Source organism: Oncorhynchus clarkii, chromosome 6, assembly GCF_045791955.1.
Source record: "Oncorhynchus clarkii lewisi isolate Uvic-CL-2024 chromosome 6, UVic_Ocla_1.0, whole genome shotgun sequence".
Taxonomy (NCBI): Eukaryota; Metazoa; Chordata; class Actinopteri; order Salmoniformes; family Salmonidae; genus Oncorhynchus; species Oncorhynchus clarkii.
Genome location: NC_092152.1, coordinates 85451776 through 85584275, shown reverse-complemented (window position 1 = coordinate 85584275; position 132500 = coordinate 85451776). Strand labels below are relative to the sequence as shown.

The window sequence follows — 132500 nt, the reverse complement described above, 5'->3', positions numbered from 1 at the left end:
ACCTGTTGCCACGAGAAAAGGGCAACCAGTGAAGAACACACACCATTGTAAATACAACCCATATTTATGTTTATTTATTTTCCCTTTTGTCCTTTAACCATTTATACATCGTTACAACACTGTATATATATATATATAATATGACATTCGTAATGTCTTTATTGTTTTGGAACTTTTGTATATTATCTACTTCACTTGCTTTGGCAATGTTAACACGTGTTTCCCATGACAATAAAGCCCCTTGAATTGAATTGAGACAGAGAGAGAGAGAGAGAGAGAGAGAATGGGAGTGAAGGATGGAGAGAGAGAGAGAGAAAGAGACAGAGAGAGAGAGAGAGAGAGAGAGAGAGATATAGAGAGAGAGACAGAGAGAGAGAGAGATAGAGAGAGAGGAGAGAGACATAGAGATAGAGATAGAGAGAGAGAGAGAGAGAGACATAGATAGAGAGAGAGACAGAGAGATAGAGAGAGAGAGAGAGAGACAGAGAGAGAGAGAGAGGATGTTTTGTGGTTCTGTAATGATTTCCTATAACTGTGTTTTCCCGGGTTCAGTCCCTCAGAGGTTACAGTTGTAGTATGTGTCCCAAATGACAACCTATTCACTCTTTAGTGCACTACTTTTGACCAGGGCCCATAGGCACTATTTAGGGAATAGGGTGCCATTTGGGATGCTGACATATGAAGGTCAGAGGTCAAAAGGCTGTGCACCCGTTAACTTCCCTGGGGTTTATTACTAATCTGTTGACAGAGAGGGAAGAGGAAGCGAGACATCCCACTCGCTATATTCTTCTGGCTCATATACAGTCAGTGAACTAAGCAGACCAGACCCCAGCTGCTAATTCATTGGTTTCTATGGGAGAGCCCCTTAAGCAGACCAGACCCCAGCTGCTAATTCATTGGTTTCTATGGGAGAGCCCCTTAAGCAGACTAGACCCAGCTGCTAATTCATTGGTGTCTATGGGAGAGTCCCTTAAGCAGACTAGACCCAGCTGCTAATTCATTGGTGTCTATGGGAGAGTCCCTTAAGCAGACCAGACCCAGCTGCTAATTCATTGGTTTCTATGGGAGAGCCCCTTAAGCAGACCAGACCCCAGCTGCTAATTCATTGGTTTCTCTGGGAGAGCCCCTTAAGCAGACCAGACCCAGCTGCTAATTCATTGGTTTCTATGGGAGAGCCCCTTAAGCAGACCAGACCCAGCTGCTAATTCATTGGTTTCTATGGGAGAGCCCCTTAAGCAGACCAGACCCAGCTGCTAATTCATTGGTGTCTATGGGAGAGCCTCTTAAGCAGACCAGACCCAGCTGCTAATTCATTGGTTTCTATGGGAGAGCCCCTTAAGCAGACCAGACCCCAGCTGCTAATTCATTGGTTTCTATGGGAGAGCCCCTTAAGTAGACCAGACCCAGCTGCTAATTCATTGGTTTCTATGGGAGAGCCCCTTAAGCAGACCAGACCCCAGCTGCTAATTCATTGGTTTCTATGGGAGAGTCCCTTAAGCAGACCAGACCCCAGCTGCTAATTCATTGGTTTCTATGGGAGAGCCCCTTAAGCAGACCAGACCCCAGCTGCTAATTCATTGGTTTCTATGGGAGAGTCCCTTAAGCAGACCAGACCCCAGCTGCTAATTCATTGGTTTCTATGGGAGAGCCCCTAAAGCAGACCAGACCCCAGCTGCTAATTCATTGGTTTCTATGGGAGAGCCCCTTAAGCAGACCAGACCCAGCTGCTAATTAATTGGTGTCTATGGGAGAGCCCCTAAAGCAGACCAGACCCCAGCTGCTAATTCATTGGTTTCTATGGGAGAGTCCCTTAAGCAGACCAGACCCCAGCTGCTAATTCATTGGTTTCTATGGGAGAGCCCCTAAAGCAGACCAGACCCCAGCTGCTAATTCATTGGTTTCTATGGGAGAGCCCCTTAAGCAGACCAGACCCAGCTGCTAATTAATTGGTGTCTATGGGAGAGCCCCTTAAGCAGACCAGAACAGATCTTTTTTTATTCATTTTTTAAACAGCCTGAGTGGGACATCTTCATTCATCCACCATCTTTGATATTGATTGACTGTCACCCTTTTAGTGAAGGATGTGAAAGATGCTATGATAGATACAATCAATGAATTCTCCCACTGTACTGTAAACCAAATCAAATTTATTTATATAGCCCTTCGTACATCAGCTGATATCTCAAAGTGCAATACAGAAACCCAGCCTAAAACCCCAAACAGCAAGCAATGCAGGTGTAGAGGCACGGTGGCTAGGAAAAACTCCCTAGAAAGGCCAAAACCTAGGAAGAAACCTAGAGAGGAACCAGGCTATGTGGGGTGGCCAGTCCTCTTCTGGCTGTGCCGGGTGGAGATTATAACAGAACATGGCCAAGATGTTCAAATGTTCATAAATGACCAGCATGGTTGAATAATAATAAGGCAGAACAGTTGAAACTGGAGCAGCAGCACGGCCAGGTGGACTGGGGACAGCAAGGAGTCATCATGTCAGGTAGTCCTGGGGCATGGTCCTAGGGCTCAGGTCCTCCGAGAGAGAGAAAGAAAGAGAGAAGGAGAGAATTAGAGAACGCACACTTAGATTCACACAGGACACCGAATAGGACAGGAGAAGTACTCCAGATATAACAAACTGACCCTAGCCCCCCGACACATAAACTACTGCAGCATAAATACTTGAGGCTGAGACAGGAGGGGTCAGGAGACACTCATATCTCTCTCTCTCTCTCTCCCTCCCTCTCTCTCTCTCTCTCTGTCTCTCTCTCTGTCTCTCTCTCTGTCTCTCTCTCTGTCTCTCTCTCTGTGTCTCTCTCTGTGTCTCTCTCCCTCTCCCTCTCTCTCTCTCTCTCTCTCCGTCTCTCTCTCTCTCTCTCTAGAGCATTTGAGACCCAGATGACCCGTCTGGAGGCAGAGTTTGTTCAGAGAGAGGCTCCGCCCTCCTATGGTCAGCTGATCGCCCAGGGCCTCATCCCTCCGGTGGAGGACTTCCCTGTGTACAACCCCACTCAGGTAACGTCTGGTTTCACTGCTACAGTCTCCGTAGTATAGATACATTATCATTACAACCCCACTCAGGTAACGTCTGGTTTCACTGCTACAGTCTCCGTAGTATAGATACATTATCATTACAACCCCACTCAGGTAACGTCTGGTTCCACTGCTACAGTCTCTGTAGTATAGATACATTATCATTACAACCCCACTCAGGTAACGTCTGGTTCCACTGCTACAGTCTCCGTAGTATAGATACATTATCATTACAACCCCACTCAGGTAACGTCTGGTTTCCCTGCTACAGTCTCCGTATTATAGATACATTATCATTACAACCCCACTCAGGTAATGTCTGGTTTCATTTGTACACTCCCTCCCTCCCTCCCTCCCTCCTCTCCCTCCCTCCTCTCCCTTTACCTCCTCTCCCTCCCTCCTCTCCCTCCTCTCCCTCCCTCCTCTCCCTCCCTCCTTTCCCTCCTCTCCCTCTCCCTCTCTCTCTCCCTCCTCTCCCTCTCTCCTCTCCCTTCCTCCCTCCTCTCCCTCTACCTCCCCTCCCTCCCTCCCTCCCTCCCTCCCTCCCTCCCTCTACCTCCCTCCCCTACCTCCTCTCCCTCCCCTACCTCCTCTCCCTCCCCTCATCCAGGCCTCCATGCTCCAGAACATCCGTACAGCGATGCGGAGGCAGATCAGAAGACACTCCTCCCGCCGGGCCACGTCACACCGCCGCCTGGGGCGCCTCTGGAACCGTCTGTTCCACCGAGGGACCCGTCTCCGCGGCCAGATCCCACTCCTCACACCCCCCGGGTCTCAGGTGGCTCTGGGCCTGCACTCCTACCACACCTCGGAGGGACCTGGAGCCAGGGCTGGGGATGGAGGTGGCGGGGCGGGCATGGTGGGAGGCATGGCGGGCATGGGACCAGCAAGGACCCCCTCCCGCTGCTCTACAGCAGTAGGCTTCGCCCTGCATGCCCACACCCAGGCCCTGTCACAGCCCCAGTCCCCCCACCCCTCCTTGGAGTCTCCCCACTCCCCACCCTCCCCCTCTGACAGTGAACCATCCGAGGGATCTCCTTGTTCCCCAGAGAGCCCTGGTAGCAGGGTTAGGTTGCCCCTCAGCGAGCTCTCCACCCCTGGGCAGCAGAGTGACTCATTAACGTCTGCCCCCAGCATACTGAGCCAGCAGTGCCCCCTAGAGGGCAGCACAGGTCATTACACTCGCCGGGCCTCCAGGAAGCTGGTCTTGGGGCTGGCTGCCAACCTGAGAGGGGTGGCTCTACGACACTACTCCCCCATGGGGCTCACCTCCCCCGTTACCCCCCCTGTCCTTCCCCCTCCAGACTCCCAGCCGCCCTGCCACCACCCCCTGACCTCCCCCCAGACGTCATCCCCCTCGGGGTCTTCAGACGACAGTCAGAGGTTCCATGCCCTGGAAGTGCCAACCCGGGAGAGGAGGAGGAGGAGGAGGGGTATAGGGGTGCCTAGTGGACTGAACACCAGCAGCAGTGAGGAAGAGGAGGAGGAGGAGGAGGATGGAGATGAGACTCTACTGATCTGCTAGTATGAAGGAGCTGCCTTGACCATGTGGCAACAGACAGACAGACAGACAGACAGACAGACAGACATACAGACAGACAGACGGTCTCTCTGGCTGAAACGCAGAGAGCTGTAGACTCTGTCTCTCTGGCTGAAACACAGAGAGCTGTAGACTCTGTCTCTCTGGCTGAAACACAGAGAGCTGCAGACTCTGTCTCTCTGGCTGAAACACAGAGAGCTGCAGACTCTGTCTCTCTGGCTGAAACACAGAGAGCTGCAGACTCTGTCTCTCTGGCTGAAACACAGAGAGCTGCCAACTCTCTCTCTGGCTGAAACACAGAGAGCTGCAGACTCTGTCTCTCTGGCTGAAACACAGAGAGCTGCAGACTCTGTCTCTCTGGCTGAAACACAGAGAGCTGCAGACTCTGTCTCTCTGGCTGAAACACAGAGAGCTGCAGACTCGGTCTCTCTGGCTGAAACACAGAGAGCTGCAGACTCTGTCTCTCTGGCTGAAACACAGAGAGCTGTAGACTCTGTCTCTCTGGCTGAAACACAGAGAGCTGTAGACTGTCTCTATGGCTGAAACACAGAGAGCTGTAGAATAACTGAATCATGGGACAGTGGATGATCTCAGAGCAGCACAATGATTTCAGTCCTCCCTCCACCCCCTCTATCTGCTCATCCCTCCACCCCCTCTATCTGCTCATCCCTCCACCCCCTCTATCTGCTCATCCCTCCACCCCCTCTATCTGCTCATCCCTCCATCCCTGCCTTACCAGAGATCTACAGCTGAGGGCTGTACATCAGCCTGTCTATTGACTCTGACTCAGTCACAGAGACTCAGTCACAGAGACTCAGTCACACAGACTCAATCACACTGACTCAGTCACACTAACTCAGTCACACTGACTCAGTCACACTAACTCAGTCACACTTACTCAGTCACACTAACTCAGTCACTCTGACTCAGTCACACTAACTCAGTCACTCTGGCTCAGTCACTCTGACTCAGTCACTCTGACTCATATCACCATCGTCTGTTTTTGTAAACGTTGTCAGTGAGGTAAAAAACCAAACAGAGAATGACATCACCAGCTGGATCACTTGAAGTGATGAACAAGATGTAACACAAGAAGAAAATGTTTTGAGGAAGTTGTGAAATGGAATGTTATTATGAATGTGATGTCTGACTGTTATCATAGATGTTTAAGCAGTGGCCTATCTTGGTACCCTCTCTAGACGATGGTTGGACCACAGGCAGTGGAAGGGGTGTCTACTAGGTCACAGTGGCCTATCTTGGTACCCTCTCTAGACGATGGTTGGACCACAGGCAGTGGAAGGGGTGTCTACTAGGTCACAGTGGCCTATCTTGGTACCCTCTCTAGACGATGGTTGGACCACAGGCAGTGGAAGGGGTGTCTACTAGGTCACTGTGGCCTGTCTTGGTACCCTCTCTAGACGATGGTTGGACCACAGGCAGTGGAAGGGGTGTCTACTAGGTCACAGTGGCCTATCTTGGTACCCTCTCTAGACGATGGTTGGACCACAGGCAGTGGAAGGGGTGTCTACTAGGTCACAGTGGCCTGTCTTGGTACCCTCTCTAGACGATGGTTGGACCACAGGCAGTGGAAGGGGTGTCTACTAGGTCACAGTGGCCTATCTTGGTGCCCTCTCTAGACGATGGTTGGACCACAGGCAGTGGAAGGGGTGTCTACTAGGTCACAGTGGCCTGTCTTGGTACCCTCTCTAGACGATGGTTGGACCACAGGCAGTGGAAGGGGTGTCTACTAGGTCACAGTGGCCTATCTTGGTACCCTCTCTAGACGATGGTTGGACCACAGGCAGTGGAAGGGGTGTCTACTAGGTCACAGTGGCCTGTCTTGGTACCCTCTCTAGACGATGGTTGGACCACAGGCAGTGGAAGGGGTGTCTACTAGGTCACAGTGGCCTATCTTGGTACCCTCTCTAGACGATGGTTGGACCACAGGCAGTGGAAGGGGTGTCTACTAGGTCACAGTGGCCTATCTTGGTACCCTCTCTAGACGATGGTTGGACCACAGGCAGTGGAAGGGGTGTCTACTAGGTCACAGTGGCCGGGTCACAAATGGTAACCTATTCCCTATATAGTGCACTACTTCTGGCCAGAGATCTATGGGGTAGGCTATAGGGCATGGTTAGAGAACAGAGATCTATGGGGTAGGTTATAGGGCATGGTTAGAGAACAGAGCTCTATGGGGTAGGCTATAGGGCATGGTTAGAGAACAGAGCTCTATGGGGTAGGCTATAGGGCATGGTTAGAGAACAGAGCTCTATGGGGTAGGCTATAGGGCATGGTTAGAGAACAGAGCTCTATGGGGTAGGCTATAGGGCATGGTTAGAGAACAGAGCTCTATGGGGTAGGCTATAGGGCATGGTTAGAGAACAGAGATATATGGGGTAGTCTATAGGATATGGTTAGAGAACAGAGCTCTATGGGGTAGGCTATAGGGCGTGGTTAGAGAACAGAGCTCTATGGGGTAGGCTATAGGGCATGGTTAGAGAACAGAGCTCTATGAGGTAGTCTATAGGGCATGGTTAGAGAACAGAGCTCTATGGGGTAGGCTATAGGGCATGGTTAGAGAACAGAGCTCTATGGGGTAGGCTATAGGGCATGGTTAGAGAACAGAGCTCTATGGGGTAGGCTATAGGGCATGGTTAGAGAACAGAGCTATATGGGGTAGGCTATAGGGCATGGTTAGAGAACAGAGCTCTATGGGGTAGGCTATAGGGCATGGTTAGAGAACAGAGCTCTATGGGGTAGGCTATAGGGCATGGTTAGAGAACAGAGCTCTATGGGGTAGGCTATAGGGCATGGTTAGAGAACAGAGCTCTATGGGGTAGGCTATGCTGTGCCGTGGAGACCGCTCAGGGATGGTACAGAAATCACACATATCTTTCCTATCGGTTGTTACTGAAAGGCCTTCTGGGATGCGTCTGAAATGGCAGTCCCTTTACAGCGTAATACTTCTGAACGGAGCCTCACTAACCTTGGTCTAAGACTTACCCCATATGGCTCCGGGCAACATGAGGGCACTACATAGACAACACAGGGGCCATTCGGGACACATTCTGAACGGAGCCTCACTAACCTTGGTCTAAGACTTACCCCATATGGCTCTGGGCAACATGAGGGCACTACATAGACAACACAGGGGCCATTCGGGACACATTCCAGGACAACAGTTGGTAATGATGGAGAGACAGACGGCAGGAAGTCCTCTGGTGTTTAATTAAGGTCATGTTGGTACAGCAGGAAGTCCTCTGGTGTTTAATTAAGGTCATGTTGGTACAGCAGGAAGTCCTCTGGTGTTTAATTAAGGTCATGTTGGTACAGCAGGAAGTCCTCTGGTGTTTAATTAAGGTCATGTTGGTACAGCAGATAAACAGCTAATGCTAGCCAGATCAATAACTAATGCTAGCCAGATCAACAACTAATGCTAGCCAGATCAATAACTAATGCTAGCCAGATCAATAACTAATGCTAGCCAGATCAACAGCTAATGCTAGCCAGATCAACAACTAATGCTAGCCAGATCAACAGCTAATGCTAGCCAGATCAACAGCTAATGCTAGCCAGATCAATAACTAATGCTAGCCAGATCAACAACTAATGCTAGCCAGATCAATAACTAATGCTAGCCAGATCAACAGCTAATGCTAGCCAGATCAACAACTAATGCTAGCCAGATCAATAACTAATGCTAGCCAGATCAATAACTAATGCTAGCCAGAGCAAGATGAGCTAAAATCTAACAAAGGAACATTAGATAAAACCCTCTCAAACTTTTTCATCGAGATGGCCGTCAAAATTGCACTGATAAACGATGGGGAAATAGTAAGTAGACTGCTTGTCCTTCTGCAGCTTGCCTGCCAATGCATGCTTGTCCCAACCAAGCAACCCCAGCTAACTGGCTAAAGTGGGCTAGCTTGCTAGCTAGCTATCTATTTTCCGGAGAACAAATGAGAGAACACCTCACTCTGACCATTTTACTCACCGTAGCAGAGCTGGTTAGGCTGTTTTCTAGAACGTTCTGGACTAATTATTACTTTTTTGTTTGCCTACGTTTACCGAACCCCGGTCATAGTCAGTGGGTTTTGGGCGTTCGTAAATGTATTTTCGTAAATTCGTCAGTTATTCTTCGCTCTGGCGTACTCAGAGACGAGAGACGCTCTGAAATCAGAGCAGATAGCCAGAGTGAATTTGCGGACGCAAGAGATATGCTAACTGGATAAGCAGTCGTTCAACTTCCAACATAGCTAGCTAGCAAAGCGATTTCACATTTCTTGCTCGCTAACCGAAATGACACTTGCATCTCTAGCTGTGTATAGCCACCGAAAACCGACATGAGGAGGAAAAAGTCAGTCACTCACCCTCATCCTTCCAATGACATGTCATCCTCCTAAACAGCTAGCTAGCTAACGTTAGACTCTGTGCTTTTAGCTTGCTTCATAAATAGATACGCTAGGCTACTAGCCACGTTAACACTGACTTGTGATCATTGACTTTGCTAGTTTGATTGTAGTGACACTCCCAGCCTTTGTAACATAAGTATGTTTTTGTCCAGAAAATTGAGTCGTTGAAACTGAAACAGTGGATCCCGAATGGGAGGCAGTAAACAACGTACCAGGCCAGCTGCGATTTACAACCCGATAGCAATATGCTTTTTTGGGACTACTAAGAAATGTATTGGTGAATTCTATTAATCATGCATTGAACTGCATCCATCTGTTCTGCCAAAAATGCCTTACTCTACGTCATGGAATGTTACCAAGTTGGTTTTATAGCATAAACTGGGAATTTGACAGATATTATGATTGTCTATTTCTTTCATATCTACGAAGTAGTTAAAACACTGTCAGTTCCACTTTAACGAGTACTATTACAGACTTAGTGATGTTCCATTAGAGAAGCATCTCCCCTTCCAACCCCCTGTCTGTCTCTCTGTCTGTCTGTCTGTCTGTCTGCCTGTCTGTCTGTCTGCCTGTCTGTCTGTCTGTCTGTCTGTCTGATGTACTGTCTGTCTGTCTGTCTGTCTGTCTGTCTGTCTGTCTGCCTGTCTGCCTGTCTGTCTGTCTGTCTGTCTGTCTGATGTACTGTCTGTCTGTCTGATGTACTGTCTGTCTGATGTACTGTCTGTCTGTCTGTCTGTCTGTCTGTCTGATGTACTGTCTGTCTGATGTACTGTCTGTCTGTCTGTCTGTCTCTCTGTCTCTCTGTCTGTCTGTCTGTCTGTCTGTCTGATGTACTGTCTGTCTGTCTGATGTACTGTCTGTCTCTCTGTTTGTCTGTCCGTGCTAGCAGTCACACCAGGCTAACGGTTACATCCAGTCCTATTATAACCAACAGGGGAAATAACTATCAGACTGGCATTGTATCAGACTCTTCCCTGGCTGGATGGTCTGTGTCCGTTGAGGTGTTTTAATACCTCGTTAACCCTTATGGACAATATCACCCGTGGAGAATATCACCCGTGGAGAATATCACCTGTGGAGAATATCACCCGTGGAGAATATCACCCGTGGAGAATATCACCCGTGGAGAATATCACCCGTGGAGAATATCACCTGTGGAGAATATCACCCGTGGAGAATATCACCCGTGGAGAATATCACCCGTGGAGAATATCACCCGTGGACAATATCACCCATGGAGAATATCACCCGTGGAGAATATCACCAGTGGAGAATATCACCCGTGGAGAATATCACCCGTGGAGAATATCACCCGTGGAGAATATCACCCGTGGACAATATCACCCGTGGAGAATATCACCCGTGGAGAATATCACCAGTGGAGAATATCACCCGTGGAGAATATCACCAGTGGAGAATATCACCCGTGGGATGTTTTCACTTTGTCATTATGGGTTATTGTTTGTAGATGGGTGAGATTCTTGTCATCCATTTTGAATTCAGGTTGTAACATAATAAAATGTGAATATGTCGAGGGGTGTGAATACTTTCTGAAGGAACGATATAGATTAGGGCTGTCGTCAAACGATTTAAATAATGAATCGAGTTAATAGCATTCGTTAGTACATTTTTTAACATTTGCTCAAATTTGGCCCCAAAGAAAGCTTTTTCATATTTTTTAGAGATAACACTGATGATAGTAGAGGTACCACTGATGATAGTAGAGATAACACTGATGATAGTAGAGATACCACTGATGATAGTAGAGATACCACTGATGATAGTAGAGATAACACTGATGATAGTAGAGGTACCACTGATGATAGTAGAGATACCACTGATGATATTAGAGTTACCACTGATGATAGTAGAGATACCTACCACTGATGATAGTAGAGATACCACTGATGATAGTAGAGGTACCACTGATGATAGTAGAGATACCACTGATGATATTAGAGTTACCACTGATGATAGTAGAGATACCTACCACTGATGATAGTAGAGATACCACTGATGATAGTAGAGATACCACTGATGATAGTAGAGATACCTACCACTGATGATAGTAGAGATACCACTGATGATAGTAGAGATAACACTGATGATAGTAGAGATACCACTGATGATAGTAGAGATACCTACCACTGATGATAGTAGAGATACCACTGATGATAGTAGAGATACCACTGATGATAGTAGAGGTACCACTGATGATAGTAGAGATACCTACCACTGATGATAGTAGCGGTACCACTGATGATAGTAGAGATACCTACCACTGATGATAGTAGAGGTACCACTGATGATAGTAGAGGTACCACTGATGATAGTAGAGATACCACTGATGATAGTAGAGATACCACTGATGATAGTAGAGATACCACTGATGATAGTAGAGATACCTACCACTGATGATAGTAGAGGTACCACTGATGATAGTAGAGGTACGTACCACTGATGATAGTAGAGATACCACTGATGATAGTAGAGATACCTACCACTGATGATAGTAGAGGTACCACTGATGATAGTAGAGATACCACTGATGATAGTAGAGATACCACTGATGATAGTAGAGGTACGTACCACTGATGATATTAGAGATACCACTGATGATAGTAGAGATACCACTGATGATAGTAGAGATACAACTGATGATAGTAGAGGTACGTACCACTGATGATAGTAGAGGTACCACTGATGATAGTAGAAGTACCACTGATGATAGTAGAGGTACCACTGATGATAGTAGAGGTACCACTGATGATAGTAGAGATACCACTGATGATAGTAGAGGTACCACTGATGATAGTAGAGGTACCACTGATGATAGTAGAGATACCACTGATGATAGTAGAGATACCACTGATGATAGTAGAGATACCTACCACTGATGATAGTAGAGATACCACTGATGATAGTAGAGGTACCACTGATGATAGTAGAGATAACACTGATGATAGTAGAGATACCACTGATGATAGTAGAGATACCACTGATGATAGTAGAGATACCACTGATGATAGTAGAGATAACACTGATGATAGTAGAGGTACCACTGATGATAGTAGAGATACCACTGATGATATTAGAGTTACCACTGATGATAGTAGAGATACCTACCACTGATGATAGTAGAGATACCACTGATGATAGTAGAGGTACCACTGATGATAGTAGAGATACCACTGATGATATTAGAGTTACCACTGATGATAGTAGAGATACCTACCACTGATGATGGTAGAGATACCACTGATGATAGTAGAGATACCACTGATGATAGTAGAGATACCTACCACTGATGATAGTAGAGATACCACTGATGATAGTAGAGATAACACTGATGATAGTAGAGATACCACTGATGATAGTAGAGATACCTACCACTGGTGATAGTAGAGATACCACTGATGATAGTAGAGATACCACTGATGATAGTAGAGGTACCACTGATGATAGTAGAGATACCTACCACTGATGATAGTAGCGGTACCACTGATGATAGTAGAGATACCTACCACTGATGATAGTAGAGGTACCACTGATGATAGTAGAGGTACCACTGATGATAGTAGAGATACCACTGATGATAGTAGAGATACCACTGATGATAGTAGAGATACCACTGATGATAGTAGAGATACCACTGATGATAGTAGAGATACCTACCACTGATGATAGTAGAGGTACCACTGATGATAGTAGAGGTACGTACCACTGATGATAGTAGAGATACCACTGATGATAGTAGAGATACCTACCACTGATGATAGTAGAGATACCACTGATGATAGTAGAGATACCACTGATGATAGTAGAGGTACGTACCACTGATGATAGTAGAGATACCACTGATGATAGTAGAGATACCACTGATGATAGTAGAGATACAACTGATGATAGTAGAGGTACGTACCACTGATGATAGTAGAGGTACCACTGATGATAGTAGAAGTACCACTGATGATAGTAGAGGTACCACTGATGATAGTAGAGGTACCACTGATGATAGTAGAGATACCACTGATGATAGTAGAGGTACCACTGATGATAGTAGAGGTACCACTGATGATAGTAGAGATACCACTGATGATAGTAGAGATACCACTGATGATAGTAGAGATACCTACCACTGATGATAGTAGAGATACCACTGATGATAGTAGAGATACCACTGATGATAGTAGAGATACCACTGATGATAGTAGAGATACGTACCACTGATGATAGTAGCGGTACCACTGATGATAGTAGAGATACCACTGATGATAGTAGAGGTACCACTGATGATAGTAGAGATACCACTGATGATAGTAGAGGTACCACTGATGATAGTAGAGGTACCACTGATGATAGTAGAGATACCACTGATGATAGTAGAGATACCACTGATGATAGTAGAGATACCTACCACTGATGATAGTAGAGGTACCACTGATGATAGTAGAGATACCACTGATGATAGTAGAGATACGTACCACTGATGATAGTAGCGGTACCACTGATGATAGTAGAGATACCACTGATGATATTAGAGGTACCACTGATGATAGTAGAGGTACCACTGATGATAGTAGAGATACCACTGATGATAGTAGAGGTACCACTGATGATAGTAGAGATACCACTGATGATAGTAGAGATACCACTGATGATAGTAGAGATACCTACCACTGATGATAGTAGAGGTACCACTGATGATAGTAGAGGTACGTACCACTGATGATAGTAGAGATACCACTGATGATAGTAGAGATACCTACCACTGATGATAGTAGAGGTACCACTGATGATAGTAGAGATACCACTGATGATAGTAGAGATACCACTGATGATAGTAGAGGTACGTACCACTGATGATAGTAGAGATACCACTGATGATAGTAGAGATACCACTGATGATAGTAGAGATACCACTGATGATAGTAGAGGTACGTACCACTGATGATAGTAGAGGTACCACTGATGATAGTAGAAGTACCACTGATGATAGTAGAGGTACCACTGATGATAGTAGAGGTACCACTGATGATAGTAGAGATACCTACCACTGATGATAGTAGAGGTACCACTGATGATAGTAGAGATACCACTGATGATAGTAGAGATACCACTGATGATAGTAGAGGTACGTACCACTGATGATAGTAGAGATACCACTGATGATAGTAGAGATACCACTGATGATAGTAGAGATACCACTGATGATAGTAGAGGTACGTACCACTGATGATAGTAGAGGTACCACTGATGATAGTAGAAGTACCACTGATGATAGTAGAGGTACCACTGATGATAGTAGAGGTACCACTGATGATAGTAGAGATACCACTGATGATAGTAGAGATACCACTGATGATAGTAGAGGTACCACTGATGATAGTAGAAGTACAACTGATGATAGTAGAGATACCACTGATGATAGTAGAGATACCACTGATGATAGTAGAGATACCACTGATGATAGTAGAGATACCACTGATGATAGTAGAGGTACCACTGATGATAGTAGAGGTACCACTGATGATAGTAGAGGTACCACTGATGATAGTAGAGGTACATACCACTGATGATAGTAAAGATACCACTGATGATAGTAGAGATACCACTGATGATAGTAGAGATACCACTGATGATAGTAGAGATACCACTGATGATAGTAGAGATACCACTGATAATAGAGGTACCACTGATGATAGTAGAGGTACCACTGATGATAGTAGAGATACCACTGATGATAGTAGAGGTACCACTGATGATAGTAGAGGTACCACTGATGATAGTAGAGATACCACTGATGATAGTAGAAGTACCACTGATGATAGTAGAGATACCACTGATGATAGTAGAGGTACCACTGATGATAGTTGAGATACCACTGATGATAGTAGAGATACCACTGATGATAGTAGAGATACCACTGATGATAGTAGAGATACCACTGATGATAGTAGAGATACCACTGATGATAGTAGAGATACCACTGATGATAGTAGAGATACCACTGATGATAGTAGAGGTACCACTGATGATAGTAGAGGTACCACTGATGATAGTAGAGATACCACTGATGATAGTAGAGATACCACTGATGATAGTAGAGATACCACTGATGATAGTAGAGATACCACTGATGATAGTAGAGGTACGTACCACTGATGATAGTAGAGATACCACTGATGATAGTAGAGATACCACTGATGATAGTAGAGATACCACTGATGATAGTAGAGATACCACTGATAATAGTAGAGATACCACTGATGATAGTAGAGATACCACTGATGATAGTAGAGGTACGTACCACTGATGATAGTAGAGGTACCACTGATAATAGAGGTACCACTGATGATAGTAGAGGTACCACTGATGATAGTAGAGGTACCACTGATGATAGTAGAGGTGACACTGATGATAGTAGAGATACCACTGATGATTGTAGAGATACCACTGATGATAGTAGAGATACCACTGATGATAGTAGAGATACCACTGATGATAGTAGAGGTACCACTGATGTTAGTAGAGATACCACTGATGATAGTAGAGGTACCACTGATGATAGTAGAGGTACCACTGATGATAGTAGAGATACCAATGATGATAGTAGAGATACCACTGATGATAGTAGAGATACCACTGATGATAGTAGAGATACCTACCACTGATGATAGTAGAGGTACCACTGATGATAGTAGAGATACCTACCACTGATGATAGTAGAGGTACCACTGATGATAGTAGAGGTACCACTGATGATAGTAGAGATACCTACCACTGATGATAGTAGAGGTACCACTGATGATAGTAGAGATACTTACCACTGATGATAGTAGAGGTACCACTGATGATAGTAGAGGTACCACTGATGATAGTAGAGATACCACTGATGATAGTAGAGATACCACTGATGATAGTAGAGATACCACTGATGATAGTAGAGATACCACTGATGATAGTAGAGATACCTACCACTGATGATAGTAGAGATAACACTGATGATAGTAGAGATACCACTGATGATAGTAGAGATACCTACCACTGATGATAGTAGAGGTACCACTGATGATAGTAGAGATACCTACCACTGATGATAGTAGAGGTACCACTGATGATAGTAGAGGTACCACTGATGATAGTAGAGGTACCACTGATGATAGTAGAGATAACACTGATGATAGTAGAGATACCACTGATGATAGTAGAGATAACACTGATGATAGTAGAGGTACCACTGATGATAGTAGAGATAACACTGATGATAGTAGAGGTACCACTGATGATAGTAGAGATAACACTGATGATAGTAGAGATACCACTGATGATAGTAGAGGTACCACTGATGATAGTAGAGATAACACGGATGATAGTAGAGGTACCACTGATGATAGTAGAGATACCACTGATGATAGTAGAGATACCACTGATGATAGTAGAGATACCACTGATGATAGTAGAGATACCACTGATGATAGTAGAGATACCTACCACTGATGATAGTAGAGGTACCACTGATGATAGTAGAGATACCACTGATGATAGTAGAGATACCTACCACTGATGATAGTAGAGGTACCTCTATGCACACATAAACAAACACAAAACATGTAGAAAATATAAATTGTCACTTTTGTTCCTCAGAATTATATTTAATAAGCTATTATTGTTATCATCATACATTTCATATTATTTTACAAAACAGAAAAGTACACCAACAATACACCCTAGTTACAGTACGTATGTATAGCATCACAATACGTCGGAGGAATGCGATGTTTACCGTGAACCCCTGACACTTTTACGTTACACAATATTTACATTGTTGTGTTGAGCTAACAACGTGCCTCACTGTGGTAGGGCTGGAAGGAAACTGTAGAAAACAGACAGACATGTTTACAGTATTAGGAAGGAAACTGTAGAAAACACACAGACATGTTTACAGTATTAGCATTGAGGAAGGAAACTGTAGAAAACACACAGACATGTTTACAGTATTAGGAAGGAATCTGCAGAAAACACACAGACATGTTTACTGTGTTAGCATTGAGGAAGGAAACTGTAGAAAACACACAGACATGTTTACAGTATTAGCATTGAGGAAGGAAACTGTAGAAAACACACAGACATCTTTACAGTATTAGCATTGAGGAAGGAAACTGTAGAAAACACACAGACATCTTTACAGTATTAGCATTGAGTGTGTGGGTGCGTTCCTGGAGGGAGGTTTTTTAACATCTCAGGCAGCTCATAAATATGACATATTGAAATCTTCTGAGATGTGCAGCATGACTGCAAAACAGACCACCTGGAACACACCCAGTGTGTGTGAAGCAGCAGACCCATACCTTTCAGGAGAAGTCCTGGTGAACTACACAGTATGCAGAGGAAAGCAGAGGAACGAGGGACTAGGGATACACAGTGTCTGTAGAGGAGGAGGGACTAGGGATACACAGTGACTGTAGAGGAGGAGGGACTAGGGATACACAGTGACTGTAGAGGAGGAGGGACTAGGGATACACAGTGACTGTCTGTAGAGGAGGAGGGACTAGGGATACACAGTGTCTGTAGAGGAGGAGGGACTAGGGATACACAGTGACTGTAGAGGAGGAAGGACTAGGAATATACAGTGACTGTAGAGGAGGAGGGACTAGGGATACACACTGTCTGTAAAGGAGGAGGGACTAGGGATACACAGTGACTGTCTGTAGAGGAGGAGGGACTAGGGATACACAGTGACTGTAGAGGAGGAGGGACTAGGGATACACAGTGACTGTAGAGGAGGAGGGACTAGGGATACACAGTGACTGTAGAGGAGGAGGGACTAGGGATACACAGTGACTGTAGAGGAGGAGGGACTAGGGATACACAGTGACTGTCTGTAGAGGAGGAGGGACTAGGGACACACAGTGACTGTCTGTAGAGGAGGAGGGACTAGGGATACACAGTAACTGTCTGTATTGAAGGAGGGACTAGGGACACACAGTGACTGTCTGTATTGAAGGAGGGACTAGGGACACACTGACTGTCTGTAGAGGAGGAGGGACTAGGGACACACAGTGACTGTCTGTAGAGGAGGAGGGACTAGGGACACACAGTGACTGTCTGTAGAGGAGGAGGGACTAGGGATACACAGTGACTGTCTGTAGAGGAGGAGGGACTAGGGATACACAGTGACTGTCTGTAGAGGAGGAGGGACTAGGGATACACAGTGACTGTCTGTAGAGGAGGAGGGACTAGGGACACACAGTGACTGTCTGTAGAGGAGGAGGGACTAGGGACACACAGTGACTGTCTGTAGAGGAGGAGGGACTAGGGATACACAGTGACTGTCTGTAGAGGAGGAGGGACTAAGGATACACAGTGACTGTCTGTAGAGGAGGAGGGACTAGGGATACACAGTGACTGTCTGTAGAGGAGGAGGGACTAGGGATACACAGTGACTGTCTGTAGAGGAGGAGGGACTAGGGACACACAGTGACTGTCTGTAGAGGAGGAGGGACTAGGGACACACAGTGACTGTCTGTAGAGGAGGAGGGACTAGGGACACACAGTGACTGTCTGTAGAGGAGGCGGGGACTAGGGACACACAGTGACTGTCTGTATTGAAGGAGGGACTAGGGACACACAGTGACTGTCTGTATTGAAGGAGAGACTAGGGACACACAGTGACTCTCTGTAGAGGAGGAGGGACTAGGGATACACAGTGACTGTCTGTAGAGGAGGAGGGACTAGGGACACACAGTGACTGTATGTAGAGGAGGAGGGACTAGGGATACACAGTGACTGTCTGTAGAGGAGGAGGGACTAGGGATACACAGTGACTGTCTGTAGAGGAGGAGGGACTAGGGATACACAGTGACTGTCTATAGAGGAGGAGGGACTAGGGATACACAGTGACTGTCTGTAGAGGAGGAGGGACTAGGGACACACAGTGACTGTCTGTAGAGGAGGAGGGACTAGGGACACACAGTGACTGTCTGTAGAGGAGGAGGGACTAGGGACACACAGTGACTGTCTGTAGAGGAGGCGGGGACTAGGGACTGTCTGTATTGAAGGAGGGACTAAGGACACACAGTGACTGTCTGTATTGAAGGAGGGACTAGGGACACACAGTGACTGTCTGTATTGAAGGAGGGACTAGGGACACACTGACTGTCTGTAGAGGAGGAGGGACTAGGGACACACAGTGACTGTCTGTAGAGGAGGAGGGACCAGGGACCCACAGTGACTGTCTGTGAGACCAGAAATAGACAGCATTTGTAGAACCAGAGACCATATATTTAGCCTGGGTCTAAGTATGGCTCTGTGTCAGACCTTTAAAACACATGCATGGCCTGTCACATCTGTAACAGTATAGCTAGTTATTCCCACAGATGAGAAGTGGATCCCATTCTGAAAGTACTGTCTGGGACACAGTGAATTAGGTGAGGAAGTGGATCCCATTCTGAAAGTACTGTCTGGGACACAATGAATTAGATGAGAAGTGGATCCCATTCTGAAAGTACTGTCTGGGACACAGTGAATTAGATGAGAAGTGGATCCCATTCTGAAAGTACTGTCTGGGACACAGTGAATTAGATGAGGAAGTGGATCCCCCATTCTGAAAGTACTGTCTGGGACACAGTGAATTAGATGGGGAAGTGGATCCCATTCTGATAGTACTGTCTGGGACACAGTGAATTAGATGAGGAAGTGGACCCCCCATTCTGAAAGTACTGTCTGGAACACAGTGAATTAGATGAGGAAGTGGACCCCCCATTCTGAAAGTACTGTCTGGGACACAGTGAATTAACTCTGTGGACTCATCATTTCATAATGATTGGCAGTGCTGTTTATAGGCAGATGGGCAGGAAGCATCCGTTGATATTAGTGGCATGGTTACTTACCCCTCTGCATTAAAAACCCTGCAGAGAGATTCTAGTGCAAAACCTCAGTCCTTACTATCTAGGCTATAAAAAGGCAATAAACAACATGAGCATTCCTAGGCTTCGTTCCTAAGGGTACCCTATTCCCTATGTAGTGCACTGCTTTTGAGCTGAGCTGTATGTGCACTACTACCCTATAGACCCTGGTCTAAAGTAGTGCCCTACTACCCTATAGACCCTATGTCTAAAGTAGTGCACTACTACCCTATAGACCCTGGTCTATAGTAGTGCACTACTACCCTATAGACCCTGGTCCAAAGTAGTGCACTACTACCCTATAGACCCTGGTCTAAAGTAGTGCACTACGTAGGGAATATGATGCCATTTGAGGGGCTCCTCATAGACTAAAATTAGTTAGAGAGTTTTCAATAGTTTTCAATCTCCTCTCTCTTTTCAGGAGATTCAATAGTTTTCAATCTCCTCTCTCTTTTCAGGAGATTCAATAGTTTTCAATCTCCTCTCTCTTTTCAGGAGATTCAATAGTTTTCAATCTCCTCTCTCTTTTCAGGAGATTCAATAGTTTTCAATCTCCTCTCTCTTTTCAGGAGATTCAATAGTTTTCAATCTCCTCTCTCTTTTCAATAGTTTTCAATCTCCTCTCTCTTTTCAGGAGAATCAATAGTTTTCAATCTCCTCAATAGTTTTCAATCTCCTCTCTGTGTTTTCAGGAGTTTCACTAGTTGTGGACTTTGAACTTGTGCGTCAATGTCAAAGTACGTTTGACTCTGTGTACTTGGCGTCTGGTATTTAAAAAAGGCAGTTAACTTAACACCTTAAATTGCCTCATTGAAGCAAGTCGATTGAAGCAAGTCGATTGAAGCAAGTCGATTGAAGCAAGTTGAGTAAGTGCTGCTGGGTTTAGTTTGGAACCTTTCACCTGCTGAATGCCTTAGGGCTTAACTGAAGCATCCGTCTTCTAGGAAGAGATAGAGAGAGACCATGGTGGTGTCAACGATGGCACCCTATTCCCTACGTAGTGCACACAAGTAGTGCACCATCAAGGGAATAGGGTGCCATTTGGGATGCAGGGGGGTAACCGTTAACACCAAACTCTAGAGGTTACTACAGGTCAGACCGTATCTCATCACCACCAAACTCTAGAGGTTACTACAGGTCAGACCGTATCTCATCACCAGCAAACTCTAGAGGTTACTACAGGTCAGACCGTATCTCATTAACACCAAACTCTAGAGGTTACTACAGGTCAGACCGTATCTCATCACCACCAAACTCTAGAGGTTACTACAGGTCAGACCGTATCTCATTAACACCAAACTCTAGAAGTTACTACAGGTCAGACCGTATCTCAGGTCAGACCGTATCTCATCACCACCAAACTCTAGAGGTTACTACAGGTCAGACCGTACCCCATTAACACCAAACTCTAGAAGTTACTACAGGTCAGACCGTATCTCAGGTCAGACCGTACCCCATCACCACCAAACTCTAGAAGTTACTACAGGTCAGACCGTATCTCAGGTCAGACCGTATCTCAGGTCAGACCGTATCTCAGGTCAGACCGTATCTCATCACCACCAAACTCTAGAGGTTACTACAGGTCAGACCGTATCTCATCACCACCAAACTCTAGAAGTCACTACAGGGAAAACAGGAAGTCACAGGAAGTAGTGGGAAGTGCAGCCAAAGGAAAACCGCTGCAAATACTACTGTACCTCAGGGAGTAGTACACAGTTTAAACTTAATATCACCACAAAACCAATAGGCCGCATCAAAGAAACAAAACATTAAAAACATTACAATTCATCCCACTTGTAAGGCACAATAAAATGGACAAAGTTTAGACTCATTTCAAAAACAAATAATACTACTAAAAAAAAATAAAAGAAATATCTCAGAAAACAAAAGTTCCTTGAGTACGGTGTCTTGGCATTGGTTGTCTAGTGAAGAGAAGGGGAGGGGTATCCACCAATACAACCTTTACTGATCCTGATGCCCCTCCCACTAAACACAGCCTGAGGCAGCCTCTCAGAAGTACCCGGATGGAAGAGCCTGAGGCAGCCTCTCAGAAGTCCCAGGATGGAAGAGCCTGAGGCAGCTTCTCAGAAGTACCAGGATGGAAGAGCCTGAGACAGCCTCTCAGAAGTACCAGGATGGAAGAGCCTGAGGCAGCTTCTCCGAAGTACCAGGATGGAAGAGCCTGAGGCAACCTCTCAGAAGTACCAGGATGGAAGAGCCTGAGGCAGCCTCTCAGAAGTACCAGGATGGAAGAGCCTGAGGCAGCCTCTCAGAAGTACCAGGATGGAAGAGCCTGAGACAGCCTCTCAGAAGTACCAGGATGGAAGAGCCTGAGGCAGCCTCTCAGAAGTACCAGGATGGAAGAGCCTGAGGCAGCCTCTCAGAAGTACCCGGATGGAAACTCTCTCTTTGCTGTTAAGGAGAGAGCCTTGTGTGGCCCAAATAGTACTCCTTATGTATTTCCTTATGTAGTGCACTACTTTACACCCGGGCCCATGGTGCTTTGGTCAAAAGTAGTGCACTAAAAAGGGAATAGGGTGCCATTTGGGATGCATTCAGGGAGGAGAAGGCAACGGACAGAAAGAGGTTTAACAAGTCCCTGGTAGGCGGGCGGATCAGGGCGTTCTGGCAGCTCAGCCCCTGTTAGATGGACAGAGGGAGAGAGGTGTTCAGTCGTTGTGTTTATCCGAGGCTGTGAGGGGGGGGCTCGTTCAGTCATTGTGTTTATCCGAGGCTGTGGGGGGGGGGGGGGGGGTCCTTCAGTTGTTGTGTTTATCCGAGGCTGTGAGGAGGGGGGGCTCGTTCAGTCGATGTGTTTATCCGAGGCTGTGAGGGGGGGGCTCGTTCGCTCGTTGTGTTTATCCGAGGCTGTGAGGGGGGGCTCATTCAATCGTTGTGTTTATCCGAGGCTGTGAGGGGGGGGCTCGTTCAATCGTTGTGTTTATCCGAGGCTGTGAGGGGGGGCTCATTCAGTTGTTGTGTTTATCGAGGCTGTGAGGGGGGGGCTCATTCAGTCGATGTGTTTATCCGAGGCTGTGAGGGGGGGCTCGTTCAGTCATTATGTTTATCCGAGGCTGTGAGGAGGAGCTCGTTCAGTCTATGTGTTTATCCGAGGCTGTGAGGGGGGGGGCTCGTTCGCTCATTCAGTCATTGTGTTTATTCGAGGCTGTGAGGGGGGGGCTCGTTCGCTCGTTCAGTCATTGTGTTTATCCGAGGCTGTGAGGGGGGGGCTCGTTCAGTCATTGTGTTTATCCGAGGCTGTGAGGGGGGGCTCATTCAATCGTTGTGTTTATCCGAGGCTGTGAGGGGGGGGCTCGTTCAGTCATTGTGTTTATCCGAGGCTCTGAGGGGGGGGCTCGTTCAGTCGATGTGTTTATCCGAGGCTGTGAGGGGGGGCTCGTTCAGTCATTGTGTTTATCCGAGGCTGTGAGGGGGGGGCTCGTTCAGTCGATGTGTTTATCCGAGGCTGTGAGGAGGAGCTCGTTCAGTCATTGTGTTTATCCGAGGCTGTGAGGGGGGGGGGGGGGGCTCGTTCAGTCATTGTGTTTATCCGAGGCTGTGAGGGGGGGGGGGGCTCGTTCGCTCGTTCAGTCATTGTGTTTATCCGAGGCTGTGAGGGGGGGGGCTCGTTCGCTCGTTCAGTCATTGTGTTTATCCGAGGCTGTGAGGGGGAAGCTCGTTCAGTCATTGTGTTTATCCGAGGCTGTGAGGGGGGGGGGGGCTCGTTCAGTTGTTGTGTTTATCCGAGGCTGTGAGGAGGAGCTCGTTCAGTCGATGTGTTTATCTGAGGCTGTGAGGGGGGTGATCTCTGACAGGTCTTCTTGGGGGAACACCACGAAACACAGCTTCTGACCCACGTAGGTCACACATTCTGGAACAGACAGGCAGGGGGTCAGAGACATATACAGTAAATAAAGTTTATACAGTAAACACTTGACTCAACATGAGAGTGTTTGGGTGACTCTGGAAAAGCAGGTGTGTACTGCCCTCTAGTGGTAGATGACAACTGCATGACAAAAATGTAATTCTGTTGTAAGACACATAGCCTGCAGACGGCAGCATGTCATTCTGCCTTATCAGTGTCGATATGGAAACGGCAGCATGTCAATCTGCCTTATCAGTGTCGATATGGAAACGGCAGCATGTCATTCTGCCTTATCAGTGTCGATGCAGAAACGGCAGCATGTCATTCTGCCTTATCAGTGTCGATATGGAAACGGCAGCATGTCATTCTGCCTTATCAGTGTCGATGCAGAAACGGCAGCATGTCATTCTGCCTTATCAGTGTCGATATGGAAACGGCAGCATGTCATTCTGCCTTATCAGTGTCGATACGGAGACGGCAGCATGTCATTCTGCCTTATCAGTGTCGATGCAGAAACGGCAGCATGTCATTCTGCCTTATCAGTGTCGATATGGAAACGGCAGCATGTCAATCTGCCTTATCAGTGTCGATATGGAAACGGCAGCATGTCATTCTGCCTTATCAGTGTCGATATGGAAACGGCAGCATGTCATTCTGCCTTATCAGTGTCGATATGGAAACGGCAGCATGTCATTCTGCCTTATCAGTGTCGATGCAGAAACGGCAGCATGTCATTCTGCCTTATCAGTGTCGATATGGAAACGGCAGCATGTCATTCTGCCTTATCAGTGTCGATGCAGAAACGGCAGCATGTCATTCTGCCTTATCAGTGTCGATATGGAAACGGCAGCATGTCATTCTGCCTTATCAGTGTCGATGCAGAAACGGCAGCATGTCATTCTGCCTTATCAGTGTCGATGCAGAGACGGCAGCATGTCATTCTGCCTTATCAGTGTCGATGCAGAGACGACAGCATGTCATTCTGCCTTATCAGTGTCGATTCAGAGACGGCAGCATGTCATTCTGCCTTATCAGTGTCGATGCGGAGACTGCAGCATACCTAACTTAGTTGACTGTAAGTTGCTCTGACTAAGAGCGTCTGGTGAATGACCTACATGGACTTGCAATACAAGGAGTGTAGGAGTCACTCACCCACGACCCTGTAGACACATCTGGGCTTGTTCTTCCAGTGGACTCCGACGAAGTAGACGGGTACCCCGGTGAGCATGATGACGATCCCCATGCCACACACCACGGGCTCCGAGTACAGGCTGAACCCCAGCAGCACCGCCCAGAACACCAGGTAACTGATAGGGACCAACACACTCACCTGAAGGGAGAGGGGGAGGAGGGAGAGTAGAGAAGGGGAATGAGTAGAGGATAGAGGGAGGCGGGAGAGAAGAGGGAGGATGGGAAGGATGGGGGAGGGGGAGGAGGGAGAGGAAGGAAGGAAGTAATAGACTGACAGTTAATTTCCTGGTTTCCCATCAGTAATAGAATGACAGTTCATTTCCTGGTTTCCCATCAGTAATAGACTGACAGTTAATTTCCTGGTTTCCCATCAGTAATAGACTGACAGTTCATTTCCTGGTTAAGGTGTGCACTAGTAAATATATATAGATATAGTAGCACCAGATATAGTAGCACCAGATATAGTAGCATCAGATATAGTAGCACCAGATATAGTAGCACCAGATATAGTAGCATCAGATATAGTAGCACCAGATATAGTAGCACCAGATATAGTAGCATCAGATATAGTAGCAGCAGATATAGTAGCATCAGATATAGTAGCAGATATAGTAGCACCAGATATAGTAGCACCAGATATAGTAGCACCAGATATAGTAGCACCAGATATAGTAGCACCAGATATAGTAGCACCAGATATAGTAGCATCAGATATAGTATCATCAGATATAGTAGCATCAGATATAGTAGCATCAGATATAGTAGCACCAGATATAGTAGCACCAGATATAGTAGCACCATATATAGTAGCACCATATATAGTAGCACCAGATATAGTAGCAGATATAGTAGCATCAGATATAGTAGCATCAGATATAGTAGCACCAGATATAGTAGCACCAGATATAGTAGCACCAGATATAGTAGCACCAGATATAGTAGCACCAGATATAGTAGCACCAGATATAGTAGCATCAGATATAGTAGCAGCAGATATAGTAGCAGTAGATATAGTAGCACCAGATATAGTAGCATCAGATATAGTAGCACCAGATATAGTAGCAGATATAGTAGCACCAGATATAGTAGCAGATATAGTAGCACCAGATATAGTAGCAGCAGATATAGTAGCACCAGATATAGTAGCACCAGATATAGTACCAGCAGATATAGTAGCAGCAGATATAGTAGCACCAGATATAGTAGCACCAGATATAGTATCAGTAGATATAGTAGCAGATATAGTAGCACCAGATATAGTAGCAGCAGATATAGTAGCACCAGATATAGTAGCACCAGATATAGTATCAGTAGATATAGTAGCAGATATAGTAGCACCAGATATAGTAGCAGCAGATATAGTAGCACCAGATATAGTAGCACCAGATATAGTAGCACCAGATATAGTAGCAGCAGATATAGTAGCACCAGATATAGTAGCACCAGATATAGTGCATCAGATATAGTAGCATCAGATATAGTATCAGTAGATATAGCAGCAGATATAGTAGCATCAGATATAGTATCATCAGATATAGTAGCAGCAGATATAGTAGCAGCAGATATGATATCATCAGATATAGTAGCACCAGATATAGTAGTAGCAGATATAGTAGCAGCAGATAGTAGCACTAGATATAGTAGCACCAGATATAGTAGCACCAGATATAGTAGCAGCAGATATAGTAGCACCAGATATAGTAGCACCAGATATAGTAGCACCAGATATAGTAGCACCAGATATAGTAGCACCAGATATAGTAGCACCAGATATAGTACCATCAGATATAGTAGCATCAGATATAGTAGCACCAGATATAGTAGCAGATATAGTAGCACCAGATATAGTAGCAGATATAGTGTCAGCAGATATAGTAGCACCAGATATAGTAGCACAAGATATAGTAGCACCAGATATAGTAGCACCATATATAGTAGCACCAGATATAGTAGCACCAGATATAGTAACATCAGATATAGTAGCAGCAGATATAGTAGCACCAGATATAGTAGCACCAGATATAGTAGCACCAGATATAGTAGCACCAGATATAGTAGCATCAGATATAGTAGCACCAGATACAGTAGCACCAGATATAGTAGCACCAGATATAGTAGCACCAGCTATAGTAGCATCAGATATAGTAGCACCAGATAGAGTAGCAGCAGATATAGTAGCAGATATGGTGTCAGCAGATATAGTAGCAGATATAGTAGCAGATATAGTAGCAGATATAGTAACAGATATAGTAGCAGATATAGTAGCAGATATAGTAGCAGATATAGTAGCAGTAGATATAGTAGCAGCAGATATAGTAGCAGATATAGTAGCAGATGTAGTAACAGATATAGTAGCAGATAGAGTAGCAGCAGATATAGTAGCAGATATAGTAGCAGATATAGTAGCAGATATAGTAACAGATATAGTAGCAGATATAGTAGCAGATATAGTAGCAGTAGATATAGTAGCAGCATATATAGTAGCAGATATAGTAACAGATATAGTAGCAGCAGATATAGTAGCATCAGATATAGTAGCAGTAGATATAGTAGCAGATATAGCAGCAGATATAGTAGCAGATATAGTAGTAGCAGATATAGTAGCACCAGATATAGTAGCAGATATAGTAGCAGCAGATATCGTAGCAGATATAGTAGCAGATATAGTAGCAGATATAGTAACAGATATAGTAGCAGATATAGTAGCAGATATAGTAGCAGATATAGTAGCAGTAGATATAGTAGCAGATATAGCAGCAGATATAGTAGCAGATATAGTAGCACCAGATATAGTAGCAGATATAGTAGCAGATATAGTAACAGATATAGTAGCAGATATAGTAGCAGATATAGTAGCACCAGATATAGTAGCAGATATAGTAGCAGATAGAGTAGCAGCAGATATAGTAGCAGTAGATATAGTAGCAGATATAGCAGCAGATATAGTAGCAGATATAGTAGCAGATATAGTAGCAGATATAGTAGCACCAGATATAGTAGCAGATATAGTAGCAGATAGAGTAGCAGCAGATATAGTAGCAGTAGATATAGTAGCAGATATAGCAGCAGATATAGTAGCAGATAGAGTATCAGCAGATATAGTAGCAGTAGATATAGTAGCAGATATAGCAGCAGATATAGTAGCAGATATAGTAGCACCAGATATAGTAGCAGATAGAGTAGCAGCAGATATAGTAGCAGATATAGTAGCAGATATAGTAACAGATATAGTAGCAGATATAGTAGCAGATATAGTAGCAGATATAGTAGCACCAGATATAGTAGCAGATATAGTAGCAGATAGAGTAGCAGCAGATATAGTAGCATTAGATATAGTAGCAGATATAGCAGCAGATATAGTAGCAGATATAGTAGCAGATATAGTAACAGATATAGTAGCAGATATAGTAGCAGATATAGTAGCAGATATAGTAGCACCAGATATAGTAGCAGATATAGTAGCAGATAGAGTAGCAGCAGATATAGTAGCAGTAGATATAGTAGCAGATATAGCAGCAGATATAGTAGCAGATATAGTAGCACCAGATATAGTAGCAGATATAGTAGCAGATAGAGTAGCAGCAGATATAGTAGCAGATATAGTAGCAGATATAGTAGCAGATATAGTAACAGATATAGTAGCAGATATAGTAGCAGATATAGTAACAGATATAGTAGCAGATATAGTAACAGACATAGTAGCAGATATAGTAGCAGATATAGTAGCAGTAGATATAGTAGCAGCAGATATAGTAGCAGCAGATATAATAGCAGATATAGTAGCAGATATAGTAGCAGATATAGTAACAGATATAGTAGCAGATATAGTAGCAGATATAGTAACAGATATAGTAGCAGATATAGTAACAGATATAGTAGCAGATATAGTAGCAGATATAGTAGCAGTAGATATAATAGCAGCAGATATAGTAGCAGCAGATATAGTAGCAGCAGATATAGTAGCAGATATAGTAGCAGATATAGTAACAGATATAGTAGCAGCAGATATAGTAGCAGATATAGTAGCAGTAGATATAGTAGCAGATATAGTACCACCAGATATAGTAGCAGATATAGTAGCAGTAGATATAGTAGCAGCAGATATAGTAGCAGCAGATATAGTAGATATAGTAGCAGTAGATATAGTAGCATCAGATATAGTAGCAGCAGATATAGTAGCAGATATAGTAGCACCAGATATAGTAGCAGATATAGCAGCAGATATAGTAGCAGCAGATATAGTAGATATAGTAGCAGTAGATATAGTAGCATCAGATACAGTAGCAGTAGATATAGCACCAGATATAGTAGCAGCAGATATAGTAGCAGTAGATATAGTACCAGCAGATATAGTAGCAGCAGATATAGTAGCAGTAGATATAATAGCAGATATAGTAGCATCAGATATAGTACCAGCAGATATAGTAGCAGCAGATATAGTACCAGCAGATATAGTAGCAGCAGATATAGTAGCATCAGATATAGTAGCAGCAGATATAGTAGCACCAGATATAGTAGCAGCAGATATAGTAGATATAGTAGCAGCAGATATAGTAGCAGATATAGTAGCAGCAGATATAGTAGATATAGTAGCAGCAGATATAGTAGCAGATATAGTAGCAGCAGATATAGTAGCAGCAGATATAGTAGATATAGTAGCAGCAGATATAGTAGCAGATATAGTAGCAGCAGATATAGCAGATATAGTAGCAGCAGATATAGTAGATATAGTAGCAGCAGATATAGTAGCAGCAGATATAGTAGCAGCAGATATAGTAGATATAGTAGCAGCAGATATAGTAGATATAGTACCAGCAGATATAGTAGCAGCAGATATAGTAGCAGCAGATATAGTAGATATAGTAGCAGCAGATATAGTAGCAGATATAGTAGCAGCAGATATAGTAGATATAGTAGCAGCAGATATAGTAGCAGATATAGTAGCAGCAGATATAGTAGATATAGTAGCAGCAGATATAGTAGCAGATATAGTAGCAGCAGATATAGTACCAGCAGATATAGTAGCAGCAGATATAGTAGCATCAGATATAGTAGCAGCAGATATAGTAGCAGTAGATATAGTAGCAGCAGATATAGTACCACCAGATATAGTAGCAGCAGATATAGTATTAGCAGATATAGTAGCAGCAGATATAGTAGCAGATATAGTAGCAGCAGATATAGTACCAGCAGATATAGTAGCAGCAGATATAGTAGCATCAGATATAGTAGCAGCAGATATAGTAGCAGTAGATATAGTAGCAGCAGATATAGTACCACCAGATATAGTAGCAGCAGATATAGTATTAGCAGATATAGTAGCACCAGATATAGTAGCAGATATAGTAGCACCAGATATAGTAGCATCAGATATAGGCCTGCTGTACCTTGATGGGTCGTAGCAGGTTGGGTCTCTTCCAGCGATAGTACAGCAGGCCAGCGATGGTCACTCCATAGGACAGGAAGTTAATAAACGACACATAGTTGATCAGGTTGTGAGTCTCTCCGATACACAGGATCACAATGGTGGCTCCGCACTGTGGAGGAGGAGGAGGGAAGCAGAGGTCAATGAACATAGACATTATACACAAAGATATATAACACAGCCCTGGGGTTTGGGGCTATAGGAACTAGTACAGCCCTGGGGTTTGGGGCTATAGGAACTAGTACAGCCCTGGGGTTTGGGGCTATAGGAACTAGCACAGCCCTGGGGTTTGGGGCTATAGGAACTAGAACAGCCCTGGGGTTTGGAGCTATAGGAACTAACACAGCCCTGGGGTTTGGGGCTATAGGAACTAACACAGCCCTGGGGTTTGGGGCTATAGGAACTAGTACAGCCCTGGGGTTTGGGGCTATAGGAACTAACACAGCCCTGGGGGTTTGGGGCTATAGGAACTAACACAGCCCTGGGGTTTGGGGCTATAGGAACTAACACAGCCCTGGGGTTTGGGGCTATAGGAACTAACACAGCCCTGGGGGTTGGGGCTATAGGAACTAGCACAGCCCTGGGGTTTGGGGCTATAGGAACTAGTACAGCCCTGGGGTTTGGGGCTATAGGAACTAGAACAGCCCTGGGGTTTGGGGCTATATGAACTAGCACAGCCCTGGGGTTTGGGGCTATAGGAACTAACACAGCCCTGGGGTTTGGGGCTATAGGAACTAGAACAGCCCTGGGGGTTTGGGGCTATAGGAACTAACACAGCCCTGGGGGTTGGGGCTATAGGAACTGTGGGCAAATGCACGCAAGAATGGGGCTAATATACACAGACTAGCAGAGCGGGAATAGGAGCACAATAACTTACATAGACTAGCAGAGTGGGAATAGGAGCACAATAACTTACACAGACTAGCAGAGTGGGAATAGGAGCACAATAACTTACACAGACTAGCAGAGTGGGAATAGGGGCACAATAACTTACACAGACTAGCAGAGTGGGAATAGGAGCACAATAACTTACACAGACTAGCAGAGTGGGAATAGGAGCACAATAACTTACACAGACTAGCAGAGCGGGAATAGGGTCACAATAATTTACATAGACTAGCAGAGTGGGAATAGGGGCACAATAACTTACACAGACTAGCAGAGTGGGAATAGGAGCACAATAACTTACACAGACTAGCAGAGTGGGAATAGGGGCACAATAACTTACACAGACTAGCAGAGTGGGAATAGGAGCACAATAACTTACACAGACTAGCAGAGTGGGAATAGGGGCACAATAATTTACACAGACTAGCAGAGTGGGAATAGGAGCACAATAACTTACACAGACTAGCAGAGTGGGAATAGGGGCACAATAATTTACACAGACTAGCAGAGTGGGAATAGGGGCACAGTAACTTACACAGACTAGCAGAGTGGGAATAGGGGCACAGTAACTTACACAGACTAGCAGAGTGGGAATAGGGGCACAGTAACTTACACAGACTAGCAGAGTGGGAATAGGAGCACAATAACTTACACAGACTAGCAGAGTGGGAATAGGGGCACAGTAACTTACACAGACTAGCAGAGTGGGAATAGGGGCACAGTAACTTACACAGACTAGCAGAGTGGGAATAGGGGCACAATAATTTACACAGACTAGCAGAGTGGGAATAGGGGCACAGTAACTTACACAGACTAGCAGAGTGGGAATAGGGGCACAGTAACTTACACAGACTAGCAGAGTGGGAATAGGAGCACAATAACTTACACAGACTAGCAGAGTGGGAATAGGGGAACAGTAATTTACACAGACTAGCAGAGTGGGAATAGGGGCACAGTAACTTACACAGACTAGCAGAGTGGGAATAGGGGCACAGTAACTTACACAGACTAGCAGAGTGGGAATAGGGGCACAATAACTTCCACAGACTAGCAGAGTGGGAATAGGGGCACAGTAACTTACACAGACTAGCAGAGTGGGAATAGGAGCACAATAACTTACACAGACTAGCAGAGTGGGAATAGGGGCACAGTAACTTACACAGACTAGCAGAGTGGGAATAGGGGCACAGTAACTTACACAGACTAGCAGAGCGGGAATAGGGGTGCAGTTTTTCAGGTGGATCATGGCCAACAGGTAAGGCAGGTGACCCTCTCTGGCTCCAGAGAAACACAACCTGGGGAGAAAAAGGACCACAGCGTTTGGTGTCTATGGAGTTGGAGAGTGATGCCAGCAACACCAGGGTTATGGGTTGGAGAGTGATGCCAGCAACACCAGGGTTATGGGTTGGAGAGTGATGCCAGGAACAACAGAGTTGGAGAGTGATGCCAGCAACAACAGAGTTGGAGAGTGATGCCAGCAACACCAGGGTTGGAGAGTGATGCCAGCAACAACAGGGTTGGAGTGTGATGCCAGCAACAACAGGGTTGGAGAGTGATGCCAGCAACAACAGGGTTGGAGAGTGATGCCAGCAACAACAGAGTTGGAGAGTGATGCCAGCAACAACAGAGTTGGAGAGTGATGCCAGCAACACCAGGGTTGGAGAGTGATGCCAGCAACAACAGGGTTGGAGTGTGATGCCAGCAACAACAGGGTTGGAGAGTGATGCCAGCAACACCAGGGTTGGAGAGTGATGCCAGCAACAACAGGGTTGGAGAGTGATGCCAGCAACACCAGGGTTGGAGAGTGATGCCAGCAACACCAGGGTTGGAGAGTGATGCCAGCAACACCAGGGTTGGAGAGTGATGCCAGCAACACCAGGGTTGGAGAGTGATGCCAGCAACAACAGGGTTGGAGAGTGATGCCAGCAACAACAGGGTTGGAGAGTGATGCCAGCAACACCAGGGTTGGAGAGTGATGCCAGCAACACCAGGGTTGGAGAGTGATGCCAGCAACACCAGGGTTGGAGAGTGATGCCAGCAACACCAGGGTTGGAGAGTGATGCCAGCAACACCAGGGTTGGAGAGTGATGCCAGCAACAACAGGGTTGGAGAGTGATGCCAGCAACAACAGGGTTGGAGAGTGATGCCAGCAACACCAGGGTTGGAGAGTGATGCCAGCAACAACAGGGTTGGAGAGTGATGCCAGCAACACCAGGGTTGGAGAGTGATGCCAGCAACACCAGGGTTGGAGAGTGATGCCAGCAACACCAGGGTTGGAGAGTGATGCCAGCAACACCAGGGTTGGAGAGTGATGCCAGCAACAACAGGGTTGGAGAGTGATGCCAGCAACACCAGGGTTGGAGAGTGATGCCAGCAACAACAGGGTTGGAGAGTGATGCCAGCAACACCAGGGTTGTGGGTTGGAGAGTGATGCCAGCAACACCAGGGTTGGAGAGTGATGCCAGCAACACCAGGGTTGGAGAGTGATGCCAGCAACAACAGGGTTGGAGAGTGATGCCAGCAACAACAGGGTTGGAGAGTGATGCCAGCAACACCAGGGTTGGAGAGTGATGCCAGCAACAACAGGGTTGGAGAGTGATGCCAGCAACACCAGGGTTGGAGAGTGATGCCAGCAACACCAGGGTTGGAGAGTGATGCCAGCAACACCAGGGTTGGAGAGTGATGCCAGCAACACCAGGGTTGGAGAGTGATGCCAGCAACAACAGGGTTGGAGAGTGATGCCAGCAACACCAGGGTTGTGGGTTGGAGAGTGATGCCAGCAACAACAGGGTTGGAGAGTGATGCCAGCAACAACAGGGTTGGAGAGTGATGCCAGCAACACCAGGGTTGTGGGTTGGAGAGTGATGCCAGCAACAACAGGGTTGTGGGTTGGAGAGTGATGCCAGCAACAACACTGGGGTTGTGGGTTGGAGAGTGATGCCAGCAACAACAGGGTTGTGGGTTGGAGAGTGATGCCAGCAACAACAGGGTTGTGGGTTGGAGAGTGATGCCAGCAACAACAGGGTTGTGGGTTGGAGAGTGATGCCAGCAACAACAGGGTTGTGGGTTGGAGAGTGATGCCAGCAACAACACTGGGGTTGTGGGTTGGAGAGTGATGCCAGCAACAACAGGGTTGGAGAGTGATGCCAGCAACAACAGGGTTGGAGAGTGATGCCAGCAACACCAGGGTTGTGGGTTGGAGAGTGATGCCAGCAACAACAGGGTTGGAGAGTGATGCCAGCAACACCGGGGTTGTGGGTTGGAGAGTGATGCCAGCAACAACAGGGTTGGAGAGTGATGCCAGCAACAACAGGGTTGGAAAGTGATGCCAGCAACACCGGGGTTGTGGGTTGGAGAGTGATGCCAGCAACAACAGGGTTGGAGAGTGATGCCAGCAACAACAGGGTTGGAGAGTGATGCCAGCAAAACCAGGGTTGTGGGTTGGAGAGTGATGCCAGCTACACCAGGGTTGTGGGTTGGCGAGTGATGCCAGCGACACCAGGGCTGTGGGTTGGAGAGTGATGCTAGGAACACCAGGGTTGTGGGTTGGAGAGTGATGCCATCAACACCAGGGTTGTGGGTTGGAGAGTGATGCCATCAACACCAGGGTTGTGGGTTGGAGAGTGATGCCAGCAACAACACCAGGGTTGTGGATTGGAGAGTGATGCCAACAACAACACCGGGGTTGTAGATGGACTGGATATTGTTTTGGGTTATAAATGAAGTGGACTGGATATTGCATTGGGTTACAGTGTCTGCGTTGTTCCATGTGTTTTAATCTATTCCAGAACTAGAGCATCAGCAAGTCCTTGATAAATTGAATCAGCTCTATTGGTTACAGGACAATAACAACCTCTCCTGGGGCGGTCCCCCGAGGAGATGTTGAGAACCACTGACTATACTGGGGCGGTACCCCGAGGAGAGGTTGAGAACCACTGACTATATTGAGGTGGTCCCCTGAGGAGAGGTTGAGAACCACTGACTATATTGGGGCGAGGAGAGGGTTGAGAACCGCTGACTATACTGGGGTGGTCCCCCGAGGAGAGGTTGAGAACCGCTGACTATATTGGGGCGGTACCCCGAGGAGAGGTTGAGAACCACTGACTATATTGAGGTGGTCCCCTGAGGAGAGGTTGAGAACCACTGACTATATTGGGGCGAGGAGAGGGTTGAGAACCGCTGACTATACTGGGGTGGTCCCCCGAGGAGAGGTTGAGAACCGCTGACTATATTGGGGCGGTACCCCGAGGAGAGGTTGAGAACCACTGACTATATTGAGGTGGTCCCCTGAGGAGAGGTTGAGAACCACTGACTATATTGGGGTGGTCCCTCGAGGAGAGGTTTAGAACCGCTGACTATATTGGGGCGAGGAGAGGTTGAGAACCACTGACTATATTGGGGCGGTCCCCCGAGGAGAGGTTGAAAACCTCTGACTATATTGAGGTGGTCCCCCGAGGAGAGGTTGAGAACCACTGACTATATTGAGGTGGTCCCCTGAGGAGAGGGTTGAGAACCGCTGACTATATTGGGGCGGTCCCCCGAGGAGAGGTTGAGAACCACTGACTATATTGGGGCGGTCCCCTGAGGAGAGGTTTAGAACCGCTGACTATATTGGGGCGGTCCCCTGAGGAGAGGTTTAGAACCGCTGACTATATTGGGGCGAGGAGAGGTTGAGAACCACTGACTATATTGGGGTGGTCCCCCGAGGAGAGGTTGAGAACCACTGACTATATTGGGGTGGTCCCCCGAGAAGAGGTTGAGAACCGCTGACTATATTGGGGTGGTCCCCCGAGGAAGAGGTTGAGAACCACTGACTATATTGGGGCGAGGAGAGGTTGAGAACCGCTGACTATATTGGGGCGAGGAGAGGTTGAGAACCACTGACTATATTGAGGTGGTCCCCTGAGGAGAGGTTGAGAACCGCTGACTATATTGGGGTGGTCCCCCGAGGAGAGGTTGAGAACCACTGACTATATTGGGGCGAGGAGAGGTTGAGAACCGCTGACTATATTGAGGTGGTCCCCTGAGGAGAGGTTGAGAACCACTGACAATATTGGGGTGGTCCCCTGAGGAGAGGTTGAGAACCGCTGACTATATTGGGGCGGTCCCCTGAGGAGAGGTTGAGAACCGCTGACTATATTGGGGCGGTCCCCTGAGGAGAGGTTTAGAACCGCTGACTATATTGGGGCGGTCCCCTGAGGAGAGGTTTAGAACCGCTGACTATATTGGGGCGAGGAGAGGTTGAGAACCACTTACTATATTGGGGCGGTCCCCCGAGGAGAGGTTGAAAACCTCTGACTATATTGGGGTGGTCCCCCGAGGAGAGGTTGAGAACAACTGACTATATTGGGGTGGTCCCCCGAGAAGAGGTTGAGAACCGCTGACTATATTGGGGTGGTCCCCCGAGGAAGAGGTTGAGAACCACTGACTATATTGGGGCGAGGAGAGGTTGAGAACCACTGACTATATTGGGGCGGTCCCCCGAGGAGAGGTTGAGAACCGCTGACTATATTGGGGTGGTCCCCTGAGGAGAGGTTGAGAACCACTGACTATATTGAGGTGGTCCCCCGAGGAGAGGTTGAGAACCGCTGACTATATTGGGGCGGTCCCCCGAGGAGAGGGTTGAGAACCACTGACTATATTGAGGTGGTCCCCCGAGGAAGAGGTTGAGAACCACTGACTATATTGGGGCGAGGAGAGGGTTGAGAACCGCTGACTATACTGGGGTGGTCCCCCGAGGAGAGGTTGAGAACCGCTGACTATATTGGGGCGGTACCCCGAGGAGAGGTTGAGAACCACTGACTATATTGAGGTGGTCCCCTGAGGAGAGGTTGAGAACCACTGACTATATTGGGGCGAGGAGAGGTTGAGAACCACTGACTATATTGGGGTGGTCCCCCGAGGAGAGGTTGAGAACCACTGACTATATTGGGGTGGTCCCCCGAGAAGAGGTTGAGAACCGCTGACTATATTGGGGTGGTCCCCCGAGGAAGAGGTTGAGAACCACTGACTATATTGGGGCGAGGAGAGGTTGAGAACCGCTGACTATATTGGGGCGAGGAGAGGTTGAGAACCACTGACTATATTGAGGTGGTCCCCTGAGGAGAGGTTGAGAACCGCTGACTATATTGGGGTGGTCCCCCGAGGAGAGGTTGAGAACCACTGACTATATTGGGGCGAGGAGAGGTTGAGAACCGCTGACTATATTGAGGTGGTCCCCTGAGGAGAGGTTGAGAACCACTGACAATATTGGGGTGGTCCCCTGAGGAGAGGTTGAGAACCGCTGACTATATTGGGGCGGTCCCCTGAGGAGAGGTTGAGAACCGCTGACTATATTGGGGCGGTCCCCTGAGGAGAGGTTTAGAACCGCTGACTATATTGGGGCGGTCCCCTGAGGAGAGGTTTAGAACCGCTGACTATATTGGGGCGAGGAGAGGTTGAGAACCACTTGCTATATTGGGGCGGTCCCCCGAGGAGAGGTTGAAAACCTCTGACTATATTGGGGTGGTCCCCCGAGGAGAGGTTGAGAACAACTGACTATATTGGGGTGGTCCCCCGAGAAGAGGTTGAGAACCGCTGACTATATTGGGGTGGTCCCCCGAGGAAGAGGTTGAGAACCACTGACTATATTGGGGCGAGGAGAGGTTGAGAACCACTGACTATATTGGGGCGGTCCCCCGAGGAGAGGTTGAGAACCGCTGACTATATTGGGGCGGTCCCCCGAGGAGAGGTTGAGAACCGCTGACTATATTGGGGCGGTCCCCTGAGGAGAGGTTGAGAACCGCTGACTATATTGAGGTGGTCCCCTGAGGAGAGGGTTGAGAACCGCTGACTATATTGGGGTGGTCCCCTGAGGAGAGGTTGAGAACCACTGACTATATTGAGGTGGTCCCCCGAGGAGAGGTTGAGAACCGCTGACTATATTGGGGCGGTCCCCCGAGGAGAGGGTTGAGAACCACTGACTATATTGAGGTGGTCCCCCGAGGAAGAGGTTGAGAACCACTGACTATATTGGGGCGAGGAGAGGGTTGAGAACCGCTGACTATACTGGGGTGGTCCCCCGAGGAGAGGTTGAGAACCGCTGACTATATTGGGGCGGTACCCCGAGGAGAGGTTGAGAACCACTGACTATATTGAGGTGGTCCCCTGAGGAGAGGTTGAGAACCACTGACTATATTGGGGTGGTCCCCCGAGGAGAGGTTGAGAACCACTGACTATATTGGGGTGGTCCCTCGAGGAGAGGTTTAGAACCGCTGACTATATTGGGGCGAGGAGAGGTTGAGAACCACTGACTATATTGGGGCGGTCCCCTGAGGAGAGGTTGAAAACCTCTGACTATATTGAGGTGGTCCCCCGAGGAGAGGTTGAGAACCACTGACTATATTGAGGTGGTCCCCTGAGGAGAGGGTTGAGAACCGCTGACTATATTGGGGCGGTCCCCCGAGGAGAGGTTGAGAACCACTGACTATATTGGGTCGGTCCCCTGAGGAGAGGTTTAGAACCGCTGACTATATTGGGGCGGTCCCCTGAGGAGAGGTTTAGAACCGCTGACTATATTGGGGCGAGGAGAGGTTGAGAACCACTGACTATATTGGGGCGGTCACCCGAGGAGAGGTTGAAAACCTCTGACTATATTGGGGTGGTCCCCCGAGGAGAGGTTGAGAACCACTGACTATATTGGGGTGGTCCCCCGAGAAGAGGTTGAGAACCGCTGGCTATATTGGGGTGGTCCCCCGAGGAAGAGGTTGAGAACCACTGACTATATTGGGGCGAGGAGAGGTTGAGAACCGCTGACTATATTGGGGCGAGGAGAGGTTGAGAACCACTGACTATATTGAGGTGGTCCCCTGAGGAGAGGTTGAGAACCGCTGACTATATTGGGGTGGTCCCCCGAGGAGAGGTTGAGAACCACTGACTATATTGGGGCGAGGAGAGGTTGAGAACCGCTGACTATATTGAGGTGGTCCCCTGAGGAGAGGTTGAGAACCACTGACAATATTGGGGTGGTCCCCTGAGGAGAGGTTGAGAACCGCTGACTATATTGGGGCGGTCCCCTGAGGAGAGGTTGAGAACCGCTGACTATATTGGGGCGGTCCCCTGAGGAGAGGTTTAGAACCGCTGACTATATTGGGGCGGTCCCCTGAGGAGAGGTTTAGAACCGCTGACTATATTGGGGCGAGGAGAGGTTGAGAACCACTTACTATATTGGGGCGGTCCCCCGAGGAGAGGTTGAAAACCTCTGACTATATTGGGGTGGTCCCCCGAGGAGAGGTTGAGAACCACTGACTATATTGGGGTGGTCCCCCGAGAAGAGGTTGAGAACCGCTGACTATATTGGGGTGGTCCCCCGAGGAAGAGGTTGAGAACCACTGACTATATTGGGGCGAGGAGAGGTTGAGAACCACTGACTATATTGGGGCGGTCCCCCGAGGAGAGGTTGAGAACCGCTGACTATATTGGGGCGGTCCCCCGAGGAGAGGTTGAGAACCGCTGACTATATTGGGGCGGTCCCCTGAGGAGAGGTTGAGAACCGCTGACTATATTGAGGTGGTCCCCTGAGGAGAGGGTTGAGAACCGCTGACTATATTGGGGTGGTCCCCTGAGGAGAGGTTGAGAACCACTGACTATATTGAGGTGGTCCCCCGAGGAGAGGTTGAGAACCGCTGACTATATTGGGGCGGTCCCCCGAGGAGAGGGTTGAGAACCACTGACTATATTGAGGTGGTCCCCCGAGGAAGAGGTTGAGAACCGCTGACTATATTGGGGCGAGGAGAGGTTGAGCACTGCTGACTATATTGGGGCGGTCCCCTGAGGAGAGGTTGAGAACCGCTGACTATATTGAGGTGGTCCCCTGAGGAGAGGGTTGAGAACCGCTGAGTATATTGGGGTGGTCCCCTGAGGAGAGGTTGAGAACCACTGACTATATTGAGGTGGTCCCCCGAGGAGAGGTTGAGAACCGCTGACTATATTGGGGTGGTCCCCCGAGGAGAGGTTGAGAACAGCTGACTATATTGAGGTGGTCCCCCGAGGAGAGGTTGAGAACCGCTGACTATATTGGGGCGGTACCCCGAGGAGAGGTTGAGGACCGCTGACTATATTGGGGCGGTACCCCGAGGAGAGGTTTAGAACCGCTGACTATACTGGGGCTTTACCTCGAGGAGAGGTTGAGAACCGCTGACTATATTGGGGCGGTACCCCGAGGAGAGGTTGAGGACCGCTGACTATATTGGGCCAAGGAGAGGTTGAGAACCGCTGACTATATTGGGGCGGTCCCCCGAGGAGAGGTTGAGAACCGCTGACTATATTGGGGCGAGGAGAGGGTTGAGAACCACTGACTATATTGGGGCGGTCCCCTGAGGAGAGGGTTGAGAACCGCTGACTATATTGGGGTGGTCCCCTGAGGAGAGGTTGAGAACCGCTGCCTTTATTGGGGCGGTCTCTCGAGGAGAGGTTGAGAACCGCTGACTATATTGGGGCGGTCCCCCGAGGAGAGGTTGAGAACCGTTGACTATATTGGGGCTGTCCCCCGAGGAGAGGTTGGGAACCACTGACTATATTGGGGAGAGGAGAGGTTGAGAACCGCTGACTTTATTGGGGTGGTCCCCTGAGGAGAGGTTGAGAACCGTTGAATATATTGGGGCGAGGAGGGGGTTGAGAACTGCTGACTATATTGAGGTGGTCCCCCGAGGAGAGGTTGAGAACCGCTGACTATATTGGGGCGTTCCCCTGAGGAGAGGTTGAGAACCGCTGACTATATTTTGGCGAGGAGAGGTTGAGAACCACTGACTATATTGGGGCGGTCACCCGAGGAGAGGTTGAAAACCTCTGACTATATTGGGGTGGTCCCCCGAGGAGAGGTTGAGAACCACTGACTATATTGGGGTGGTCCCCCGAGAAGAGGTTGAGAACCGCTGACTATATTGGGGTGGTCCCCCGAGGAAGAGGTTGAGAACCACTGACTATATTGGGGCGAGGAGAGGTTGAGAACCGCTGACTATATTGGGGCGAGGAGAGGTTGAGAACCACTGACTATATTGAGGTGGTCCCCTGAGGAGAGGTTGAGAACCGCTGACTATATTGGGGTGGTCCCCCGAGGAGAGGTTGAGAACCACTGACTATATTGGGGCGAGGAGAGGTTGAGAACCGCTGACTATATTGAGGTGGTCCCCTGAGGAGAGGTTGAGAACCACTGACAATATTGGGGTGGTCCCCTGAGGAGAGGTTGAGAACCGCTGACTATATTGGGGCGGTCCCCTGAGGAGAGGTTGAGAACCGCTGACTATATTGGGGCGGTCCCCTGAGGAGAGGTTTAGAACCGCTGACTATATTGGGGCGGTCCCCTGAGGAGAGGTTTAGAACCGCTGACTATATTGGGGCGAGGAGAGGTTGAGAACCACTTACTATATTGGGGCAGTCCCCCGAGGAGAGGTTGAAAACCTCTGACTATATTGGGGTGGTCCCCCGAGGAGAGGTTGAGAACCACTGACTATATTGGGGTGGTCCCCCGAGAAGAGGTTGAGAACCGCTGACTATATTGGGGTGGTCCCCCGAGGAAGAGGTTGAGAACCACTGACTATATTGGGGCGAGGAGAGGTTGAGAACCACTGACTATATTGGGGCGGTCCCCCGAGGAGAGGTTGAGAACCGCTGACTATATTGGGGCGGTCCCCCGAGGAGAGGTTGAGAACCGCTGACTATATTGGGGCGGTCCCCTGAGGAGAGGTTGAGAACCGCTGACTATATTGAGGTGGTCCCCTGAGGAGAGGGTTGAGAACCGCTGACTATATTGGGGTGGTCCCCTGAGGAGAGGTTGAGAACCACTGACTATATTGAGGTGGTCCCCCGAGGAGAGGTTGAGAACCGCTGACTATATTGGGGCGGTCCCCCGAGGAGAGGGTTGAGAACCACTGACTATATTGAGGTGGTCCCCCGAGGAAGAGGTTGAGAACCGCTGACTATATTGGGGCGAGGAGAGGTTGAGCACTGCTGACTATATTGGGGCGGTCCCCTGAGGAGAGGTTGAGAACCGCTGACTATATTGAGGTGGTCCCCTGAGGAGAGGGTTGAGAACCGCTGAGTATATTGGGGTGGTCCCCTGAGGAGAGGTTGAGAACCACTGACTATATTGAGGTGGTCCCCCGAGGAGAGGTTGAGAACCGCTGACTATATTGGGGTGGTCCCCCGAGGAGAGGTTGAGAACAGCTGACTATATTGAGGTGGTCCCCCGAGGAGAGGTTGAGAACCGCTGACTATATTGGGGCGGTACCCCGAGGAGAGGTTGAGGACCGCTGACTATATTGGGGCGGTACCCCGAGGAGAGGTTTAGAACCGCTGACTATACTGGGGCTTTACCTCGAGGAGAGGTTGAGAACCGCTGACTATATTGGGGCGGTACCCCGAGGAGAGGGTATTGAGAGTGATGCCAGCAACACCAGGGTTGGAGAGTGATGCCAGCAACACCAGGGTTGGAGAGTGATGCCAGCAACAACAGGGTTGGAGAGTGATGCCAGCAACAACAGGGTTGGAGAGTGATGCCAGCAACACCAGGGTTGGAGAGTGATGCCAGCAACACCAGGGTTGGAGAGTGATGCCAGCAACACCAGGGTTGGAGAGTGATGCCAGCAACACCAGGGTTGGAGAGTGATGCCAGCAACACCAGGGTTGGAGAGTGATGCCAGCAACAACAGGGTTGGAGAGTGATGCCAGCAACAACAGGGTTGGAGAGTGATGCCAGCAACACCAGGGTTTGAGAGTGATGCCAGCAACAACAGGGTTGGAGAGTGATGCCAGCAACACCAGGGTTGGAGAGTGATGCCAGCAACACCAGGGTTGGAGAGTGATGCCAGCAACACCAGGGTTGGAGAGTGATGCCAGCAACACCAGGGTTGGAGAGTGATGCCAGCAACAACAGGGTTGGAGAGTGATGCCAGCAACACCAGGGTTGGAGAGTGATGCCAGCAACAACAGGGTTGTAGAGTGATGACAGCAACACCAGGGTTGTGGGTTGGAGAGTGATGCCAGCAACACCAGGGTTGGAGAGTGATGCCAGCAACACCAGGGTTGGAGAGTGATGCCAGCAACAACAGGGTTGGAGAGTGATGCCAGCAACAACAGGGTTGGAGAGTGATGCCAGCAACACCAGGGTTGGAGAGTGATGCCAGCAACAACAGGGTTGGAGAGTGATGCCAGCAACACCAGGGTTGGAGAGTGATGCCAGCAACACCAGGGTTGGAGAGTGATGCCAGCAACACCAGGGTTGGAGAGTGATGCCAGCAACACCAGGGTTGGAGAGTGATGCCAGCAACAACAGGGTTGGAGAGTGATGCCAGCAACACCAGGGTTGTGGGTTGGAGAGTGATGCCAGCAACAACAGGTTTGGAGAGTGATGCCAGCAACAACAGGGTTGGAGAGTGATGCCAGCAACACCAGGGTTGTGGGTTGGAGAGTGATGCCAGCAACAACAGGGTTGTGGGTTGGAGAGTGATGCCAGCAACAACACTGGGGTTGTGGGTTGGAGAGTGATGCCAGCAACAACAGGGTTGTGGGTTGGAGAGTGATGCCAGCAACAACAGGGTTGTGGGTTGGAGAGTGATGCCAGCAACAACAGGGTTGTGGGTTGGAGAGTGATGCCAGCAACAACAGGGTTGTGGGTTGGAGAGTGATGCCAGCAACAACACTGGGGTTGTGGGTTGGAGAGTGATGCCAGCAACAACAGGGTTGGAGAGTGATGCCAGCAACAACAGGGTTGGAGAGTGATGCCAGCAACACCAGGGTTGTGGGTTGGAGAGTGATGCCAGCAACAACAGGGTTGGAGAGTGATGCCAGCAACACCGGGGTTGTGGGTTGGAGAGTGATGCCAGCAACAACAGGGTTGGAGAGTGATGCCAGCAACAACAGGGTTGGAAAGTGATGCCAGCAACACCGGGGTTGTGGGTTGGAGAGTGATGCCAGCAACAACAGGGTTGGAGAGTGATGCCAGCAACAACAGGGTTGGAGAGTGATGCCAGCAAAACCAGGGTTGTGGGTTGGAGAGTGATGCCAGCTACACCAGGGTTGTGGGTTGGCGAGTGATGCCAGCGACACCAGGGCTGTGGGTTGGAGAGTGATGCTAGGAACACCAGGGTTGTGGGTTGGAGAGTGATGCCATCAACACCAGGGTTGTGGGTTGGAGAGTGATGCCATCAACACCAGGGTTGTGGGTTGGAGAGTGATGCCAGCAACAACACCAGGGTTGTGGATTGGAGAGTGATGCCAACAACAACACCGGGGTTGTAGATGGACTGGATATTGTTTTGGGTTATAAATGAAGTGGACTGGATATTGCATTGGGTTACAGTGTCTGCGTTGTTCCATGTGTTTTAATCTATTCCAGAACTAGAGCATCAGCAAGTCCTTGATAAATTGAATCAGCTCTATTGGTTACAGGACAATAACAACCTCTCCTGGGGCGGTCCCCCGAGGAGATGTTGAGAACCACTGACTATACTGGGGCGGTACCCCGAGGAGAGGTTGAGAACCACTGACTATATTGAGGTGGTCCCCTGAGGAGAGGTTGAGAACCACTGACTATATTGGGGCGAGGAGAGGGTTGAGAACCGCTGACTATACTGGGGTGGTCCCCCGAGGAGAGGTTGAGAACCGCTGACTATATTGGGGCGGTACCCCGAGGAGAGGTTGAGAACCACTGACTATATTGAGGTGGTCCCCTGAGGAGAGGTTGAGAACCACTGACTATATTGGGGCGAGGAGAGGGTTGAGAACCGCTGACTATACTGGGGTGGTCCCCCGAGGAGAGGTTGAGAACCGCTGACTATATTGGGGCGGTACCCCGAGGAGAGGTTGAGAACCACTGACTATATTGAGGTGGTCCCCTGAGGAGAGGTTGAGAACCACTGACTATATTGGGGTGGTCCCTCGAGGAGAGGTTTAGAACCGCTGACTATATTGGGGCGAGGAGAGGTTGAGAACCACTGACTATATTGGGGCGGTCCCCCGAGGAGAGGTTGAAAACCTCTGACTATATTGAGGTGGTCCCCCGAGGAGAGGTTGAGAACCACTGACTATATTGAGGTGGTCCCCTGAGGAGAGGGTTGAGAACCGCTGACTATATTGGGGCGGTCCCCCGAGGAGAGGTTGAGAACCACTGACTATATTGGGGCGGTCCCCTGAGGAGAGGTTTAGAACCGCTGACTATATTGGGGCGGTCCCCTGAGGAGAGGTTTAGAACCGCTGACTATATTGGGGCGAGGAGAGGTTGAGAACCACTGACTATATTGGGGTGGTCCCCCGAGGAGAGGTTGAGAACCACTGACTATATTGGGGTGGTCCCCCGAGAAGAGGTTGAGAACCGCTGACTATATTGGGGTGGTCCCCCGAGGAAGAGGTTGAGAACCACTGACTATATTGGGGCGAGGAGAGGTTGAGAACCGCTGACTATATTGGGGCGAGGAGAGGTTGAGAACCACTGACTATATTGAGGTGGTCCCCTGAGGAGAGGTTGAGAACCGCTGACTATATTGGGGTGGTCCCCCGAGGAGAGGTTGAGAACCACTGACTATATTGGGGCGAGGAGAGGTTGAGAACCGCTGACTATATTGAGGTGGTCCCCTGAGGAGAGGTTGAGAACCACTGACAATATTGGGGTGGTCCCCTGAGGAGAGGTTGAGAACCGCTGACTATATTGGGGCGGTCCCCTGAGGAGAGGTTGAGAACCGCTGACTATATTGGGGCGGTCCCCTGAGGAGAGGTTTAGAACCGCTGACTATATTGGGGCGGTCCCCTGAGGAGAGGTTTAGAACCGCTGACTATATTGGGGCGAGGAGAGGTTGAGAACCACTTACTATATTGGGGCGGTCCCCCGAGGAGAGGTTGAAAACCTCTGACTATATTGGGGTGGTCCCCCGAGGAGAGGGTTGAGAACCGCTGACTATACTGGGGTGGTCCCCCGAGGAGAGGTTGAGAACCGCTGACTATATTGGGGCGGTACCCCGAGGAGAGGTTGAGAACCACTGACTATATTGAGGTGGTCCCCTGAGGAGAGGTTGAGAACCACTGACTATATTGGGGCGAGGAGAGGGTTGAGAACCGCTGACTATACTGGGGTGGTCCCCCGAGGAGAGGTTGAGAACCGCTGACTATATTGGGGCGGTACCCCGAGGAGAGGTTGAGAACCACTGACTATATTGAGGTGGTCCCCTGAGGAGAGGTTGAGAACCACTGACTATATTGGGGTGGTCCCTCGAGGAGAGGTTTAGAACCGCTGACTATATTGGGGCGAGGAGAGGTTGAGAACCACTGACTATATTGGGGCGGTCCCCCGAGGAGAGGTTGAAAACCTCTGACTATATTGAGGTGGTCCCCCGAGGAGAGGTTGAGAACCACTGACTATATTGAGGTGGTCCCCTGAGGAGAGGGTTGAGAACCGCTGACTATATTGGGGCGGTCCCCCGAGGAGAGGTTGAGAACCACTGACTATATTGGGGCGGTCCCCTGAGGAGAGGTTTAGAACCGCTGACTATATTGGGGCGGTCCCCTGAGGAGAGGTTTAGAACCGCTGACTATATTGGGGCGAGGAGAGGTTGAGAACCACTGACTATATTGGGGTGGTCCCCCGAGGAGAGGTTGAGAACCACTGACTATATTGGGGTGGTCCCCCGAGAAGAGGTTGAGAACCGCTGACTATATTGGGGTGGTCCCCCGAGGAAGAGGTTGAGAACCACTGACTATATTGGGGCGAGGAGAGGTTGAGAACCGCTGACTATATTGGGGCGAGGAGAGGTTGAGAACCACTGACTATATTGAGGTGGTCCCCTGAGGAGAGGTTGAGAACCGCTGACTATATTGGGGTGGTCCCCCGAGGAGAGGTTGAGAACCACTGACTATATTGGGGCGAGGAGAGGTTGAGAACCGCTGACTATATTGAGGTGGTCCCCTGAGGAGAGGTTGAGAACCACTGACAATATTGGGGTGGTCCCCTGAGGAGAGGTTGAGAACCGCTGACTATATTGGGGCGGTCCCCTGAGGAGAGGTTGAGAACCGCTGACTATATTGGGGCGGTCCCCTGAGGAGAGGTTTAGAACCGCTGACTATATTGGGGCGGTCCCCTGAGGAGAGGTTTAGAACCGCTGACTATATTGGGGCGAGGAGAGGTTGAGAACCACTTACTATATTGGGGCGGTCCCCCGAGGAGAGGTTGAAAACCTCTGACTATATTGGGGTGGTCCCCCGAGGAGAGGTTGAGAACAACTGACTATATTGGGGTGGTCCCCCGAGAAGAGGTTGAGAACCGCTGACTATATTGGGGTGGTCCCCCGAGGAAGAGGTTGAGAACCACTGACTATATTGGGGCGAGGAGAGGTTGAGAACCACTGACTATATTGGGGCGGTCCCCCGAGGAGAGGTTGAGAACCGCTGACTATATTGGGGTGGTCCCCTGAGGAGAGGTTGAGAACCACTGACTATATTGAGGTGGTCCCCCGAGGAGAGGTTGAGAACCGCTGACTATATTGGGGCGGTCCCCCGAGGAGAGGGTTGAGAACCACTGACTATATTGAGGTGGTCCCCCGAGGAAGAGGTTGAGAACCACTGACTATATTGGGGCGAGGAGAGGGTTGAGAACCGCTGACTATACTGGGGTGGTCCCCCGAGGAGAGGTTGAGAACCGCTGACTATATTGGGGCGGTACCCCGAGGAGAGGTTGAGAACCACTGACTATATTGAGGTGGTCCCCTGAGGAGAGGTTGAGAACCACTGACTATATTGGGGCGAGGAGAGGTTGAGAACCACTGACTATATTGGGGTGGTCCCCCGAGGAGAGGTTGAGAACCACTGACTATATTGGGGTGGTCCCCCGAGAAGAGGTTGAGAACCGCTGACTATATTGGGGTGGTCCCCCGAGGAAGAGGTTGAGAACCACTGACTATATTGGGGCGAGGAGAGGTTGAGAACCGCTGACTATATTGGGGCGAGGAGAGGTTGAGAACCACTGACTATATTGAGGTGGTCCCCTGAGGAGAGGTTGAGAACCGCTGACTATATTGGGGTGGTCCCCCGAGGAGAGGTTGAGAACCACTGACTATATTGGGGCGAGGAGAGGTTGAGAACCGCTGACTATATTGAGGTGGTCCCCTGAGGAGAGGTTGAGAACCACTGACAATATTGGGGTGGTCCCCTGAGGAGAGGTTGAGAACCGCTGACTATATTGGGGCGGTCCCCTGAGGAGAGGTTGAGAACCGCTGACTATATTGGGGCGGTCCCCTGAGGAGAGGTTTAGAACCGCTGACTATATTGGGGCGGTCCCCTGAGGAGAGGTTTAGAACCGCTGACTATATTGGGGCGAGGAGAGGTTGAGAACCACTTGCTATATTGGGGCGGTCCCCCGAGGAGAGGTTGAAAACCTCTGACTATATTGGGGTGGTCCCCCGAGGAGAGGTTGAGAACAACTGACTATATTGGGGTGGTCCCCCGAGAAGAGGTTGAGAACCGCTGACTATATTGGGGTGGTCCCCCGAGGAAGAGGTTGAGAACCACTGACTATATTGGGGCGAGGAGAGGTTGAGAACCACTGACTATATTGGGGCGGTCCCCCGAGGAGAGGTTGAGAACCGCTGACTATATTGGGGCGGTCCCCCGAGGAGAGGTTGAGAACCGCTGACTATATTGGGGCGGTCCCCTGAGGAGAGGTTGAGAACCGCTGACTATATTGAGGTGGTCCCCTGAGGAGAGGGTTGAGAACCGCTGACTATATTGGGGTGGTCCCCTGAGGAGAGGTTGAGAACCACTGACTATATTGAGGTGGTCCCCCGAGGAGAGGTTGAGAACCGCTGACTATATTGGGGCGGTCCCCCGAGGAGAGGGTTGAGAACCACTGACTATATTGAGGTGGTCCCACGAGGAAGAGGTTGAGAACCACTGACTATATTGGGGCGAGGAGAGGGTTGAGAACCGCTGACTATACTGGGGTGGTCCCCCGAGGAGAGGTTGAGAACCGCTGACTATATTGGGGCGGTACCCCGAGGAGAGGTTGAGAACCACTGACTATATTGAGGTGGTCCCCTGAGGAGAGGTTGAGAACCACTGACTATATTGGGGTGGTCCCCCGAGGAGAGGTTGAGAACCACTGACTATATTGGGGTGGTCCCTCGAGGAGAGGTTTAGAACCGCTGACTATATTGGGGCGAGGAGAGGTTGAGAACCACTGACTATATTGGGGCGGTCCCCCGAGGAGAGGTTGAAAACCTCTGACTATATTGAGGTGGTCCCCCGAGGAGAGGTTGAGAACCACTGACTATATTGAGGTGGTCCCCTGAGGAGAGGGTTGAGAACCGCTGACTATATTGGGGCGGTCCCCCGAGGAGAGGTTGAGAACCACTGACTATATTGGGTCGGTCCCCTGAGGAGAGGTTTAGAACCGCTGACTATATTGGGGCGGTCCCCTGAGGAGAGGTTTAGAACCGCTGACTATATTGGGGCGAGGAGAGGTTGAGAACCACTGACTATATTGGGGCGGTCACCCGAGGAGAGGTTGAAAACCTCTGACTATATTGGGGTGGTCCCCCGAGGAGAGGTTGAGAACCACTGACTATATTGGGGTGGTCCCCCGAGAAGAGGTTGAGAACCGCTGGCTATATTGGGGTGGTCCCCCGAGGAAGAGGTTGAGAACCACTGACTATATTGGGGCGAGGAGAGGTTGAGAACCGCTAACTATATTGGGGCGAGGAGAGGTTGAGAACCACTGACTATATTGAGGTGGTCCCCTGAGGAGAGGTTGAGAACCGCTGACTATATTGGGGTGGTCCCCCGAGGAGAGGTTGAGAACCACTGACTATATTGGGGCGAGGAGAGGTTGAGAACCGCTGACTATATTGAGGTGGTCCCCTGAGGAGAGGTTGAGAACCACTGACAATATTGGGGTGGTCCCCTGAGGAGAGGTTGAGAACCGCTGACTATATTGGGGCGGTCCCCTGAGGAGAGGTTGAGAACCGCTGACTATATTGGGGCGGTCCCCTGAGGAGAGGTTTAGAACCGCTGACTATATTGGGGCGGTCCCCTGAGGAGAGGTTTAGAACCGCTGACTATATTGGGGCGAGGAGAGGTTGAGAACCACTTACTATATTGGGGCGGTCCCCCGAGGAGAGGTTGAAAACCTCTGACTATATTGGGGTGGTCCCCCGAGGAGAGGTTGAGAACCACTGACTATATTGGGGTGGTCCCCCGAGAAGAGGTTGAGAACCGCTGACTATATTGGGGTGGTCCCCCGAGGAAGAGGTTGAGAACCACTGACTATATTGGGGCGAGGAGAGGTTGAGAACCACTGACTATATTGGGGCGGTCCCCCGAGGAGAGGTTGAGAACCGCTGACTATATTGGGGCGGTCCCCCGAGGAGAGGTTGAGAACCGCTGACTATATTGGGGCGGTCCCCTGAGGAGAGGTTGAGAACCGCTGACTATATTGAGGTGGTCCCCTGAGGAGAGGGTTGAGAACCGCTGACTATATTGGGGTGGTCCCCTGAGGAGAGGTTGAGAACCACTGACTATATTGAGGTGGTCCCCCGAGGAGAGGTTGAGAACCGCTGACTATATTGGGGCGGTCCCCCGAGGAGAGGGTTGAGAACCACTGACTATATTGAGGTGGTCCCCCGAGGAAGAGGTTGAGAACCGCTGACTATATTGGGGCGAGGAGAGGTTGAGCATTGCTGACTATATTGGGGCGGTCCCCTGAGGAGAGGTTGAGAACCGCTGACTATATTGGGGCGAGGAGAGGTTGAGCACTGCTGAGTATATTGGGGTGGTCCCCTGAGGAGAGGTTGAGAACCACTGACTATATTGAGGTGGTCCCCCGAGGAGAGGTTGAGAACCGCTGACTATATTGGGGTGGTCCCCCGAGGAGAGGTTGAGAACAGCTGACTATATTGAGGTGGTCCCCCGAGGAGAGGTTGAGAACCGCTGACTATATTGGGGCGGTACCCCGAGGAGAGGTTGAGGACCGCTGACTATATTGGGGCGGTACCCCGAGGAGAGGTTTAGAACCGCTGACTATACTGGGGCTTTACCTCGAGGAGAGGTTGAGAACCGCTGACTATATTGGGGCGGTACCCCGAGGAGAGGTTGAGGACCGCTGACTATATTGGGCCAAGGAGAGGTTGAGAACCGCTGACTATATTGGGGCGGTCCCCCGAGGAGAGGTTGAGAACCGCTGACTATATTGGGGCGAGGAGAGGGTTGAGAACCACTGACTATATTGGGGCGGTCCCCTGAGGAGAGGGTTGAGAACCGCTGACTATATTGGGGTGGTCCCCTGAGGAGAGGTTGAGAACCGCTGCCTTTATTGGGGCGGTCTCTCGAGGAGAGGTTGAGAACCGCTGACTATATTGGGGCGGTCCCCCGAGGAGAGGTTGAGAACCGTTGACTATATTGGGGCTGTCCCCCGAGGAGAGGTTGAGAACCACTGACTATATTGGGGAGAGGAGAGGTTGAGAACCGCTGACTTTATTGGGGTGGTCCCCTGAGGAGAGGTTGAGAACCGTTGAATATATTGGGGCGAGGAGGGGGTTGAGAACTGCTGACTATATTGAGGTGGTCCCCCGAGGAGAGGTTGAGAACCGCTGACTATATTGGGGCGTTCCCCTGAGGAGAGGTTGAGAACCGCTGACTATATTGGGGCGAGGAGAGGTTGAGAACCACTGACTATATTGGGGCGGTCACCCGAGGAGAGGTTGAAAACCTCTGACTATATTGGGGTGGTCCCCCGAGGAGAGGTTGAGAACCACTGACTATATTGGGGTGGTCCCCCGAGAAGAGGTTGAGAACCGCTGACTATATTGGGGTGGTCCCCCGAGGAAGAGGTTGAGAACCACTGACTATATTGGGGCGAGGAGAGGTTGAGAACCGCTGACTATATTGGGGCGAGGAGAGGTTGAGAACCACTGACTATATTGAGGTGGTCCCCTGAGGAGAGGTTGAGAACCGCTGACTATATTGGGGTGGTCCCCCGAGGAGAGGTTGAGAACCACTGACTATATTGGGGCGAGGAGAGGTTGAGAACCGCTGACTATATTGAGGTGGTCCCCTGAGGAGAGGTTGAGAACCACTGACAATATTGGGGTGGTCCCCTGAGGAGAGGTTGAGAACCGCTGACTATATTGGGGCGGTCCCCTGAGGAGAGGTTGAGAACCGCTGACTATATTGGGGCGGTCCCCTGAGGAGAGGTTTAGAACCGCTGACTATATTGGGGCGGTCCCCTGAGGAGAGGTTTAGAACCGCTGACTATATTGGGGCGAGGAGAGGTTGAGAACCACTTACTATATTGGGGCAGTCCCCCGAGGAGAGGTTGAAAACCTCTGACTATATTGGGGTGGTCCCCCGAGGAGAGGTTGAGAACCACTGACTATATTGGGGTGGTCCCCCGAGAAGAGGTTGAGAACCGCTGACTATATTGGGGTGGTCCCCCGAGGAAGAGGTTGAGAACCACTGACTATATTGGGGCGAGGAGAGGTTGAGAACCACTGACTATATTGGGGCGGTCCCCCGAGGAGAGGTTGAGAACCGCTGACTATATTGGGGCGGTCCCCCGAGGAGAGGTTGAGAACCGCTGACTATATTGGGGCGGTCCCCTGAGGAGAGGTTGAGAACCGCTGACTATATTGAGGTGGTCCCCTGAGGAGAGGGTTGAGAACCGCTGACTATATTGGGGTGGTCCCCTGAGGAGAGGTTGAGAACCACTGACTATATTGAGGTGGTCCCCCGAGGAGAGGTTGAGAACCGCTGACTATATTGGGGCGGTCTCCCGAGGAGAGGGTTGAGAACCACTGACTATATTGAGGTGGTCCCCCGAGGAAGAGGTTGAGAACCGCTGACTATATTGGGGCGAGGAGAGGTTGAGCACTGCTGACTATATTGGGGCGGTCCCCTGAGGAGAGGTTGAGAACCGCTGACTATATTGAGGTGGTCCCCTGAGGAGAGGGTTGAGAACCGCTGAGTATATTGGGGTGGTCCCCTGAGGAGAGGTTGAGAACCACTGACTATATTGAGGTGGTCCCCCGAGGAGAGGTTGAGAACCGCTGACTATATTGGGGTGGTCCCCCGAGGAGAGGTTGAGAACAGCTGACTATATTGAGGTGGTCCCCCGAGGAGAGGTTGAGAACCGCTGACTATATTGGGGCGGTACCCCGAGGAGAGGTTGAGGACCGCTGACTATATTGGGGCGGTACCCCGAGGAGAGGTTTAGAACCGCTGACTATACTGGGGCTTTACCTCGAGGAGAGGTTGAGAACCGCTGACTATATTGGGGCGGTACCCCGAGGAGAGGTTGAGGACCGCTGACTATATTGGGCCAAGGAGAGGTTGAGAACCGCTGACTATATTGGGGCGGTCCCCCGAGGAGAGGTTGAGAACCGCTGACTATATTGGGGCGAGGAGAGGGTTGAGAACCACTGACTATATTGGGGCGGTCCCCTGAGGAGAGGGTTGAGAACCGCTGACTATATTGGGGTGGTCCCCTGAGGAGAGGTTGAGAACCGCTGCCTTTATTGGGGCGGTCTCTCTAGGAGAGGTTGAGAACCGCTGACTATATTGGGGCGGTCCCCCGAGGAGAGGTTGAGAACCGTTGACTATATTGGGGCTGTCCCCCGAGGAGAGGTTGAGAACCACTGACTATATTGGGGAGAGGAGAGGTTGAGAACCGCTGACTTTATTGGGGTGGTCCCCTGAGGAGAGGTTGAGAACCGTTGAATATATTGGGGCGAGGAGGGGGTTGAGAACTGCTGACTATATTGAGGTGGTCCCCCGAGGAGAGGTTGAGAACCGCTGACTATATTGGGGCGTTCCCCTGAGGAGAGGTTGAGAACCGCTGACTATATTGGGGCGAGGAGAGGTTGAGAACCACTGACTATATTGGGGCGGTCACCCGAGGAGAGGTTGAAAACCTCTGACTATATTGGGGTGGTCCCCCGAGGAGAGGTTGAGAACCACTGACTATATTGGGGTGGTCCCCCGAGAAGAGGTTGAGAACCGCTGACTATATTGGGGTGGTCCCCCGAGGAAGAGGTTGAGAACCACTGACTATATTGGGGCGAGGAGAGGTTGAGAACCGCTGACTATATTGGGGCGAGGAGAGGTTGAGAACCACTGACTATATTGAGGTGGTCCCCTGAGGAGAGGTTGAGAACCGCTGACTATATTGGGGTGGTCCCCCGAGGAGAGGTTGAGAACCACTGACTATATTGGGGCGAGGAGAGGTTGAGGACCGCTGACTATATTGGGGCGGTACCCCGAGGAGAGGTTTAGAACCGCTGACTATACTGGGGCTTTACCTCGAGGAGAGGTTGAGAACCGCTGACTATATTGGGGCGGTACCCCGAGGAGAGGTTGAGGACCGCTGACTATATTGGGCCAAGGAGAGGTTGAGAACCGCTGACTATATTGGGGCGGTCCCCCGAGGAGAGGTTGAGAACCGCTGACTATATTGGGGCGAGGAGAGGGTTGAGAACCACTGACTATATTGGGGCGGTCCCCTGAGGAGAGGGTTGAGAACCGCTGACTATATTGGGGTGGTCCCCTGAGGAGAGGTTGAGAACCGCTGCCGTTATTGGGGCGGTCTCTCGAGGAGAGGTTGAGAACCGCTGACTATATTGGGGCGGTCCCCCGAGGAGAGGTTGAGAACCGTTGACTATATTGGGGCTGTCCCCCGAGGAGAGGTTGAGAACCACTGACTATATTGGGGAGAGGAGAGGTTGAGAACCGCTGACTTTATTGGGGTGGTCCCCTGAGGAGAGGTTGAGAACCGTTGAATATATTGGGGCGAGGAGGGGGTTGAGAACTGCTGACTATATTGAGGTGGTCCCCCGAGGAGAGGTTGAGAACCGCTGACTATATTGGGGCGTTCCCCTGAGGAGAGGTTGAGAACCGCTGACTATATTGGGGCGAGGAGAGGTTGAGAACCACTGACTATATTGAGGTGGTCCCCTGAGGAGAGGTTGAGAACCGCTGACTATATTGGGGTGGTCCCCCGAGGAGAGTGTTGAGAACCGCTGACTATATTGGGGCTGTCCCCCGAGGACAGGGTTGAGAACCGCTGACTATATTGGGGCGGTACCCCGAGGAGAGGTTGAGAACCGCTGACTATATTGGGGCGGTCCCCTGAGGAGAGGTTGAGAACCGCTGACTATATTGAGGTGGTCCCCCGAGGAGAGGTTGAGAACCGCTGACTATATTGGGGCTGTCCCCTGAGGAGAGGTTTAGAACCGATTACTATATTGGGGTGGTACACTGAGGAGAGGTTGAGAACCACTGACTATATTGGGGCGAGGAGAGGTTGAGAACCGCTGACTATATTTGGGGGGTCCCCCGAGGAGAGGTTGAGAACAACTGACTAAATTGGGGTGGTCCCCCGAGGAGAGGTTGAGAACCACTGACTATATTGGGGTGGTCCCCCGAGGAGAGGTTGAGAACCGCTGACTATATTGGGGTGGTACCCCGAAGGAGAGGTTGAGAACCGCTGACTATATTGGGGCGAGGAGAGTTTGAGAACCGCTGACTATATTGGGGTGGTCCCCTGAGGAGAGGGTTGAGAACCGCTGACTATATTGAGGTGGTCCCCTGAGGAGAGGGTTGAGAACCGCTGACTATATTGAGGTGGTCCCCTGAAGAGAGGTTGAGAACCACTGACTATATTGGGGTGGTCCCCTGAGGAGAGGTTGAGAACCGCTGACTATATTGGGGCGTTCCCCTGAGGAGAGGTTTAGAACCGATTACTATATTGGGGTGGTACCCTGAGGAGAGGTTGAGAACCACTGACTATATTGGGGTGGTACCCCGAGGAGAGTGTTGAGAACCGCTGATTATATTGGGGCGGTCCCCCGAGGAGAGGTTGAAAACCGCTGACTATATTGGGGTGGTCCCCCGAGGAGAGGTTTAGAACCGCTGACTATATTGGGGCGAGGAGAGGGTTGAGAACCGCTGACTATATTGGGGCGGTCCCCCGAGGAGAGGTTGAGAACCGCTGACTATATTGGGGTGGTCCCCCGAGGAGAGGTTGAGAACCACTGACTATATTGGGGTGGCCCCCCGAGGAGAGGTTGAGAACCACTGACTATATTGGGGCTGTCCCCTGAGGAGAGTTTGAGAACCGCTGACTATATTGGGTGAGGAGAGGTTGAGAACCGCTGACTATATTGGGGCGAGGAGAGGTTGAGAACAGCTGACTATATTGAGGTGGTCCCCCGAGGAGAGGTTCAGAACCGCTGACTATATTGGGGCGGTCCCCCGAGGAGAGGTTGAGAACTTCTGACTATATTGGGGCGAGGAGAGGTTGAGAACCACTGACTATATTGAGGTGGTCCCCCGAGGAGAGGTTGAGAACCGCTGACTATATTGGGGCGAGGAGAGGTTGAGAACCGCTGACTATATTGGGGGGGTCCCCCGAGGAGAGGTTGAGAACCACTGACTATATTGGGGTGGTCCCCCGAGGAGAGGTTGAGAACCACTGACTATATTGGGGTGGTCCCCTGAGGAGAGGTTGAGAACCGCTGACTATATTGGGGCGGTCCCCTGAGGAGAGGTTGAGAACCGCTGACTATATTGGGGTGGTACCCCGAGGAGAGGTTGAGAACCGCTGACTATATTGGGGCGAGGAGAGTATGAGAACCGCTGACTATATTGGGGTGGTCCCCTGAGGAGAGGGTTGAGAACCGCTGACTATATTGGGGTGGTCCCCTGAGGAGAGGGTTGAGAACCGCTGACTATATTGAGGTGGTCCCCTGAGGAGAGGGTTGAGAACCGCTGACTATATTGGGGTGGTCCCCTGAGGAGAGGGTTGAGAACCACTGACTATATTGGGGCGGTACCCCGAGGAGAGGTTGAGAACCACTGACTATATTGAGGTGGTCCCCTGAGGAGAGGTTGAGAACCACTGACTATATTGGGGCGGTACCCCGAGGAGAGGTTTAGAACCGCTGACTATATTGGGGCGGTACCCCGAGGAGAGGTTTAGAACCGCTGACTATATTGGGGTGGTCCCCCGAGGAGAGGTTGAGAACCGCTGACTATATTGGGGCGGTACCCCGAGGAGAGGTTTAGAACCGCTGACTATACTGGGGCTTTCCCTCGAGGAGAGGTTTAGAACCGCTGACTATATTGGGGCGGTCCCCCGAGGAGAGGTTGAAAACCTCTGACTATATTGGGGTGGTCCCCCGAGGAGAGGTTGAGAACCGCTGACTATATTGGGGTGGTCCCCTGAGGAGAGGTTGAGAACCACTGACTATATTGAGGTGGTCCCCCGAGGAGAGGTTGAGAACCACTGACTATATTGGGGCTGTCCCCTGAGGAGAGGTTGAGAACCATTGACTATATTGGGGTGGTCCCCCGAGAAGAGGTTGAGAACCGCTGACTATATTGGGGTGGTCCCCCGAGGAAGAGGTTGAGAACCACTGACTATATTGGGGTGGTCCCCCGAGGAGAGGTTGAGAACCACTGACTATATTGAGGTGGTCCCCCGAGAAGAGGTTGAGAACCGCTGACTATATTGGGGTGGTCCCCCGAGGAAGAGGTTGAGAACCACTGACTATATTGGGGTGGTCCCCCGAGGAGAGGTTGAGAACCACTGGGCGGCAGGGTAGCCTAGTGGTTAGAGCGTTGAACTAGTAACCGGAAGGTTGTGAGTTCAAACCCCCGAGCTGACAAGGTACAAATCTGTCGTTCTGCCCCTGAACAGGCAGTTAACCCACTGTTCCCAGGCCGTCATTGAAAATAAGAATTTGTTCTTAACTGACTTGCCTGGTTAAATAAAGGTAAAATAAAAAAAATAAAAAAAAATTGAGGTGGTCCCCCGAGGAGAGGTTGCGAACCACTGACTATATTGGGGCGGTCCCCCGAGGAGAGGTTGAGAACCGCTGACTATATTGGGGCGGTCCCCCGAGGAGAGGTTGAGAACCGCTGACTATATTGGGGCGAGGAGAGTGTTGAGAACCGCTGACTATATTGGGGCTGTCCCCTGAGGAGAAGTTGAGAACCGCTGACTATATTGGGGCGGTCCCCCGAGGAGAGGTTGAGAACCGCTGACTATATTGGGGCGAGGAGAGGTTGAGAACCGCTGACTATATTGGGCCGAGGAGAGGTTGAGAACCGCTGACTATATTGAGGTGGTCCCCCGAGGAAGAGGTTGAGAACCGCTGACTATATTGGGGCGAGGAGAGGTTGAGAACCGCTGACTATATTTGGGTGGTCCCCTGAGGAGAGGTTGAGAACCGCTGACTATATTGGGGCGGTCCCCCGAGGAGAGGTTGAGAACCGCTGACTATATTTGGGCTGTCCCCTGAGGAGAAGTTGAGAACCGCTGACTATATTGGGGTGGTCCCCCGAGGAGAGGTTGAGAACCGCTGACTATATTGAGGTGGTCCCCCGAGGAAGAGGTTTAGAACCGCTGACTATATTGGGGTGGTCCCCCGAGGACAGGGTTGAGAACCGCTGACTATATTGGGGTGGTACCCCGAGGAGAGGTTGAGAACCACTGACTATACTGGGGCTGTCCCCCGAGGAGAGGTTGATAACCACTGACTATATTGAGGTGGTTCCCCGAGGAGAGGTTGAGAACCGCTGACTATATTGGGGCGGTCCCCCTGAGGAGAGGTTGAGAACCGCTGACTATATTGGAGCGATCCCCCGAGGAGAGGTTGAGAACCGCTGACTATATTGGGGCGGTCCCCCGAGGAGAGGTTGAGAACCGCTGACTATAATGGGGCGTTCCCCTGAGGAGAGGGTTGAGAACCACTGACAATATTGGGGTGGTCCCCCGAGGAGAGGTTAAGAACCGCTGACTATATTGGGGCGAGGAGAGTGTTGAGAACCGCTGACTATATTGGGGCGAGGAGAGGTTTAGAACCGCTGACTATATTGGGGCGGTCCCCCGAGGAGAGATTGAGAACCGCTGACTATATTGGGGCGTTCCCCTGAGGAGAGGTTGAGAACCGCTGACTATATTGGGGCGTTCCCCTGAGGAGAGGTTTAGAACCGCTGACTATATTGGGGTGAGGAGAGGTTGAGAACCGCTGACTATATTGGGGTGAGGAGAGGTTGAGAAACGCTGACTATATTGAGGTGATCCCCCGAGGAGAGGTTGAGAACCGCTGACTATATTGGGGTGGTCCCCCAAGGAGAGGTTGAGAACCGCTGACTATATTGGGGTGGTCCCCCTGAGGAGAGGTTGAGAACCGCTGACTATATTGGGGTGAGGAGAGGTTGAGAACCGCTGACTATATTGGGGTGAGGAGAGGTTGAGAAACGCTGACTATATTGAGGTGATCCCCCGAGGAGAGGTTGAGAACCGCTGACTATATTGGGGCGGTCCCCCGAGGAGAGGTTGAGAACCGCTGACTATATTGGGGTGGTCCCCCAAGGAGAGGTTGAGAACCGCTGACTATATTGGGGTGGTCCCCCAAGGAGAGGTTGAGAACCGCTGACTATATTGGGGTGGTCCCCCAAGGAGAGGTTGAGAACCGCTGACTATATTGGGGTGGTCCCCCAAGGAGAGGTTGAGAACCGCTGACTATATTGGGGCGGTCCCCCGAGGAGAGGTTGAGAACCGCTGACTATATTGGGGTGGTCCCCCAAGGAGAGGTTGAGAACCGCTGACTATATTGGGGTGGTCCCCCAAGGAGAGGTTGAGAACCGCTGACTATATTGGGGTGGTCCCCCAAGGAGAGGTTGAGAACCGCTGACTATATTGGGGTGGTCCCCTGAGGAGAGGTTGAGAACCACTGACTATATTGGGGTGGTCCCCCGAGGAGAGGTTGAGAACCGCTGACTATATTGGGGCGTTCCCCTGAGGAGAGGTTGAGAACCGCTGACTATATTGAGGTGGTCCCCCGAGGAGAGGTTTAGAACCGCTGACTATATTGAGGTCGTCCCTCGAGGAGAGGTTGAGAACCGCTGACTATATTGGGGCGAGGAGAGGGTTGAGAACCGCTGACTATATTGGGGCGAGTAGAGGTTGAGAACCGCTGACTATATTGGGGTGGTCCCCCGAGGAGAGGTTGAGAACCGCTGACTATATTGGGGCGAGGAGAGGGTTGAGAACCGCTGACTATATTGGGGCGAGGAGAGGTTGAGAACCGCTGACTATATTGGGGTCGTCCCCCGAGGAGAGGTTGAGAACCGCTGACTATATTGGGGTGGTCCCCCGAGGAGAGGTTGAGAACCGCTGACTATATTGGGGTGGTCCCCCGAGGAGAGGTTGAGAACCGTTGACTATATTGGGGCGAGGATAGGTTGAGAACCGCTGGCTATATTGGGGTGGTCCCCTGAAGAGAGGTTGAGAACCGCTGACTATATTGGGGCGGTCCCCTGAGGAGAGGTTGAGAACCGCTGACTATATTGGGGCGAGGAGAGGTTGAGAACCACTGACTATATTGGGGTGGTCCCCCGAGGAGAGGTTGAGAACCACTGACTATATTGGGGTGGTCCCCCGAGGAGAGGTTGAGAACCACTGACTATAATGGGGTGGTCCCCCGAGGAGAGGTTGAGAACCGCTGACTATATTGGGGTGGTCCCCCGAGGAGAGGTTGAGAACCACTGACTATATTGGGGCGAGGAGAGTGTTGAGAACCGCTGACTATATTGGGGCGGTCCCCCGAGGAGAGGTTGAGAACCGCTAACTATATTGGGGCGTTCCCCCGAGGAGAGGTTGAGAACCACTGACTATATTGGGGCGAGGAGAGTGTTGAGAACCGCTGACTATATTGGGGCGGTCCCCCGAGGAGAGGTTGAGAACCGCTAACTATATTGGGGTGGTCCCCTGAGGAGAGGTTGAGAACCACTGACTATATTGGGGTGGTCCCCCGAGGAGAGGTTTAGCACCGCTGACTATATTGGGGTGGTCCCCCGAGGAGAGGTTTAGCACCGCTGACTATATTGGGGTGGTCCCCCGAGGAGAGGGTTTAGAACCGCTGACTATATTGGGGCGGTCCCCCGAGGAGAGGTTGAGAACCGCTGACTATATTGGGGTGAGGAGAGGTTGAGAAACGCTGACTATATTGAGGTGGTCCCCCGAGGAGAGGTTGAGAACCGCTGACTATATTGGGGCGAGGAGAGGTTGAGAACCTCTGACTATATTGGGGTGGTCCCCCGAGGAGAGGTTGAGAACCGCTGACTATATTGGGGCGGTCCCCCTGAGGAGAGGTTGAGAACCGCTGACTATATTGGGGTGGTCCCCCGAGGAGAGGTTGAGAACCACTGACTATATTGAGGTGGTCCCCTGAGGAGAGGTTGAGAACCACTGACTATATTGGGGTGGTCCCCCTGAGGAGAGGTTGAGAACCGCTGACTATATTGGAGCGGTCCCCCGAGGAGAGGTTGAGAACCGCTGACTATATTGGGGCAGTCCCCCGAGGAGAGGTTGAGAACCGCTTACTATATTGGGGCGTCCCCGCTGAGGAGAGGTTGAGAACCGCTGACTATATTGAGGTGGTCCCCCGAGGAGAGGTTGAGAACCGCTGACTATATTGGGGCGGTCCCCTGAGGAGAGGTTGAGAACCGCTGACTATATTGGGGCGGTCCCCCGAGGAGAGGTTGAGAACCGCTGACTATATTGGGGTGGTCCCCTGAGGTGAGGTTGAGAACCACTGACTATATTGGGGCGAGGAGAGTGTTGAGAACCGCTGACTATATTGGGGCGTTCCCCCGAGGAGAGGTTGAGAACCACTGACTATATTGGGGTGGTCCCATGAGGAGAGGGTTGAGAACCGCTGACTATATTGGGGCTGTCCCCTGAGGAGAGGTTTAGAACCACTGACTATATTGGGGTGGTCCCCTGAGGAGAGGTTGAGAACCACTGACTATATTGGGGCTGTCCCCTGAGGAGAGGTTGAGAAACACTGACTATATTGGGGCGGTCCCCCGAGGTGAGGTTGAGAACCGCTGACTATATTGGGGCGAGGAGAGGTTGAGAACCGCTGACTATATTGGGGTGGTCCCCCGAGGAGAGGTTGAGAACCGCTGACTATATTGGGGCGAGGAGAGGTTGAGAACCGCTGACTATATTGAGGTGGTCCCCCGAGGAGAGGTTGAGAACCACTGACTATATTGAAGTGGTCCCCTGAGGAGAGGTTGAGAACCACTGACTATATTGGGGTGGTCCCCCTGAGGAGAGGTTGAGAACCGCTGACTATATTGGAGCGGTCCCCCGAGGAGAGGTTGAGAACCGCTGACTATATTGGGGCAGTCCCCCGAGGAGAGGTTGAGAACCGCTTACTATATTGGGGCGTCCCCGCTGAGGAGAGGTTGAGAACCGCTGACTATATTGAGGTGGTCCCCCGAGGAGAGGTTGAGAACCGCTGACTATATTGGGGCGGTCCCCTGAGGAGAGGTTGAGAACCGCTGACTATATTGGGGCGGTCCCCCGAGGAGAGGTTGAGAACCGCTGACTATATTGTGGCGTTCCCCCGAGGAGAGGTTGAGAACCACTGACTATATTGGGGTGGTCCCCTGAGGTGAGGTTGAGAACCACTGACTATATTGGGGCGAGGAGAGTGTTGAGAACCGCTGACTATATTGGGGCGTTCCCCCGAGGAGAGGTTGAGAACCACTGACTATATTGGGGTGGTCCCATGAGGAGAGGGTTGAGAACCGCTGACTATATTGGGGCGGTCCCCTGAGGAGAGGTTTAGAACCACTGACTATATTGGGGTGGTCCCCTGAGGAGAGGTTGAGAACCACTGACTATATTGGGGCTGTCCCCTGAGGAGAGGTTGAGAAACACTGACTATATTGGGGCGGTCCCCCGAGGAGAGGTTGAGAACCGCTGACTATATTGGGGCGAGGAGAGGTTGAGAACCGCTGACTATATTGGGGTGGTCCCCCGAGGAGAGGTTGAGAACCGCTGACTATATTGGGGCGAGGAGAGGTTGAGAACCGCTGACTATATTGAGGTGGTCCCCCGAGGAGAGGTTGAGAACCACTGACTATATTGAGGTGGTCCCCTGAGGAGAGGTTGAGAACCACTGACTATATTATGAGACTATTAGTACCTGGATGAAGTGAAGAGATAGCCGTTGATTCCTCCGAATGTAGACAGAGCTACAGAGATGGGCATCACCCAGGAGAATACGCCCAGCAACTTCTCACCAAATGTCTGTAGAAAACCATTCAACAATCATTAAACAACCTTTAAAAAACAAACAAACAAAAAAACAACAACCACAGAAAGTTAACTGTTAAATAACCATATTTATTTGTTTATTATGGATCCTCATTAGCTTTTACAGAAGCTGCAGCTACTCTTCCTGGGGTTTATTATGGATCCTCATTAGCTTTTACAGAAGCTGCAGCTACTCTTCCTGGGGTTTATTATGGATCCTCATTAGCTTTTACAGAAGCAGCGGCTACTCTTCCTGGGGTTTATTATGGATCCTCATTAGCTTTTACAGAAGCAGCAGCTACTCTTCCTGGGGTTTATTATGGATCCCCATTAGTTCCTGTCTAGGCAGCAGCTACTCTTCCTGGGGTTTATTATGGATCCCCATTAGTTCCTGTTGCCAAGGCAGCAGCTACTCTTCCTGGGTTTACTATGGATCCCCATTAGTTCCTGCAAAGGCAGCAGCTACTCTTCCTGGGGATTATTATGGGTCCCCATTAGTTCCTGTTGCAAAGGCAGCAGCTACTCTTCCTGGGGTTTATTATGGATCCCCATTAGTTCCTGTTGTCAAGGCAGCAGCTACTCTTCCTGGGGTTTATTATGGATCCCCATTAGTTCCTGTCTAGGCAGCAGCTACTCTTCCTGGGGTTTATTATGGATCCCCATTAGTTCCTGTCTAGGCAGCAGCTACTCTTCCTGGGGTTTATTATGGATCTCCTTTAGTTCCTGCCAAGGCAGCAGCTACTCTTCCTGGGGTTTATTATGGATCCCCATTAGTTCCTGCCAAGGCAGCAGCTACTCTTCCTGGGGTTTATTATGGATCCCCATTAGTTCCTGTCAAGGCAGCAGCTACTCTTCCTGGGGTTTATTATGGATCCCCATTAGTTCCTGTTGCCAAGGCAGCAGCTACTCTACCTGGGGTTTATTATGGATCCCCATTAGTTCCTGTCTAGGCAGCAGCTACTCTTCCTGGGGTTTATTATGGATCCCCATTAGTTCCTGTCTAGGCAGCAGCTACTCTTCCTGGGGTTTATTATGGATCCCCATTAGTTCCTGTCTAGGCAGCAGCTACACTTCCTGGGGTTTATTATGGATCTCCTTTAGTTCCTGCCAAGGCAGCAGCTACTCTTCCTGGGGTTTATTATGGATCCCCATTAGTTCCTGTCAAGGCAGCAGCTACTCTTCCTGGGGTTTATTATGGATCCCCATTAGTTCCTGTCAAGGCAGCAGCTACTCTTCCTGGGGTTTATTATGGATCCCCATTAGTTCCTGTTGCCAAGGCAGCAGCTACTCTACCTGGGGTTTATTATGGATCCCCATTAGTTCCTGTTGCCAAGGCAGCAGCTACTCTTCCTGGGGTTTATTATGGATCCCCATTAGTTCCTGTTGCCAAGGCAGCAGCTACTCTTCCTGTGGTTTATTATGGATCCCCATTAGTTCCTGTTGCCAAGGCAGCAGCTACTCTTCCTGGGGTTTATTATGGATCCCCATTAGTTCCTGTTGCCAAGGTAGCAGCTACTCTTCCTGCGGTTTATTATGGATCCCCATTAGTTCCTGCCTAGGCAGCAGCTACTCTTCCTGGGGTTTATTATGGATCCCCATTAGTTCATGCCAAGGCAGCAGCTACTCTTCCTGGGGTTTATTATGGATCCCCATTAGTTCCTGTCAAGGCAGCAGCCACTCTTCCTGGGGTTTATTATGGATCCCCATTAGTTCCTGCCAAGGCAGCAGCTACTCTTCTTGGGGTTTATTATGGATCCCCATTAGTTCCTGTTGCCAAGGTAGCAGCTATTCTTCTTGGGGTTTATTATGGATCCCCATTAGTTCCTGTTGCCAAGGCAGCAGCTACTCTTCCTGGGGTTTATTATGGATCCCCATTAGTTCCTGTTGCCAAGGCAGCAGCAACTCTTCCTGGGGTTTATTATGGATCCCCATTAGTTCCTGTCAAGGCAGCAGCCACTCTTCCTGGGGTTTATTATGGATCCCCATTAGTTCCTGCCAAGGCAGCAGCTACTCTTCCTGGGGTTTATTATGGATCCCCATTAGTTCCTGTTGCCAAGACAGCAGCTACTCTTCCTGGGGTTTATTATGGATCCCCATTAGTTCCTGTCAAGGCAGCAGCCACTCTTCCTGCGGTTTATTATGGATCCCCATTAGTTCCTGCCAAGGCAGCAGCTACTCTTCCTGGGGTTTATTATGGATCCCCATTAGTTCCTGTTGCCAAGGTAGCAGCTACTCTTCCTGGGGTTTATTATGGATCCCCATTAGTTCCATGTAATAAAACACCTGGACAAAAAGGAACACCTACGTGAGAATGCTGTTCACTGACAACAGCTCCATAGTGCCCTCAAAGCTCAGACCCTGGCATTAAACACCTCCCTCTGCAACTGGATCCTGGACTTCCTTATGGGCCGCACCCAGGTGGTGAAGGTAAGCAACAACACATCTGCCACACTGATCCTCAACACAGGGGCCCCTCGGGGGTGCGTGCTTAGTCCCCTCCTGTACTTCCTGTTTACTCATGATTGAGTGGCCAAGCACGACTCCAACACCATCATTAAGTTTGCCGACGACACAACAGTGGTAGGCCCGATCACCGACAACGATGAGACAGCCAATAGGAAGGAGGTCAAAGACGTGGCCGTGTGGTGCCAGGACAACAACCTCTCCCTCAATGTGATCAAGACAAAGGAGATGATTGTGGACTAAAGGAAAAGGAGGACCGAGCACACGCCCCCATTCTCATCAACCGGGCAGTAGTAGAACAGGTTGAGAGCTTCAAGTTCCTTGGTGTCCACATCACCAACAAACTATCATGGTCCAAACACACCAAGACAGTCATGAACAGGTCACGACAAAGCCTATTCCCCCTCAGGAGACTGAAAAGACTTGGCATGTGTCCTCAGATCCTCAAAAAGTTTTACAACTCCACCATCGAGAGCATCACCGCCTGGTATTGCAACTGCTCGGCCTCCGACCGCAAGGCGCTTCAAAGGGTAGTGCGTACGGCCCAGTACATCACCGGGGCCAAGGTACTACAGAGGGTAGTGCGTACGGCCCAGTACATCACCGGGGCCAAGGCACTACAGAGGGTAGTGCGTATGGCCCAGTACCTCACCGGGGCCAAGCCTCCTGCCATCCAGGACCTCTATATCAGGCGGTGTCAGAGGAAGGCCCTATAAATTGCCAAAGACTCCAGCCACCCTATAGCCATAGACTGTTCTCTCTGCTACCGCACGGCAAGCGGTACCGGAGCGCCAAGTCTGGAGCCAACAGGACCCTGAACAGCTTCTCCCTCCAAGCCATCAGACTGATCAATAGTTAGTTAGATAGTTGACCAATAGTTACCCAGACTATCTGCACTGACGCTTGTCTATTATCTATCCCTACCTACAATATACTGCTGTTACTGTCTATTACCTATCCTTTACCCCTACCTACAGTATACTGCTGTTACTGTCTATTATCTATCCTTTACCCCTACCTACAGTATACTGCTGTTACTGTCTATTATCTATCCTTTACCCCTACCTACAGCATACTGCTGTTACTGTCTATTACCTTTCCTGTTGCTTAGTCACTTTATTCCTAGTTATATGTACATACCTACCTCAATTACCTCGTACCCCTGCACATTGACTCAGTACTGGTACTTCCTGTATATAGCCATGTTATTATCTACCTCGTACCCCTGCACATTGACTCAGTACTGGTACTTCCTGTATATAGCCATGTTATTACCTCAGTACTTGTACTTCCTGTGTATAGCCATGTTATTACCTGGTACTTCCTGTATATAGCCATGTTATTACCTCAGTACTTGTACTTCCTGTATATAGACATGTTATTACCTGGTACTTCCTGTATATAGCCATGTTATTACCTGGTACTTCCTGTATATAGCCATGCTATTACCTGGTACTTCCTGTATATGGCCATGCTATTACCTGGTACTTCCTGTATATAGCCATGCTATTACCTGGTACTTCCTGTATATAGCCATGTTATTACCTGGTACTTCCTGTATATAGCCATGCTATTACCTGGTACTTCCTGTATATAGCCATGCTATTACCTGGTACTTCCTGTATATAGCCATGTTATTACCTCAGTACTGGTACTCCCTGTATATAGCCATGTTATTACCTCAGTACTGGTACTTCCTGTATATAGCCATGTTATTACCTGGTACTTCCTGTATATAGCCATGTTATTACCTGGTACTTTCTGTATATAGCCATGTTATTACCTCAGTACTGGTACTTCCTGTATATAGCCATGTTATTACCTGGTACTTCCTGTATATAGCCATGTTATTACCTCAGTACTGGTACTTCCTGTATATAGCCATGTTATTACCTGGTACTTCCTGTATATAGGCGTATTATTGTTACTCATTGTGTATTTATTATGACTTCATTATTAAGTGTTATAACGTTTCTATTATTTTATTTACAGATTAATTAATTAATGAATTCTCACCACGGCCACGGCGTTGGATGCCAACAGCTCTTCGGGGGTCATGGAGGAGAAGTATGCAATGTTGGTCAGAGTGTAGACTAACGTCACCAGGGGAATGGATATGTAGATAGCCCGGGGCAGGTTCCTGAGATAAGAGACATATTTTACAGTAATATACCAGGTTCCTGTAAAACAGTACATTATATTACAGTAATATGTAGATAGCCTGGGGCAGGTTCCTGAGATAAGAGACATATTTTACAGTAATATAGTATTGTAATAATATATTACAGTAATATAGTATTGTAATAATATATTACAGTAATATGTAGATGGCTGGGGCAGGTTCCTGAGATAAGATACATATTTTACAGTAATATACCAGGTTCCTGTAAAACAGTACATTATATTACAGTAATATAGTACTGTAATAATATATTACAGTAATATGTAGATGGCTGGGGGCAGGTTCCTGAGATAAGAGACATATTTTACAGTAATATACCAGGTTCCTGTAAAACAGTACATTATATTACAGTAATATGTAGATAGCCCGGGGCAGGTTCCTGAGATAAGAGACATATGTTACAGTAATATACCAGCTTCCTTTAAAACAGTACATTATATTACAGTAATATGTAGATAGCCCGGGGCAGGTTCCTGAGATAAGAGACATATTTTACAGTAATATACCAGGTTCCTGTAAAACAGTACATTATATTACAGTAATATGGTACTGTAATAATATTTTACAGTAATATGTAGATGACTGGGGGCAGGTTCCTAGAGTAACAGGTAACATATTACAATAAAATGTCATGACACTGGCAGTCAGCAATAACAGGAACATGTTACATATTGAAAAGCATTTGTAAATAACAATGACTTGTGACAGTCAACTCAGTAGACAGTCAACTCATTAGACAGCAGTGAGACAGTCAACTCATTAGACAGCAGTGAGACAGTCAACTCATTAGACAGCAGTGAGACAGTCAACCCATTAGACAGCAGTGAGACAGTCAACTCATTAGACAGCAGTGAGACAGTCAACTCATTAGACAGCAGTGAGACAGTCAACTCATTAGACAGCAGTGAGACAGTCAACTCATTAGACAGCAGTGAGACAGTCAACTCATTAGACAGCAGTGAGACAGTCAACTCATTAGACAGCAGTGAGACAGTCAACTCATTAGACAACAGTGAGACAGTCAACTCATTAGACAGCAGTGAGACAGTCAACTCATTAGACAGCAGTGAGACATTCAACTCATTAGACAGCAGTGAGACAGTCAACTCATTAGACAGCAGTGAGACAGTCAACCCATTAGACAGCAGTGAGACATTCAACTCATTAGACAGCAGTGAGACAGTCAACCCATTAGACAGCAGTGAGATAGTCAACCCATTAGACAGTCAACCCATTAGACAGCAGTGAGACAGTCAACTCATTAGACAGTCAACTCATTAGACAACAGTGAGACAGTCAACCCATTAGACAGCAGTGAGACACTAAACTCATTAGGCAGCAGTGAGACAGTCAACCCATTAGACAGCAGTGAGACAGTCAACTCATTAGACAGCAGTCAGACAGTCAACTCATTAGACAGCAGTGAGACAGTCAACCCATTAGACAGCAGTGAGACAGTCAACCCATAAGACAGTCAACCCATTAGACAGTAGTGAGACAGTCAACTCATTAGACAGTCAACTCATTAGACAACAGTGAGACAGTCAACCCATTAGACAGCAGTGAGACACTAAACTCATTAGGCAGCAGTGAGACAGTCAACTCATTAGACAGCAGTCAGACAGTCAACTCATTAGACAGCAGTGAGACAGTCAACCCATTAGACAGCAGTGAGACAGTCAACCCATTAAACAGTCAACCCATTAGACAGCAGTGAGACAGTCAACTCATTAGACAGTCAACTCATTAGACAACAGTGAGACAGTCAACCCATTAGACAGCAGTGAGACACTAAACTCATTAGGCAGCAGTGAGACAGTCAACCCATTAGACAGCAGTGAGACAGTCAACTCATTAGACAGCAGTGAGACAGTCAACTCATTAGACAGCAGTGAGACAGTCAACCCATTAGACAGTCAACCCATTAGTCAGCAGTGAGACAGTCAACCCATTAGACAGCAGTGAGACAGTCAACCCATTAGACAGCAGTGAGACAGTCAACCCATTAGACAGCAGTGAGACAGTAAAGTTAATTAATATAATCTGAGCATTGGAAGCAATAAGGAAACTGCCACAACATGACCACACGTAAAGTCCATATATTAATGTATGACAACAGGTGCTCTTCCACTTTCCACCACTAGATGGCGATATGACGACACAGTTCGTTGCGCTCCGATTCTCCACCCTTCTCTTGAAGTGTGCACTTGGAAAATTCGCTTCAGCTAATGTTTAGAACAGACCAATGCTTTGAAATTCATAACAGGGAGTGTGCAAGCGCACACCTTGTTAGAAGGGTAAATAATTGGGACGTAGCCTACATCTAGAGATCTAGAGGTCTATCCTGATTAAATTGGGACGCAACCTACATCTAGAGGTCTATCCTGATTAAATTGGGACGTAACCTACATCTAGAGGTCTAGAGGTCTATCCTGATTAAATTGGGACGTAACCTACATCTAGAGGTCTAGAGGTCTATCCTGATTAAATTGGGACGCAGCCTTCATCTAGAGGTCTAGAGGTCTATCCTGATTAAATTGGGACGCAGCCTACATCTAGAGGTCTAGAGGTCTATCCTGATTAAATTGGGACGCATCCTAAATCTAGAGATCTATCCTGATTAAATTGGGACGCAGCCTACATCTAGAGATCTATCCTGATTAAATTTGGACGTAGCCTACATTTAGAGGTCTATCCTGATTAAATTGGGACGCATCCTAAATCTAGAGATCTATCCTGATTAAATTGGGATGCATCCTAAATCTAGAGATCTATCCTGATTAAATTGGGACGCATCCTAAATCTAGAGATCTATCCTGATTAAATTGGGACGCACCCTAAATCTAGAGATCTATCCTGATTAAATTGGGACGCATCCTAAATCTAGAGATCTATCCTGATTAAATTGGGACGCACCCTAAATCTAGAGATCTATCCTGATTAAATTGGGACGCATCCTAAATCTAGAGATCTATCCTGATTAAATTGGGACGCATCCTAAATCTAGAGATCTATCCTGATTAAATTGGGACGCATCCTAAATCTAGAGATCTATCCTGATTAAATTGGGACGCTCCCTAAATCTAGAGATCTATCCTTACTTGCGTGGCTCGACCACCTCCTCAGTGACGTAGTTCAGGAAGTTCCAGCCGCTGAAGGCGAAGGAGGCCTGGAGGAAAGCCAGAGCTATCTGACCGACAGACGGGTCCCGTGTGAACTCAAACGCCTGACTGGGTCTCAGAGCATCATAGTGACCTGGTGGGAGGGAGACAGAGAGAGAGAGAGAGAGGTGGGAGGGAGAGAGACAGAGAGATGGACAGAGAGAGAGAGAGAGACAGAGAGAGAGAGAGATAGAGAGAGAGAGATGGAGATAGAGAGAGACAGAGAGAGAGAGAGAGAGAGAGAGAGAGAGAGAGAGATAGAGAGACTAGATTAAGATTTTACTAATGAGGATTGCTTCTGTAATAACACACACACACACACACACACACACCATCATCATCACCACCAGCCCTCAGTCGAAAGAGGCAGCAACTACAGTAGTGATTCAACATGTGTCCAGACGGAGAGATGGCCAGTATCCGATGGGGCTTGTTACAATCTGGGACATGATTCCAGACAGACTACTTCCTGATACACAGTGTTTAATGGCAGACAGACTACTTCCTGATACACAGTGTTTAATGGCAGACAGACTACTTCCTGATACACAGTGTTTAATGGCAGACAGACTACTTCCTGATACACAGTGTTTAATAGCAGACAGACTACTTCCTGATACACAGTGTTTAATGGCAGACAGACTACTTCCTGATACACAGTGTTTAATAGCAGACAGACTACTTCCTGATACACAGTGTTTAATGGCAGACAGACTACTTCCTGATACACAGTGTTTAATGGCAGACAGACTACTTCCTGATACACAGTGTTTAATGGCAGACAGATACTCCCTGATACACAGTGTTTAATAGCAGACAGACTACTTCCTGATACACAGTGTTTAATGGCAGACAGACTACTTCCTGATACACAGTGTTTAATGGCAGACAGACTACTTCCTGATACACAGTGTTTAATAGCAGACAGATACTCCCTGATACACAGTGTTTAATAGCAGACAGACTACTTCCTGATACACAGTGTTTAATAGCAGACAGACTACTTCCTGATACACAGTGTTTAATAGCAGACAGACTACTTCCTGATACACAGTGTTTAATAGCAGACAGATACTCCCTGATACACAGTGTTTAATGGCAGACAGACTACTTCCTGATACACAGTGTTTAATGGCAGACAGACTACTTCCTGATACACAGTGTTTAATGGCAGACAGACTACTTCCTGATACACAGTGTTTAATGGCAGACAGACTACTTCCTGATACACAGTGTTTAATGGCAGACAGACTACTTCCTGATACACAGTGTTTAATGGCAGACAGACTACTTCCTGATACACAGTGTTTAATAGCAGACAGACTACTTCCTGATACACAGTGTTTAATGGCAGACAGACTACTTCCTGATACACAGTGTTTAATGGCAGACAGACTACTTCCTGATACACAGTGTTTAATAGCAGACAGATACTCCCTGATACACAGTGTTTAATAGCAGACAGACTACTTCCTGATACACAGTGTTTAATGGCAGACAGACTACTTCCTGATACACAGTGTTTAATGGCAGACAGACTACTTCCTGATACACAGTGTTTAATGGCAGACAGACTACTTCCTGATACACAGTGTTTAATGGCAGACAGACTACTTCCTGATACACAGTGTTTAATAGCAGACAGACTACTTCCTGATACACAGTGTTTAATAGCAGACAGACTACTTCCTGATACACAGTGTTTAATGGCAGACAGACTACTTCCTGATACACAGTGTTTAATGGCAGACAGACTACTTCCTGATACACAGTGTTTAATGGCAGACAGACTACTTCCTGATACACAGTGTTTAATGGCAGACAGACTACTTCCTGATACACAGTGTTTAATGGCAGACAGACTACTTCCTGATACACAGTGTTTAATGGCAGACAGACTACTTCCTGATACACAGTGTTTAATGGCAGACAGACTACTTCCTGATACACAGTGTTTAATGGCAGACAGACTACTTCCTGATACACAGTGTTTAATGGCAGACAGACTACTTCCTGATACACAGTGTTTAATGGCAGACAGACTACTTCCTGATACACAGTGTTTAATGGCAGACAGACTACTTCCTGATACACAGTGTTTAATGGCAGACAGACTACTTCCTGATACACAGTGTTTAATGGCAGACAGATCACAGTGTTTAATGGCAGACAGATCACAGTGTTTAATGGCAGACAGATCACACAGTGTTTAATGGTAGACAGATCACACAGTGTTTAATGGCAGACAGATCACACAGTGTTTAATGGCAGACAGATCACACAGTGTTTAATGGCAGACAGATCACACAGTGTTTAATTGGAAGACAGATCACACAGTGTTTAATGGCAGACAGATCACACAGTGTTTAATGGCAGACAGATCACAGTGTTTAATGGCAGACAGATCACACAGTGTTTAATGGCAGACAGATCACACAGTGTTTAATGGCAGACAGATCACACAGTGTTTAATTGGAAGACAGATCACACCGTGTTTAATGGCAGACAGATCACACAGTGTTTAATGGCAGACAGATCACAGTGTTTAATGGCAGACAGATCACACAGTGTTTAATGGGAAGACAGATCACACAGTGTTTAATTGGAAGACAGATCACACAGTGTTTAATTGGCAGACAGATCACACAGTGTTTAATGGCAGACAGAGCACACAGTGTTTAATGGCAGACAGATCACACAGTGTTTAATTGGCAGACAGATCACACAGTGTTTAATGGCAGACAGATCACAGTGTTTAATGGCAGACAGATCACACAGTGTTTAATGGCAGACAGATCACACAGTGTTTAATGGCAGACAGATCACACAGTGTTTAATTGGAAGACAGATCACACCGTGTTTAATGGCAGACAGATCACACAGTGTTTAATGGCAGACAGATCACAGTGTTTAATGGCAGACAGATCACACAGTGTTTAATGGGAAGACAGATCACACAGTGTTTAATTGGAAGACAGATCACACAGTGTTTAATTGGCAGACAGATCACACAGTGTTTAATGGCAGACAGAGCACACAGTGTTTAATGGCAGACAGATCACACAGTGTTTAATTGGCAGACAGATCACACAGTGTTTAATGTCAGACAGATCACACAGTGTTTAATGGCAGACAGATCACACAGTGTTTAATTGGCAGACAGATCACACAGTGTTTAATGGCAGACAGATCACACAGTGTTTAATGGCAGACAGATCACACAGTGTTTAATGGGAAGACAGATCACACAGTGTTTAATGGCAGACAGATCACACAGTGTTTAATGGCAGACACATCACAGTGTTTAATGGCAGACAGATCAGTGTTTAATGGCAGACAGATCACACAGTTGGACTGATGTGATATATAAAAGGGAGCACGCTCGGCTCACACTTTGTCTCTCTCTGGTTTCTACGATTCTTTCCCATGTCAGTCTGGAAGATTAGCTGAGACAACAGAACTTCTATTGGGTCACGAACGCTGCCTCTCTGGCTGCCTAAAATCCAGCCCAAACCGCATGAGGTCCAATGTCTATATGTTTGTGTCAGATCCCGAACGCTGCCTCTCTAAAGCCTTGTTCTACACTGCATGTTTTAGTGTTTTGGTGCTCAAATCAGTTTGGTTTTTCAAAATCCGTTTTGGAACACCGACTACTGTCCAAACAGGAAGTTACAAAGAGACCAAAATCAGAGTTGCTGTGTGTTCAGACTGTAGTAATTTGCTGTAACATGCTTACGCTAGTTGTCACGGTAACGGCGGGTGTGTGTGTGTGTGTGCAGTGGTGTTGGCCAATTGGTGGTTGTGCTTCCTCTCAGGTCAGACGTTGGTATGTGACAAGCTAAGGTGACAACAATGTCCGCCACGGACGTTTCCCAGGATTCTTTGCACATTCACAATCACGGTGTAAGAACTTTAAAAAAAAACGGTCCTATTTTTTTGTTTGTTGGCAAACCGCAACAGTCAACTAGCTCTCTAGCTAGTTGTTTAGTTTGCTAGCACACATTCACTCCTTTGTTTGTAAACAATGAACAAGCTAGTTAGCTACCATGTGTTCTTGTTAAACTGTAAACAGAGTAACTAGCGACTGACAAGATATGCCAAAAACAAAAACTAAACTAAAAACTAAAACTAAAATCTAAATATCACTTGAGGGATAATAAATCAGATTTGATCGTTCAGATAGAAGTCGCACGGCCAGGAATCAGATCTGTATCTGATTTCAAACCATTATAAATGTGGTTTGAAATGTGGCTTGAAATATCTGATTCCATGTGCTTTTTGGCTGTTCAGACTGCAAATCATGTATGCAAAACAAATATGATTGAGTCACTTCAAACTGCTAGTGTACAAGGCTAAACTACCTCCACCTGCATCTCTCCGCCTACCTCTCTCCGCCTGCATCCCTCCGCCTGCCTCTCTCTCTCCGTCTGCATCTCTCCGCCTGCCTCTCTCTCTCCGCCTGCCTCTCTCCGCCTGCCTCTCTCCGTCTGCCTCTCTCCGCCTGCCTCTCTCTCTCCGCCTGCCTCTCTCTCTCCGCCTGCCTCTCTCTCTCCGCCTGCCTCTCTCTCTCCGCCTGCCTCTCTCTCTCCGCCTGCCTCTCTCTCTCCGCCTGCCTCTCTCTCTCCGCCTGCCTCTCTCTCTCCGCCTGCCTCTCTCCGTCTGCATCTCTCCGCCTGCCTCTCTCCGCCTGCCTCTCTCCGCCTGCCTCTCTCCGCCTGCCTCTCTCTGCCTGCCTCTCTCCGCCTGCCTCTCTCCGCCTGCCTCTAACCCTCCCCAAACTGGACAGGGCCCAGTGACTGTATGATAGTGATAGGGATAGGGCTAACTAGACAGTTAGATAGTCAATTTCCCCTTTTCATCTCCCACCTCTACGGGGCAGCAGCCACCAGGCCAGGAGTTTAATCTCCCAGATGCCACCAGGCCAGGAGTTTCATCTCCCAGCAGCCACCAGGCCAGGAGTTTCATCTCCCAGCAGCCACCAGGCCGGGAGTTTCATCTCCCAGCAGCCACCAGGTCAGGAGCAGGAGGGAGCAGAGGAAGGGTTGTTAAGGGTGTGATCACTCCCAGGTGATTATTGATCTGAGAAGCTGATTGATGGAAGCCTCCTGACGTGGCAGGATTCATATTGGATGTTAGTTTTCTTTTGGACAGGATCAGATCTGCCTGTTGTATAATATCGTTTTGTCAACCATTTGAACATTGATAAGCTGCTTGGTTTCAGCTGAACTCCCCTGGACTCCTGGTAAGTCATCTCCTTCATCTACACCAGGGGTTAGTAAGACTCTCTGTGATTCAGGCGTCTGTAACAGTAGCGTCAAAGATGTTTATAACTAACCCAAGATAGAGCACAGCCTGTCGTTTCCAATGGGAGTAAATTAATCATAGTGGGCAGAACAAGTAAGGAGGTGGGCAGAGCCAAGCATGAGGAGTTAGCGAGATTCTATTGGTGCATTCTAGCATGTATTTGCATATTTCTGTTAGGGAACGCCTACTTTGTGAAGTGAGCGTGTGTGAAATAACTCAATTCGCCCTTTTTCGCTCTTTCTGAAGAACTCAATTTTTTAAAACTTTGACAAAGAGTAAAGTCTACAAAACGTAGTCCACTCTGTTCATAACAGACTAGAGTTTTGGAAACAAAAAAAAAAACGTATTGAGATCAAATGTTTAATCAATAATAAAATGTCAGCCAATGAAAGAATGTCAGCCAAAATAACATCTCACGCCATCTTTTCCCCACTGCCAGCCACTGGACTTCCTCTCATCACCATCTTTCCCCCACTGCCAGCCACTGGGCTTCCTCTCATCACCATATTTCCCCCACTGCCAGCCACTGGGCTTCCTCTCATCACCATCTTTCCCCCACTGCCAGCCACTGGACTTCCTCTCATCACCATCTTTCCCCCACTGCCAGCCACTGGGCTTCCTCTCATCACCATCTTTCCCCCACTGCCAGCCACTGGACTTCCTCTCATCACCATCTTTCCCCCACTACCAGCCACTGGGCTTCCTCTCATCACCATCTTTTCCCAGCTACCAGCCACTGGACTTCCTCTCATCACCATCTTTCCCCCACTGCCAGCCACTGGACTTCCTCTCATCACCATCTTTCCCCCACTGCCAGCCACTGGGCTTCCTCTCATCACCATCTTTTCCCAGCTACCAGCCACTGGGCTTCCTCTCATCACCATCTTTCCCCCACTACCAGCCACTGGGCTTCCTCTCATCACCATCTTTTCCCAGCTACCAGCCACTGGACTTCCTCTCATCACCATCTTTCCCCCACTGCCAGCCACTGGGCTTCCTCTCATCACCATATGTCCCCCACTGCCAGCCACTGGACTTCCTCTCATCACCATCTTTCCCCCACTGCCAGCCACTGGGCTTCCTCTCATCACCATCTTTTCCCCACTGCCAGCCACTGGACTTCCTCTCATCACCATCTTTCCCCCACTGCCAGCCACTGGGCTTCCTCTCATCACCATCTTTTCCCCACTGCCAGCCACTGGACTTCCTCTCATCACCATCTTTCCCCCACTGCCAGCCACTGGGCTTCCTCTCATCACCATATTTCCCCCACTGCCAGCCACTGGGCTTCCTCTCATCACCATATTTCCCCCACTGCCAGCCACTAGGCTTCCTCTCATCACCATCTTTCCCCCACTGCCAGCCACTGGGCTTCCTCTCATCACCATCTTTGGTAGTGAATGGAAACGCCAACAAAAAGCTTCACATGTATAATATCTGGCTCGTTTTTCTATCTGTGGTAGTGTCTATACACGTCCACCAGGTGGAAGCAGAGGCTATTCATTTCCTCACTCCTGTCATTTGACCTGAAGTTAATGACTGTAATCAGTATGGTGAGGAGCATCCTAAAGAAGCAGTTGAAACTCACATTTATCCTGTGATTCAGAGACAATTATAAGGTTCAACCTCTGTGTGTGTGTCCGTGTGTCTCAGACCTCTGTGTGTTGGTCCGTGTGTCTCAGACCTCTGTGTGTGTTTGTCCGTGTGTCTCAGACCTCTGTGTGTTGGTCCGTGTGTCTCAGACCTCTGTGTGTTTGTCCGTGTGTCTCAGACCTCTGTGTGTTTTTGTAGTTTTTCAAGTGATTGCCTATCCAATATACAGTGTCTAAGGGGTCATATTGCACTTCCTAAGGCTTCCACTAGATGTCAACAGTCTTTAGAACCTTTTTTCAGGCTTCTACTGTGAAGGGGGGCTGAATGAGATGGGATTGAGTCAGGTGTCTGGCAGAGAGCCACGGGCTCGTGACACGCGGTCATGAGAGAGTTAGCTCGCGTTCCTTTGCTTTTCTACAGACAAAGGAATTCTCTGGTTGGGACATTATTGAAGATTTATGATAAAAACATCCTAAAGATTGATTCTATACTACGCTTGACATGTTTCTACGACCAGTAATATAACTTTTTGGACTTTTCATCCGACCTTTCCGCTGGACCTGCACGCGCGTATGGATTTGTTTACCAAACACCCTAACAAAAGGATGGACATAAATGATCAACTTTATCGAACAAATCAAACATTTATGGTGGAACGGGGATTCCTGGGAGTGCATTCTGATGAAGATCATCAAAGATAAGTGAATATTTATAATGCTATTTCTGACTAATGTTGACTCCACAACATGGTGGATATCTGTTTGGGCTGTTTTGGTCTCTGAGTGCCGTACTCAGATTATTGCATGGTTTGCTTTTTCCGTAAAGTTATTTTTAAATCTTACACAGCGGTTGCATTAAGGAGAAGAGTATCTAAAATTCCATGCATAACAGTTGTATCTTTTATCAATGTTTATTATGAGTATTTATGTATATTGATGTGGATCTCTGCAAAATCACTGCATGTTTTGGAACTACTAAACATAACACGTCAATGTAAAATGCAATTTTTGTATATAAATATGAACTTTATCGAACTAAACATACATGTATTGTGTAACATGAAGTCCTATGAGTGTCCTCTGATGAAGATCATCAAAGGTTAGCGATTCATTTTATCTCTATTTGTGCTTTTTGAGACTCCTTTCTTTGGCTGGAAAAATGGCTGTGTTTTTCGGTGACTTGGTGGTGACCTAACATAATCATTTGTGGAGCATTCGCTGTAAAGCATTTTTGAAATCAGACACTGTGACTGGATTAACGAGAATTGTATCTTTAAAATGGTGCCTAATACTTGTTTGTTTGAGAAATTAGATTTATTAGATTTCTGTTGTTCGAATTTGGAGCCCCGCTAGCGGAACCCCGTTCCCAGACAGGTTAAACATAACTGATAACTACAGATATGTAGAATGAGTTGGCAACAGAACTGTGTGTGCCTGCCTGCATACAAGTGTGTGTGTGTGTGTGTGTGTGTGTGTGTGTGTGTGTGTGTGTGTGTGTGTGTGTGTGTGTGTGTGTGTGTGTGTGTGTGTGTGTGTGTGTGTGTGTGTCCTCACCTCTGCAGATCTGCACCAGTCCCACAGCTATGATGAGTCCCAGAGCCAGCAACTTGGCCACCGTGAACACGTCCTGGATCCTGGTGGCCCAGCGCACGCTGGAACAGTTTACCCACGTCAGGAACACTGGGGCAGAGAGAAAGAGAGAGATGACTAACCATATACTCTAACCAGGAACACTGGAGCTGTTTACCCACGCCATGTACTCTAAACTAGGAACACTGGGACAGAGAGGTGACTAACCATGTACTCTAACCCAGGAACACTGGGACAGAGAGATGACTAACCATGTACTCTAACCCAGGAACACTGGAACAGAGAGGTGACTAACCATGTACTCTAACCCAGGACCACTGGGACAGAGAGACAGAGAGGTGACTAACCATGTACACTAACCCAGGACCACTGGGACAGAGAGACAGAGAGGTGACTAACCATGTACTCTAACCCAGGAACACTGGGACAGAGAGGTGACTAACCATGTACTCTAACCCAGGAACACTGGGACAGAGAGATGACTAACCATGTACTCTAACCCAGGAACACTGGGACAGAGAGGTGACTAACCATGTACTCTAACCCAGGAACACTGGGACAGAGAGGTGACTAACCATGTACACTAACCCAGGAACACTGGGACAGAGAGGTGACTAACCATGTACTCTAACCCAGGAACACTGGGACAGAGCGACAGAGAGGTGACTAACCATGTACACTCTAACCCAGGAACACTGGGACAGAGAGACAGAGAGGTGACTAACCATGTACACTAACCCAGGAACACTGGGACAGAGAGGTGACTAACCATGTACTCTAACCCAGGAACACTGGGACAGAGCGACAGAGAGGTGACTAACCATGTACACTCTAACCCAGGAACACTGGGACAGAGAGACAGAGAGGTGACTAACCATGTACTCTAACCCAGGAACACTGGAACAGAGAGGTGACTAACCATGTACTCTAACACAGGAACACTGGGACAGAGAGGTGACTAACCATGTACTCTAACCCAGGAACACTGGGACAGAGAGACAGAGAGGTGACTAACCATGTACACTAACCCAGGAACACTGGGACAGAGAGACAGAGAGGTGACTAACCATGTACTCTAACCCAGGAACACTGGAACAGAGAGGTGACTAACCATGTACACTAACCCAGGAACACTGGGACAGAGAGGTGACTAACCATGTACTCTAACCCAGGAACACTGGGACAGAGAGACAGAGAGGTGACTAACCATGTACTCTAACCCAGGAACACTGGGACAGAGAGGTGACTAACCATGTACTCTAACCCAGGAACACTGGAACAGAGAGGTGACTAACCATGTACACTAACCCAGGAACACTGGGACAGAGAGGTGACTAACCATGTACTCTAACCCAGGAACACTGGGACAGAGAGACAGAGAGGTGACTAACCATGTACACTCTGACTCTAAATCACTTTTTAATATGAAGAAGGACTTGCTAAAACATTCAGCAATTGTGACCCTCTGTGATTTCTAGGAGGACTTTAACCAACTTATCCCCCAAAATGTCTCTAGGTTTCACCATCATTGAAATGCCACAGTTATTTTGTTGCTTCCAAAAAGGGATTTCTGAATATTATTAATTATTTCATAGTGATTAATTTACGTCTGTCCCTCGTGTTAATGTAAACCCTGTTATTCTGTCCCTCATGTTAATGTCAACCCTGTTATTCTGTCCCTCATGTTAATGTCAACCCTGTTATTCTGTCCCTCATGGTCAACCCTGTTACTCTGTCCCTCATGTTAAGGTCAACCCTGTTATTCTGTCCTTCATGTTAATGTCAACCCTGTTACTCTGTCCCTCGTGTTAAGGTCAACCCTGTTACTCTGTCCCTCATGTTAAGGTCAACCCTGTTATTCTGTCCCTCATGTTAATGTCAACCCTGTTACTCTGTCCCTCATGTTAAGGTCAACCCTGTTATTCTGTCCTTCATGTTAATGTCAACCCTGTTACTCTGTCCCTCGTGTTAAGGTCAACCCTGTTACTCTGTCCCTCATGTTAAGGTCAACCCTGTTACTCTGTCCCTCATGGTCAACCCTGTTACTCTGTCCCTCATGGTCAACCCTGTTACTCTGTCCCTCATGTTAAGGTCAACCCTGTTATTATGTCCCTCATGTTAAGGTCAACCCTGTTATTCTGTCCCTCATGTTAATGTCAACCCTGTTATTCTGTCCCTCATGTTAATGTCAACCCTGTTATTCTGTCCCTCATGTTAATGTCAACCCTGTTACTCTGTCCCTCATGTTAATGTCAACCCTGTTATTCTGTCCCTCATGGTCAACCCTGTTACTCTGTCCCTCATGTTAAGGTCAACCCTGTTATTCTGTTCCTCATGTTAATGTCAACCCTGTTATTCTGTCCTTCATGTTAAGGTCAACCATGTTACTCTGTCCCTCATGTTAAGGTCAACCCTGTTAATCTGTCCCTCATGTTAAGGTCAACCCTGTTATTCTGTCCCTCATGTTAAGGTCAACCCTGTTATTCTGTCCCTCATGTTAATGTCAACCCTGTTACTCTGTCCCTCATGTTAATGTTTTTCCCTGTTATTCTGTCCCTCATGTTAATGTCAACCCTGTTACTCTGTCCCTCATGTTAATGTCAACCCTGTTACTCTGTCCCTCATGTTAATGTTAATGGGGAGTGATGAGCTCTACAGCAGAGTCTCACAACTCAATCGCTGGTTGAAAACTGTTTTCTGCCCCTCCCAAAATATAGAATTTGTAGATAATTGTCCCTCTTTCTGGGACTCACCCACAAACAGGACCATGCCTGACCTGCTGAGGAGTGACGGACTCCATCCTAGCTGGAGGGGTGCTCTCATTTTATCTACCAACATAGACAGGGCTCTAACTCCTCTAGCTCCACAATGAAATAGGGTGCAGGCCAGGCAGCAGGCTGTTAGCCAGCCTGCCAGCATAGTGGAGTCTGCCACTAGCACAGTCAGTGTAGTCAGCTCAGCTATCACCATTGAGACCGTGTCTTTGCCTCGACCTAGGTTGGGCAAAACTAAACATGGTGGTGTTCGCCTTAGCAATCTCACTAGGATAAAGACCACCTCCATTCCTTTCATTATTGAAAGAGATCATGATACCTCACATCTCAAAATAGGGCTACTTAATGTTAGATCCCTGATCACTGATCATAATCTTGATGTGATTGGCCTGACTGAAACATGGCTTAAGCCTGATGAATTTACTGTGTTAAATGAGGCCTCACCTCCTGGCTACACTAGTGACCATATCCCCTGTGCATCCCGCAAAGGCGGAGGTGTTGCTAACATTTACGATAGCAAATTTAAATTTACAAAAAAAAAATGATGACGTTTTCGTCTTTTGAGCTTCTAGTCATGAAATCTATGCAGCCTACTCAATCACTTTTTATAGCTACTGTTTACAGGCCTCCTGGGCCATATACAGCGTTCCTCACTGAGTTCCCTGAATTCCTATCGGACCTTGTAGTCATAGCAGATAATATTCTAATCTTTGGTGACTTTAATATTCACATGGAAAAGTCCACAGACCCACTCCAAAAGGCTTTCGGAGCCATCATCGACTCAGTGGGTTTTGTCCAACATGTCTCTGGACCCACTCACTGTCACAGTCATACGCTGGACCTAGTTTTGTCCCATGGAATAAATGTTGTGGATCTTAATGTTTTTCCTCATAATCCTGGACTATCGGACCACCATTTTATTACGTTTGCAATTGCAACAAATAATCTGCTCAGACCCCAACCAAGGATCATCAAAAGTCGTGCTATAAATTCACAGACAACACAAAGATTCCTTGATGTCCTTCCAGATTCCCTCTGTCTACCCAAGGACGCCAGAGGACAAAAATCAGTTAACCACCTAACTGAGGAACTCAATTTAACCTTGCGCAATACCCTAGATGCAGTTGCACCCCTAAAAACTAAAAACATTTCTCATAAGAAACTAGCTCCCTGGTACACAGAAAATACCCGAGCTCTGAAGCAAGCTTCCAGAAAATTGGAACGGAAATGGCGCCACACCAAAATGGAAGTCTTCCGACTAGCTTGGAAAGACAGTACTGTGCAGTACCGAAGAGCCCTTACTGCTGCTCGATCATCCTATTTTTCTAACTTAATTGAGGAAAATAAGAACAATCCGAAATTCCTTTTTGATACTGTCGCAAAGCTAACTAAAAAGCAGCATTCCCCAGGAGAGGATGACTTTCACTTTAGCAGTGATAAATTCATGAACTTCTTTGAGGAAAAGATTATGATTATTAGAAAGCAAATTACGGACTCCTCCTTAAATCTGCGTATTCCTTCAAAGCTCAGTTGTCCTGAGTCTGCACAACTCTGCCAGGACCTAGGATCAAGAGAGACGCTCAAGTGTTTTACTACTATATCTCTTGACACAATGATGAAAATAATCATGGCCTCTAAACCTTCAAGCTGCATACTGGACCCTATTCCAACTAAACTACTGAAAGAGCTGCTTCCTGTGCTTGGCCCTCCTATGTTTAACATAATAAACGGCTGTGTATCCACTGGATGTGTACCAAACTCACTAAAAGTGGCAGTAATAAAGCCTCTCTTGAAAAAGCCAAACCTTGACCCAGAAAATATAAAAAACTATCGGCCTATATCGAATCTTCCATTCCTCTCAAAAATTTTAGAAAAGGCTGTTGCGCAACAACTCACTGCCTTCCTGAAGACAAACAATGTATACGAAATGCTTCAGTCTGGTTTTAGACCCCATCATAGCACTGAGACGGCACTTGTGAAGGTGGTAAATGACATTTTAATGGCATCGGACCGAGGCTCTGCACCTGTCCTCGTGCTCATAGACCTTAGTGCTGCTTTTGATACCATCGATCACCACATTCTTTTGGAGAGATTGGAAACCCAAATTGGTCTACACGGACAAGTTCTGGCCTGGTTTAGATCTTATCTGTCGGAAAGATATCAGTTTGTCTCTGTGAATGGTTTGTCCTCTGACAAATCAACTGTAAATTTCGGTGTTCCTCAAGGTTCCGTTTTAGGACCACTATTGTTTTCACTATATATTTTACCTCTTGGGGATGTTATTCGAAAACATAATGTTAACTTTCACTGCTATGCGGATGACACACAGCTGTACATTTCAATGAAACATGGTGAAGCCCCAAAATTGCCCTTGCTAGAAGCATGTGTTTCAGACATAAGTAAGTGGATGGCTGCAAACTTTCTACTTTTAAACTCGGACAAAACAGAGATGCTTGTTCTAGGTCCCGAGAAACAAAGAGATCTTCTGTTGAATCTGACAATTCATCTTAATGGTTGTACAGTCGTCTCAAATAAAACTGTGAAGGACCTCGGCGTTACTCTGAACCCTGATCTCTCTTTTGAAGAACATATCAAGACCATTTCAAGGACAGCTTTTTTCCATCTACGTAACATTGCAAAAATCAGAAACTTTCTGTCCTAAAATGATGCAGAAAAATTAATGCATGCTTTTGTCACTTCTAGGTTAGACTACTGCAATGCTCTACTTTCCGGCTACCCGGATAAAGCACTAAATAAACTTCAGTTAGTGCTAAATACGGCTGCTAGAATCCTGACTAGAACCCAAACATTTTATCATATTACTCCAGTGCTAGCCTCTCTACACTGGCTTCCTGTCAAAGCAAGGGCTGATTTCAAGGTTTTACTGCTAACCTACAAAGCATTACATGGGCTTGCTCCTACCTATCTCTCTGATTTGGTCCTGCCGTACATACCTACACGTACGCTACAGTCACAAGACGCAGGCCTCCTAATTGTCCCTAGAATTTCTAAGCAAACAGCTGGAGGCAGGGCTTTCTCCTATAGAGCTCCATTTTTATGGAACGGTCTGCCTACCCATGTCAGAGATGCAAACTCGGTCTCAACCTTCAAGTCTCTACTGAAGACTCATCTCTTCAGTGGGTCAAAGGATTGAGTGTAGTCTGACCCAGGAGTGGGAAGGTGAACGGAAAGGCTCTGGAGCAACGAACCGCCCTTGCTGTCTCTGCCTGGCCGGTTCCCCTCTTTCCACTGGGATTCTCTGCCTCTAACCCTATTACAGGGGCTGAGTCACTGGCTTACTGGGGCTCTCTCATGCCGTCCCTGGAGGGGGTGCGTCACCTGAGTGGGTTGATTCACTGATGTGGTCATCCTGTCAGGGTTGGCCCCCCCGAACACAACATGTCAACCCCCCCGTTACCCGTAGATAGACAGGCTAGGCATGTTCTACCAACAACAACAAATCATGTGTGTCTCTCCCTGTTGCACAATTCAAGCTTCAATTCCACCTGTCTGAAGGGTATCTATGGCTGATTTAAGATAAAATCATCAACCCTGGTACAGTCAACCCTGTTTACGGTCAACCCTGTTACGGTCAACCCTGTTTACGGTCAACCCTGTTACGGTCAACCCTGTTTATAGTCAACCCTGGTACAGTCAACCCTGGTACAGCCAACCCTGGTACAGTCAACCCTGATACAGTCAACCCTGTTTAGAGTCAACCCTGATACAGTCAACCCTGTTTACGGTCAACCCTGTTACAGTCAACCCTGATACAGTCAACCCTGATACAATCAACCCTGATACAGTCAACCCTGATACAGTCAACTCTGATACGGTCAACCCTGTTTACGGTCAACCCTGTTTACGGTCAACCCTGTTTATGATCATGGTACAGGCTGTCTGGTCTGGTAGAGGCTGTCTGGTACAGGCTGTATGGTCCTGGTACAGGCTGTCTGGTCTGGTACAGGCTGTCTGGTCTGGTACAAGCTGTCTGGTACAGGCTGTATGGTCCTGGTACAGGCTGTCTGGTCTGATACAGGCTGTCTGGTCTGGTACAGGCTGTATGATCATGGTACATGCTGTCTGGTCTGGTACAGGCTGTCTGGTCTGGTACAGGCTGTCTGGTCTGGTACAGGCTGTCTGGTACAGGCTGTCTGGTACAGGCTGTATGGTCTGGTACAGGCTGTATGGTCTGGTACAGGCTGTATGATCATGGTACAGGCTGTCTGGTCTGGTACAAGCTGTATGGTCTGGTACAGGCTGTCTGGTCTGGTACAGGCTGTATGGTCTGGTACAGGCTGTATGGTAAGGCTGTCTGGTCTGGTACAGGCTGTATGGTCTGTTACAGGCTGTATGGTAAGGCTGTCTGGTCTGGTACAGGCTGTCTGGTCTGGTACAGGCTGTATGGTCTGGTACAGGCTGTATGGTAAGGCTGTCTGGTCTGGTACAGGCTGTATGGTCTGTTACAGGCTGTATGATCATGGTACAGGCTGTCTGGTCTGGTACAAGCTGTATGGTCTGTTACAGGCTGTATGGTCTGTTACAGGCTGTATGGTCTGGTACAGGCTGTATGATCATGGTACAGGCTGTCTGGTCTGGTACAGGCTGTATGGTCTGGTACAAGCTGTATGGTAAGGCTGTGTGGTCTGGTACAGGCTGTATGATCTGGTACCGGCTGTATGGTCTGGTACAGGCTGTGTGGTCTGTTACAGGCTGTCTGGTATGTTACAAGCTGTATGATCTGGTACAGGCTGTATGGTCTGGTACATGCTGTATGGTCTGGTACATGCTGTCTGGTATGTTACAAGCTGTATGGTCTGGTAAGGCTGTATGGTCTGTTACAGGCTGTCTGGTATGTTACAAGCTGTATGGTCTGGTAAGGCTGTATGGTCTGTTACAAGCTGTATGGTCTGGTACAGGCTGTATGGTAAAGCTGTATGGTAAGGCTGTATGATCTGGTACCGGCTGTATGGTCTGTTACAAGCTGTATGGTCTGGTACAGGCTGTATGGTAAAGCTGTATGGTAAGGCTGTATGGTCTGGTACAGGCTGTATGGTCTGGTACAGGCTGTATGGTAAGGCTGTATGGTAAGGCTGTATGGTGAGGCTGTATGGTAAGGCTGTATGGTCTGGTACAGGCTGTATGGTAAGGCTGTGTGGTCTGGTACAGGCTGTATGGTCTGGTACAGGCTGTATGGTAAGACTGTATGGTAAGACTGTATGGTAAGGCTGTATGGTGAGGCTGTATGATCCTGGTACAGAGAAACATGAGCTCATCACAATAATTAAACAAAATGTCAAACTGTTAGGCCATTACACCACTTTATCATTACCACATGACAGACGCATGACAAATTAGAAAATAGACGGGAACATGGGTGGTACAGCTCTCTCTCTCTCTCTCTCTCTCTCTCTCTCTCTCTCTCTCTCTCTCTTCTCTACCCTTCTCTACCCTTCTCTACCCTTCTCTCTCTCTCTCTCTGTCTCTCTCTCTCTGTCTCTCTCTCTCTCTCTTCTCTTCCCTCTCCCCTCTCTCCTCTCTCTCCTCTCTTCCCTCTCCTCTCCTCCCTCTCTCCTCTCTTCCCTCTCTCCTCTCTTCCCTCTTCCCTCTCTCCTCTCTCCTCTCTTCCCTCTTCCCTCTCTCCTCTCTCCTCTTTTCCCTCTCTCCTCTCTTCCCTCTCTCCTCTCTTCCCTCTCTCCTCTCCTCTCTCTCCTCTCTTCCCTCTCTCCTCTCTTCCCTCTCTCCTCTCCTTTTTCTGTCGATCTGGAACGACACAAGTGGAGTCACAAGTTCCATTGCAGGAAGTGAGTGAGTTTAGAGGGAGGGGCACGACGTGGCTAATCAGAACAGCATGGCTGGGCTGGCAGAGGGCCTGTCTGGGTGTCTCGTATCCCTCCAGTCAGAGGGCTCTATGTCATCTGCTGCATGGTGGTGATACACCCGGTAATCACCAGTGGGAGACACACATTAAACTGAACTGAAACAGAGGAAACTTGGCCTAGTATTGAATCAGCTGTGTTTCTGTAGGTGTAGGCTGACCCACGTATTATTATCCACGCAGACCAACAGAGACGCTGGTCTCGGGTCAGTTTCCTTCTTCATTTTCCCCCGTCTAATGGTTAAGGTTACGGTTGGAGGAATCTGATCCTAGATCTGTAGCTATCTATATCAGTGTAGTGTAGTCCCGTGTAGTATGTTACCACTTCCTGTGTCAATGTGTTTAGTAACAGCAGCAGCAAGCTGGGACACAGCAGGTTGTCTGTCCCCAGGGAGAGGAGGGTGGTAGAGGGGGGCAGGAGGAGGCAGGAGAGGGGTAGAGGGGGGCAGAAGGAGGCCCTGTCCCCAGGGAGAGGAGGGTGCACAGGGGTTAAGGGGGAGAGGAGGGGGTCCTGTCCTCAGGGAGAGGAGGGTGCACAGGGGTTACGGGGGGCAGGAGAAGGCAGGAGAGGGTATGAGGGGGGCAGGAGGAGGCAGGAGAGGGTATGAGGGACAGGAGAGGGTTAGAGGGGGGCAGGAGTGAGGTAGAGGGGGGAAGGAGGAGGCAGGAGAGGGTATGAGGAGGCAGGAGAGGGTATGAGGAGGCAGGAGAGGGTATGAGAAGGCAGGAGAGGGGTAGAGGGGGCAAGAGGAGGCAGGAGAGGTTATGAGGGGACAGGAGAGGGGTAGAAGGGGCAGGAGGAGGCAGGAGAGGGTATGAGGGGACAGGAGAGGGGTAGAGGGGGGCAGGAGAGGGTAGGGGGGGGGGGGGCAGGAGAGGAGTAGAGGGGTGCAGGGGGTTTGAGACAGGCACCACTCCCTCTACTTCATCCATCACAGATGTGCCGGCTCCCCAAAGAGAGTCAGTCAGTCCTCCTAACCCCCCAAAATATACTGCTTCCTCCCCAAAGAGAGTCAGTCAGTCCTCCTAACCCCCCAAAATAAACTGCTTCCTCCCCAAAGAGAGTCAGTCAGTCCTCCTAACCCCCCAAAATAAACTGCTTCCTCCCCAAAGAGAGTCTGTCAGTCCTCCTAACCCCCCAAAATAAACTGCTTCCTCCCCAAAGAGAGTCTGTCAGTCCTCCTAACCCCCCAAAATAAACTGCTTCCTCCCCAAAGAGAGTCTGTCAGTCCTCCTAACCCCCCAAAATAAACTGCTTCCTCCCCAAAGAGAGTCTGTCAGTCCTCCTAACCCCCCAAAATAACTGCTTCCTCCCCAAAGAGAGTCTGTCAGTCCTCCTAACCCCCAAAATAAACTGCTTCCTCCCCAAATAGAGTCTGTCAGTCCTCCTAACCCCCCAAAGAGAGTCTGTCAGTCCTCCTAACCCCCCAAAATAAACTGCTTCCTCCCCAAAGAGAGTCTGTCAGTCCTCCTAACCCCCCAAAGAGAGTCTGTCAGTCCTCCTAACCCCCCAAAGAGAGTCTGTCAGTCCTCCTAACCCCCCAAAATAAACTGCTTCCTCCCCAAAGAGAGTCTGTCAGTCCTCCTAACCCCCCAAAGAGAGTCTGTCAGTCCTCCTAACCCCCCAAAATAAACTGCTTCCTCCCCAAAGAGAGTCTGTCAGTCCTCCTAACCCCCCAAAGAGAGTCTGTCAGTCCTCCTAACCCCCCAAAGAGAGTCTGTCAGTCCTCCTAACCCCCCAAAATAAACTGCTTCCGATGCAGACAAATAAAACCCAGGGGACAAGAAATGGCACCCGATTCCCTATATAGTGTACTACGATCCAAAGTAGTGCACTATATAGTGAATAGGGTGCCATAGGGCGCTGGTCTAAAGTAGTGCACTATGTAGGGAATAGGGTGCCATAGGGCTCTGGTATAAAGTAGTGCACTATATAGGGAATAGGGTGCCATAGGGTTCTGGTCTAAAGTAGTGCACTATATAGGGGATAGGGTTCCATTTGGGAAAACCCTGGCCTTTAAGAAGGCACCAGATTGTTGGCCCATTGGCCCGTTGGCCCATTGGCCCGGTGTCACAGCGGTGTGGTCCCATTAACCTCGTGGCAATGGGAAAGGGCATCAGACCGGGTCAGTGTACTGAAGGGTTACATTCCCTGTGACTTTGTGACCCTGTGATGACCTGGCCGAGCCACGAAACCTATCCAGATATAGTATATTATCTCAGTGACTGTAGCTACTAAGACAGAGGCAGGGTAGTTAGAACCAGTGAGGACTGAGGAGTTGTAGCTACTAAGACAGAGACAGGGTAGTTAGAACCAGTGAGGACTGAGGAGTTGTAGCTACTAAGACAGAGGCAGGGTAGTTAGACCCTATGTCTTAGTAGCTACAACTCCTCAGTCCTCACTGGTTCTAACTACCCTAAATGACTCTCTACTGTAAGTCTCTCTGGATCAGAGAGTCTGTTAAATGACTCTCTACTGTAAGTCTCTCTGGATCAGAGAGTCTGTTAAATGACTCTCTACTGTAAGTCTCTCTGGATCAGAGAGTCTGTTAAATGTGGAAATGATTGAGTGACTAGCAAATTACAACAATATATATATAAATATCTCTCTAAGGTAAGCAATGACTAAGATGATAATTGGGCGGCAGGTAGCCTAGTGGTTAGAGTGTTGGACTAGTAACCGAAAGGTTGCAAGTTCAAACCCCCGAGCTGACAAGGTACAAATCTGTCGTTCTGCCCCTGAACAGGCAGTTAACCCACTGTTCCTAAACCAGTTAACCCACTCTTCCTAGGCTGTCATTGAAAATAATAATTTGTTCTTAACTGACTTGTTAAATAAAGGTACACAATTATAATAAGAGGAACTGATGAAGCACCACCCAGTTTAGACATCACACCTTGGGTATTCTACTACCACACCTTGGGTATTCTACTACCACACCTTGGGTATTCTACTGCCACACCTGGGGTATTCTACTACCACACCTTGGGTATTCTACTACCACACCTTGGGTATTCTACTACCACAACGTTCAAGAGGAAGTTTAAAAAAGCCGGATTTGACTTCCTTAATTATTTTACATACCTATTTGTAAAACAGATTGTATGACTTTGTGGCTGTGCCAGCTAGGGAACACTCTGCAGAACTGCCAACATTCATGGCAAAACAAACGCTAACCTGCGTTGACATGAGCATGCTGTATACCCAATGGCCCCTGGTCTAAAGTAGTGCACTATATATAGGGAACAGGGTGCCATAGGGCTCTGGTCTGAAGTAGTGCACTATATATAGGGAATAGGGTGCCATAGGGCTCTGGTCTGAAGTAGTGCACTATATATAGGGAACAGGGTGCCGTAGGGCTCTGGTCTAAAGTAGTGCACTATATAGGGAATAGGGTGCCATAGGGCTCTGGTCTGAAGTAGTGCACTATATAGGGAATAGGGTGTCATTTGGGATTCAGACTTTTCCTTCCTTCTCCACTGTAGGAGGGACTGTAAAGGAGGCACTGTAAAGGAGGCACTGTAAAGGAGGCACTGTAAAGGAGGCACTGTAAAGGAGGTACTGTGAAGGAGATACTGTGAAGGAGATACTGTGGAGGGGGTATTGTAAAGGAGGTACTGTGAAGGGGGTACTGTGAAGGAGGTATTGTAAAGGAGGCACTGTTAAGGAGGTACTGTGAAGGAGATACTGTGAAGGAGATACTGTGAAGGAGGTACTGTAAAGGAGGTACTGTGAAGGAGGTACTGTGAAGGAGGTATTGTAAAGGAGATACTGTGAAGGGGGTATTGTAAAGGAGGTACTGTGAAGGGGGTACTGTGAAGGAGGTACTGTGAAGGAGGTACTGTGAAGGAGGTACTGTAAAGGAGGTACTGTGAAGGGGGTATTGTAAAGGAGGTACTGTAAAGGGGGTATTGTAAAGGAGGTACTGTGAAGGGGGTATTGTAAAGGAGGTACTGTGAAGGAGGTACTGTGAAGGAGGTACTGTAAAGGGGTATTGTAAAGGGGTACTGTGAAGGGGGTGCTGTGAAAGAGGTACTGTGAAATAATTACTGTGTGTCTAGAAGAGATATATCAGTTGTAAACCGTCGGAATGTCAAATAGCCAATAGGGTCTTGACCGTCCCCGCGCGCCCCTCCAGGGTTGGTTAGTAGGGTCGTCCCGCCCACTTTCTCCCGCCTGTCACCCAGTGACAGGGGTGTCATAGCAACTGTCACGGCAACCGTGGAAACAATACACAATGGCTTTGAGGACATGACCTTCTATTATCGGTGGAGTCAAACGCTGGTACCATTACGTAGTCTGACACACACACACACACCGCCTGGTACACACACACACACTGACGGGTCAGGTCAGGTCCCAACACAGGGGCTCGTCCCTCTTCCACCCCCCCACATACACACACTGGTCCGTAGAAAGTCATTCAGTGAACACACACACACACCATTACGTAGTCTGACACACACACACACACACACACTGATCAGGTGATTGAGGGCCAGCAACACAGGGGCTCGTCTCCACCCCCCCACACACAACCCATTTATTGAAAGTTATCAAGGGCACACACACACACACACGCGCCTGCCCTGGGACGCCCAAGCAAAAGGGGGCTGGTATGCTAACTAACACACACACACACACACACAAACACATCGCCACCCGCCACAGAGAGTCCTGCGCTGACATCCAGGGAACACACGCTAGCACCACGGCTGGCAGGTTAATGAAAGTCAAAGGCTTCACATTCTGTCTCCAGAAATAGTGCTGCATGGCCAGCACACCGTCAATGTGCCAAGGCCGTGGGTTATGGTGAACCGTACACACACACACACACACACACACACACACACACACACACACACACATTCCTCCAACTCTGCTCCATCCGGTTTAGACAAGTTCAAACCAGCAGCTGACACAGAAAGACAGACAGACAGGTATGGTTTTCTCCACGGATACGGACCTCAGTCCTCATTAGATATGATGACACTACACCCTGATACGGACCTCAGTCTTCATTAGATATGATGACACTACACCCTGACTACCGATACGGACCTCAGTCTTCATTAGATATGATGACACTACACCCTGACTACCGATACGGACCTCAGTCCTCATTAGATATGATGACACTACACCCTGACTACCGATACGGACCTCAGTCTTCATTAGATATGATGACACTACACCCTGACTACCGATACGGACCTCAGTCCTCATTAGATATGATGACACTACACCCTGACTACCGATACGGACCTCAGTCCTCATTAGATATGATGACACTACACCCTGACTACCGATACGGACCTCAGTCCTCATTAGATATGATGACACTACACCCTGACTACCGATACAGACCTCAGTCCTCATTAGATATGATGACACTACACCCTGACTACCGATACGGACCTCAGTCCTCATTAGATATGATGACACTACACCCTGACTACCGATACGGACCTCAGTCCTCATTAGATATGATGACACTACACCCTGACTACCGATACGGACCTCAGTCCTCATTAGATATGATGACACTACACCCTGACTACGGATACGGACCTCAGTCCTCATTAGATATGATGACACTACACCCTGACTACCGATACGGACCTCAGTCCTCATTAGATATGATGACACTACACCCTGACTACCGATACGGACCTCAGTCCTCATTAGATATGATGACACTACACCCTGACTACCGATACGGACCTCAGTCCTCATTAGATATGATGACACTACACCCTAACTACCGATACGGACCTCAGTCCTCATTAGATATGATGACACTACACCCTGACTACCGATACGGACCTCAGTCCTCATTAGATATGATGACACTACAGCCTGACTACCGATACGGACCTCAGTCCTCATTAGATATGATGACACTACACCCTGACTACCGATACGGACCTCAGTCCTCATTAGATATGATGACACTACAGCCTGACTACTACTAAATAGTCATTATTGTACTATAGTACTACTACTAAATAGTCATTATTGTACTATACTACTACTAAATAGTAATTACTGTACTATACTATTACTACTACTAAATAGTCATTATTGTACTATAGTACTACTACTAAATAGTCAGTATTGTACTATACTACTACTACTAAATAGTTATTGTACTGTAGTACTACTACTAAATAGTCATTATTGTACTATAGTACTACTACTAAATAGTAATTATTTTACTATAGTACTACTACTAAATAGTCATTATTGTACTATAGTACTACTACTAAATAGTCATTATTGTACTGTAGTACTACTACTAAATAGTCATTATTGTACTATAGTACTACTACTAAATAGTCATTATTGTACTATAGTACTACTACTAAATAGTCATTATTGTACTATAGTACTACTACTAAATAGTCATTATTATACTATAGTACTACTACTAAATAGTCATTATTGTACTGTAGTACTACTACTAAATAGTCATTATTGTACTATAGTACTACTACTAAATAGTCATTATTGTACTATAGTACTACTACTAAATAGTCATTATTGTACTATAGTACTACTACTAAATAGTCATTATTGTACTATAGTTCTACTACTAAATAGTCATTATTGTACTATAGTACTACTACTAAATAGTCATTATTGTACTATAGTACTACTACTAAATAGTCATTATTGTACTATAGTACTACTACTAAATAGTCATTATTGTAGTATAGTACTACTACTAAATAGTCATTATTGTACTATAGTACTACTACTAAATAGTAATTATTGTACTATAGTACTACTACTAAATAGTCATTATTGTACTATAGTACTACTACTAAATAGTAATTATTTTACTATAGTACTACTTCTAAATAGTCATTATTGTACTATAGTACTACTACTAAATAGTCATTATTGTACTGTAGTACTACTACTAAATAGTCATTATTGTACTATAGTACTACTACTAAATAGTCATTATTGTACTATAGTACTACTACTAAATAGTCATTATTGTACTATAGTACTACTACTAAATAGTCATTATTGTACTATAGTACTACTACTAAATAGTCATTATTGTACTGTAGTACTACTACTAAATAGTCATTATTGTACTATAGTACTACTACTAAATAGTCATTATTGTACTATAGTACTACTACTAAATAGTCATTATTGTACTATAGTACTACTACTAAATAGTCATTATTGTACTATAGTACTACTACTAAATAGTCATTATTGTACTATAGTACTACTACTAAATAGTCATTATTGTAGTATAGTACTACTACTAAATAGTCATTATTGTACTATAGTACTACTACTAAATAGTCATTATTGTACTATAGTACTACTACTAAATAGTCATTATTGTACTATAGTACTACTACTAAATAGTAATTATTTTACTATAGTACTACTTCTAAATAGTCATTATTGTACTATAGTACTACTACTAAATAGTCATTATTGTACTGTAGTACTACTACTAAATAGTCATTATTGTACTATAGTACTACTACTAAATAGTCATTATTGTACTATAGTACTACTACTAAATAGTCATTATTGTACTATAGTACTACTACTAAATAGTCATTATTGTAGTATAGTACTACTACTAAATAGTCATTATTGTACTATAGTACTACTACTAAATAGTCATTATTGTACTATAGTACTACTACTAAATAGTCATTATTGTACTATAGTACTACTACTAAATAGTAATTATTTTACTATAGTACTACTTCTAAATAGTCATTATTGTACTATAGTACTACTACTAAATAGTCATTATTGTACTGTAGTACTACTACTAAATAGTCATTATTGTACTATAGTACTACTACTAAATAGTCATTATTGTACTATAGTACTACTACTAAATAGTCATTATTGTACTATAGTACTACTACTAAATAGTCATTATTGTACTATAGTACTACTACTAAATAGTCATTATTGTAGTATACCACAACTAAATAGTGTTTATTATACTGGACTTACATATGCAGATGGTGGAGAGAAGCCTGGTGGCCAAGTATGGAGGGACACAGTTCTGGAAGGCCGGCTGCAGGACATAGTTGGAGAAGGTGAGAGCTATGACAGCCAGGGTGGTGGGGTACATGATGAGAACCGCGCTCCATAGGAGCAGGAACCTATAGGAAGACAGCACATATACTGTTAAAACTATATATATTTATATGTGTATGTAGACAGTCAGGGTGACGCAGTCAAAATATGCTGTATAGACTGTAGACTTGTACATTGTTTATATTGAACGGCAGCTGTGGAGAGTGCTGGGCAAACTCAATGACTTATTTGACCTTTTCATGAACTCCGAGAGTCTCCTGCCTCGGAGACCTAAGTGACATCTTTGTGGACTCTCACTTGTAACGAGTATCATGGGGACGACCAGTACGATTTATATCTAATCCACTTTACACATTAAAACACAGCCTTCTTTGTACATGATTACAGGTCAACATGTAGAGGAGGAACGAAGGAAGGACCAGGATCTGTGGCCGTATTCAGACGGTCTCTCTCCCCCCTGAGTACTGATCTAAGACCAGTTATATAGATCAGACAGTCTCTATCGCCCCCCTGAGTACTGATCTAAGACCAGTTATATAGATCAGACGGTCTCTCTCCCCCTGAGTACTGATCTGAGACCAGTTATTTAGATCAGACGGTCTCTCTCCCCCTGAGTACTGATCTAAGACCAGTTATTTAGATTAGATGGTCTCTCTCCCCCTGAGTACTGATCTAAGACCAGTTGTTTAGATCAGACGGTCTCTCTCCCCCCTGAGTACTGATCTAAGATCAGTTATTTAGATCAGACGGTCTCTCTCCCCCTGAGTACTGATCTAAGACCAGTTATTTAGATCAGATGGTCTCTCTCCCCCTGAGTACTGATCTAAGACCAGTTGTTTAGATCAGACGGTCTCTCTCCCCCCTGAGTACTGATCTAAGACGAGTTATTTAGATCAGACGGTCTCTCTCTCCCCCTGAGTACTGATCTAAGACCAGTTGTTTAGATCAGATGCTCCCCCCTGAGTACTAATCTAAGACCAGTTATTTAGATCAGATGGTCTCTCTCCCCCTGAGTACTGATCTAAGACCAGTTGTTTAGATCAGACGGTCTCTCTCCCCCCTGAGTACTGATCTAAGACGAGTTATTTAGATCAGACGGTCTCTCTCTCCCCCTGAGTACTGATCTAAGACCAGTTGTTTAGATCAGATGCCCCCCCCTGAGTACTGATCTAAGACCAGTTATATAGATCAGACGGTCTCTCTCCCCCCTGAGTACTGATCTAAGATCAGTTATTTAGATCAGACGGTCTCTCTCCCCCTGAGTACTGATCTAAGACCAGTTATTTAGATCAGACGGTCTCTCTCTCCCCCTGAGTACTGATCTAAGACCAGTTATTTAGATTAGATGGTCTCTCTCCCCCCTGAGTACTGATCTAAGATCAGTTATTTAGATCAGATGGTCTCTCTCCCCCCGAGTACTGATCTAAGACCAGTTATTTAGATCAGACGGTCTCTCTCTCCCCCTGAGTACTGATCTAAGACCAGTTGTTTAGATCAGATGCCCCCCCCCCTGAGTACTGATCTAAGACCAGTTATTTAGATTAGACGGTCTCTCTCCCCCCTGAGTACTGATCTAAGACCAGTTATTTAGATCAGACGGTCTCTCTCCCCCCTGAGTACTGATCTAAGACCAGTTATTTAGATCAGATGGTCTCCCTCTCCCTCTGAGTACTGATCTAAGACCAGTTATTTAGATCAGAAGGAGTAACATTATATACACACAGGGGACTAGATCCTAACTACAAAATACAATAAAACACTCAAACGTTTAACATGAGCATTATTTAATGTGAAATAAACGTGTTAACCCTCGCAAGGCTGCCGGCCCAGACCAGCAGGCTGGTGTGTTTACGAACATATTCAATCTCTCCCTATCCGAGTCTGCTGTCCCCACATGCTTCAAGATGGCCACCATTGTTCCTGAAGAAGGCAAAGGTAACTGAACTAAATGACTATCCATTGCGCTCACTTCTGTCATCACGATGTGGTTTGAGAGACGAGTCAAGGACGTGGCTGATTTTCTTTCTGTAGTTTTTGGTTGCCTGTAGACCCTGCCACATATGTCTTGTGTCTGAGCCATTGAATTGCAACTCTTTGTCCATATACTGACGTTTCGCTTGTCTGATTGCCTTGCGGAGGGAATAACTGCACTGTTTGTATTCGGCCAAATTCCCGGTCATCTTCCTGTGGTTAAATGCGGTGGTTCGCGCTTTCAGTTTTTTGCGAATTCCACCATCTATCCACAGTTTCTGGGTAGGGTAGGTTATAATAGTCACGGTGGGAACAACATCTCCTATGCACTTCCTTATAAAACTCACTCACTGAATCAGCGTATAAATCTATATTATTCTCTGAGGCTGCCCGGGACACGTCCCAGTCCACGTGATCAAAACAATCTTGAAGGGTTGATTCTGATTGGTCAGATCAGCGTTGCATGTTCCTAGTCACAGGTACATCCTTGTTTCAGTTTCTGCCTATAGGAGGGGAGAAGCAAAATGGAGTCATGGTCAGATTTGCCGAACGGAGGACGGGGGAGGGCCTTGTACGCATCGCGTAAGTTAGAGTAGCAGTGATTTTGCCAGCCAGTCATAATAACTGATGAGAATTCTCTTGGGAGATAATACGGACAGCATTTGATTGTGAGGAATTCTAGGTCTGGTGAACAGAAAGACTTGAGTTCCTGTATGTTGTTACAATTACACCATGAGTCGTTAATCATGAAACATACACCACCGCCTTTCTTCTTCCATGAGAGATGTTTATTCCTGTCAGCGCGGATGCACAAAGAATCCGGTGGCTGTATCAACTTGGACAGCATGTCCCCAAAGAGCCATGTTTCCATGAAACAGAGTATGTTACAATCTGAAGGGTCTCTCTGGAAAGCAACTAGCCCTAATTCCATCTGCCTTGTGTTCTGGAGACTGGGGACATTAGCAAGTAAAATACTCAGAAGAGGTTCGCGCCTCAGAAGCCTGACCAGAAGGCCGCTCTGTCTACCTCTCCTGCGGCAACTTTGTTTTGGCTTAACCTCTTGGATCGTTCGGACGAAGGATCCACTTCGGGAAAGCCGTATTCCTGGTTGTAGTGCTGGTTAGTTGACATCTCTCTGATATCCAATAGTCCTTCCCGGCTGTATGTAATAAGACTTGAGATTTTCTGGGCTGACAATGTAGGAAATAATGCACAAAAAAAATCTAAATACTGCATAGTTTGCTAAGGACTAGAAGCGAGGCGACCGTTTCTGTCGGCGCCATCTTGCCATCTAGAGAGTTGGGACATTGAGGTTTCTGCATCATGATGCATTTAATAACATTCTATGGCAGCCATGTTGGCTCCTGTTAACAAAATGAGCATCAGGGTGATGTCTGGTCCTGTTGGAGCCTGTGATGTCTGGTCCTGTTGGAGCCTGTGATGTCTGGTCCTGTTGGAGCCTGTGATCTCTGGTCCCGTTGGAGCCTGTGATACCTGGTCCTGTTGGAGCCTGTGATATGTGGTCCTGTTGGAGCTTGTGATGTCTGGTCCTGTTGGAGCCTGTGATACCTGGTCCTGTTGGAGCCTGTGATGTCTGGTCCTGTTGGAGCCTGTGATGTCTGGTCCTGTTGGAGCCTGTGATGTCTGGTCCTGTTGGAGCCTGTGATGTCTGGTCCTGTTGGAGCCTGTGATATCTGGTCCTGTTGGAGACTGTGATATCTGGTCCTGTTGGAGCCTGTGATGTCTGGTCCTGTTGGAGGCTGTGATATCTGGTCCTGTTGGAGCCTGTGATATCTGGTCCTGTTGGAGCCTGTGATGTCTGGTCCTGTTGGAGCCTGTGATGTCTGGTCCTGTTGGAGCCTGTGATGTCTGGTCCTGTTGGAGCCTGTGATATCTGGTCCTGTTGGAGCCTGTGATGTCTGGTCCTGTTGGAGCCTGTGATGTCTGGTCCTGTTGGAGCCTGTGATGTCTGGTCCTGTTGGAGCCTGTGATGTCTGGTCCTGTTGGAGCCTGTGATCTCTGGTCCTGTTGGAGCCTGTGATACCTAGTCCTGTTGGAGCCTGTGATACCTGGTCCTGTTGGAGCCTGTGATGTCTGGTCCTGTTGGAGCCTGTGATCTCTGATCCTGTTGGAGCCTGTGATACCTAGTCCTGTTGGAGCCTGTGATACCTGGTCCTGTTGGAGCCTGTGATACCTGGTCCTGTTGGAGCCTGTGATACCTGGTCCTGTTGTAGCCTATGATACCTGGTCCTGTTGTAGCCTATGATACCTGGTCCTGTTGGAGCCTGTGATACCTGGTCCTGTTGTAGCCTATGATACCTGGTCCTGTTGGAGCCTGTGATACCTGGTCCTGTTGGAGCCTGTGATGTCTGGTCCTGTTGGAGCCTGTGATGTCTGGTCCTGTTGGAGCCTATGATACCTGGTCCTGTTGTAGCCTATGATACCTGGTCCTGTTGGAGCCTGTGATACCTGGTCCTGTTGGAGCCTGTGATGTCTGGTCCTGTTGGAGCCTGTGATGTCTGGTCCTGTTGGAGCCTGTGATACCTGGTCCTGTTGGAGCCTGTGATACCTGGTCCTGTTGGAGCCTGTGATATCTGGTCCTGTTGGAGCCTGTGATGTCTGGTCCTGTTGGAGCCTGTGATACCTGGTCCTGTTGGAGCCTGTGATACCTGGTCCTGTTGGAGCCTGTGATATCTGGTCCTGTTGGAGCCTGTGATACCTGGTCCTGTTGGAGCCTGTGATATCTGGTCCTGTTGGAGCCTGTGATGTCTGGTCCTGTTGGAGCCTGTGATCTCTGGTCCTGTTGGAGCCTGTGATACCTAGTCCTGTTGGAGCCTGTGATACCTGGTCCTGTTGTAGCCTGTGATACCTGGTCCTGTTGAAGCCTGTGATACCTGGTCCTGTTGGAGCCTGTGATACCTGGTCCTGTTGTAGCCTATGATACCTGGTCCTGTTGGAGCCTGTGATACCTAGTCCTGTTGGAGCCTGTGATACCTGGTCCTGTTGGAGCCTGTGATACCTGGTCCTGTTGGAGCCTGTGATACCTAGTCCTGTTGGAGCCTGTGATACCTGGTCCTGTTGGAGCCTGTGATACCTAGTCCTGTTGGAGCCTGTGATACCTAGTCCTGTTGGAGCCTGTGATGCCTAGTCCTGTTGGAGCCTGTGATACCTAGTCCTGTTGGAGCCTGTGATACCTAGTCCTGTTGGAGCCTGTGATATGTGGTCCTGTTGACCGAAAGAGCAAACGTTCTAAACCAGCTGATGAAAAGGAGAGAGCCAAGATCCAGCTGATGGAAAGGAGAGAGCCAAGAACCAGCTGATGAAAAGGGGAGAGCCAAGATCCAGCTGATGAAAAGGGGAGAGCCAAGATCCAGCTGATGAAAAGGGGAGAGCCAAGATCCAGCTGATGAAAAGGGGAGAGCCAAGAACCAGCTGATGAAAAGGGGAGAGCCAAGATCCAGCTGATGGAAAGGGGAGAGCCAAGATCCAGCTGATGAAAAGGGGAGAGCCAAGATCCAGCTGATGAAAAGGGGAGAGCCAAGATCCAGCTGATGAAAAGGGGAGAGCCAAGATCCAGCTGATGAAAAGGGGAGAGCCAAGAACCAGCTGATGAAAAGGGGAGAGCCAAGATCCAGCTGATGAAAAGGGGAGAGCCAAGATCCAGCTGATGAAAAGGGGAGAGCCATAGGGGGCAAATAGGGGGGAAATAGGGGGCAAATAGGGGGGAAATAGAGGGCTATGTCGCTCCAACAATAGGAATCAATTCAGCCTTAACCGGCAAATTCATTAACAAAAAAAAATCTGAAACTCCTAGAACATTGTTCCAAAAGTTGCTTAAATGTCTGAAAAGAAAACCCATTTTGTAGACAGGGCCTTCGGGAGGTGTTCAGACCCCTGGACTTTTACCATATTTTGTTACATTACAGCCTCATTCTAAAATTGATTTAAAAACATCTACACACAATACCTCATAATAACACAGCAAAAACAGGTTTTTAGAAATTTGAGCAAATTAATAAAAAAATTCAAAACCGGAAATATCACATTTCCATCAGTATTCAGACCTTTTACTCAGTACTTTGTTGAAGCACCTTTGGCAACATTTACAGCCTCCAGTCTTCTTGGGTATGACGCTACAAGCTTGGCACACCTGTATTTGGGGAGTTTCTCCCATTCTTCTCTGCAGATCCTCTCACTAGTCCATGTTGTGGTCAGATTAATCCTGCCAGTCTTTTCACTAGTCCATGTTGTGGTCAGATTAATCCTGCCAGTCCTCTCACTAGTCCATGTTGTGGTCAGATTAATCCTGTCAGTCCTCTCACTAGTCCATGTTGTGGTCAGATTAATCCTGCCAGTCCTCTCACTAGTCCATGTTGTGGTCAGATGAATCCTGCCAGTCCTCTCACTAGTCCATGTTGTGGTCAGATGAATCCTGCCAGTCCTCTCACTAGTCCATGTTGTGGTCAGATGAATCCTGCCAGTCCTCTCACTAGTCCATGTTGTGGTCAGATGAATCCTGTCAGTCCTCTCACTAGTCCATGTTGTGGTCAGATTAATCCTGCCAGTCCTCTCACTAGTCCATGTTGTGGTCAGATTAATCCTGCCAGTCCTCTCACTAGTCCATGTTGTGGTCAGATGAATCCTGCCAGTCCTCTCACTAGTCCATGTTGTGGTCAGATTAATCCTGCCAGTCCTCTCACTAGTCCATGTTGTGGTCAGATGAAACAATAGTAGCTCTACATCTTTCACTAGATGTGTTTTAATGGTCAATTAACCAACATTTCTGAAAATGTATATATCGTGTTTTGGAAAGAATTTCTTCCCTTCTACTCTGAGACGGGCCCTGGACATTTCTGAAAAAACCTGGGAATTCTGGGAAAGTTTCTGGGTTGTTCCCTAATTAGGATTGTGGACATAAAATAGACACGTACCCCACCAGTCCTCCGAATATCTCTGTGACGTAGGAATAGTCTCCTCCTGACTTGGGAATGGTGACGCCCAGCTCAGCGTAACACATGGACCCCAGGGCGCAGATACCCCCTCCGCACACCCATACGATGAGGGACAGACCCACCGAACCAGCGTGCTCCAAAACACCCTTAGGAGAGATGAATATCCCCGAACCAATGATGTTACCTGGAGAACAAGAGAGACAGACAGATACATTAGTATCGAGTGTAGTAGTTTCCTGTGGTCTTCAACAACCTCCCAGTCCTGTCCCCTTGATGTGAGGGAGGAGAAATACATTCATATCAACTCTAGACTAACAGGTGTCTGTATAGAGCCTTGCTACTAACAGGTGTCTGTATAGAGCCCTGCTACTAACAGGTGTCTGTATAGAGCCCTGCTACTAACAGGTGTCTGTATAGAGCCCTGCTATTCTTTTTTCAAATGTCTTTCTACTGTTGTTTTATTTCTTTACTTACCTACACACACACACACACACACACACACACACACACACACACACACACACTACACACTACACACTACACACTACACACTACACACACACACACACACTACACACACACACACACACACACACACACACACACACACAATACACACACACACTACACACACACACACACACACACACACACTACACACACACACACACACTACACACACACACACTACACACACACACACACACACACACACACACACACAGAGCCTGTCAGTAAGCATTTCACTGTGAGGTCCACACCTGTTGTATTCGGCGCATGTGACAAATAAACTTAGATTTGATTTAATAGTTGGTCTTCAACAACCTCCCAGTCTTGTGCACTTGTTTTTTGTTTATAGTTGTGGGGTTGTTTATCATAACAAAAATCTGTTTTCTGTTCTAAACAACCCCCACCCCCCTAGTCATCACACAGCTGTTTCAGATCTGGGTTACATCCACAGTGACCTGAAATGTCCTAGTCTCTGGTGCTGTTTCCAATGTCCTAGTCTCTGGTGCTGTTTCCAATGTCCTAGTCTCTGGTGCTGTTTCCCATGTCCTAGTCTCTGGTGCTGTTTCCCATGTCCTAGTCTCTGGTGCTGTTTCCCATGTCCTAGTCTCTGGTGCTGTTTCCCATGTCCTAGTCTCTGGTGCTGTTTCCCATGTCCTAGTCTCTGGTGCTGTTTCCCAGGTCCTAGTCTCTGTTCTACAGGGTCAGTGAACTGGACTGTTACTACTGGCTAACACTGAGGTCTGTTACTACACTACGTAACCCTGGACTAACACTGAGGTCTGTTACTACACTGTGTAACCGTGGACTGACACTGGGGTCTGTTACTACACTACGTAACCCTGACTAACACTGAGGTCTGTTACTACACTGTGTAACCCTGGACTAACACTGGGGTCTGTTACTACACTACGTAACCCTGGCTAACACTGGGGTCTGTTACTACACAACGTAACCCTGACTAACACTGAGGTCTGTTACTACACTACGTAACCCTGGCTAACACTGAGGTCTGTACTACACTGTGTAACCCTGGACTAACACTGAGGTCTGTTACTACACTGTGTAACCCTGACTAACACTGAGGTCTGTTACTACACTATGTAACCCTGACTAACACTGAGGTCTGTTACTACACTACGTAACCCTGACTAACACTGAGGTCTGTTACTACACTGTGTAACCCTGGCTAACACTGAGGTCTGTTACTACACTACGTAACCGTGACTAACACTGAGGTCTGCTACTACACTGTGTAACCATGGACTAACACTGAGGTCTGTTACTACACTGTGTAACCCTGGACTAACACTGAGGTCTGTTACTACACTACGTAACCCTGACTAACACTGAGGTCTGTTACTACACTATGTAACCCTGACTAACACTGAGGTCTGTTACTACACTACGTAACCCTGACTAACACTGAGGTCTGCTACTACACTGTGTAACCCTGGCTAACACTGAGGTCTGTTACTACACTGTGTAACCCTGGCTAACACTGAGGTCTGTTACTACACTGTGTAACCCTGACTAACACTGAGGTCTGTTACTACACTACGTAACCCTGACTAACACTGAGGTCTGCTACTACACTGTGTAACCCTGGCTCTGTGTCTGAGGTCTGCTACTACACTGTGTAACCCTGGCTAACACTGAGGTCTGTTACTACACTGTGTAACCCTGACTAACACTGAGGTCTGATACTACACTGTGTAACCCTGGACTAACACTGAGGTCTGCTACTACACTGTGTAACCCTGGCTAACACTGAGGTATGTTACTACACTGTGTAACCCTGGACTAACACTGAGGTCTGCTACTACACTGTGTAACCCTGGACTAACACTGAGGTCTGCTACTACACTACGTAACCCTGGACTAACACTAAGGTCTGCTACTACACTGTGTAACCCTGGACTAACACTGAGGTCTGCTACTACACTGTGTAACCCTGGCTCTGTGTCTGAGGCTGGCTGAGGTACCCATCCCTTCCACGTCCACAACATCCTCATCTGATCCAACAACAGCTGTCAAAGCAAAGACCCCGGCAAGACATCCAATGTCTCCCAAATGGCACCCTATTCATTATATAGGGCCCATAGTGCTCAGGTCAAATGTAGTGCACTACATAGGGAACAGGGTACCATTTGTGACACAGGCATCACCGGCCATTTCAGAGGGAAGTTTTAAAGAACAGAACAAGAGAAGAAGTAAGTGGATAATGGGGGGGGGGGGGGGGGGTCTAATTGGTAGTCATCCCACTGTAAACAGTTTGTCTGATGTGAGACAGCGAGGGCTCTGAGCTCCAACGAGGCCCAGCGAAGCACGCCATCCATCACAGCGCCTCTCTGGAAACAAACAGCTCTGTAAATGTAATGATGCTCCAGTGAAATAACTCTGAACAGTAGATTTCCTCCTGTCACTTCTGATCTGGAGAGAGTACGGTGAGGAGAGGGAGGAGAGGGAGGAGAGGGGAGGAGAGGGGAGGAGAGGGGAGGAATGGGGAAGAGAGGGGAGGAGAGGGGAGGAATGGGGAAGAGAGGGGAGGAGAGAGAGGGGAGGAATGGGGAGGAGAGGGAGGAGAGGGAGGAGAGGGGAGGAATGGGGAGGAGTGGAGAGGGGAGGAACGGGGAGGAGAGGGAGGAGCGGGAGGAGAGGGAGGAGAGGGGAGGAATGGGGAGGGGAGGGAGGAGAGGGGAGGAGAGGAGATGGGAGGAGAGGGGACGAAGGGGAGGGGAGGAGAGGGGAGGAGAGGGGAGGAACGGGGAGGAGAGGGAGGAACGGGGAGGGGAGGAGAGGGGAGGAGAGGGGAGAAACGGGGAGGAGAGGGAGGAACGGGGAGGAGAGGGGAGGAACGGGGAGGAGAGGAGAAGGGGGAGAGGAGAGGGGAGGAATGGGGAGGAGAGGAGAGAGGAGGAGAGGGGAGGAACGGGGAGGAGAGGAGAGGGGAGGAGAGGGGAGGAGAGGAGAGGAGAGGGGAGGAGAGGGGAGGAACGGGGAGGAGAGGGGAGGAACGGGGAGGAGAGGAGAGGGGAGGAGCGGGGAGGAGAGGGAGGAACGGGGAGGAGAGAGGAGGAACGGGGAGGAACGGGGAGGAGAGGGGAGGAGAGGGAGGAGAGGGAGGAACGGGGAGGAGAGGGAGGAGAGGGGAGGATGTTACATAACGCTCTTGTGTTTTGTTTGTGTGTCATCACAAATTGTTGCATCGGAGTGGGGATTTAATGGGTGACCCACAAACGCTTGGCTCAGATCTGATGTCTATAGTACTGATGGCTGGGGAGCCTGGCTCAGATCTGATGGCTGGGGAGCCTGCCTCAGATCTGATGGCTATAGTACTGATGGCTGGGGAGCCTGGCTCAGATCTGATAGCTGGGGAGCCTGGCTCAGACCTGATGTCTATAGTACTGATGGCTGGGGAGCCTGGCTCAGATCTGATGTCTATAGTACTGATGGCTGGGGAGCCTGGCTCAGATCTGATAGCTGGGGAGCCTGGCTCAGATCTGATGTCTATAGTACTGATGGCTGGGGAACCTGGCTCAGACCTGATGTCTATAGTACTGATGGCTGGGGAGCCTGGCTCAGATCTGATGTCTATAGTACTGATGGCTGGGGAGCCTGGCTCAGATCGGATGTCTATAGTACTGACGGCTGGGGAGCCTGGCTCAGATCTGATGTCTATAGTACTGATGGCTGGGGAGTCTGGCTCAGATCTGATGTCTATAGTACTGATGGCTGGGGAGCCTGGCTCAGATCTGATGGCTGGGGAGCCTTCAGATGAGGAGGAGGTGAATGAGTGGATGCTAGCTGAGCCTGGGTAGAGGCGGGCGAAGCCTATAGATTCACATCACAGCCTATAGGGTTAAACTACATTCTGTAATCATAGCTTCCTGTTCAAGCACAAGCATGCTACACCACTTCCTGCCTCTGACTTCGAAGATGAGGCCCTTCAATCAGAGAAGGGAAAGGTTGACCTGTATATCTGCTACGGAGATGGAGAGAGAGAGAGAGAGAGGAGAGTCACATGACACTGCTCTCCTGCATTCTGCCTTCTGCATTACAGTTGCATTAGAAGAGGTTTTCAGTAGAGAAGAGGTTCTTAGGTCCAATCTGTTTACAGAACGGACAGAGAGAGAGTAGTGACCTTTACAGTCTGCCTTCTGAAACCAGTATCACAGAGAGAACTTAATTTTGTTTGCGAGTGGCGCAGCAGTCTAAGGCGTCACTACAGACCCCTGGTTCGATCCCGGGCTGTATGGTGCTACTGTATTAGGAGCACTGAGACACTGTCCTTAATGCATGGTGCTACTGTATTAGGAGCACTGAGACACTGTCCTTAATGCATGGTTCTACTGTATTAGGAGCACTAGGAGCACTGGGACACTGTCCTTAATGCATGGTGCTACTGTATTAGGAGCACTGAGACACTGTCCTTAATGCATGGTTATACTGTATTAGGAGCACTAGGAGCACTGGGACACTGTCCTTAATGCATGGTGCTACTGTATTAGGAACACTAGGAGCACTGGGACACTGTCCTTAATGCATGGTGCTACTGTATTAGGAGCACTGAGACACTGTCCTTAATGCATGGTGCTACTGTATTAGGAGCACTAGGAGCACTGAGACACTGTCCTTAATGCATGGTGCTACTGTATTAGGAGCACTGAGACACTGTCCTTAATGCATGGTGCTACTGTCTTAGGAGCACTAGGAGCACTGAGACACTGTCCTTCATGAATGGTGCTACTGTATTAGGAGCACTGAGACACTACCCATAATGCACTTGCCCTTGTCCAAAAGATATCCTTCCCAGATAATGTAAAGATAAAAAAATATAAAACCGCTCCCAATGTTGGGTTAGTAAATCCCCTCCAGCCAGTAAACACCAGCCATGTGATTAGCTGAGGTAAAGGGGAATAAGTAGAGTGGGTGGAACAGGGGATTATATAGTGGACCAGAACGTGGCATAAATCCACTACTCAGAAATAGGGGTCAACATACCACTTTCACAATACTCAGAAGTATCTTGGCAAGCAGACAAAACATGAACTGTGACAAGCTCTACTCTGAATTAAAAGGAGTCTGGCCAGTCTGTCACACAATGGGGTGGAGAGGGTGTTCTGTAGAGGGGAGAGGTGTTCTGTAGTGGCGGAGGGGGGGAGGAGGGTGTTCTGTGGAGGGGGGGGGGGGGGTGTTCTGTGGATGGGGAGGGGGGGAGGATGGTGTTCTGTAGAGGGGAGAGGTGTTCTGTAGAGGGGAGGATGGTGTTCTGTAGTGGTGGAGGGGGGGGGAGGATGGTGTTCTGTAGTGGAGAGGGTTTTCTTTAGTGGAGAGGGGTGTTCTATAGTGGAGAGGGTGTTCTGTGGAGGGGAGAGGTGTTCTGTAGTGGGGGAGGGGGGAGGAGGGTGTTCTGTAGAGGGGAGAGGTGTTCTGTAGTGGCGGAGGGGGGGAGGAGGGTGTTCTGTAGTGGCGGAGGGGGGGAGGATGGTGTTCTGTAGTGGCGGAGGGGGGAGGATGGTGTTCTGTAGTGGAGAGGGTGTTCTGTAGAGGGGGAGGGGGGGAGGATGGTGTTCTGTAGAGGGGAGAGGTGTTCTGTAGTGGGGGAGGGGGGGAGGATGGTGTTCTGTAGTGGCGGAGGGGGGGAGGATGGTGTTCTGTAGTGGAGAGGGTGTTCTGTAGAGGGGGAGGGGGGAGGATGGTGTTCTGTAGAGGGGAGAGGTGTTCTGTAGTGGGGGAGGGGGGGAGGATGGTGTTCTGTAGTGGCGGAGGGGGGGAGGATGGTGTTCTGTAGTGGAGAGGGTGTTCTGTAGAGGGGGAGGGGGGGAGGATGGTGTTCTGTAGAGGGGAGAGGTGTTCTGTAGTGGGGGAGGGGGGGAGGATGGTGTTCTGTAGAGGGGAGAGGTGTTCTGTAGTGGGGGAGGGGGGGAGGATGGTGTTCTGTAGTGGCGGAGGGGGGAGGATGGTGTTCTGTAGTGGAGAGGGTGTTCTGTAGAGGGGGAGGGGGGGAGGATGGTGTTCTGTAGAGGGGAGAGGTGTTCTGTAGTGGGGGAGGGGGGGAGGATGGTGTTCTGTAGAGGGGAGAGGTGTTCTGTAGTGGGGGAGGGGGGGAGGATGGTGTTCTGTAGTGGCGGAGGGGGGGAGGATGGTGTTCTGTAGTGGAGAGGGTGTTCTGTAGAGGGGGAGGGGGGGAGGATGGTGTTCTGTAGAGGGGAGAGGTGTTCTGTAGTGGAGAGAGGGTGTTCTGTAGTGGAGAGAGGGTGTTCTGTAGTGGAGAGAGGGTTCTGTAGTGGATAGAGGGTGTTCTGTAGTGGAGAGAGGGTGTTCTGTAGTGGAGAGAGGGTGTTCTGTAGTGAGTGAACGTGAGTGGCCTTGCCAAAGCCCAGACTTGAATCCCATTGAAAATCCATGGAAAGACTTGAAGATTGCTGTTCACCACCACTCCCCATCTAACTTAATAACAGAGCTTGAGAAAATCTGCAAAGAAAAATGAGAGAAAATCCCCAAATCTAGATGTGCAAAGCTGATACAGACAACCAAGATGACTCACAACTGATAGAAATACCCTAGATGACTCAAAGCTGTAATTGCCGCCAAAGGTGCTTCTACAAAGTATTAGGGGTGTGAATACTTACATAAAATGTAAATATTTCTGTATTTCATTTTCAATAAATCTGAGAAAATGTCATTGCGGTGGTATTGTGTGTAGATGGGTGAGAAAAAAAAATATTTAAATCCATATAAATTGTGGCTGTAACAACAAAATGTAGATAAGTGGAAAAATGTGTTCAATGATAAATACAATGTCTAAAGTGTGGAATAATACGTGTTTCAATAACATTAGGATACTTTTAAAATAATACACCTAAATATGATATTTGATCAACAAAGACCTTTAACGTTTATCAGAGACCGTATGGGTTTAAAGCGCCAACAGCTAAGTAGGTATCCCTCCAGATCAGGGGACCATTCATAAAGTCCGCCGGCGTGTTATACAGCACGCTGCCTGGTCGACTTGGTCGACTTGGTCGACTTGGCCAAGCACCACGTTGAGATCAGCGGAGAGATATCCAGCCACGTAAGCATTGTCTGTAACAGTAGAGTAGCCCTGAAGTCCCGTACTTACACCTCTCATATGATGCAACATCGTCAGGAGGTTTCCCTTACGTCGGCCAGAACTTGTAGCCCATTCAGAGATACTCTGATATTCAGAAGCAGGTAACGTTACCATTCAAACTATAGCCTCAGTGGTAACGATTAGACTTCATCAACCACTAAACGTGTCTGTGCGTAATGTTACGGCACATAGTTAGTTGATTTCTCCGTGGACAATTATATATCTGTAACAGCGTAGGCTAAACAACGGGATGTCAACGACACAACTAGAACCAAATCCGCATGTCTGAATGTAGCGGAAGAACAGAAACCAGATAAGAGTCTATACTACTAGAACCAAATCCGCATGTCTGAATGTAGCGGAAGAACATAAACCAGATAAGAGTCCATACTACTAGAACCAAATCCGCGTGTCTGAATGAAGCGGAAGAACAGAAACCAGATAAGAGTCCATACTACTCTCCTTTAATCCTCAATAGACCGTGAGCCAGTCAACCACATTTCCACAACCTTGCTACTCTTTCAAAAGCCACTGTGTTCACATCATAAGAAGTAGGCTATAATAAACGCTGTTTATTTTTCTCACCAATAATAATGGCACACGCGCTGAGGAGTCCGATTTCTTTTTTAAGCGTGACTCTATCTGACGGCGAGTCACTCTTATCCTTTCCATTGAGTTCCATCATGGGCTGTCGCGCCTGATCCGTCTCAGCGCAGCTCTTCCGACTCCTCTCTGTCCCGTCCATGTCTGAGGCGCGCAACTATAAAACTGCCTCACTCAGTTCCTTCGCCTGAGCTCATATACAGCATCGACGCACGCCAAGTTTCGGTGGACACCACACGCATGCGCGGCGGTAGGACAGTGTGCTTGATTCAAATAGCATGCAAATAGTCAGTGGTGTAAAATACTGCAAAGTACTGAAGCCTTTTTGGGAGGGGGGTATATGTACTATTTCATTATCTTGGGAGGGGGGTATATGTACTATGTCATTATCTTGGGAGGGGGTATATGTACTTTACTATGTCATTATCTTGGGAGGGGGGTATATGTACTTTACTATTTCATTATCTTGGGAGGGGGGTATATGTACTATTTCATTATCTTGGGAGGGGGGTATATGTACTATGTCATTATCTTGGGAGGGGGGTATATGTACTTTACTATTTCATTATCTTGGGAGGGGGGTATATGTACTTTACTATGTCATTATCTTGGGAGGGGGGTATATGTACTTTACTATGTCATTATCTTGGGAGGGGGGTATATGTACTTTACTATGTCATTATCTTGGGAGGGGGGTATATGTACTTTACTATTTCATTATCTTGGGAGGGGGGTATATGTACTTTACTATGTCATTATCTTGGGAGGGGGGTATATGTACTTTACTATGTCATTATCTTGGGAGGGGGGTATATGTACTATGTCATTATCTTGGGAGGGGGTATATGTACTTTACTATTTCATTATCTTGGGAGGGGGGTATATGTACTTTACTATGTCATTATCTTGGGAGGGGGGTATATGTACTTTACTATGTCATTATCTTGGGAGGGGGGTATATGTACTTTACTATTTCATTATCTTGGGAGGGGGGTATATGTACTATGTCATTATCTTGGGAGGGGGTATATGTACTATTTCATTATCTTGGGAGGGGGGTATATGTACTATTTCATTATCTTGGGAGGGGGGTATATGTACTTTACTATTTCATTATCTTGGGAGGGGGGTATATGTACTATTTCATTATCTTGGGAGGGGGGTATATGTACTATTTCATTATCTTGGGAGGGGGGTATATGTACTTTACTATTTCATTATCTTGGGAGGGGGTATATGTACTATTTCATTATCTTGGGAGGGGGGTAGATGTACTTTACTATTTCATTATCTTGGGAGGGGGGTATATGTACTATGTCATTATCTTGGGAGGGGGGTATATGTACTTTACTATTTCATTATCTTGGGAGGGGGGTATATGTACTTTACTATGTCATTATCTTGGGAGGGGGGTATATGTACTATGTCATTATCTTGGGAGGGGGGTATATGTACTATTTCATTATCTTGGGAGGGGGGTATATGTACTTTACTATGTCATTATCTTGGGAGGGGGGTATATGTACTTTACTATGTCATTATCTTGGGAGGGGGGTATATGTACTTTACTATGTCATTATCTTGGGAGGGGGGTAGATGTACTTTACTATTTATTTCATTATCTTGGGAGGGGGGTATATGTACTTTACTATGTCATTATCTTGGGAGGGGGGTATATGTACTTTACTATGTCATTATCTTGGGAGGGGGGTAGATGTACTTTACTATTTATTTCATTATCTTGGGAGGGGGGTATATGTACTATGTCATTATCTTGGGAGGGGGGTATATGTACTTTACTATTTCATTATCTTGGGAGGGGGGTATATGTACTTTACTATGTCATTATCTTGGGAGGGGGGTATATGTACTATGTCATTATCTTGGGAGGGGGGTATATGTACTATTTCATTATCTTGGGAGGGGGGTATATGTACTTTACTATGTCATTATCTTGGGAGGGGGGTATATGTACTTTACTATGTCATTATCTTGGGAGGGGGGTATATGTACTTTACTATGTCATTATCTTGGGAGGGGGGTAGATGTACTTTACTATTTATTTCATTATCTTGGGAGGGGGGTATATGTACTTTACTATGTCATTATCTTGGGAGGGGGGTATATGTACTTTACTATGTCATTATCTTGGGAGGGGGGTAGATGTACTTTACTATTTATTTCATTATCTTGGGAGGGGGGTATATGTACTTTACTATTTCATTATCTTGGGAGGGGGGTATATGTACTTTACTATGTCATTATCTTGGGAGGGGGGTAGATGTACTTTACTATGTCATTATCTTGGGAGGGGGGTAGATGTACTTTACTATTTCATTATCTTGACTACTTTTACTTCACTACATTCCTATAGAAAATTCTGTATTTTTTACTCCATACATTTTCCCTGACACCCAAAAGTACTCGTTGTATTTTGGATGCTTAGCAGGGCAGTATAATGGTCCAATTCACACCCATATCAAGAGAATATCCTTCTTCGTCCCTACTGTCTGATCTGGAGGACTCACTAAACAGAGAACATCCCTGGTCATCCCTACTGTCTCTGATCTGGAGGACTCACTAAACAGAGCACATCCCTGGTCATCCCTACTGCCTCTGATCTGGAGGACTCACTAAACAGAGAACATCCCTGGTCATCCCTACTGTCTCTGATCTGGAGGACTCACTAAACAGAGCACATCCCTGGTCATCCCTACTGCCTCTGATCTGGAGGACTCACTAAACAGAGAATATCCCTGGTTATCACTACTGCCTCTGATCTGGAGGACTCACTAAACAGAGAACACCCCTGGTCATCCCTACTGCCTCTGATCTGGAGGACTCACTAAACAGAGAACATCCCTGGTCATCCCTACTGTCTCTGATCTGGAGGACTCACTAAACAGAGAACATCCCTGGTCATCCCTACTGCCTTTGATCTGGAGGACTCACTAAACAGAGAACATCCCTGGTCATCCCTACTGCCTCTGATCTGGAGGACTTACTAAACAGAGAACATCCCTGGTCATCCCTACTGCCTCTGATCTGGAGGACTCACTAAACAGAGAACATCCCTGGTCACCCCTACTGTCTCTGATCTGGAGGACTCACTAAACAGAGAACATCCCTGGTCATCCCTACTGCCTCTGATCTGGAGGACTCACTAAACAGAGAACATCCCTGGTCATCCCTACTGTCTCTGATCTGGAGGACTCACTAAACAGAGAACATCCCTGGTCATCTCTACTGCCTCTGATCTGGAGGACTCACTAAACAGAGAACATCCCTGGTCATCCCTACTGCCTCTGATCTGGAGGACTCACTAAACAGAGAACATCCCTGGTCATCCCTACTGCCTCTGATCTGGAGGACTCACTAAACAGATAACATCCCTGGTCATCTCTACTGCCTCTGATCTGGAGGACTCACTAAACAGAGAACATCCCTGGTCATCCCTACTGCCTCTGATCTGGAGGACTCACTAAACACACATGCTTTGTTTGTAAATTTAGTTGGAGTGGTGGAATGATGGAGTGTTGGAGTGTTGGAGTGATGGAGTGTTGGAGTGTTGGAGTGTTGGAGTGTTGGAGTGTTGGAGTGTTGGAGTGTTGGAGTGTTGGAGTGTTGGAGTGATGGAGTGATGGTGTGATGGAGTGTTGGAGTGTTGGAGTGTTGGAGTGATGGAGTGTTGGAGTGTTGGAGTGTTGGAGTGTTGGAGTGATGGAGTGTTGGAGTGTTGGAGTGGTGGAGTGATGGAGTGTTGGAGTGTTGGAGTGTTGGAGTGTTGGAGTGTTGGAGTGATGGAGTGTTGGAGTGTTGGAGTGTTGGAGTGATGGAGTGTTGGAGTGTTGGAGTGATGGAGTGATGGAGTGTTGGAGTGGTGGAGTGATGGAGTGTTGGAGTGTTGGAGTGTTGGAGTGTTGGAGTGTTGGAGTGATGGAGTGTTGGAGTGTTGGAGTGTTGGAGTGATGGAGTGTTGGAGTGTTGGAGTGTTGGAGTGATGGAGTGTTGGAGTGTTGGAGTGTTGGAGTGTTGGAGTGTTGGAGTGGTGGAGTGTCGGAGTGTCGGAGTCGTGGTGTGTCGGATTGTCGGAGTGTCAGTGTTTTGGAGTGGTGGTATGTCGGAGTGTTGGAGTGTGGAGTGGTGGAGTGGTGGAGTGATGGAGTGTTGGAGTGTCGGTGTTTTGGAGTGTTGGAGTGGTGGTGTGTCGGAGTGTTGGAGGGTGGAGTGGTGGAGTGTTGGAGTGATGGAGTGCTGGAGTGATGGAGTGTTGGAGTGGTGGAGTGTTGTAGTGGGGGAGTGATTGAGTGATGGGGTGTTGGAGTGGTGGAGTGATGGAGTGTTGGAGTGATGGAGTGTTGGAATGATGGAGTGATGGAGTGTTGGAGTGATGGAGTGTTGGAGTGTTGGAGTGATGGAGTGGTGGAGTGGTGGAGTGTTGGAGTGGTGGTGTGTCGGAGTGTCAGAGTGTTGGAGTGTGGAGTGGTGGAGTGTCGGTGTTTTGGAGTGTTGGAGTGGTGGTGTGTCGGAGTGTTGGAGGGTGGAGTGTTGGAGTGATGGAGTGTTGGAGTGGTGGAGTGTTGGAGTGTTGGAGGGTGGAGTGGTGGAGTGTTGGAGTGATGGAGTGTTGGAGTGATGGAGTGGTGGAGTGTCGGAGTGTCGGAGTGATGGAGTGTTGGAGTGATGGAGTGTTGGAGTGTCGGAGTGTCGGAGTGATGGAGTGTTGGAGTGATGGAGTGTTGGAGTGATGGAGTGGTGGAGTGTCGGAGTGTCGGAGTGGTGGAGTGTCGGAGTGTCGGAGTGGTGGAGTGTCGGAGTGTCGGAGTGTGGAGTGATGGAGTGTCGGAGTGGTGGAGTGTCGGAGTGTCGGAGTGTGGAGTGATGGAGTGTTGGCGTGTCGGAGTGTCTGTGTTTTGGAGTGTTGGAGTGGTGGTGTGTCGGAGTGTTGGAGTGTGGAGTGGTGGAGTGGTGGAGTGTTGGAGTGGTGGTGTGTCGGAGTGTTGGAGTAAATATTTTTTTTTTTTAAATGGTGCCGTCTGGTTTGATTAATATAAGGAATTTTAAATGATTTATACTTTTACTTTTGATACTTAAGTATATTTTATAATTTACATGTACTTCTGATATTTACATACATACTTTTACACTTTTACTCAAGTAGTATTTTACCAGGTGACTTTCACTCAAGTAGTATTTTACCAGGTGACTTTCACTCAAGTAGTATTTTACCAGGTGACTTTTACTCAAGTAGTATTTTACCTGGTGACTTTCACTCAAGTAGTATTTTACCGGGTGACTTTCACTCAAGTAGTATTTTACCAGGTGACTTTCACTCAAGTAGTATTTTACCGGGTGACTTTCACTCAAGTAGTATTTTACCGGGTGACTTTCACTCAATTAGTATTTTACCGGGTGACATTCACTCAAGTAGTATTTTACTAGGTGACTTTCACTCAAGTAGTATTTTACCGGGTGACTTTCACTCAAGTAGTATTTTACTGGGTGACTTTCACTCAAGTAGTATTTTACTGGGTGACTTTCACTCAAGTAGTATTTTACTAGGTGACTTTCACTCAAGTAGTATTTTACTGGGTGACTTTCACTCAAGTAGTATTTTACTGGGTGACTTTCACTCAATAAGTATTTTACCGGGTAACTTTCACTCAAGTAGTATTTTACCGGGTAACTTTCACTCAAGTAGTATTTTACCAGGTGACTTTCACTCAAGTAGTATTTTACTGGGTGACTTTCACTCAAGTAGTATTTTACTGGGTGACTTTCACTCAAGTAGTATTTTACTGGATGACTTTCACTCAAGTAGTATTTTACCGGGTGACTTTCACTCAAGTAGTATTTTACTAGGTGACTTTCACTCAAGTAGTATTTTACTAGGTGACTTTCACTCAAGTAGTATTTTACTAGATGACTTTCACTCAAGTAGTATTTTACTAGGTGACTTTCACTCAAGTAGTATTTTACTGGGTGACTTTCACTCAAGTAGTATTTTACTGGGTGACTTTCACTCAAGTAGTATTTTACTAGGTGACTTTCACTCAAGTAGTATTTTACTAGGTGACTTTCACTCAAGTAGTATTTTACTGGGTGACTTTCACTCAAGTAGTATTTTACTGGGTGACTTTCACTGAAGTAGTATTTCACTGGGTGACTTTCACTCAAGTAGTATTTTACTGGGTGACTTTCCCTCAAGTAGTATTTTACTGGGTGACTTTTACTCAAGTAGTATTTTACTGGGTGACTTTTACTCAAGTAGTATTTTACCGGGTGACTTTCACTCAAGTAGTATTTTACTGGGTGACTTTCACTTTTACTTTGTGTCATTTTCTAATAAGGTATTTTTTTTAAAACTTTGACTCAAGTATGACATTTGGGTACTTTTTCCACCGCTGCAAATAGTCCCTTTGTCTGGTGGAGAGCTGTGGTTCTGACCCGTGAGCAGGTCACTGCCCACCTGCTCACAGTGTGACTAGAGTACAGGTGTTTTAGTCCCTTTGTCTGGTGGATGGCTGTGGTTCTGACCCGTGAGCAGGTCACTGCCCACCTGCTCACAGTGTGACTAGAGTACAGGTGTTTTAGTCCCTTTGTCTGGTGGAGAGCTGTGGTTCTGACCCGTGAGCAGGTCACTGCCCACCTGCTCACAGTGTGACTAGAGTACAGGTGTTTTAGTCCCTTTGTCTGGTGGAGAGCTGTGGTTCTGACCCGTGAGCAGGTCACTGCCCACCTGCTCACAGTGTGACTAGAGTACAGGTGTTTTAGTCCCTTTGTCTGGTGGAGAGCTGTGGTTCTGACCCGTGAGCAGGTCACTGCCCACCTGCTCACAGTGTGACTAGAGTACAGGTGTTTTAGTCCCTTTGTCTGGTGGAGAGCTGTGGTTCTGACCCGTGAGCAGGTCACTGCCCACCTGCTCACAGTGTGACTAGAGTACAGGTGTTTTAGTCCCTTTGTCTGGTGGAGAGCTGTGGTTCTGACCCGTGAGCAGGTCACTGCCCACCTGCTCACAGTGTGACTAGAGTACAGGTGTTTTAGTCCCTTTGTCTGGTGGAGAGCTGTGGTTCTGACCCGTGATCAGGTCACTGCCCACCTGCTCACAGCGTGACTAGAGTACAGGTGTTTTTGTCAGAATTTCCAATGAATTTATAGAAAATGAATCAAAAGCCATGATATAATGTTGTATAATGTGGCTTCTAAGTAGGACATTATTTTGCAGATATCAAATGGTGATAAGATACGGTAGAACTATTGTTTGTTGTCATGTTGCATTATATTTGCCCAACCGCTACTGAAATGAAAAGGTAATGTCCCACGACAGGAAATGTTGTTTGTGAGGAACATCTACTCGGGCGTGTAACCTGATGAGTTGACTGATGACGTCACATCAATACTGACTCAAACCAGGGGGGTGTCCCAAATGGCACCCTTTTGCCCCATAGGGCATGTGAGAGTGTTGTAACTGTATGACAGCAGGTAGCCTAGCGGTGAGAGTGTTGTAACCTGTATGACAGCAGGTAGCCTAGCGGTGAGAGTGTTGTAACCTGTATGACAGCAGGTAGCCTAGCGGTGAGAGTGTTGTAACCTGTATGACAGCAGGTAGCCTAGCGATGAGAGTGTTGTAACCTGTGTGACAGCAGGTAGCCTAGCGGTGAGAGTGTTGTAACTGTATGACAGCAGGTAGCCTAGCGGTGAGAGTGTTGTAACCTGTGTGACAGCAGGTAGCCTAGCGGTGAGAGTGTTGTAACTGTATGGCAGCAGGTAGCCTAGCGGTGAGAGTGTTATAACTGTATGACAGCAGGTAGCCTAGCTATCCTACTGTACCTCTGAAACCTACATCAGTGTGTTAGCTAGCTAGCTGTGAAGTGAGCTGATGGTATGTTTCTTACCTGTATGCCCCCCCACCCCACCCCCTCTGTTCCTCCTCCCCCCCAGCCCCCACCCCCTCTGTTCCTCCTCCCCCCCAGCCCCCACCCCCTCTGTTCCTCCTCCCACCCACAGCCCCCACCCCCTCTGTTCCTCCTCCCACCCACGACCCCCCATCCCCTCTGTTCCTCCTCCCACCCTCGGCCCCCCATCCCCTCTGTTCCTCTTTCCCCCCCGCCCAAACCAACTGTCAACTGTGAGTCTGGTGTTTCCATAAACATCCCTATCTCATAAGGACAAACAAAAAGGCAGGTATGAGGTTTATTTTGGGCTTTGGAAATCCTCCAGGCACTGTATGTCTGACAACAGATGACAACAGCAGTCAGCCAGACAGATATACACTCATAAGGCTCATAACGTTATGTTCTTCAACAATCAATAGTGTATTAGGTTAATTGAAATGAAATTGAACATCACAAAATCCTGATTTAGCATACACCTATTATCCAGAGTGATTTACAGTTAGTGAAATCATCTTAAGATAGCTAGGTGGAACAACCACGTATCTCAGTCAGAGTAAATAAATAACATAACATCTCAATAAAGTAGCATATCAGCAGAGTAGGCTAGTAGGGAAGTAAGGTCAAGTGAGAGTGGTGGAGGATTATTTAAGAGACTCTTTGAAGTGGTACGGGTTTAGATCAGAGTGCTCGGGTTGGGGTGTGACCATAGTCTGAAGGTAGGGGTTTAGAACAGAGTGCTCGGGTTGGGGTGTGTTGAAGGTAGGGGTTTAGAACAGAGTGCTCGGGTTGGGGTGTGTTGAAGGTAGGGGTTTAGGACAGAGTGCTCGGGTTGGGGTGTGTTGAAGGTAGGGGTTTAGAACAGAGTGCTCGGGTTGGGGTGTGTTGAAGGTAGGGGTTTAGGACAGAGTGCTCAGGTTGGGGTGTGACCATAGTCTGAAGGTAGGGGTTTAGAACAGAGTGCTCGGGTTGGGGTGTGTTGAAGGTAGAGGTTTAGAACAGAGTGCTCGGGTTGGGGTGTGTTGAAGGTAGGGGTTTAGAACAGAGTGCTCGGGTTGGGGTGTGACCATAGTCTGAAGGTAGGGGTTTAGAACAGAGTGCTCGGGTTGGGGTGTGTTGAAGGTAGGGGTTTAGAACAGAGTGCTCGGGTTGGGATGTGACCATAGCCTGAAGGTAGGGGTTTAGAACAGAGTGCTCGGGTTGGGGTGTGTTGAAGGTAGGGGTTTAGAACAGAGTGCTCGGGTTGGGGTGTGTTGAAGTTAGGGGTTTAGAACAGAGTGCTCGGGTTGGGGTGTGTTGAAGGTAGGGGTTTAGAACAGAGTGCTCGGGTTGGGGTGTGTCCATAGCCTGAAGGTAGGGGTTTAGAACAGAGTGCTCGGGTTGGGGTGTGTTGAAGGTAGGGGTTTAGAACAGAGTGCTCGGGTTGGGGTGTGTTGAAGTTAGGGGTTTAGAACAGAGTGCTCGGGTTGGGGTGTGTTGAAGGTAGGGGTTTAGAACAGAGTGCTCGGGTTGGGGTGTGTCCATAGCCTGAAGGTAGGGGTTTAGAACAGAGTGCTCGGGTTAGGGTGTGTTGAAGAGAGGGGTTTAGAACAGAGTGCTCAGGTTGGGGTGTGTTGAAGGTAGGGGTTTAGAACAGAGTGCTCGGGTTGGGGAGTGTTGAAGGTAGGAGTTTAGAACAGAGTGCTCGGGTTGGGGTGTGTTGAAGGTAGGGGTTTAGAACAGAGTGCTGGGGTTGGGATGTGTTGAAGGTAGGGGTTTAGAACAGAGTGCTCGGGTTGGGGTGTGTTGAAGGTAGGGGTTTAGAACAGAGTGCTCGGGTTGGGGTGTGACCATTGTCTGAAGATAGGGGTTTAGAACAGAGTGCTCAGGTTGGGGTGTGTTGAAGGTAGGGGTTTAGAATAGAGTGCTCGGGTTGGGATGTGTTGAAGGTAGGGGTTTAGAACAGAGTGCTCGGGTTGGGGTGTGACCATTGTCTGAAGGTAGGGGTTTAGAACAGAGTGCTCGGGTTGGGATGTGACCATAGCCTGAAGGTAGGGATTTAGAACAGAGTGCTCAGGTTGGGGTGTGACCATAGCCTGAAGGTAGGGGTTTAGAACAGTATGCTCGGGTTGGGATGTGTTGAAGGTAGGAGTTTAGAACAGAGTGCTCGGGTTGGGGTGTGACCATAGCCTGAAGGTAGGGGTTTAGAACAGAGTGCTCGGGTTGGGGTGTGACCATAGTCTGAAGGTAGGTGTTTAGAACAGAGTGCTTGGGTTGGGATCTGACCATAGTCTGAAGGTAGGGGTTTAGAACAGAGTGCTTGGGTTGGGATGTGACCATAGTCTGAAGGTAGGGGTTTAGAACAGAGTGCTCGGGTTGGGGTGTGTTGAAGGTAGAGGTTTAGAACAGAGTGCTCGGGTTGGGGTGTGTTGAAGGTAGGGGTTTAGAACAGAGTGCTCGGGTTGGGGTGTGACCATAGCCTGAAGGTAGGGGTTTAGAACAGAGTGCTCGGGTTGGGGTGTGACCATAGTCTGAAGGTAGGGGTTTAGAACAGAGTGCTCGGGTTGGGGTGTGACCATAGTCTGAAGGTAGGTGTTTAGAACAGAGTGCTTGGGTTGGGATCTGACCATAGTCTGAAGGTAGGGGTTTAGAACAGAGTGCTCGGGTTGGGGTGTGTTGAAGGTAGAGGTTTAGAACAGAGTGCTCGGGTTGGGGTGTGTTGAAGGTAGGGGTTTAGAACAGAGTGCTCGGGTTGGGGTGTGACCATAGTCTGAAGGTAGGGGTTTAGAACAGAGTGCTTGGGTTGGGATTTGACCATAGCCTGAAGGTAGGGGTTTAGAACAGAGTGCTCAGGTTGGGATGTGTCCATAGCCTGAAGGTAGGGGTTTGGAACAGAGTGCTCGGGTTGGGGTGTGTTGAAGGTAGGGGTTTAGAACAGAGTGCTCGGGTTGGGATGTGTTGAAGGTAGGGGTTTAGAACAGAGTGCTCGGGTTGGGGTGTGACCATAGTCTGAAGGTAGGGGTTTAGAACAGAGTGCTCGGGTTGGGGTGTGACCATAGTCTGAAGGTAGGGGTTTAGAACAGAGTGCTCGGGTTGGGATGTGACCATAGCCTGAAGGTAGGGGTTTAGAACAGAGTGCTCGGGTTGGGGTGTGTTGAAGGTGGGGGTTTAGAACAGAGTGCTCGGGTTGGGGTGTGTTGAAGGTAGGGGTTTAGAACAGAGTGCTCGGGTTGGGATGTGTTGAAGGTAGGGGTTTAGAGCAGAGTGCTCGGGTTGGGGTGTGACCATAGTCTGAAGGTAGGGGTTTAGAACAGAGTGCTCGGGTTGGGATGTGACCATAGCCTGAAGGTAGGGGTTTAGAACAGAGTGCTCAGGTTGGGGTGTGACCATAGCCTGAATTTAGGGGTTTAGAACACAGTGCTCGGGTTGGGATGTGACCATAGCCTGAAGGTAGGGGTTTAGAACAGAGTGCTCAGGTTGGGGTGTGTTGAAGGTAGGGGTTTAGAATAGAGTGCTCGGGTTGGGGTGTGACCATAGCCTGAAGGTAGGGGTTTAGAACAGAGTGCCCCTCTGTTCCTCCTCCCACAAAGCCCTGAGAGGGTGGAGAGGAGGATCTGATAGAGCCTGAGACGCCCAGCCCTGAGAGGGTGGAGAGGAGGATATGATAGAGACTGAGACGCCCAGCCCTGAGAGGGTGGAGAGGAGGATCTGATAGAGCCTGAGACGCCCAGCCCTCAGAGGGTGGAGAGGAGGATCTGATAGAGCCTGAGACTCCCAGCCCTGAGAGGGTGGAGAGGAGGATCTGATAGAGACTGAGACACCCAGCCCTGAGAGGGTGGAGAGGAGGATCTGATAGAGTCTGAGACTCCCAGCCCTGAGAGGGTGGAGAGGAGGATCTGATAGAGCCTGAGACTCCCAGCCCTGAGAGTGTGGAGAGGAGGATCTGATAGAGCCTGAGACGCCCAGCCCTGAGAGGGTGGAGAGGAGGATCTGATGGTTCATGGTGTCCAAGGTAGCGGATAGATGTAGGAGGACGAGAACAGAGGAGAGAGAGAGTCAGCTCTGGCAGAGCGGAGAGCCTCCGTGACAAAGAGAAGCGCAGTCTGGGTTGAACAACCGGTCTTGAAGCCTGACTGGTTAGAGTCAGTTCCAAAACGCTGCAGGAGACCAAGAATTTCACACGTGTTGTCCAAGCAGGGAACACTAAATTAGAAGGGTTACAGCCACGGGGTTGGGGAGCGTCTGTAAAAACTACAGGGTGAAGAGGGAACAGGGACAGAAAACAAACGTATTGTTGACAAAACAACTAAATGTATTACAACAACAAAGAAGTTACTGCAAACAACAACACATTATTTTCCCACTGTGACATCATCACGATAGAACAGAGGAATATATACTGCTTTTTATACATACAGAGCCTTGCGAAAGTATTCGGCCCCCTTGAACTTTGCGACCTTTTGCCACATTTCAGGCTTCAAACATAAAGATATAAAACTGTATTTTTTTGTGAAGAATCAACAACAAGTGGGACACAATCATGAAGTGGAACGACATTTATTGGATATTTCAAACTTTTTTAACAAATCAAAAACTGAAAAATTGGGCGTGCAAAATTATTCAGCCCCTTTACTTTCAGTGCAGCAAACTCTCTTCAGAAGTTCAGTGAGGATCTCTGAATGATCCAATGTTGACCTAAATGACTAATGATGATAAATACAATCCACCTGTGTGTAATCAAGTCTCCGTATAAATGCACCTGCACTGTGATAGTCTCAGAGGTCCGTTAAAAGCGCAGAGAGCATCATGAAGAACAAGGAACACACCAGGCAGGTCCGAGATACTGTTGTGAAGAAGTTTAAAGCCGGATTTGGATACAAAAAGATTTCCCAAGCTTTAAACATCCCAAGGAGCACTGTGCAAGCGATAATATTGAAATTGAAGGAGTATCAGACCACTGCAAATCTACCAAGACCTGGCCGTCCCTCTAAACTTTCAGCTCATACAAGGAGAAGACTGATCAGAGATGCAGCCAAGAGGCCCATGATAACTCTGGATGAACTGCAGAGATCTACAGCTGAGGTGGGAGACTCTGTCCATAGGACAACAATCAGTCGTATATTGCACAAATCTGGCCTTTATGGAAGAGTGGCAAGAAGAACGCCATTTCTTAAAGATATCCATAAAAAGTGTTGTTTAAAGTTTGCCACAAGCCACCTGGGAGACACACCAAACATGTGGAAGAAGGTGCTCTGGTCAGATGAAACCAAAATTGAACTTTTTGGTAACAATGCAAAACGTTATGTTTGGCGTAAAAGCAACACAGCTGAACACACCATCCCCACTGTCAAACATGGTGGTGGCAGCATCATGGTTTGGGCCTGCTTTTCTTCAGCAGGGACAGGGAAGATGGTTAAAATTGATGGGAAGATGGATGGAGCCAAATACAGGACCATTCTGGAAGAAAACCTGATGGAGTCTGCAAAAGACCTGAGACTGGGACGGAGATTTGTCTTCCAACAAGACAATGATCCAAAACATAAAGCAAAATCAACAATGGAATGGTTCAAAAATAAACATATCCAGGTGTTAGAATGGCCAAGTCAAAGTCCAGACCTGAATCCAATCGAGAATCTGTGGAAAGAACTGAAAACTGCTGTTCACAAATGCTCTCCATCCAACCTCACTGAGCTCGAGCTGTTTTGCAAGGAGGAATGGGAAAAAATTTCAGTCTCTCGATGTGCAAAACTGATAGAGACATACCCCAAGCGACTTACAGCTGTAATCGCAGCAAAAGGTGGCGCTACAAAGTATTAACTTAAGGGGGCTGAATAATTTTGCACGCCCAATTTTTCAGTTTTTGATTTGTTAAAAAAGTTTGAAATATCCAATAAATGTCGTTCCACTTCATGATTGTGTTGTTGATTCTTCACAAAAAAAATACAGTTTTATATCTTTATGTTTGAAGCCTGAAATGTGGCAAAAGGTCGCAAAGTTCAAGGGGGCCGAATACTTTCGCAAGGCACTGTGTATATATATATATATCCTCTACTGTCTGAGGTGGGGCTGTTTCCCCTACTGTCTGAGGTGGGGCTGTTTCCCCTACTGTCTGAGGTGGGGCTGTTTCCCCTACTGTCTGAGGTGGGGCTGTTTCCCCTACTGTCTAAGGTGGTGCTGTTTCCTCTACTGACTGAGGTGGTGCTGTTTCCCATACTGTCTGAGGTGGTGCTGTTTCCTCTACTGTCTGAGGTGGGGCTGTTTCCCCTACTGTCTGAGGTGGGGCTGTTTCCCCTACTGTCTGAGGTGGTGCTGTTTCCTCTACTGACTGAGGTGGTGCTGTTTCCTCTACTGTCTGAGGTGGTGCTGTTTCCCCTACTGTCTGAGGTGGTGCTGTTTCCCCTACTCTCTGAGGTGGTGCTGTTTCCCCTACTGTCTGAGGTGGTGCTGTTTCCTCTACTGTTTGAGGTGGTTTTGTTTCCTCTACTGTCTGAGGTGGGGCTGTTTCCTCCACTGTCTGAGGTGGGGCTGTTTCCTCCACTGTCTGAGGTGGTGCTGTTTCCCCTACTGTCTGAGGTGGTGCTGTTTCCTCTACTGTCTGAGGTGGTGCTGTTTTCTCTACTGTCTGAGGTGGTGCTGTTTCCTCTACTGTCTGAGGTGGTGCTGCTTCCTCTACTGTCTGAGGTGGGGCAGACAGTGGGGCTGTTTCCTTTACTCTCTGAGGTGGGGCTGTTTCCTCTATTGTCTGAGGTGGGGCTTTCCTCTACTGTCCGAGGTGACGCTGTTTCCCCTACTGTCTGAGGTGTGGTAGACAGTGGGGCTGTTTCCTCTACTGTCTGAGGTGGTGCTGTTTCCCCTACTGTCTGAGGTGGGGATGTTTCCCCTACTGTCTGAGGTGGGGCTGTTTCCTCTACTGTCTGAGGTGGTGCTGTTTCCCCTACTGTCTGAGGTGGGGATGTTTCCCCTACTGTCTGAGGTGGGGCTGTTTCCTCTACTGTCTGAGGTGGTGCTGTTTCCCCTACTGTCTGAGGTGGGGATGTTTCCCCTACTGTCTGAGGTGGGGCTGTTTCCTCTACTGTCTGAGGTGGTGCTGTTTCCTCTACTGTCTGAGGTGGTGCTGTTTCCTCTACTGTCTGAGGTGGTGCTGTTTCCTCTACTGTCTGAGGTGGGACTGTTTCCTCTACTGTCTGAGGTGGGGCTGTTTCCCCTACTGTCTGAGGTGGGGCTGTTTCCCCTACTGTCTAAGGTGGTGCTGTTTCCTCTACTGACTGAGGTGGTGCTGTTTCCCATACTGTCTGAGGTGGTGCTGTTTCCTCTACTGTCTGAGGTGGGGCTGTTTCCCCTACTGTCTGAGGTGGGGCTGTTTCCCCTACTGTCTGAGGTGGTGCTGTTTCCTCTACTGACTGAGGTGGTGCTGTTTCCTCTACTGTCTGAGGTGGTGCTGTTTCCCCTACTGTCTGAGGTGGTGCTGTTTCCCCTACTCTCTGAGGTGGTGCTGTTTCCCCTACTGTCTGAGGTGGTGCTGTTTCCTCTACTGTTTGAGGTGGTTTTGTTTCCTCTACTGTCTGAGGTGGGGCTGTTTCCTCCACTGTCTGAGGTGGGGCTGTTTCCTCCACTGTCTGAGGTGGTGCTGTTTCCCCTACTGTCTGAGGTGGTGCTGTTTCCTCTACTGTCTGAGGTGGTGCTGTTTTCTCTACTGTCTGAGGTGGTGCTGTTTCCTCTACTGTCTGAGGTGGTGCTGCTTCCTCTACTGTCTGAGGTGGGGCAGACAGTGGGGCTGTTTCCTTTACTCTCTGAGGTGGGGCTGTTTCCTCTATTGTCTGAGGTGGGGCTTTCCTCTACTGTCCGAGGTGACGCTGTTTCCCCTACTGTCTGAGGTGTGGTAGACAGTGGGGCTGTTTCCTCTACTGTCTGAGGTGGTGCTGTTTCCCCTACTGTCTGAGGTGGGGATGTTTCCCCTACTGTCTGAGGTGGGGCTGTTTCCTCTACTGTCTGAGGTGGTGCTGTTTCCCCTACTGTCTGAGGTGGGGATGTTTCCCCTACTGTCTGAGGTGGGGCTGTTTCCTCTACTGTCTGAGGTGGTGCTGTTTCCCCTACTGTCTGAGGTGGTGCTGTTTCCCCTACTGTCTGAGGTGGGGATGTTTCCCCTACTGTCTGAGGTGGGGCTGTTTCCTCTACTGTCTGAGGTGGTGCTGTTTCCTCTACTGTCTGAGGTGGTGCTGTTTCCTCTACTGTCTGAGGTGGGACTGTTTCCTCTACTGTCTGAGGTGGGGCTGTTTCATCTACTCTCTGAGGTGGTGCTGTTTCCTCTACTGTCTGAGGTGGGGCAGTTCCCTCTACTGTCTGAGGTGGTGCTGTTTCCCCTACTGTCTGAGGTGGTGCTGTTTCCTCTACTGTCTGAGGTGGTGCTGTTTCCTCTACTGTCTGAGGTGGTTCTGTTTCCTCTACTGTCTGAGGTGGTTGCTGTTTCCCCTACTGTCTGAGGTGGTTGCTGTTTCCCCTACTGTCTGAGGTGGTGCTGTTTCCCCTACTGTCTGAGGTGGTGCTGATTCCCCTACTGTCTGAGGTGGTGCTGTTTCCTCTACTGTCTGAGGTGGTGCTGTTTCCTCTACTGTCTGAGGTGGTGGCTGTTTTCCCTACTGTCTGAGGTGGGGCTGTTTCCTCTACTGTCTGAGGTGGGGCTGTTTCCTCTACTGTCTGAGGTGGTGCTGTTTCCTCTACTGTCTGAGGTGGTGCTGTTTCCTCTACTGTCTGAGGTGTGGCTGTTTTCCCTACTGTCTGAGGTGGGGCTGTTTCCTCTACTGTCTGAGATGGTGCTGTTTCCTCTACTGTCTGAGGTGGTGCTGTTTCCTCTACTGTCTGAGGTGGTGCTGTTTCCTCTACTGTCTGAGGTGGGGATGTTTCCCCTACTGTCTGAGGTGGGGCTGTTTCCTCTACTGTCTGAGGTGGTGCTGTTTCCTCTACTGTCTGAGGTGGGGCTGTTTCTTCTACTGACTGAGGTGGTGCTGTTTCCTCTACTGTCTGAGGTGGTGCTGTTTCCCCTACTGTCTGAGGTGGTGCTGTTTCCTCTACTGTCTGAGGTGGTGCTGTTTCCTCTACTGTCTGAGGTGGTGCTGTTTCCTCTACTGTCTGAGGTGGTGCTGTTTCCTCTACTGTTTGAGTTGGTGCTGTTTCCTCTACTGTCTGAGGTGGGGCTGTTTCCCCTACTGTCTGAGGTGGTGCTGTTTCCTCTACTGTCTGAGGTGGTGCTGTTTCCTCTACTGTCTGAGGTGGTGCTGTTTCCTCTACTGTCTGAGTTGGTGCTGTTTCCTCTACTGTCTGAGGTGGTTGCTGTTTCCCCTACTGTCTGAGGTGGTGCTGTTTCCTCTACTGTCTGAGGTGGTGCTGTTTCCTCTACTGTCTGAGGTGGGGCTGTTTCCCCTACTGTCTGAGGTGGTGCTGTTTCCTCTACTGTCTGAGGTGGGGCTGTTTCCCCTACTGTCTGAGGTGGGGCAGACAGTGGTGCAGTTTCCTCTACTGTCTGAGGTGGTGCTTTTTCCTCTACTGATTTAGGGGGTGCTGTTTCCTCTACTGTCTGAGGTGGGGCTGTTTCCCCTACTGTCTGAGGTGGGGCAGACAGTGGTGCTGTTTCCTCTACTGTCTGAGGTGGTGCTGTTTCCCCTACTGTCTGAGGTGGTGCTGTTTCCCCTACTGTCTGAGCTGGGGCTGTTTCCTCTACTGTATGAGGTGGTGCTGTTTCCCCTAATGTCTGAGTTGGGGCTGTTTCCTCTACTGTATGAGGTGGTGCTGTTTCCTCTACTGTCTGAGGTGGTGTTGTTTCCCCTACTGTCTGAGGTGGGGCAGACAGTGGTGCTGTTTCCTCTACTGTCTGAGGTGGGGTAGACAGTGGTGCTGTTTCCTCTACTGTCTGAGGTGGTGCTGTTTCCCCTACTGTCTGAGGTGGGGCTGTTTCCCCTACTGTCTGAGGTGGTGCTGTTTCCTCTACTGACTGAGGTGGTGCTGTTTCCCCTACTGTCTGAGGTGGGGCTGTTTCCCCTACTGTCTGAGGTGGTGCTGTTTCCTCTACTGTCTGAGGTGGGGCTGTTTCCCCTACTGTCTGAGGTGGGGCTGTTTGCCCTACTGTCTGAGGTGGTGCTGTTTCCTCTACTGTCTGAGGTGGTGCTGTTTCCCCTACTGTCTGAGGTGGTGCTGTTTCCCCTACTGTCTGAGGTGGTGCTGTTTCCCCTACTGTCTGAGGTGGTGCTGTTTCCTCTACTGTTTGAGGTGGTTTTGTTTCCTCTACTGTCTGAGGTGGGGCTGTTTCCTCCACTGTCTGAGGTGGGGCTGTTTCCTCCACTGTCTGAGGTGGTGCTGTTTCCCCTACTGTCTGAGGTGGTGCTGTTTCCTCTACTGTCTGAGGTGGTGCTGTTTCCTCTACTGTCTGAGGTGGTGCTGTTTCCTCTACTGTCTGAGGTGGTGCTGCTTCCTCTACTGTCTGAGGTGGGGCAGACAGTGTGGCTGTTTCCTTTACTCTCTGAGGTGGGGCTGTTTCCTCTATTGTCTGAGGTGGGGCTTTCCTCTACTGTCCGAGGTGACGCTGTTTCCCCTACTGTCTGAGGTGTGGTAGACAGTGGGGCTGTTTCCTCTACTGTCTGAGGTGGTGCTGTTTCCCCTACTGTCTGAGGTGGGGTTGTTTCCCCTACTGTCTGAGGTGGGGCTGTTTCCTCTACTGTCTGAGGTGGTGCTGTTTCCCCTACTGTCTGAGGTGGGGATGTTTCCCCTACTGTCTGAGGTGGGGCTGTTTCCTCTATTGTCTGAGGTGGTGCTGTTTCCCCTACTGTCTGAGGTGGGGATGTTTCCCCTACTGTCTGAGGTGGGGCTGTTTCCTCTACTGTCTGAGGTGGTGCTGTTTCCTCTACTGTCTGAGGTGGTGCTGTTTCCTCTACTGTCTGAGGTGGTGCTGTTTCCTCTACTGTCTGAGGTGGGACTGTTTCCTCTACTGTCTGAGGTGGGGCTGTTTCATCTACTCTCTGAGGTGGTGCTGTTTCCTCTACTGTCTGAGGTGGGGCAGTTTCCTCTACTGTCTGAGGTGGTGCTGTTTCCCCTACTGTCTGAGGTGGGGCTGTTTCCTCTACTGTCTGAGGTGGTGCTGTTTCCTCTACTGTCTGAGGTGGTGCTGTTTCCTCTACTGTCTGAGGTGGTTGCTGTTTCCCCTACTGTCTGAGGTGGTGCTGTTTCCCCTACTGTCTGAGGTGGTGCTGTTTCCCCTACTGTCTGAGGTGGTGCTGTTTCCCCTACTGTCTGAGGTGGTGCTGTTTCCTCTACTGTCTGAGGTGGTGCTGTTTCCTCTACTGTCTGAGGTGGTGGCTGTTTTCCCTACTGTCTGAGGTGGGGCTGTTTCCTCTACTGTCTGAGGTGGTGCTGTTTCCTCTACTGTCTGAGGTGGTGCTGTTTCCTCTACTGTCTGAGGTGTGGCTGTTTTCCCTACTGTCTGAGGTGGGGCTGTTTCCTCTACTGTCTGAGGTGGTGCTGTTTCCTCTACTGTCTGAGGTGGTGCTGTTTCCTCTACTGTCTGAGGTGGTGCTGTTTCCTCTACTGTCTGAGGTGGGGATGTTTCCCCTACTGTCTGAGGTGGGGCTGTTTCCTCTACTGTCTGAGGTGGTGCTGTTTCCTCTACTGTCTGAGGTGGGGCTGTTTCTTCTACTGTCTGAGGTGGTGCTGTTTCCTCTACTGTCTGAGGTGGTGCTGTTTCCCCTACTGTCTGAGGTGGTGCTGTTTCCTCTACTGTCTGAGGTGGTGCTGTTTCCTCTACTGTCTGAGGTGGTGCTGTTTCCTCTACTGTCTGAGGTGGTGCTGTTTCCTCTACTGTTTGAGTTGGTGCTGTTTCCTCTACTGTCTGAGGTGGTTGCTGTTTCCCCTACTGTCTGAGGTGGTGCTGTTTCCTCTACTGTCTGAGGTGGTGCTGTTTCCTCTACTGTCTGAGGTGGGGCTGTTTCCCCTACTGTCTGAGGTGGTGCTGTTTCCTCTACTGTCTGAGGTGGGGCTGTTTCCCCTACTGTCTGAGGTGGGGCAGACAGTGGTGCAGTTTCCTCTACTGTCTGAGGTGGTGCTTTTTCCTCTACTGACTGAGGGGGTGCTGTTTCCTCTACTGTCTGAGGTGGGGCTGTTTCCCCCTACTGTCTGAGGTGGGGCAGACAGTGGTGCTGTTTCCTCTACTGTCTGAGGTGGTGCTGTTTCCCCTACTGTCTGAGGTGGTGCTGTTTCCCCTACTGTCTGAGCTGGGGCTGTTTCCTCTACTGTCTGAGGTGGTGCTGTTTCCCCTAATGTCTGAGTTGGGGCTGTTTCCTCTACTGTATGAGGTGGTGCTGTTTCCTCTACTGTCTGAGGTGGGGCTGTTTCCTCTACTGTCTGAGGTGGTGTTGTTTCCCCTACTGTCTGAGGTGGGGCAGACAGTGGTGCTGTTTCTTCTACTGTCTGAGGTGGGGTAGACAGTGGTGCTGTTTCCTCTACTGTCTGAGGTGGTGCTGTTTCCCCTACTGTCTGAGGTGGGGCTGTTTCCTCTACTGTCTGAGGTGGGGCTGTTTCCTCTACTGTCTGAGGTGGGGCTGTTTCCCCTACTGTCTGAGGTGGGGCTGTTTCCTCTACTGTCTGAGGTGGGGCTGTTTCCCCTACTGTCTGAGGTGGTGCTGTTTCCTCTACTGTCTGAGGTGGGGCAGACAGTGGGGCTGTTTCCTCTACTGTCTGAGGTGGGGCAGACAGTGGTGCTGTTTCCTCTACTGTCTGAGGTGGTGCTGTTTCCTCTACTGTCTGAGGTGGGGCTGTTTCCCCTACTGTCTGAGGTGGGGCTGTTTCCTCTACTGTCTGAGGTGGGGCAGACAGTGGGGCTGTTTCCTCTACTGTCTGAGGTGGGGCAGACAGTGGTGCTGTTTCCTCTACTGTCTGAGGTGGTGTTGTTTCCTCTACTGTCTGAGGTGGGGCTGTTTCCCCTACTGTCTGAGATGGTGCTGTTTCCCCTACTGTCTGAGGTGGTGCTGTTTCCTCTACTGTCTGAGGTGGGGCAGACAGTGGGGCTGTTTCCTCTACTGTC

The 132500-nt window shown here is 48.3% G+C and overlaps 2 protein-coding genes across 2 annotated transcripts in view; one reads left to right on the top strand and one right to left on the bottom strand.

Annotated features, from left to right (window-relative positions):
* The window catches only part of LOC139412271 (low-density lipoprotein receptor-related protein 3-like), a 71459-nt gene extending 66910 nt beyond the window's left edge, over positions 1 to 4549 (top strand). Inside the window, exons 10-11 of the mRNA XM_071159112.1 lie at positions 2874 to 3006; positions 3635 to 4549. Coding sequence (XP_071015213.1) covers positions 2874 to 3006; positions 3635 to 4549 — 1048 coding nt within the window. The remainder of the gene's footprint in view (positions 1 to 2873; positions 3007 to 3634) is intronic.
* An 18881-nt stretch (positions 4550 to 23430) lies between these two features.
* Positions 23431 to 111748, bottom strand: LOC139412270 (asc-type amino acid transporter 1-like). The gene is made up of 11 exons (XM_071159111.1): positions 111549 to 111748; positions 103319 to 103523; positions 96330 to 96481; positions 79634 to 79759; positions 71124 to 71277; positions 67857 to 67980; positions 63268 to 63371; positions 32451 to 32547; positions 30327 to 30476; positions 24901 to 25078; positions 23431 to 23754 (listed from the first exon to the last, which is right to left on the bottom strand). Exons 1-11 carry the CDS (start codon positions 111706 to 111708, stop codon positions 23651 to 23653), a joined length of 1554 nt encoding a protein of 517 aa, XP_071015212.1. The 5' UTR covers positions 111709 to 111748; the 3' UTR covers positions 23431 to 23650.
* Positions 111749 to 132500: the final 20752 nt, after the last annotated feature.

Coding starts and splice junctions, on each gene's coding strand:
- LOC139412270 (XM_071159111.1), bottom strand. CDS start 111,708: ATGGACGGGACAGAGAGGAGTCGGAAGAGCTGCGCTGAGACGGATCAG. Junction 67,981..71,123: donor GAGGTGGTCGAGCCACGCAA/GTAAGGATAGAT, acceptor CTCTTATCTCAG/GAACCTGCCCCGGGCTATCT. Junction 32,548..63,267: donor TATCTCTTCACTTCATCCAG/GTACTAATAGTC, acceptor TTTTCTCCCCAG/GTTGTGTTTCTCTGGAGCCA.